Source organism: Prosopis cineraria, unplaced genomic scaffold (genome assembly GCF_029017545.1).
Source record: "Prosopis cineraria cultivar Desert tree isolate PC_DT_omini unplaced genomic scaffold, ASM2901754v1 PC3, whole genome shotgun sequence".
Classification (NCBI taxonomy): domain Eukaryota; kingdom Viridiplantae; phylum Streptophyta; class Magnoliopsida; order Fabales; family Fabaceae; genus Prosopis; species Prosopis cineraria.
Genome location: NW_026555334.1, coordinates 6,833,694 through 6,955,436, shown reverse-complemented (window position 1 = coordinate 6,955,436; position 121,743 = coordinate 6,833,694). Strand labels below are relative to the sequence as shown.

The following is a 121,743-nucleotide window of genomic DNA, read 5'->3' as shown; positions in this document are numbered from 1 at the left end:
GAGAGAGAAGAAGAAGAAGAAAGATATAGAGTTTGGCCTAGTTTTAAATTAACAGAGATACATAGGTCTACAAAGGGTCCAGTGGGTATGTAATAAATGACCTAGTTTGACTCAGTTTTACTTAGCTATTTATATGATTTCCAGCATTTTTTTTTATTGGCTTAAGTCAAAAAGACAACGAGCAGAACAAAACATTAATGAATACTGTCACATATTTGAATATTAATTATGCTTACGTTTGGGTATATTGACCAACAATTTGGTACGAACATAATTCAACACCAAACAATGCTAAAAGAGCCTGTGGATTAATGAATAGGATGTTAGATTGATGGAATTGGTGTTATATGTAGAGATGTATAGGTACGTAAATGTTCTTCTACAAAATCTGATCCGCCCCACTAGTACCAGACGTGTTATCAATAAATACTCTCATTTTTAATACAGGACATAGCAATGATGATCAATACATATAATTGGATATTATTCGTTCTCAGATCGTTTTCTTCCTTCTGAACTGCACGCAATAGATACAACCATTAAACTGACATGAACAAGAAAGAGAAAAAAAGAGTACCCTTCCAAGGCAAGACTCTTAATGTTGTGTTCCATCATCATATCTGTGCCAAGTCCTGCTTTCCCAGCAATTGGAACCTCCAGAAAATTCTCATGTAAACATAAATATTGTTAGAAATATCAGTGAAAAAGATACTTGCCGTATTTATTGTATGTTCATAATGAATCATTACCATCATTACAATTCATAAAATCAGAATCATATCATATTCAATATGTCCGTCTCAAACTGTACTAAATATATTCTATATTATCAAATGAAAATTGTCAAATCGTGGAGTGAATACTATATTAGTGTGATTTTCCACATTTCTTAATCCTTTGTACATAAGATATGAAGTTTGCTGGAATAAATGCCGAGCAATGAGATTTAAAATTACTTCATAAAAATAGTTACAGAGTACTTATGTCGAACATCTGAAGGGTGTCTGGACTTCCCAAATAGCAGAGAAGCCATCCATGAATGCATAGAACTCCAATTTCCTACGCTTCACAAAACAATCAGATTGGCACAAAGCAATGTTAACATTGGTGGATTGTAAATGGTGGATTATGCTTTATGGACACAAAACGATAAACAGAAGATGACAAAAAAAATCAGAAGCAACTTCACATTTCAGAGGGTCTTTTTCCCCTTTCTTGGACAAAAAAGAGTGTCATTTTCAACTTTTTCATATTTCAATAATGTGAAACTCTATTGTTTCAAAATTTCTACCTTTTTTACGTGCTTCTGTTTCCCCAAATTCTGTCTCCCAATCAACTTGCGCAAGAAAATAAAGCTAACATCTGAATATATGCAAGATGGGTCAACCAATAATAAATCAACAGAGTACTGGTCCATGAAAGATGAAGGCCTTGTGTGTGTGTGGGGAGAATGCAATGATCATGATTTTTTTTTTAATGCTCTGACGAAATCATCTTTATCTAAAGTGAACATTTAATCTCTTACTTTTAGGGGTATTTTAGATATAACAATAATGTGTAAATTGCAAACAAGAACCTTAGTACTTAAATTCAATTATTATCCTGAATAGTTATTACTAATTTTCGTAAGTCCTCATCTACGTTTTCTGGAGAAAAATATAGATTTTATAAAAAAAATAAAACATAAGAAAATATAAAAAAAATTATGGATCCAATTTCCATTCAGCCATGTTGATCTATGCTAAGTTGGCTTCGTCATAGAGTTCATGGAAGGGTTATGCTTTGTGATAAATTGGATTGTTTGAAGTGTTTGGGATAAGAAGAGATCAGATCGTAGGCGAAGGATACTCTAGGGGTGGCGACGAGAAACGCATCGTTTCATGTAAACTTGACTGCTATGTCTATTTCATTGGACCCAAATCTTTATTTCTGCCCAAAAATATTTTAAGCCAAACACTATATATAGAATATATAAACACATATCTAATTTGAGGATATTCCTTTTGATAACCAATCAAGTTGAAGATGATGACCATTCAACATAAAAATTCTTCTTTTATTTCTTCTTCTAGGGGCCAAAGTTCTATTGCTTTTCCTTCTTTATTATTTTCTTTTTTAAAAAATGAATTGCATGAGGGAAAACAAAAATTATGGCTACAAAGTATTGGTCCCATCCCATGATTTTTAATAGAGAACCGAATATGACAACAATTATTAACGAACATTAAAATTCTCCACTTTCTTCGAACTCGCTACCAATTGGGACAAAAATCAAAGGAACATAATTAAAGTTGGGAATGAAAATTGAAAATTTTATAATTAAAAATGTTAAATTTTGAAAATTATATTTTTAATACGTATATTGGTGTGTGGCATTGTCAAGTCAAATTAAACATTCTCAACGTTACTTAGGGATATATAACTCTTACAATGAGATTTTTTTTTTCCGTAAAAAGTTTAAATATTATTTTTTATGATTGGATATAAAATTTTTAACTTAATTTAGTGAATTATTATTTTTTTATAATTTAATTTTAGATAAATGAGCAAATTACCCTATGAAATTTCGGTTTAATAGTATCATAGATTTTGAATTCATTTTTTGGTACAAATTGGTCTTCCAACTTTTGAAAATAGTGAAATTTGGCTTTTGCTGTTAATAAAAAGTTAACTTTAATTATTAGTTGACTAAAAAATGATAAAATTTTAAAAATTATAAAAAAGGATAAAACCTTACAATAAAAAATTCAAAAATTACATATAAGGACTCAAAATATTACAAAAAAAGGATCTAAGTTTTTCTATAATAATTTTAATCACCTCAACATGACAAGAAAAAAAAATATTTTAATCTTTTGGGAAAATGAAAATAAAATTCTTCCGAAATATATAAATGACAATCTGATTCCTTATGATGCCATAATTTCAATGAAGTTCTAAAAGACTTTTGTGTTAATAAATTTTAAAGTGAAAGGATCACTTTACCTTTATTAAAAATAATAAGTTTCAATCATAATTTTTATTTAAGAAATCAAGACTTTTGTTTTATAAATCAAAATAGTTGAATAAGAAATCACAACTTGTCAAGTGTAATTTCTATTATTAAAAAACAAGCTTCAGTTACAACTTTTGCTTAAAAAATAATAACTTTTATTCTGTGAATCACAAAAGTTGAATAAGAAATCATAATTTATCAAGTATAATTTCTATTATTGAAAAAATAAAATTTTAAAATAAAAAATTCTATTCACAACTTTTGTTTAAAGAATTACAACTTTTATTCAAAAAATCACAGGAATTGAACAAGAAAGTACAATTTATCAATAAGGGTAAAAAGGTTTTTTTTCAATTTAAAATTTATTGACAAAGAAATTCCTTGAGACTTTAGTGAAATTATGACATTTTGAGAGACCAAATTGTTATTTATATAATTTGGAGGGATTTTATTATCATTTTTCTTAATTTTTTTCTCGTCCCTTATATTTTTCAGATTTGTTAATTCCATATAATTGAAAAAAATATGAGGGTGGAAGGAGAAAAACATAGGTTTGTTTGAAACTATTTTTGTTTTAGTGCTCTAAGAAATGATATTGTATAGAACATGTTTTGAAAATAAAAAAATTAAAAATAAGTATTTTTTTATTCTCCCTTATTTTTCAAAATAAAAATTCCAAAACACTTAAAAGATATTTCATTTTCTATTCTGTAAAATAATATTTTTTTGTTTTTTAAAATATTTTTTAAAAATACGTTACCAGACAATTGTTTTTATTTTTTATTCTGAAAAACATAAAACTGTTCCCTGCTGAACAAGCCCATTTTTTTTTCCATATGTCTTGGTGGCATGAGGTTGTTAAAATTATTTAATTCCATGAAAAATATTTTCCTTTTGAGTAAATTAACAGTTTTCAATGGAAATAATTTCTTTTTGTGTTTTCAAAGCTCAGAATATAAATTTTCTTTCAATTTTTGCATGCAAAAAAGACAAAATTAATAAAAATCATTTTTTCTTTTATGAAATGAGTTATTCTCTTAAATTCTATTCTATTATTTGCGGTCTATAAAATTTTAGAAACCCAGACTAATTATTTTAAATTGGGAAATGCACAAAACGAAAGGTCAAAATTTCTGAGTGGAGAGCAATGGACCACAAAGCCACTTGCTTGATTTCATTGATTTTGTCTCCTAAGTTGTTTCTGGCAAGGACACTAATTGATATAGTGGACAATAAATTCTTTCAATCTCTTTAAAGTGTCAAATTTATTTGGCCAAAAAAGTGTCAAATTTATGAAATATTATTTTTAATGAAATATCCCCCTCCATTCCATATTTCCATTGCAGGGGTGTTAAAATTTATATATACACCCCAACCCAAAATGTTTAAGCAAAATAGATAATAATTCTATGATAAAACTATAAAATACAAATCTATTACTCCCTCTGTTGATATAAAGCATTTTTGAGGAGTTGGATGTTTAAAAATATAAGATATTTTTAATATTTTGAGGTGTAATTATTATCTTTTTTTCAAAAGCGCCCCTATTGATGAATGACTTTATATTTATTATAGTGTATTTAATAGAGGTAAATATGAAAGAGATATGATTAGTTTGAAAGTAAGTAACTACTTTATTAAGGGTGAGATTTGATTAAAAATGTTTTATATTTTTGAATGGAGGGAGTATGTCTCATTATATATAGTAAAATTTGAGAACAAAACAAATGTGTAAAAAAATTCTGTTTACACTTGTATTTATTTTACTCACCCCATGTTTGAAAATCATTTTACATGACCCATACTTTAAAAGTTTCAATTTATAAATAATAATATTAACATGTGAAAATTATTGGGTTGTGGATTATAAGTATTTTGGAAATATTATAAAAGCATTGGGGTAACTCCTTGGGTGGATTTTATATCAGTTAAAAAGATATAATTTTTATTTTATATATATATATATATGTTATTATTATTACTTAAAGTTTAATATTTCTTAGAAAGATAATGATTTTTTTACTTTATTAATAAGGCATGTCACTGACTTTTTAGAACAATTTTTTTTTAATTTTCTATTAAATATTGGGGAGAGAAAACACGTTATTATATATATATATATATATATAATATGGACAAAATTAAAAGCTTATTAATTTTTTTAAAAAATGAATGAATTTTAAGGGTTTTTTTTCCTAATGAAGTATGTTAGAAATTACTTATAAATAGTACTGGATTGGATATATAATATAAATATAACTTCTTAAGAAATTCAATTGGAAAACAATATAATCTCACTAATGGGTGAAATCTTCCAATTGATGTTAATGATGTATTGAATGGAATGTTAGATTGACAGGGACTCATAAACTCACGAAATGGTGGCGTGGTCCTCTTTTTAATATGAAACAACTTAAAGATGTCACTGTTTTTTTTTTTTTTTGGCAGAAGAATCAAAAGAATATACATATGCACTTTGATTTTCTGATATTAAAGATTATACTCTCATTATCGAGATCCTGATACCATGTGAAGGACTCATTCAATGAAAGCTTAATGGATTAAATAAATGCCCGCAAAATTGTTTATGATTTATTTATAATATTATGATAATAAAAGTATACATTTAATCTTTTAATTTTATCAATTTCATTTTAATTATTTAACTCTAATGCTGTTAGTTTTATTAATAAAAATGTTAAATGTTTATATAATATTCTTAAATATTAATATATTAAGTTTAATTGTTTAAAATAACGATGATTGGTATAAAAAATATTATTTAAAACTAGGGAACCAAAAATATAATTTATAAAATTAAAGAATTAAATCAAAACCTTATATAAAATTATAGAATTAAATATATACTTTTTCTTTTTATAAATATGTGAGTTCAGAGAAGAGAGAGTACTAAGTATAACATTTATCTCACCATTTATATATTTGTTTAAATCAGGTGAGCTCTTGGCCTCTTTCTCATTGCAATTTAATTCTGCACTCAAGCTATGCTTGCTACTTTCAATTTAAAAAAAAATCATTTAAATGAACTCTTTTTTTTTTTTTTCATGTCCTCTCATTAATTTTTCTCCATCAAAACATGGCTGATAAAAAATTAAAACCAAAATCAAAATTTCTCTTATTTTCTCTTCTCTGTTCTTGATTAATCTCATCACCATTTTTTTAAAGGAAATTTAGTTCCACTTTTTCTCTTAAAACTGGAGCCATTTCATTTTAGATATCTTAATTTAGATTTTTTTTTGGGTCTGAACTTAATTATGTAAAATTAATGTCTTGCTAAAATGGTTGCTTGACCACAAGTGAACTGACAGCACTAAAATCATAATTACAATAATAAAACACACCTAATAAGAAAAAAATTGACTCATAAGAGAAAGAAATCATACTACTAATCAAGACTGGTCTAGTTAGTAAAGACATATATCTTACATAAATACGTGCTCAAACCTGTCCCATGTGAAGACTTTGTTAAGGAATAGTATGCAAATAGTTTTATAAGTGTTCTTTGAATAGTAAAGCCTGCCTTGGTCATTTTATCCAGAAAACAAAAATTAGGTTGGCCTTAGTCATGATGAGTCTCAACCCAGCTCGAATAAACCTTCCTTTTCAAAAGTAAAATAGATAAAAAGGTGCAAAATTGAGAAAATGAAATGGACACAAATTGAAAAAAATTATTTTATAGTGAAGTACTATGAAAAATCCTCAAAAAGAAAATTATTCATGTTGAATATATTAGATCCGTAAAAGATATGCATAGAAGGGCAACAATTAATTTGAAAATGTTTGAGTTAAAATAAAGGACATATATCAAGGATCACTGTTAAGATCTACAGTTTTGAATCGGTTGCGATTTTATTGTGTTTTTTAAGGTCAAATGTAGCCGATTAGTTCATTATACCATTCACAAGCAAAGGCACAAAAATGCAATCTCTGGAAGACAAGAAAATAAAAGAGGACCCACGAGTGCAATATTCAAAACCCCATTTAAAAACTAGCTAATCTTATTAAAATTTAAGAGAGATCATCAACATTACAGATAATTTACTGCTTAAAACTCAGTTTTCGAAGCCTCAGAATTAAATAACTTCATAGTTCCTCGTTTGCTCCAAGTCTCTCATCCACAAAATCCAGACTAACTCTATTGCTCAACACTAATGTCCCTTAAATGAAAGTGGAAGCTTGCAACATCCCACACAGGACAGAGATAGGAGTGCCCAGCAAATGATGAGATGCTCAAAGCAGACAGCTTGTAAAAGTGAAAGTTAAATTATAAATGTCATATAAATTTGGCATTTCGAATTCCAGCTAAACTCATCCACTTACAATTTACCTGCATCTTCTCTGTGACTTCTATCTTCATCACAGTCATTGCCTTACTTGCATGTGGAAAATGGGCTAATACTGCTATAATTCTGCCACGCCATTTGTTGGGAACTCCTAATGATGCTACAAAAACTTGACTTTCATAAAAATCTTCACTAGTTAGAACCCAGAGCTGAGCTGTCATGTCTACAGCTCAGCTTTGGATTCCAAGTCATCCTTGACCAAATCTTCATTAGTTGAATCCTTTGATTGGTTCGGGGCTTGCACAGGTTCTTGATCCTCCCCAAAGATTTTGGCAGTAAATCTTCTTGCCTCTGCATCGAGGTCCGGCCACTCAGCTACTATTCGCCGAGCACCCTGATAATCAATCAAAGTAAGGATAAGCCAACGTAATCTAGAGAATGGAGAAGAGTACGACATCTGCAGTGATCGGTTGTGAGTTCCAATGACTGAAAATTTCAATAGGCATATATTTACCTTAAGTTTGGGTTCTTTTGTCATGGGATTGTTGCAAAGATCAATCGTTTTCGCCTTTGATTTTGTAGCATTACCACACCATGACTCACACCAAAGCCATTCTTGAGGCAAAGAAAAGATGGGCACGTTATGCTGAGCATAATTGGGAAGATCCTGAATCATAGAGGGAAAAATTCGGTAAAAAGAAAAAAATAGCACAGCAAGTGCTGTCCATTGCACTAAAAATAATGAAAGCAGCCAAGAAAAATGTGCGATGAGAGGAACGGGGAATATATTCCCATAAAAGGATCATATATTGAAATTCTAGTCATTTTATAAAATCAACTTTTTAGTTACCTTCAATTATACGTTCAAGTGGTATTGGAGCTTTATAAATTGATTCTTATGGCACTCAATCTAACAGATAACTTCGCTAAATTGTATTTTGCTTCAATGCAAATAGGCTTACTTACCATGTTATAAGAAACCATCTTATCTTGGTTAACAAATTAATTTTTTAAGTGATTCTTTGATAACTAAATAAATAGTGACTTTATGTAGTCCATCTATTACCTGATCCAGGTTGGCTAGACTATTGGGATCCTTGCTGAGGGTTTCATAGAAAACTCTAAGATTATCTCCAGCAGCAGTCTCTCGGAACTTCTTCAGATCGACAACATACAAAGCACTGCCAAAAAAATAGCAACAATCAAAGAAATGATTCTTGATAAAATTCAACTCTTGTTGAGAATGGGAATTGCAGTTACTAACCTAATATGGTATGGTTTTCCCCGCAAATGATCCTTCCAGAAACCCTACGAGACAAAAATAAGGCAAAGATTAAGCACAATGTTGCGTCTACATAGAAATGAACACTAAGTACATGGAATTTGAAACGCAATTATCAACAACATAAATAATTTTGAATTCAATAATGGCATTACTTGTCTCCAAAATCGATAGCCATCCATTTCCTTATTATTATCACAAAAAGGAGTATATGCCAGAGGCCTTCCTTTCAAATCCATGTCATAGAGTTCTCCCATGTCTGCCCTCACAATTTGATCGGCATCGACAAATATGACCTGCAAATATGGACAGATTTCATCTTTAGGCGATACCATGGAACAAAACTCAGGACTTCGATGCTTAAAAATCACCATACCTTCTCCAAGGAAAGGGGAAAGATGACATCAAGGAATAAGATTTTATATGCCCAAATTATCCTCTGCTTTTCTTTCTGCTTATGCAACCATGTAGGCCATTTGTATGTGATTAGTTCATATTCAAACCCATATTCTCGAGCCATGTGGGGAATAACGTCCTGTGTTAAATTAACAACCAAAAAGTTCAAGGATGTCAGATAATCATCATTTATTCTTATTTAAACTCCCAACATACAAATAACTTGGGTGGAACCACATATATATAAGATGGACATAACCTTAAAAGGAGGAGAGAGGTAGTTCTTTATAAACCAGAATTTCACGGGACGATTGGTGTTCTTTAGAACACTAAGAATCATAATCTTCAGAAAGCGCTCATATCTGGCAAAAATAAATCAACCATCAGATAAGTGGGGGGGGGGGGGAAGAGTTGTGATGAGAGAAATTACATAACCCTACACCACATGATAATTTTAGTCTAAAACTAAAGGATGGAGCTATATTATAGATATCTAGGAAACTTTTGTCTGCAGAATCGCTGTTAGGTAAGTCCATGGAACTGCTATTTTTGTGCAGGAGCTTGGATCAATTTGACTATCTAAAACTTCTCTAGTCACTGGCATGAGAATCACAAACCATATAATAAACCTTTAGAATGCGGCATCTCAATAAAAAGGGGGGAAATAAAAGAAAGGAAGAAAGAGAGCTTTGCAAACTGTAGAATGGATGACTGCATGCGCTATATACTTGTAATATAGTTATTAGCTAACTTTCGCGTCACCTTGCTTTTGGGGGGGAAAAGAGGATACTCTTGTAATAACAAAAATGAACATCAGCTTAAAGAGTAAACGAGTCCCCTTTGCACAAGACAACAAAAGCTCCATTTTGAAACCTACTACATCCAAGCAACCAAACTTAGCTGAAGGTTACCTAATGCACCATGCTCCTTTAAAGAGAGGAATGGTGCACACTCCCAAGCACCTTATTTTCCTTTCAGGACCAAAAATTATGAAAATGACTAGAAAAGATGACTTTCAAATCAGGCGCATTTATCTATTGCTCTTCAGACAGAAAAACAGCATAAAAGATAAAATTGATAGAGACATGCATGTGTTAATAGTGCATCGAGCTATGCAACAGAAAGAGCAAACAGAAAGTACAAGAGGGGTGGGGGCTAATGAGAGGAGTGATGGGTCCCATGCTTCGCTACTTGGTCACATGGGTGGAAGAGAAGGAATTCTGTTACAGGTAATCAATACTCATGGGAGGTTGTCATCAGATAGGCAAGAAAGTCAATTGGCTTAAGTGAGCCTCTGGTCTCTGGAACACTAGTTAACATTTTCCTTTTCTTTTTGCATGTCTTTTTACAAGCACTAGTGCTGCATAATCACCATTGGGTAGGAATTGCACACTTAACATAAATAATATGAGCATTCCAGTGGTTCTTATCAATTTCTCATTAGAAAATGAAGCAGACAGACAGTTGCGAAATGTGCATAAAATGATTACATGAAAATTAAAGGCAAACTTTCAGATCAAGCTAAAGCAGGAGATCCACTTACAAGTGCCCAGAAGCAATGGAAAATATATTGATAGTTTTTCCACGCCGTCCACCCTTGCCTTTCTCCTGTTAGAGAAAACAGTTTAATGTCACAAAATGGAAAATAAAATAAAATAATAGGTCCACAAAACAAAAGAAAAAAGGTACAAGGGAAGCAGATTGAGAAATGGGGTGGGGATGAAAAACTTCAAAATTTACAATACTTTTATTGTTGAATACAACTTCATATGATAATGGTTTCTCACTGAAGAACTAAAACTGTAGCTATATATTGATAGCATTACAGAGATTCATTTCACGCAACAAAGGATTATAGATCAATCAATTAGCAGATTTTTATAACAATGATGGTTGATTTTTTTAGTTTGTAACTTAATATACACAAACGCTGTTTGATACACCTGTAATCTCCATCCTCATATTTCAGATGTGTCAAGAAGAACCTTAGATGCCTGTGTCCAATAAACTAGATCACAGGCATAAGATGCCACCATTTTAAGTGTCATACCAAACAAGGGAACGTAAAACACCATGGTTTTTATAAATCTCAGTAACTTTAGCATTCAACATATCAAGGAATACAAAACCAAATGGCTTCTAAGGTTTTTATGGAAATCAATAAAACCAAACAAATCCCTGCAAAAGGGAGAGGAAGAAAAAATGGGGAAAATAATGTAAACTCACTGGTGGGCTGCTGTCAGTATTTTTAGCTTGTTCACTGCTACTCATGAAACCAGATGCCCATTTTAATAAGTTGGAATTCCAGCTACTTCCCTGCAAAATCTCAAATAAAAATCTGTGAAGGTATGTCCTAGCCTTTCTGGACAGTCCTTTTATTTGTTTCAGGTTATTAACATGTATATTTCCGAATTTCTTTCTTCACAAAAACTTGCACTCACTTTCTTCTTATCTTGTAGACTGTTATCGTCATCAGGAACCAGCAATTTCTCAAGTTCCTTGCCCTTTTTCCTTATTACCTCCATTTGAACAACTTTCCCCCGTAAATCATCAATTGTAACAAGTTTTGATGACAGTTTACCCCGACTTTCATTGCCATCTTCCTTTACAATATAGAGCTCAGAGCTTCTACCAGGAGCAAGCTGCAAATACCAAACTCCAGGAGAAACTTTCATCTGCCAGTAGCCAAGATTGGCCATCACAAGTGTATCAACTAAATGGGGTGTACTCTTTGTTCCAAGAATCAATTGAAGACCTCGAGGAGGATCATGATCCTTTTCAGAACAATGACCTGGTCAGATGAAATTTGGATAAGAATACAAATAAATTTGCAGACAGAATTCCTTAATAACAACAGACCCAGTGAGATGAAAATTTTACAAGTGTGTGTATGTGTGTTTGATCTTCACACCATTTATGTGGCAGTTAGCAATATCCACTTAAAGTGCTTTGTCCAAATGGCCCTCAATATCCCCCCGAAAGAAACACACACACACACACAGTATTTAGATCATTTTGTTATCACAAAGACATAATAATGAAGAGTATCTAGGTTATTTTCCCAAGGCACAATCAATGCAAGGACATGAGAAAATGACCTAAATTCCCCTAAATTCATTTTCTTCTACTGGGATTGAAGGAGATAAGGCTAGTTGTTAAAAGCTTAGTTGATGACAGAGTACAATGGCGTCATACAATCCATGTAGCCAACACCACCAACTGGGATAAGACTTACTGTCGTCATCGTTGTCATTCTTGTTGGGATTGAAGGGTTTTAGGTAAAAGCATCTTATGTGGAGGAAGGATGAGGTTATTTCAGAACATACAGTAAGATTTAAAGTTTTAACCATGATTCACGTTGTACCACAAAAAATTGCACCAATCCAACCTTTCTATGCTTCATCAATATATTCGAAAGATTAACACATAATATGGTTATCAAATATAAAGAGACAATTAACTATTTGATAACATAATTATAGATATCTATTTCTTTCTAAAACTTTACATACAAGACAATCATGATATTTACTTTAGTTCAACAGTTAAATCAATGAAAATCGCTTCCTAAAAAATAAGTGCATCACTTCAAGAACCAGTGTTGATTGATACCTCCACACACACTTTTTGGCCTTTGAATAGCTTAAGTTTTGGGGAAAAAAGGGGGGGGGGGAGTACTTGAGAGTTGAAAAGTGCTGTTTGGTGTGATGGTATATTCTCAGTAAGCAAATAAAGTTACCGGTAAGGACAAGGGCTTCAAGTTCAAATACAGCTTGCAATGTCCTTGTGTCACCAAGGTTCTCGAGCAAAATGTTGTCCAGGTCATGGCTGCAATAAGAGAAATATTACTAAAGACTACTAAAATTCACCCAAAAAAAGAAAAAGTTTATTGCGTGTGCAAACACATGCATATAAACATTCAAGTAGCTTGCACAAATTGCCTAAAGTTCAAACATAATCACGCATGCTTCTCTCTTATTTCAGAAATAACACTCCCTTGTACCAACATAAATGTTACCTATCTCATAGGTTTGTGCTTGGGCAAAAATTAACATGTTATAAGCCTAAAAACGCAAGATTTGGGAATCCCATTTAAAAAAATGACGGACCTAAGGCTTTTGAGGTTCAAGAGTACACAGACAAGCCAAAAATAAAAAATGTTGTGACCTATGGCCACTGAGATTGTGGCAATCTTAACCAAATAGCCAAAGGTATACTGGTGATATATGTACATTAGACAAGCCCAAGCCTATACAATAAGTTAGCAATAAATATAGATTCACTGTTTATACTTGCCACTATTTAAAATATAGATTCAAGTTTAAACTTCAGATGCCCCACCCCCCTTTGCTTGCCTTCACACCATCCATACATACATATATATTGCCCTTTTGGAAGATAATGGTTCTCTTGAAAAAAAAAAAAAGAGCAAAAATGTTAAAACACTACAAAATATGGATACTTGAAGGATGAAAAAGTTATGTCCATATTCAATATGTATTAGACACCAGTATTAGATATAAGCCCAAACTTTGTCATACCACCATGTCAAGATTGTGCCCTATGTCTAAGTTAGTATACATGCTTCTAAGGTCAAACATGGTATGATGATAGCTTAACATCTCTAAATTCAAATATCAACTAACGGAAGAGGTTATTGTTATGAGAAAATTAAAAATAAGAAAGACACTTTAATAACCAATGAATGTGGGGTCAAGTGAAAGGGGCTAGTCCACCATAATGTGATGAACTAATATTTGAATCTCATGAGGAAAAGCGTCCACATTCTGTGCTCGACTATGCCTTAAATAGAATTGCCTCTAATAAGAGGACACTTGTACACAATCAAAACAGAATAAAGAAAGATACTTTAATATGATGTTCCTACACTTACACTTTCACTGCTTTTACACTATTAGAAATAACATATGGGTGAATCCAATCTTTCTAAATTTCTTCTAGTTATTGAGTGTCGTTTTCATGCTTGATAGTTGAAATGAAATTCGCACAGTTCATAAGATGTGAATAGTGTGAATTTATGTGCTGCATGTCCTAAAATTTTTTGGGCTCCTCCTTTCCAATGTGGATAAAGTCCACCCTGATTAAACCTTCTACTTTAACACAAGTAGACATAACATATAGATAAATCCAGTATTCAACAAATTAGAGAAATGTGTTGAGGATGACACATACACTGCAATAACGGGCTCAACAAGCCAAGGCTCAGGAACATCAAGATTCATGGTGAGAGTCTTTGACAAGGGCATGTTAGCAAAAAATGCTTTAGGGCCATTTATTGCAGAGTCAGCATTGCTAAAATCATCCTACACAAGAAAGGAAGCCTAAGAAACCAACATCAAATATCATATCAGGTTTATCAAAAAGATAAAAGTAAAACATATACCATTGTGGGAACTACATATCTGTAGTAACTCTTCAAAGGAAGATCAGCAAGGGAACTCTGGCGTGAAATGAGAAATAGCATTCAACATTGTGAGGATAAGATTCACTTGAGCATTCTGTTGCAAGTGAACTAAAAATATAGCTCATAGAAAACACAAGTCACTTCCTTAACATACATAAGGAATACATGTCACAGGGTCAAGGTTGAAGGATTAATAAAAACCAAATGTACATCTAGAGAAAGAAAGTTGGCATTGCTACATTTTTTTCCCCACTGGACATTAATTTGTGAACAATGGAATCTATACAGGAGAAAACAAAAACACAGTCATTAAAATACAAATCCTGCCACACATCACTTTTACAATACAGGGTGAAGGATCTATAAAAACCACATGTACATCTAGAGACAAAAAGCATGTATTGTTTTCTTTCCAATGAAAATTAACGATTATAATATGTAAACATTGTGATTTATACAAGAGGCAAGCATTATGAATAGTCATTGAAATGCAATTTCTGCACATAGCACCTCTAACTCAACAGCAATGATTCTATAAAGATGAAATGTTATACTTTCCTTTTAGTTTAGATATATTTTTCCAAATATCAAATCATATAACCAGGGCCTTACAGTTCAATCTAATAATTACAGAAGTGGACTGGGTGAGCTACTCCTACAAGCTAGTACATGAAATGTGAACAGATCAAATCAAAGATAGTATTTGTGAAAATTAAAGTTTTAATGAAAAGGTTGATTAACAAATGCCCAAAAACACAATTGTATGACAGAAGGTCTAGAGTTCATCAAAGGCAAATTTACCATTTAAGCATATGAACAACTCTTGGACTGTTGTCATCTAAATTCTAGATGAGCATAGGATTCTCTATCGATTCCTCATCTCAAAAGCATAAAAGACACTTCAAGCATGACATGAACACAGATAATATAATGAAAAAACAGTATGTTTGATGGTTATAAATGTGGGTAGAACAATAGATATCAACTGACCAATGGATTCAATACAATCCTCATGCTGGGTTGTATGTATTTCCACAGGACTTGAAGAATTCCAGATAACCTTTGGCTGGTTGGGCTTAACGGATCAAGAACAGCATCAATATGAACACTCGAATTTTCATTATTTAGAATAATGGCACTGCAGAGAACAAACAATGAAATATTATTATGAACAACAGGGTGCAGCTAAATCAGCAGTCAGTATCAGGAATGCATCCTAGGTATGCATCCTAGGTAAAAATTACCTATGTTGATCTTGCAATATCTCAAAACGAACATTTTCAGAACTCCTACTCCTTGTAGCCATTGAAGACGATAAGATCATGATGACATCACTAATGAATTTACTGCTGGCAAAAAAAGCAACCTTTCAATAATTATTTGGCCCAAAAAAGATAAAGGTTGAACAATTATTAGTCTCTATTGATAATACTATAAATAATAGCCAAGTAGCATCACAATTTCCATATAAAAAAACAAAATTATAACTTATAGCACACAAAGCGTGATAGAATGATAAATTAAATCAATAAGGCAGAATGATAGAAACATAAGAAGCAGATTAATGTAGTATAAATGGCATATAACAAGAATATGACAGTCGTAAATCAAAAGTCAATACACACATTATCTGTAATCATGGACCAATGTGATTGAATCACACATCTACTGGTTCTGTAATAACGCAAGGGAAAAAAAAGCCCTTAAATCTACATATATATAATATTAATAAATAAATGAAAAAACACACACAGGCAGCAGATGTTTCATTCTCTTTCTCCCATTTCTTTCCATTTCTTTCATGATCTCGAATTGCAGCAATTAGAGAGAGAGAAAGAGAGCATGAGAGAAAAGCCATGTCCTTCCTTCCCTTTGTTCTTCCTCTTCCGATCACTTGTTAGTTGCCGGTGACCGTGTTGCAACCATCACTACCGTGGAGGTCCATTCATGTAGTCTTCTTCCTCATCCACATTTCTTGTCGTCAGTCTCTCTCTTCTTCCCTCTTTAGTTGTTGCAGTGAGGTACTGAGTCATCCTTGTCTTAGTGGTTCAGCACTTGTTCTTCCTCCTTCCCTTAGCTTGATTAGGTGTGGGTATGCTTGAAACCTCTCCTCCTTCTTGATTGGGTGTCGGTTGCAAAAACTTTTTGTAGGCTGACATGACTTAAGATGTCTATTCGCATGGTTTTTCCATGGCCTTCTATTCCCAAAAAAAAAAAAAACAAAACAAAACAAAACAAAAGAATTTTTTTCTGCTGCCGTTCATTCGTGTGTGCAAGTGTAGTGTTTGGGTTGTTGAAAAATTTGGATCGTTCTCCCCATTCTTGTTGATGCATGAAATAAAAAGTAGATGGAATTTAATCACGTTGGAACTTAAAATTTAAAGGGTGCATTTTGATAGATAATTTCCCTTGAATTATTTTGATTACTATAAGAGGAAAAAAGTGGGTATAGAATCTATCTTTTCTTGAGCCTAATTTGACTTTGGATGGGGAGTTTGAATTGTACTGTATAATATTGCTATTGGAACTGTAGGGGCAAAAGATTGAAGGTTAAAAAGATTAATTGATTGAATTAGAAATTTATGCATGCTAGGTGTTTGTAAAAAGGTCAAAGGATTATATTCTAATAATACAATTAGTTGGGTTAAAATGATATGAGAATTTGGAGACTCAAATGGTGATGAAGGATGAACTTTGACTTGTTCAACTTTATTATGGTTGTATTACTGTGGCAAGAGAGTTTGTTTAATTTGTAAAAAAATATATTAAAATTATATTATGTTTGATGAGCTCATTAGAAGAGAGAAAATTTGATTGAAATTGGGTGATATACCAATTAAATAAATAATGTTTCCCAATAATTAAAAGTGACGGTCTTTCCCTTACTTTGTTTTTTGCTTATTCTACATAGATTTTCCTGCTCTCTACCTTTACGATTAAGTTGATTTAAAATATATAAATATCTTATTTATTATTTGAATTTATTTATGCAGTTATTCTCATGGCATTTTATTTTTCTAAAAGTATTATGAATGCATGGACTAGATGAATTACTGACGAAAAAATCATTTATACCTTACAAATGGACAATTTGAACTATAAGGACTTTTAAACTCCATGCATGCCATAAATGTTTTATAGGATTAAATACAAAATGTTTGTTGCTAACAACAATTTCATTAGCTCTTGACACAACATGACACACCTAGCTAACAAGGTACATTAGAGGAACTAGTCTCGTATGTCAGCCAAGACATGTGGAAGGGAGAATGTAATTTCATGGATATATAATCCACGCTTATTATTCGTAAGCTTTATACTTGTGCCTATTTTTCATGTCTTATTGCCACGCCGGATATGTTACTTATTCTTGTGGATTGTGTGCCCACACTTGATACTCGTTCTGTTAAACTCCTAATAAAGAACAAGTTTTCAAGCTATATTTTCATTTCCAAAAGATGAATTGTATTATTATTAATTTAAAATAATATATATATATATATATTTGTTTTATAGTGTAGTTATGATTTTTCGTTGTCTCTTTACTATTATTGTCATCAAGTTAAGAGACTAATGATAAATTATACTGTTGATTGTCTAGTACCATTAGCAATTATGTCTGTCTATTTATTTCTAATATATATATATATATATATGTTGATGATTATTGTTCCTATTATTATTAATACTTGGGGACGTTATTTACAAAAGAACTTTTGGTATTTAGATAGTAGAAGTGGATCCACTCTTCAACAGACCTAGTGGGACTCCTTGAGACAAGATGCATTTTGTTGCTCTAATTAACTTGTAGATTAATGTAAATATTTAAGCATTTTGTTTTTGTTCTAGAGTTGCTCCACGAATCCTATATGCAAGATCCTTGTTTTAAGTATTTTGGCCTGTACATATATACTATTATAGAGCAAAGCTCTGTATGTTGTCTAAATACTCCCTCCGTTTCTATTTGTAGGAAAAACTACCACTTTTTGCTTCTTCTTTTTTTTTATATAAGCAAAATCACCTATTTCAATAAGTATTTATTACACATTTCCTAAATCACCTCTCATAATTTACATTAACGAGAAATAATTAATGCATGCTTATATTGATTAACATAGGGCCTTTTAATCTAATTTTTTTACTTTCAAACATAATTATTATGGTTAACCAACTTTCTTAAACTGTGTAATATAGTTTTTTTTCTCTTATATATAGAAACAAATGGAGTATTATTCTTGGCAGGTTGTATAGATTTTGGAAAGTCCAACTTATAGGGGAGACTTTGCCGAAATTTCTACAAAAAATTTGTATATTTTGTTCCTTTTAGCTTATGTTTATCAATATAAATCATGGTAGTATGACAAATTGGTAATTAATATGTTAGGTATTATATGAGTTCAGGCTCATTAAATATGAATTTTTCTTGTATTCCAACCTTTGTTTTAAAAACCAGACAGTCAGATTGATTGAATTGTAGACAGGAGCCGTTAATGGTTTGGTTTGGACCAAAAATCTGTTTTGATAACTAAACTAGATTGGACCAAAGTTGAGCCGTTATTAAACTGAAAATTGAAGTTGAACCAAAAACTAGAGCAACTTTCAGACAATCGAACGGTTTTAAACATAATATTTAAAAAAGCTTAAAAATTAAAAAAAACTAGAAAATTCAAAAATTAAATCCCTACCAAAAGTCAACTTTATTTTTGGACAATTCACGCGTACAAAATATGATTTGAAACTATTTTTTTACTAAAGATGTTGACAGTTATAGGTGCAAGTATAGATACTTTCGAGTCTATTTATATCTGATTTAACCAAGATTCACCTATATTTGACAATTTATAAATTATAATTTATAATATTGCCAATTTACGGTTATGTTATGTCATTTTATTAACATACTATAGATTTGTTTCTTATATTTATCTTATATATACAATATTACTTTTATTTAATTATTACAACACCAATCCAACCATTGGTCTAACCAGTTAGATCATAAAAACCGAGAATCATTGAATTTTCCGATTCAACATCCAGTTTAGCTTTTAAAAACATTGATTCCAAACTGGCCAAACTATTCACTTAAATATCCAACAAATCTTATCCACTAAGTGAGGTTGGCTATATGAATTGCATTACATCATTATGCTCTATCATCAACCAAGTCTTTGGAAATATAGTTAATCAAGAGGTCTTGTTCAACAACTTCCATAAATGTTCTCTTAGTTTTCCTCCACTTATATATCCACCAATGAGAAATTATGGATCAGGTAAAGAAGGATCCACATTTAAATTATGGATCAGGTAAAGAAGGATCCACATTTTACTGGGCAGATAATAGATATCCAGTAGAGCACCAATTCAACCCACCCAAAATACCCAAAACCTACCAGTAATCTACCATTACACAGATCTAAATCAAGTAGCATCATCCTCTGCTTCTACTCAATGCACAAAATCACTTCAGCGGCACTATAGTCACCACAGACTCCCTATGCCCACTGCAAAATTCTGTTCTTGGTCTTGATTGGTCAATCATGCAGAACTACTTCCACTACTCATAGTTCTAGAGCGGGAAAGGGCATGAAAGTTTGAGGAATTGAAAGAAAATGCACCTTCTGTTTGTTTCAGGTCTTTAATGCAGTGTTCTATCAGCACTAGCAATGCACCCTGTTCAGGATTTCAATTGCTAAGTCATGCTGAACTTCTCCCAACAATCACAGTGCTATAGTGCATAGGAGTTTGAAAATTTGAAGAAAAGGGAGAAAAAGGGCCTTCTCTGTTTGTTTGGGTGCACAAGTCTTTTGGACAACAATCATCCTCCGCTTGTCCAAATATAATCTGTTTCTTTTTAGCATCCTATTCTTCTGATTCAAATTGATTTTGGGACTTCTAAACCGATTGTTTTGTCTTCTGTGAATTTGGATGCGTTCTGCTCAGTTATTGTATGTGTATCATGGATGAAATTAAGTTCATTTCCTGGAACTAGTACATTTTCGTTTTAGTTATTCTTCTTTGGCGGTCATACTGAAAGTGTGTTGGTGCATATATGAATACTATGTCCATCAAATTGAAGCCTGAACAGTAATGTTAATTAAACGTGACATGATCATTTAATTTTCATCATGATAATTAAATTATGCATTCTAATAAAATATTAAACTGATTAGCCGATTAGATTGGATGCATTGGATATCCATCCAAAAACATACGGGTCAATCAGTAGAGGGATGCCCATCAAGAAAGCAGCTCAAGGATGGATTCGGATTATATAAGGTTTTCCTAATTTATCACTGCTAGGTGCAGTTAAACACTATCTAACTAAGAGAAGACATAATCTACTCATTTCCATACAATGTTTTAAAGTAATGTTGACTCTTATGTTGAATTATCTGTGTTGTTTTCAGACAACTCATTTTCCACCGAACAACCACTAAATGGATTAGAACTTTCAAATCTTTCTACTTCTGATGCGAGACTCAAACAGAAACTAAAGAATGTCAATTTTTTTAATAAAAAATTGAACTAAGAAAGACAAAATAAGTACGGCATAGAGGATATTATATCCTCATAGGACAAACATCCAAGAGGAAAAAACAAGAAACAGTAAAGCTTATATCAACAAACCTTGTCATCAAGTCAGGGTCAATATCCTGCCATTTCACTTCTTCAATAATTTCCAGAATGTGTTTGGTCCTCTGCTTAAACTCCACCGATTCAAGAAGATGCAAATCATCACTTAGAAATGTACTTTCATCAATAGGATAAGTAACCTATAAAACAAAAATATTAAGGTGAGAAAACAGAATGACTGGTATGCACATTTGTCAATGATGATGTATTGACATCAAATTTGGTGGAAAAAGAAACAAACACTACTTAAAAATAAGCAGTGAAAATCAATACTTATAATTGGTCAACAAGGACAGCATATAGCCAGAAACATTAGAACAGCCTTACCCTTCCATTAGTGATGACAGCATTGACACCCGATTCCAGCCCAAGTACCCAATACAAAAATGTCCCCACCTGGTGACAGGTAGACACTTCTATAAATTTTCATTATTCCAATTAAGTAAATGAAAAAGGATTAGAGATTGGGTCTCATGCTGTACAAACTTCCATGAAATTAGTCAATGAAGAGGTGCAATAGGAGGGGGAGTAAGAGCAGCTGAGAACAATATCCATCAGCTTCTAATATCAAATAAAAAAGTTGACAGAAAGTTGAGGCAGGGGAGGGGGAATCAGTTGGTCAGACATGCACCAGAATGCAATTGTCCATATGGCAAAGCAACAGGGAGTACCTTAATCAAATGTTTTCTCACTTCATCAGCAGAAAATTCTTGAAGGGCAGATCTATAGCCCTTAGATGGTAACCCATTAGCCTCAGCAAGCTCATAGACCTTATCAATTAATGCTTTAGTGCTGTCAGCTGCCACAACTGATGCAAGGATGTAGTTCTGCTCATAGAATGAGCAAAGTTGACCCAAGAAATCCAATACATTCTTCTTATGGCTGTATAAATCCACGCATTAGAATATCTCATATACAAACAGTACTTTAACTTTGAACAGGAAACTGGTATTGAGAAACTATAAAATTAAATGCTAATCAACATGCAGAAACTCTAAAAAAAACAAACAAACAAACCTATATGAGGATGCAGTGATTTCAAAAGCCTTAACAAAATGAAGGCTAGACAAATCAGCACTCTGGTTGGCACTAAAGAGAACACCTACTCGAGCACTTTTAGACCCTTCCGTCTGCACCATATTGTGGAAAACTAAGGAACTTTACAAATCATTAAGCAAAAGCAGAATCAAGAAAATTTAACAAAAGTGATGATAATGACCAGGTAAAATAAGCCTTGGCGAAGCAATTTCATCCCACTCCTTGAGGTGATATCAACAGCAAGAAGATGAGTAACAGACTTCAAATCATCAATTGCTGGGTTGAAGGGGGGAAAAACCATCATGTGAAGACAAAAGAAACAGAATGCAAGAATGAACCTATTATTTTAGAGTGTAAATAACTCACTTCCAGGTGAATGCAAGTAGTTGATGTCATTTGCCAAAGATCCCTCTCCAAAATTGAACATAGAAAGGGATGTGAATCTTGGTTTACTATCAGAAATAATCTAAGACAGGAACATGCAAAATGGGTTAGTCAGAGTTCTTACAAAAGAATCCTAGAATTTAACAGATCTAAAAATTATACCCGTGGATTATAGCGTTGAATGCCAGCTTCTGATAGGAACTTAGCCAACACATCAGTGTGAGAATTTATATGTCCAAAATACACTTGCTCCTGTATTCTTGGAGTCTCATCGTTCAAGGCATTTATAAGAGCCTCCTGTTAACATCAATTGCAAAAGACAAGTGTTAAAAAAGTCATTCCACCAAAAGCCAATGAAATACTCAATATCAGGACAATTTCAAATAAGAAATCAGGCAGCAAGGCAGGGGGAACATTTCAATATCTAAGGCTTTACCTCAGTTGGTTCAATAACAAGTCCATTCATCAACAGAGAACATTGTAACTTAGACAAACCAAGCTTAAAGACAAACATGGAGCTTTCTCGTGATAGCTCCTTCAACTTTTCTTCCTTCTCCAGCTTTAGTAATATCTCATTAGGTGGAGATTTGGCCTTTGGTCTACAGAAATTATAATGACTTTAAATCAGGGAAACCTATGTCTAATAGATAAAATAGAAAATAATTAAACACAGAATGTTACTGCAAGTATAGAAGCACCATGATAGAGAAATAGCAAGAGCACACAAGACCATAAGAAATCTACGAAACTCACAAAATTGTATCGACAAATGCTCCTTCAACATGGTGCACTTCAAGGGCATCTTCAGAGACATCTGACTCAATGTGCAATTTGTTTACCTATGATGATGGACAATAGAAGTCCTTCAATAGGATTGCAAAAAAAGAACAATTTCAAATTTCTCAACAACTGTCAACTTTTGTTAAAAAACAGTCCATGGAGAGAGGTAAACCACGGAGTAAGAATACTTGAACAATAGGTTGATGAGTCATTTTGGTAATTATCCATTATAAATACAATAATGAGTATCTAGACAACTGAATAGATCAAAACAGAGGGGGGAAACGTAATTAATAACATCTTCATCTCAGGTTTTCAATAAATCAAATGCATGAATTAGTGATTTACATGACTATGAGATGAATTATGCAATCTCACTTACCAATAACTAATAAGCACTAATCAAGTAATGGTTGTTCTAAGGGAAAAAAACAATTAATCATAAAAATGATTTATAAACTTTGTATCCAGATAGAGAGAGTTATAAACTAAAGACCAAACATAATCCAAAATTTTTACATGCATAAACATGATTTGTTTTTTCTAAAAAAAAAAAAAAGAGTCGTCTCCTTCCCCCCATGTTTATTATTGGTTAAGAAGCCAGAAACAACTAGCCAACTGGCACGGTAGGAACTTTTTTCTTGTACTTTAATATACTTGTATTTCTAAAGTACAAATTATCTAGAAAAATTATATTATAGTATTATATATTACAATATATAAGAACGGATAAAGAAACAGTGAATAATAAAGGTCACCATATGAAGTTATGCATTGGGTTGAATCAGCTGATTTAGCAGATTCTAATCTTCAGCTAAAGATGACAAAGCTAATTTCAAGATACATGGACAAAATCAAGTGTGCAGCATATAACAGCATCTTTCAATTCTCTTACTGATATGCATTCTGATTTTCAGTCATCTACTTGCATACAACAACAACAACAACAACAAGCCTTTATCCCACTAGGTGGGGTCGGCTACATAGATTGCAAGACGCCATTGTACTCTATCATTTATTAAGCTTTTAGAAATATTATTAATTAAGAGATCACGTTCAACAACTTCCAAGAGTGTTCTCTTAGGCCTTCCTCTACCTCTCTTAATCGGACTCAAAGTTATATGTTTTACTCTTCTCACTGGTGCCTCCCTTGGTCTTCTTTGTACATGCCCAAACCATCTCAACCGATTTTCTACCATTTTTTCCTCAATAGGTGCCACCCTCACTTTTTCACGTATGTGCTCATTTCGAATTTTATCTTTACGTGTATGTCCGCACATCCATCGTAACATTCTCATCTCTGCTACTCCAACTTTATGCTCTTGCTGTCCCGTTAGAGCCCAGCATTCACTACTATATAACATTGCCGGTCTGATAGCAGTACGATAAAACTTTCCTTTAAGTTTATTAGGCACCTTACGGTCACAAATAACTCCTTTAGCTTTTCTCCAATTAAACCACCCAGCTTGAATTCTATGTGAAATATCTCCACTGATTTCGCCATCATTTTGAATAATGGCTCCCAAATATCTAAACTTTTCCACTTGAGGTATAATTTGATCTCCCAATTTCACTTCCAAATTATTTTCGAATAGTCCTTTACCAAATTTACAATATAAATATTCCGTCTTACTTCTATTCAGACGAAAACCTTTCGACTCCAATGTCCTCCTCCATAACTCAAGTTTGCAATTAACCTCTTCTCTTGTCTCTGCTATAAGAACTATATCATCCGCGAAGAGCATACATTTCGGGATTTCCTCTTGAATATGTTCCGTCAAAACATTTAAAATCAAGTTGAACAAATAAGGACTCAGAGATGATCCCTGATGTAGTCCAATCTTTATAGGAAAATCCTTTGTTTGACCACTAGGCGTTCTTATACTAGTTTTTACCCCCTCATACATATCTTGTATGGCTTTAATATAAGCAATCCGTACTCCCTTTTTTTCCAACGCTTTCCAAAGCACTTCTCTTGGTATACGGTCATAAGCTTTTTCCAAATCAATAAAAACCATGTGTAGATCTTTATCTTTACAACGATACTTTTCCATTAATCCCCTTAGTAGATAAATTGCCTCTGTAGTTGATCTACCTGGCATAAAACCAAATTGATTCTCAGAAATACTTGTCTCCAATCTCAACCTGTGCTCAATTACTTTCTCCCACAATTTCATTGTGTGGCTCATGAGTTTAATCCCTCTATAGTTAGTACAATTCTGAATATCTCCTTTATTTTTATAAATAGGAATTAATGTACTTCTCCTCCACTCATCAGGCATTTTCTTGGACCGTAAAATCACATTAAATAACTTAGTTAACTATCTCACCCCTTCTTCACCTAAACATTTCCACGCTTCGATAGATATACAATCAGGTCCGTTAGCTCTACCATTTGCCATTTTCTTAAGAGCTTCCTTTACCTCCTTATCACGTATTTTTCGATAGAATGACAAATTTTGTTCTCCTTCACCAGTTACTAAATCCTCCAAGTTACTAGATGAATCCTCTCCATCATTGAAAAGTTTAGAAAAATAAGTCTCCCATCTATTTTTAATTTCATCATCTGTAACTAAAATTCTTCCCTCTTCATCCTTAATACACCTTACCTGTTCTAGATCGCTTGATTTTCTTTCCCTACTCTTGGCAATCTTATAAATATTTTGCTCTCCTTCCTTCGTCTCAAGGTTCTTATAAAATTCTTCAAAAGCTTTGGAACGAGCTTCACCCACAGCTCTCTTAGTTTCCTTCTTAGCCATACGGTACCTCTTCCAATTTTCTTCATTGTTACACAAATGTATGGCTTTAAAACAGTTCTTCTTATACTTGATTTTGTCCTGTACACTATTATTCCACCACCAAGACTCCTTATCTCTCGGACCAGAACCTTTCGATTCTCCCAAAACTACTTTTGCAACCTCCCGTATCTTTTTAGCCATATCCTCCCATATGATGTTAGCACTTCCCTGAGAATCCCAAATTCCTTTATCCAAAAGATTTCGCTTGAAAATATCTTGCTTCTCACCTTTTAATTGCTACCACCTAATCTTTGGTGTTACTACTTGTCGACGTTTTTGGATTTTACTCATAATACACACATCAAGGACTAGGACCCTATGTTGTGTCGTTACAGCATCTCCAGGGATCACCTTACAATTTTTACAAAGTTTTCTATCTGTGTTCCTAACCAAAAGAAAATCAATCTGCGACCTTGAGGCTCCACTTTTGTAAGTGATGAGATGCTCATCTCTCTTCTTGAAACAAGTGTTGGCAATCTTAAAATCATACGCCAATAAGAAATCAAGAAGAGTTTGCCCTTCATTTTTTGCTCTCCAAAACCAAAACCACCATGCACCCTCGCATACTGACCAGCTTCCCTCCCGACATGCCCATTAAAGTCTCCTCCAATAAAAATCTTTTCACTCTGTGGTATGTGTCGAATCAACCCCTCCAGATCCTCCCAAAATAATTCCTTAAGACTGGCTTCTGTCCCGACTTGCGGCGCATAAGCGCTAACAATATTAACAGTCTCACGTCCAATTATCATTTTTAAAGAAATAATTCTGTCTCCAATTCTGCTAACTTCTACAACGTTCTTCTTCCACTCATTATCTATAATGATGCCTACTCCATTGCGTGCACTTACTTTTCCTGTATACCAAAGTTTGAAACCTTGAATATCCTTAGCTCCTTCTCCACGCCATTTTGTTTCTTGCAAGCAAAGGATATTGATTTTCCTTTGAATCATAACCCCTACAACCTCTACAGATTTACAATTTAATGTCCCAACATTCCAAGTACCAAATCTAATTTTGCTCTTATGGACTAACTTCTTTAGCCGCGTGCGTCCAGAATGACGCGGTAGCCCTTGCTCATTTAACACTACATCCGGGCGCCGATGCAGCGGCTCTAACTCACTTATCACTGTACTCGAGCCATGCAGCGCGTTACTTACGGGCAACGACCTAGCATTAACATTATAACGTCTATTGTCCATGTTCATGATAGATTCAACAAATTTTTACATTGGCTGTTGATGGCCTAACACAACTCTCCTCCTAACATATAATTTCATTTTCATCTACATAAAAGCAATGGTACAAGAAGGTCATGGAAACGTAGCAAACTGAAGATAGTGATCATTCAATTCATACATTGCTCAAAAATTGGAAAGCCATTTGAACGCCATAGTTCTCTTTGATATAGATGAATAGACTTATAATCTGTAAAAAAGAGGGCAAACAGAATACTTCATTAGCTTGTCAGGAGGTTAAACCCAAAAATATAACAGAGCAGCTTACCATGATGTTTAACATATATAACATGAACAGAAAAGGGAGAAGTCACCTTAGTGGATATGTCCTCCTCAAAGTTATTCCTATTCCCCCTGGAAGAATGATTTTCCATCTGTGTGATGTACTTTGAAGAATACAGCACAATTCCAAACCTCATAGGCAAATTATTTTCATACAATGACAAGATCATATCAATCAACTGCAAGGTTCCAGAAAATAAGCAAATAGTGAGGGATTTCAAAGCAAAATTTACATAATAATCAATATGACAATGTTACGGAGCAGAAAATAAGCTTGCCTCAAGACCACAAGTGGTTGCCGGGTCAAACACATAAACAGCATGAAAAAGGTTTTTACGGATATAACGCAGCTGCCCGGGAAAGACTGGCATCAAGATCTAAACATAACCAAAATATATATTTATATTTTATTCAGATAAGACTTTACAACATGGATAATTTTAAAATATAAAGTAATTTTACTTATAATATAAATATCAATTAAAAATCAACTCGCCTCATTTAAATTACTCCTCCACCTTTTGTACTTGGCATCTTCTTCCAAGTTGTTGAGATAATGTGCATGTGATGAACGAAAGTCAACACGGAATGCATTGGACTCTGAAGGAGGTAAAGTTGAAAGTAGTTTCCGCACAGTGCTATGAGGAATCTGCAATTGTGGGAACATATCAGTATTACAATATCTATGTCAAGCAAAGCATCAGTGAATGCTTTATCATTATTATTATTATTTGTGTGTGTGTGTGAGAGAGAGAGAGAGAGTTAACAGGTATCTATGTATTAAAGTAATAAATACTCAAAGATTATTACTGATTCATAACAGTTTTCGGTTCGAAAAAAGAGAGAAAGCCAAAAAAATAAATGAGACAAATGTCGCACAAACTCTAAAAACAGTGACAGTATCAATAATATGCAAGCTTCTGTACATAATGCACACATCAGTTTTCTTTCTGAACTATTCAGCATATATCAAATCAAATTTAATTGCACCATTCTCATTGCTAGATTAATACCAGTAACTATTTCATTTACAGCTCTCTCTCTCTCTCTCTCTAATTCCAAATTTTCTTGGTGACTACATTATTTTTGCACAATTCCCCCCACCCAAATGTATATTTATATGAAATCTCAACTGTTAGAATGCCCCAGAATTTTTCATTGTCCACAAAGATTATCCGTCAGGAACAAGTTAACAAGAAACAAGTCAAGTATAAAGAAAATTCTAAGATATAACAAAGGTTAGAAGGTGTTCACCTTCAATTTTAAGAATTGATCAGCCAACAACAGGTCCTCATGGACCAAGTCCGTCAACCTAATATATGATTAAAGGAATACAATATCAGAATTTGGAAATTTTTCATCCAAATAAGAGATTATCCCAGCCACGACTTCAAACATACTATAAAAAACCAAAAATTATCAAAGAAAGCCATAATCAACACCAGGCTTAACTTGATTTACTATGTTCTTTGAGCCAAGGAGACATCTTGAGGTAAGTTGGGATGTTTTTTTAACTTTCAATACTCATTGTCTGAGCTTGCAGTGAAAGGACTATGATGATTATGATAAATTGACATTAATTTCTGAAAATATGATTAACATGAGCAATAAAATAATGTTCAATGGACATTTACTACAGGAGCATTTTAAATATCTCACATGTCAGTAGCCAGACAAAATAAAATATTATTAGAATAAATTATAAAAGCCACCTGAATTTTACTGAGATTACACAAACTTCCTTACTATGGTAAAAATATACACTTGTCTAATTTTTTTAATTAAAATGCTGCCCATAAAACACCTGTTTTGGTTAATAGAGGATATTTTAGACAAAAATAAATCAACATTGAGGTAGCAGAGATGAAGTTGTTAAGATAGATGTGCGATCAGACAAGAAAAGACAAACTCTATAATGATTATATGCAAGGAAAAGATCGTGTGACCAATATCAAGGAAAAGATGAAAAAAAAAATCATTTAAAGTTGTTTGTGCTTGATCGAAGAGGGCTGATAATGCCACCAGTAAGGAGATTTGAGCAAATGGTCTGTAGGCCCCCCATGAAGAAATACGGAGAAAGGCCAAGAAAAACGCTCAAGAAAGTTATCAAACAATCTCTTGGTGAATAATATATCTTAAGAGTTGGCTGTCGAAATAGCAATAATGTCACCATGCAATCCATGTATTCAACCTCACTTGGTGGGATCAAAGCTTATTGTTATTGTGGACTAAGATTAAGTGTAATATTTTGTTCAAGTGGGGGTTTTTGTAATCCATAAGAATTACTACAATAACCTTGCATTCCTTTCTTATTCTAAACCCTTTAAAGATAATCTATAAGAATTGCTCTAAACTCATAGGAGACACCCGGCAAACCTCAATAGAAGTGGCTGCATCACTATGGACAAAAAAAGCAGATGTTTTTGACCTGGTAAAATGTTATATAAAAATTTACCCAATATATAAGCTTCTTTAAGCAAGCACAGCCATAATCAACAGAAATTAAAATAATTTTCCAGATAGACCTTGGTCTGACTTTGGCATGTACACATCAAAGAACCATAGAGATTAATAGCTGAAGGTAGTACGATGGCAGTAACCTAAGGTACAACATAGGTGCATAATGAAAATGAAATGTTTCATCATGATCATATAGAAGATGTCAGCAGGAGAAAAGGCATTACAGATAAAGGTCTATATCTTCGACATTGACTAAAGCACCATTGAGAGCCATTAAAGACTTGCCAGGAGGAATCATGCGCTGGTTTGCCATTATTTCATCTTTAACAGAATCATCAAGCTGTCACATGCCACGGCTCAATAAGGACCAAAGAAAGAACTAATTTAGAGAAAATTGTTTTAAATATCTTGACATTTAAGTAACAAGATTATGTACCTTCATGCGAGACAGAGAAGAAACTATGCTAGGGAAGTTTTGATTAATTTCCTGCATCGACTGCAGAGGATCAGAAGCCTTGACTATCCTCTGAGCTGTTTGATGTCCCAAATCTGTTTGTCATGGAAAAAATAAAGAGAAAAAAGTTCAATTGAACCAAGCATAAAGGAAGTCAACTATCATCAAATTTATTCAAGCATTAAGGGGCAAATACCCTTTAGTTCCCAAACATCAAGAGTGTCTGACACAGTTGATGATAATAGATAATCCCTAAATGCCATTATCTCAGATGTTAGGTCAGGTTTTCGCTCCTGTAAGTAGACAAAAACAAAATCATCCATAAATCGTGACCAAATAGATTGAGTTTGGGGAGGGGGTATAATTCAATAAAATATGCCCCAAAGAGTCAAAGAACATAAACAGATAACACACACACAATAGCGGAAGAAAAAGAAAAAAGTGCCATGTTTGCCCCTTCTCAGTATTTTATATATGTCATCAAAGCCATGCATTCTTTCATGCTTATCTCACACTAAATGCTGCTCCATTATGTATCACCTAACCATTTAATCTGACATTTAAACAACCAAACGTACGCTGTGTGTTGTATCACATTTCTTTACTTAAGAATGAGAATTACAGAAAAGTCCCCTTCATCTCCAAGATATAATATCCATTAGCTGCATCAGGGAACTTCATCCAAGGATAACTTCACATTCAGCATTTGTTGATTACAATACAATATAAATAAAAGGGTGACTTCAAGGTTAGACAAACCAGAATTTTAGAGAATATGAATCCTCTGACATCTTGGCTAAGATCTTCAGTCCGGGGATCCTCCAAAGTCACACCTGCAACCAACATCTAAGATTAATTAAGATCATTTGCAAATATAAGTAAACTATTATTGTCAAAACAATCAAATGTCAGGATCAGTTTATTTGAACGAACTACATAAAGAACAACGATATTGTGAATCCTAAAATATGTAACATTAGGAAACCCTTTTTCCATATGCATATCCAAAGTTTTAGTTCATATTTCATGAAATTTGAATTCAATGCCAGTACAAATAAAACATATCTGAGGTTGACATGATGAAGTATGTGCTTGGTTTCACATTAGAAACCAACAAAATCATGATTTTGGTGAAACCAAGTAGCTACTCCTGTTTCCACTAAAACCATGGTTTTGGTGGTTGAAACTGAACTCGCTAGTAGTCTTTTAAAAAAAATAAATCTTAACACTGAATTCATACATATTCCCTAGCGGGATTTGTCCTGCACTACATATTATCATATGAAGTGAACCACAAATGAAAACGAAAATAAAGTACTCCCTCCATTTCTAAATATAAGATTCAGGCCAAAAAAAGAAATTCTAAATATAAGAAAAAATAACCAACTCACACAGTTTAAGAAAGTTGGTTAGGTGTAATAATTATGTCTAAAAATTTAACAACTAAACTAAATTATCCTTGTAATTAATGAACCAAATTTGTCTAGTAAAAATAAACATTGACTTTATGAGGCACAATTTGGGAAAAATATAATAAATACTTCTTGAAATTTGTAATTTTGCTTATAAATAAAAATAAAGAGAAACATAATAGCTTCTCTTATATTCGAAAACAGAGTAGTACATGGAAGAAAATTATTATAAATTACAGAAGAACATTACACAGGAAGACACTAAATACTCTAGTCAGCATATATACATTCTAACACTCTCCCTCAAGCTAGAGAATGTCAATCATATGTACCAAGCTTATTGCAAATGGAAGAAATGTGTAGTCCCCTTAAAACCTTAGTGAGAATATTTGCAAACTGATAATTGGGATTGACATGGATGGTGATGAGAATCCTCGGTAGTATTGCTCTTTGCAAACATGAGAAACAATTTCAAAGTGTTTAGTCTTTCATTTGAAATGATTAGTCCCCTTAATGCTTTAGTAAGAATATTAGCAAACTAATAATTGGGATTGGCATGGCTAGCGATGAGAGTCCTAGAAATGTCTCAAATAAAATGAGTCAACTACAATGAGTTTGGTCCTCTAACAAAAGACTACATTGCATGTAGCATGTAAAGCAACTTCATTACCACAAACTATCACCATATTTCATGAATCTCCAAATTGGAATTTGTGAAGCAATTGTTCCATCCACACAAGTTCACACACTACGAATTCTATTCTTTATGTATTATAATGCTACAACAACGACAACAACAACAAGCCTTTATCCCACTAGATGGGGTCGGCTACATGGATTGCAAAACGCCATTGTGCTCTATCATTTATCAAGCTTTTAGGAATATTATTAATTAAGAGATCGCGCTCAATAACTTCCAAGAGTGTTCTCTTAGGCCTTCCTCTACCTCTCTTAATCGGACTCAAAGTTTTATGTATTATAATGCTATTTCAACTAAATTAAGCAACAAAATAACCAAATCTAGTTAATTGATATATGTCTGTAGATTAATATCTAGGCCTCCATTACTTAAATTTTCAGCTGCACACACTTGTGAAGAATTGATGTATTTCCTCTCTCTTCCATGTACAGGAGTTGCAGCATGGATTTAGGTCAAATTGCTTTATACAATCCTCCAACCAATGGATGCAATTTCTATAAAGAAGAAAGGGAGAAGGTGCGGAAAAATGAATCAAAATCTCTGCTAAAATCCATTTCAATGCTTGCACGGCACTGAAATATCAAGTTTCCGGTAAGATGAGTGTTGAGAGAAATATTCCACTCTCCATTTCCTTCATTACAAATGGAAAAATGTTTGATCTGGTGAAGTTTACTTCGATCAAAAGTTAGAGAAAATTGATTGAATGCTAAAGCTTTGGCTAGAGGAGATAGATAGAATAAGGAATTCTAGGTAAGAAAAATTTGCCCATGCACATATTATTTTTCTAATTTATTCTTGGATTGTTGAATAGTATTGGTTTTCCCTATGTTTGGTTGAAATAATTAGAAGAGGGAAATAATTTTCCCCTGTGGTGACCAAAATTTAGTTGGCCAAATTGATGAAGCTTGACGAGATGTTTGGTTGAGTTTACTAATAAAAACAAGATTAAAAGGGCAATAAAAAAACGCAAAGAACAAAGGTCAAGAGGGTAAGGTCATGTTTGACCAACCATTGGCAACTCTCTTGGAACCATCAGCAAGAGTAATGGTAAGAAGTGAAAAAAGAGAAATATCAAGATGTGAAGAGTTGAGGGTTGCCATAAATAGGAGGGGGGGAACAGCATCAAGACTCCCATGGGCCTAGGGATGAGATCTTAGAGAGAAATGCTACAAAGTTTGTGCATCCATGGCAATTGAGATGTCAATGTGCTTGGTGGCTTGATATTATAAGAAGGCATAGTAGTCGGGTCCCAAATAAAGTGACGAGGGATGAACATCAACTTGAGGAATGTCAACATTCTCCATGAAACCACCATTTGATGTCTTGGGACAACCATGTAGAGAATAACGACAGCCAAAGTATGGCTAAGTTTGTTTCAGTTCACACTGTGCAATCATTGTTCCTTACTCCCTTGTTATGTCCACCATATCCTTGACTCCGATAACAATCACCATTTTAAATTCTTTTCAATAGCATAACAATCATCATGGTACTAGGTTAAAATAAAGGCCCAAAGTGGAACAGATTCGTTTAGTAAATGGTCTATCATTGCACCCAGGTAAGAAATTTATCAAGTGGTAGAATGCCAAGAATGGAGAGAATCTAATCACAAGCAAGTGAGGTCTCAAGCAGCAAGTGTAAAACCACAAATAATTTGTCTCATTGTCAGACATTAATGGATATTGACAACATATTTATTTCCTTTTTTCACAATCTTGACCTTTCCCGCATAAGCATTCATGTCCAGCTACTTCAAATTTATCATTTTAGCAACAAGAACACAAACACATTAAAAGTCATTAGAATGAATGGGCTTAGGATTTAGCCGAAAAGGTACAAGACATTTTGTAGTTATGGAGAATGTATCATAACTTATGCTCAAATGATGTCATAGCATACCGTACGGTTAATAGCCTATTTTCTTTTGAGTAGGCCAATAACAAGATGAACATTAAACACCCTCACGGGCCAAAGAACCAAAGCTCAACAGAAATAAACCCAGCAGTATAATTAGAGCCATCTAATTTCTCAAGAGTTGCTGGATTCCCCGAAAATAAAGAAAAGAACCCAGCTTTTGGGCTAGTAGCTTGGACAGCATCAAACATAATGTATTTTGATTGAATATAGCTCTAGAATGTGATCAAAGGTGAAGAAGAAAGGATGATAATACTCAAGAGTGAAGAATAAAGGAAATTAGCAGCAGCGACCACAAATAAGGCCTTAATAAGGAGGTTGAAGAATTGGGGCTAGACAGCATGAAGGCCAACAAATAGTTCTGGGCATGGAGCAATTCTATGATTTGGTTGGTGCTTATCAGCACATTTGCAGCGTGTGGTTGTTAGGCAGTGGTGTCTAAGCCAATTGGTGAGGGTCGCATGTTAAGAAATGTGACACATTGATTGGAATGAAGTGAAATCATTGGAGAAAGGTTGCCTGAAAGGGAAGAAGGGTTTTGGCCTTCACAGGCTATGCTGCCATGTGAAATATGGAGAAAGGCGAGAAAACCATTGAATGAAATGTAGTTAGTTAATTCTAATCAACATGAAACTTAATACTTATAAGAGAATATTACAAGACAAGACATTGAATACTCATAATTATAATAATAATACCTTACTAAATACAATAGTAACCTACCATTCATGGATTAAGCCACATGCTAATACACATTCTTTATCTAGTCAGCATAATTACGTTCTAATAAAATCAGGCCTTTACTTTTCACAAGTACCTATTTTCTTTACCAAATTAACTTCTACATTCAAAATATAAAAACTCATGGACTACAGAAAGTCTGAACTTGGCACATGTACTAATCATCTAACCTTTCTTTACAGTACTGTCATCCATGGTTTTATATTCCATATTCTTTAGAGCAAGCTCCACACCGTAACCACCCAGGTTTAAGGTTTGGCCTGCACCAACAGAACCACAATGGCCAAAATTTGCTTCACAGCCCGCAGGCAACACCGGTCTGAGTACATAATTAACTTTTCCCTAAAAAACCACAAGTCAAAATATCAATAGCTGCAGGTAAGCATATAAATAAGAAGCATAGAATCAACTATGAATAAAGACTTTAGTTGGTCAAGGCCATGGAAGCACAAAGTTCACAATACCAGTAACATATGCTTTTCAAAGACATGAAAGCTTATTCCATGCATTAGTAAAGTTATCTACCCAGATGGGCTATCTGACCACCAATTATGTGATTGCATTAAGTCTCTAATTTTATTTTTCATAACTTTAGTCCAGAAGTGTGTCCAGATACTTTAAATTTCTTGAGTTCAGAAATTCACTTAGTTAAAATACGATTGTTCCCCTGATTTAAAAGTATCAAACCTGAATCTTTACTCTATCTTATCTCCATCATGAAGAGATTAAGAAAGCTCCCCCAAAACTAGTTAGAAAAGTTGGCATATAAGCTTGTATAATATTATATAAATACGGAAAAGCACTCAAACTTCAGTAAGTGGAATATAAACTTTTTTTTTTTGGGTCAATCTCAATGAATCAGATAAACCTGTCGTTCCCTGCCATGCATTTTCATTATCCATGCCTACATCAAATCCTCAAAATAAGAAATGTTACATAAACCATAGATAGAACTCGTCAATCACAGAAGTTACAGCAACAATCTGGTTAGCAAATGAAGAAGATCAATTTCTCATATGTCAAGCATAAATTTTTCCATTTTTCCTTGCTTCTATAACAGATATGCCTCCTTTCACCCACTCCCTAATCTCTCATTCATCTCCATAGGCTTTTTAGTATGATATCAAATTATCATGCTCATATGATTAAGTTCTGGAGAAAGAAATCCAATTTGAAGGCTAGTTCAGATTATGCTTATCTACTGTAATCATAATTTTCCTGAAATAAGTAAAAAATGCTAATGATGTTCCCATGATGACATCATTAGAAACAAAAAGTCAGAGAAGGAACCTCTTTAGCTGCTTTAACAAGAGCAAAATGAAACTCCTTAAAGCAATTAGTTCCAAGAGCACCATAGAGGACAGCAACAGGACTTCCAATGCTTGAATCAAGATGGACATGATCAAAATCAAATATTTCAGGTTGCTGAAATGAATCATTGACCCTGGTAAACATTAAGAAATGTTTGAGACATTATGCATCATATAATTGAAAACAAAACTAAAACAAAAACACGACAATGACATCAAGGAAGACAACAGAACTCACGGTTCGACTGGTCTGTGAATCCATAAGTTTAGCTCCGAAACATCAAAAAACAAATGCGCACCAGTATCCACCCAACAGCATTTCCGCACAGGACTTTTCAGGTTAACATCATCATGTAGGACATCTGACTTTGTACTTTCATTGTCCTTTATTGTTTCACCGATTTCCGCATTGTTATTGTTTGAGTAACTTTCATCACCCAGGGGAAAAGAAGAAAGAGACTCATCTGCTAATTGCTGGTAAAGCACCAACCGTGGAGATGCTGATCTCAGCAAAAGCGAGAACTCAAACAGTGATGCCAATGGTGCACTTAAAAGAGGCTTTCCATATTCTAAAATTTTCTTGAGACAATCTTTAGCCGTTTGAGAATCAACAGCATCCTTCTCAGCATGTAACCAAACCTCAATGAAGTCCCAAAAAAGGTCTTTCTGTTCTTTAGATAATAATTCACTGTTTACAAGAAGAATATTGAAGTTAGATCAATTTCAAAGATGATTTGCTGTTTCCACTTAAAAAAAAAAAAAATCATACAGAAGGAAATACAAGCCACATTTAGATTTGGCACATGAAGTGAACAGAAATCCAACTAAATTGGAAATTATCACTTTCTTTGGCATTTCTATGTCTCCATTTACACCATAAAATTGGACAAGTGACAAAAGTTAAGAATCAAATGAACCTACAGGTTTGTTCATTCATATTAAGACATAGAAATAGATCTTGAGATTCATCATTGCACATGACCCAAGGAGCAGGGCACACTGTTCACGGTTTGTGAATAGTGTGACTTGCAAGAAATTTCATTAATATATGAATAATATACAAAGCTATTTGAATGATTTAGACATAAATCAAATTCCATGGTCTTCACTTTTTGATAAACTAAATTGCAAACTAAGAACTTAGAATAAAGCTTCCTCTGCAGCTATGGTAATATTCTCTTCTAATAAATCCAGGATAAGCACCGCCTACCAAAACTTAAGATTCTCAGGGCATAAATGTTAATTTTTTGGCCAGAAAAATATTAAAATATTAATAATTGATAAAAAAGTAAATTTATGATCCAAAATCTATTTTCTTTTCTCCTTGCCAGATATCTAAGAAAGGCAATATAGAGTATGAACAAGCACCTTAAAAATGATAGATTTGGGAAGAAAGTATCTCATATAGGCTAGGCGCATTCTGGAGAATTTCATAAATTGTCATCACCTACAAGTCTACTCCTATCATTCCACATTATGAGTACGTAACACAACAAGTTTCCTCCCCATTTCCACTTCACATAGGTCTCTCTAGCTTGCTATTGGGATGCAATAATATTAACAGACGCAAGTAAAGCAACAAACTCATCAAAATGACTCTCGCATTAAGTGAAGAACTTGGAAATTACAATAGCTACGTACCCTGCTTCTACAAGCAATGGGGTTCCCGACCACTTAGCCCGAAGAGCAACTTGCACGTTCTTGGGCCTTCGAGTGTCAGAAAAGGCAGGGCCGATCCCTAACAGTCCGAAACAAGCCAGAACAATCAGAATCCGAAATCCAGATCTATAAAGGGTCCCCATGCTCGGCCAGAAAGATATTCCAGTCAGTGTCTGCAAGAGATGGAGCGAGTTCAAGGTTGATCCACCATTACCGAATGCAAGAAGCGAGGATGGAGATCAGAAGGTGGAGGTTTCGGCTCTGGGCTACGTGCTCTGTGGGCACCTCAGGCACTGAGGTTTTTAGGCGGAGACGACCCAAGGCGACGACTCCGTTACAGACGGCAGAGCATTCAGTCTCATGTTACAGCGGCACTATGAGCTATTGGCTCATGTTTCGCCTCGTGCGAGATTAAGGTATTTTGGTAATTTCAGAACGTTTTGTCCACGTCATCTACCACGATGAATACGCCAAAATATCAACCAAAAAAAAAAAATCAATAACCAGTATCAATTCTCAGAATAAAACATTAAAAATCTGATAAGTTATCAATAATCAATGAATAATCAACAATATCTATTACGTGTAGTATAAACTTGGGTTTTATTGGATAGAAGTATAAAATTGTGGCCTCTAATATTATCTCATCTAGATAAAGTATACCAATTTAACTGTAGTAAATTTTGAAAATATAGCATAGCAATAAATATGTGTATGTGAGGGGGAGATATGTTGAGATTATTACAAACAACTTAGGAAATACACAACATATTTTGATTTATTAATCATATACTAAATTATACTATTTAACAAAAATACTATTTGAATTGTTTATAACAAAAATACTATTTTATCATGTTTGATTGACATATTTTTAAAAGGGGTTAATAAACATTCTGAACTTTAAAATATTACTCAAATAATATTTTAGACCGTAAACTCTTAAAATGAGCAATAGTTCCCTTTAAACTTGTAAATTTCAAGCAAATTACCTATTACTGTTTATTAGTACAACGTTGACTGCTATGGAGAAAACAATTTGACAAAAAGTTGCCCAATTAGCATGCCATGTCTGAGGAGAGATTACTACCACGTCAACCTTTGACTGAGCCTCACAAAGTTAAAAATAACGGCAATTATATATAACTTAACAACAGAGGTAATTTATTCAAAATTTACAAGTTCAAGAAAAATTTTGTTCATTTTAAGAGTTTAGGTTTAGGATGCTATTTAAGTCATAGTTTAGGGTTCAAAATGTTCATTAACCTTCTAAAATTAGAATATATTTAAAAGTTGTTTGAATTATATATAAAAAATATTTTTAAATGTATTATAACAAAAAAAGAATATTAATTTTAATTATTTGTAATTTTTTATACAGACACAATATATTAAAAATGTTTAAAATATATATATAATAAAAATGTCAAATAACATAAAAGTTGATAATTGATTTAAAAAATTAGTTCAATTGTTTATTTGAATAATTCCATTGCTTTTTGAATTTTCAAGTAACATTTCTTTTCCTATTTCAAATACAGTAGGTTTGATTAGTTTTTACTCAAATACATAATAGTGAAGGGGAAAGAACTAGAGAAAGGGAAGTCTCGAGTGACTAATTTATACAAGTTTAAACAGAATCTTTGGACGAACAAGAAAAGTAAGTGGATGTTTTAGGAAATGATAAAGGCAGACAAAAGTGCTAGGGAAGCCCAAAAGAATTTGTCTAATGAAGAGAGGAGTAAGTATGATAGTATTGTAAAAAAAGAAAACAAAAAACTAGGAGGTACCTCCTCGAGCAAAGAAGTGGAATTGCCAGTAAGGTGCTCCTCAAAACAATTTGTGAAAGTGGTAATGACAATTGAAGGCTGGAGTAGATAGAATTGCATTTGATGAAATTCTAGATGTTAGGTGTATTAAATTACACCATGGTTTATGTGCTGAAATTATTAAAGCAATTGACCCAACAATTTCATCAATATTCATTAGAAATATAACCTTAGTAAGAGATGAGATGTTAGTTGAAGTGTTCATGGGATTGCCTTGTGAGGGGAAAAGTTGTTAAGGAAGTGGCAACTAGTAACAATGACTTATATTTAGATTTTAAGAGGAAGATGATAGAAAAATGTTTAGTAACTTGAAGAGAATGCTCTTGTCAAGAGAACATGATAAAATGTTTGAGTCATTATTTGTACTTTCACTCTTGGAACGTTATTATTCCCTCTTGTACTTGGAATTGTCATGCAATGGCTATTCAAAATGATATGTTGTGATAGAAGTACATTAGGTTCATATAATTGGTCCAATCTTATGGTGAAAGTGTTGATGAAAGATGTTGAAGATTATCAGGATGCTTTGAAAAGAAGGAAAAGAGAAAAATATTTTGGTGAATACCTTTATTTTTTAATGATAAAAATCTAAACTTGTGTATTTTAATTTAAACTTTGTCTTGATTTAGTTGGTTAGTCATGCTAACTTATTTATTTTCATGTAGATATTATTATTTGAGAAGTTTCCATTGCTTGGTGTTGTGCCACCTCAGCTACTTATATATTGGAATGATAAGAAAATGAACAAGATAGTTTAGTTGGAGAAGTCCAGTGCACAAGGGCTTCTATTGGTACAAATTCAAATATGAAAGTCAAGGTGGCTCACCCAATAATTCCTGTACTATAGTGTTTGATACTCTAATGAGTAGAGAAATTTATTCACACGTAATGGGAAAGCTTGGTTATAGTCTTGCAAGAGAACTTTTGAAAATGGAACAAGAGGGGGAATCAAAGGGAGTAAAACCACAAGGGAAGAGACAATGAGAAACACAAATTGAAAGAGAAGGGTAGATTGTAGGTATGTGGTTAAGGGAGTATTGTTGGACATAAGAGAGGAAAAATATTATGGAGAATATGGATATGGATATTAATATGGGAGACAAAGGATATATGAGCATTTTAAATGATCTTGAAACAATTAATGTAAAATCAGAACTAGTGGACAATGTCAACAAAACAATTAATATAGATTCAGAACTAGTGATTGATGTCAAGGAACTAATTTTCTTTGTTAATGACAATGCTGGAAGTGCAAAGGGAAATGATTCTGTTAAAGACAATAATGAATGTCTTAAGTTGAGGAGGTCTCAAAGTGTGATAAAACCTATAATACAATCACCATTTTTGATAGAATTTGGGAAGGAAGCTAGGCCTAATGAGATAGAGCACTTCTATTACCTAATAACCCAATAGAGAAATAATGATCTCCTAAAGGAAAAAGTCATTAAGGTTGCTTCATTCTTTACTACAGCTGAGGAAATGCAATGCTTGTGTGTAAAAGGCTAGTTAAGTGAGACTGTAAGTAATAGTATAATTTAGGCATGTTTAAGTCTCGGATGTATTGTGAAAGGCTAGTATGTAATCTCTATTATAGGTTCTGTCTTGTAGGCCATGTGCTCATGCATGAACAAAAGCAAAGTAAAGATGTTCCACGACATATTTTCCCATCAAATTTCATTATAAATAAGATTAAACACTTTTGCAATCTTTTTGTATGATTACTAATTGTGATATATCGCCATTGTGAACAAACTATTATGTTGCAAGAAAGTGGCCAAAAATTTTTGCAAACTTCTTATGTATGTAAAGCCTGAATTATATGGAGACAAACTTGATATTGCTTTCCAATTTGCACTAATCCCATAATAAGACAATGGGTGAGTTGAAATAGTTTAAATATATATAGGTTGTATACTTGTTAATTATTGACATTTCTTTTGTTTCTTATGGGTTTGACTGTAACATGTCTATCATATAATGGCCACAAGGATGGGAAAAATTTAACAAAGCTAGAATAGAACAACTCAACAATGCCTGTGGAGGACATACGAAAGAAGAGGGTAGAAGTGCTTTGGTGGCTTGTCACTCATGTTGAAAAAAAAAATTATGGGACAAGATGCTAGCATTACTTCCATTATGGCAAGGATTTAAAAAGAAAAAATAGACTAGGAGTATCATTCATTGTTTTTATAAACCTTAATATTATGTTAAAGTGTATGAATTTCTTGTGACCATTGTTGTAAGAATTTTAGGATACATCAATTGAATTTTTGAATGCATGTTTTATATTCAAGTTTTCTTTTGCTTGAATCTTTAGTTATATTCGAGTATGAATCACTAATATCTTGCAATGATAATATTACTATGTTGAAATACTAGCATATACAAACGTAATATCCTAATAATTGATGATAAAGTGACAATGTTTCAACTAGTTTGCTTCCACTTATTCGAATAACAACACGTGGTATCCTAAAAATGGACATGTCCAAGGCTTTGTTTCCATCTCTTATTCAAATATCCCTCATGCATATTGTGAAAATTATTGAGTTAAAGGCACTATATTCCTCTGGTATTCAAATATGATTAACATATATCTTGAAAATTATCGATTTTTAGCTTTGAATCAGTTACTAAGCTTATCATAATCGAAAATCTCCAATGCATATCTTGAATAATAGCTGTCTCAGAGTCTCTATATCAGTTATTGACCCTCTTATATTTGAATATCCACAAAGCATATCCTAAAAATGGTTGTCCTAAAGTATTTGTAATAATTACTAACCCTTTCATATTCGAATAACATAATTTGTTGTCTTGAAAATTGTTAACTTGGATGAATTGTGGAAGACTACATGCAAGGCTCTCTAGTCACATGCAACTACTCTTCCACAATATGCATATGGATTTCTGTTATATATAAGAAAACTTCTATTTATTCAAATAACAATATATGATATTATGAAAATTGTTAACTTGAATGCATTGCGGAAGAGTACATGTAAGGGTCTTTAGTCATATATTTCTACTCTTCCACTATATGCATTTGGATTTTCGTTATATGCAAGAAAACTTCTATTTATTCAAATAATAGCATATGATATTACGAAAATTACTAACTTAGATATACCATAGAAGACTATATGCAAGGGTCTTCAGTCATATGCAACTACTTTTCCACGATATGCATTGGACCTTTGTTATATAGAAGAAAATTTTCATTTATTTGAATAACAGCATATGATATTCTAAAAAAAATGTTAACTTGGATGCATTGTAAAAGACTACATGTAAGGTTCTGTTGTTATATGCATCTGCGCACTTCCGTGATAGGCATTTAGACTTTCATTATATGCAAGAAAATTTATATTTATTTGAATAATAGCTTATGATAATATAAAAATTGTTAACTTGGATGCACTATAGAAGACTAATACAAGGGTCTGCAGTCATGTATAGTTGCTCTTCCACGATAGGCATTTAGACTTTTGTTATATGCAATAAAGCTTCCTTTTATTCAAATAACAACTTATGATATTTTGAAAATTGTTAACTTAGATGCATTGTGGAATATTACATATAGGATTCTTTAGTCATATATAGCTGTTCTTCCACGGTATGTATCTAGACTTCCATTATATGTATAAAGGCTTCCATTTATTTGAATAACATCATATGATATTATTAATCTTCCATGATATGCATTTAGACTTTCGTTATATGCAAGAAAACTTTCTTTTATTAAGATAATAGATTATGATATATTGCAAATTTTTAACTTAGATGCATTGTGGAAGACTACATGCAGGGTCTTCAGTCATATACAATTGCTATTCTACGATATGCATTTGGACTTTTATCATATTTATCTAAATTTCATATCTTATATATCGATTTGATACATAGCCCCATGTTCCATCGACAACCAAAGCTACTATAGAATGAGATTGGATGCTCCTAGCCAAAACTTAAGCATGTTAAAGTTATGTGAACCAATATAGGTAGTTCAAGTTAAAAATGATCAACTTAACTAAGTCAATATGGCATAAATGGTAGTAGTTTAGACCCTTTAAGCATTATTCCAAAGTTTGATTCCTAAATATATGTATAGAGAACATCGTTTAAGAGATGACAACTCCTTAAACAGCGTTAGATTCCTTGAGGGATTAGTCTTGTAGTGGCCAATTGTGAAGATACCTTGAGAAACCAATAAAAATGGTGGGTTTAGGTTTAATGTTATTTATTTTTAAATGGATAGAATTTTTATCTTTACAGAAGTGTAATATAAAATATATATAATATTTTAGTAATTGTTACAAATTATGAATTAAAAGACTTTAAAACTGAACTTAACTCCAAAGTTGGCTTCTGAGGAAGAGAGGGACAATGGATAACCGCCCGAAAACATTTATTGAAATGTGTATTTTTTTTCAATGTTGTTGACTTATTGGGTCAAATTTTTCAGTTTATAACTTAAAATCAAAGATAAATTTTTAGGTAAATAGTTGGTTAAATCAAACAAAAAAAAATCTATCAATTTTAAATTGTGTGCAAATAATTTCTTGATCCTTTTAACTTGCTAGCGATTTGTAAAATTAACTCAATTAACATTAATTAGTTCGTCATTTTATTTTGCTTGGTATGACAAATAAGCAACATTTTAAATCTTATACTTCATATTTCGTGCAGATAATAATTTTAACTTTAGGATTTATATTGATATTTTATTTGAAACTTTATATTTTATACAAATATAAATTTTCTGTCATGTTACGTTTCTTTAATCTAAAAACATAGCAGTTGGCAGTAATGAATTCATGTGCCTATCTTAATTTAAACGTTTAAAGGGTTCATTGTCAATTTTTAAACACAAAAAATTATTTAAACAGGACTTAAGTTTTAAAAGGATTAACTATAATCAATGTAAACTAATCAATACTCACACACATATAATCTATAGGAAGTCTACTATTTATGTTCATAGAAAATATCTTTTTTATTAATTATGAATAATGTAGATGATTTTAAATATTATGCAATGCTAGTTTAGCCTAACCATCAATTAAAAAAAAAAACAAGAAAATGTGAGATATGACAAAGAATTTGGTGGGAATTTTTTTTGCCATTTTTCTTTTTTCACCAATTTGGCGGGTATTCATAGCTTCTCACCTTGAGAAAATGTTGTTATTTTCGTTTCAAATTATAAAATATTTTTAAAACTAATTTAATATAATAAAATATAAGATACTTTAAGAAAATTAAAGTTTCATTAAATAGGCTATTGAAATATTACTTTTTCTCTTTCTTTATTTAATTTTTATCCCTCTCTCTTTTAATATATTAAATGAAGGTGTTTTTAGATGTTTATATTTTTATTTTAAAAAATAACATTATTAAATATATTTAATTAAATTTATTTATACAAAAAATTTTATTAAAAAATATTTTATAATTTAAGACATAAATTTTATAACAGTTTCATTCATTGAATTCAAATTAGAAATTCAATGCATTGACAATTTAATAGTAGTAATGACTACTAATAATTATCACAAAATAAATATGGAGTTTATTCATAGTCAACATGGGCATTTGTCAAAACGGATCCTGATTCCTGAGGCAGGAGAAAATGAATGAAAAGCATCATCAACAACAACAATATAAATATTATTATTATTATTTTATCCTATGTCAACATGTTCCTTGCATTTTGAGCTTCTTTTTATTTAATTAAAGTATATATTTAATGCTTTAATGTTATATAATTTTTTATTTTAATTTCTTAACTTTATAAAGTATCTTTTTAGTTATTTAATCTTAATACTGTTAGTTTTATTCTAACACATATTTATATTGAACTTTTAAATATTGACAAAACATTTTTAAATGTTGACATATGAAGTTTAATTTTTTAAAATAATAATAATTGACAAAAAAATCATTTAAAATGCTCTGTGCATGCTAATTTATGAAATAAATTTAGACAAGAATATGCACATTAATGAAGCTTATTAAATATATTTTGTAGGCTTATTTTTTTAAAATAAAAATATAAATTTTAAAAAATATCTTTCATTTAATATTATCTTAAATTCTCATTTAATGTACAAAGGGAATGGTAGTATTGAAAAATACATCTAACTAAATCTTATTTTTATTAAATTGTTTATATTTTGATTGAATCACTTCTAAAATTGTTTTATAATTTGAGAAGATACATCATACTCCTCATTTTCAATTTCTAGGACCTTTTTTGGGTGAAATTATACATACCAACTAAGTTCATCAACTATAATTTACAATCTTAATTTTTCCATACATTTTCAAATATACTCTTCATTAATAAAAGAGAGAGGGAAGGAAATTTATTTAAAGAGTGATATGAAAAAATTAGGGATAATATTGAAATAATTATCATTGATAAAATTTTTTTTTTCAAAATCTCTTATATTTTAGGACATGAAATCACTTTCAAAAATATCTTATACTAAATAATTTGTTAATAGTCACTTCTCCATGCTATAATTTAAGTCCCTTCCCTTTATTTTGAGTACTTTTTTTCTTAATTCAATACAATGGAAATCAAAGTTAAAGCCATTTCAGGCTATTTGCTTCAACCACAAAAAACACGATCCAACCAGATTCTCTTTCTCCCCTACCAATATGGAAAATGTAAGATTTAGATTCAATGACTGTATTTATTACAAGCATTAAGTGCTTGTATTATGTGAGCCGTTGAAATTTAAATTAATAATTCAGATAAATTCACTCATTCATTAATTTTAAGTGAAATATGAATTTAAAATTATTGATCTGAATTTTAATGATTGATATGATACAAGCACTCATTGCATGGACTAAATACAATTAATGAATCCAAATTCATAGGAGAAAGTATAAATAATTAAAAAAATGTATTTCAATCTTTATTTGGGATCATTCATATTCATAAGATTTATATTGCATCAAATATAATGTCACGTTCATATTCAACTAATGACTACATTCTATATCAAAATCGCAACATTTTGAAATGTTATTAATTCTTCTTCTTGTTCTTGAAATTATGGAAATTATTGTAAGTTATTGAATAGAATAACATAATGGTTATATTAGGAATCAACAAATTACTTTTCTTGTTGATTAAGATGTATTTTAATAATATGGTTCTTCTACATGTTATCTACATCTACACTATTTTTGTCTAATTTCAAAATATACCATACAACTAAGGGGTTTTTTTTTAAAAAAAAAAACCTCAACGATTATATTAGATTTTGATTAAAATATAAATTACTGAAATTTGTATACCTTAAATTTGATTTTGATTAAAATTATTTTTTTATGAAACTAAACATTATAATTATTTTATACCAAAAAATTAGAATTATTTTCTTTTAACCGACTAGATTTTATAAAAGAAATATTTGATTAATTATGTTTAATGATTTTAAAATTAGTCAAACTGGCTGATAAACATTCACTTATTTATTTTTTCCAACTAACAAACCTTTATTTTTTTGGTGAAAATAATAAACGTTTATTCTATACACTTGAGTTTTTTATGATAAGAATGAAAATAGGCATAATATATTTTTACGTGTCAATAAGAAAACAGTGTAATTGAATTGTCTTTTATGCAAAAGAAGAAAAGACAATATATCTAAATAATTAATTAAATACTCCTTATAGATTAACACACCATTCAATTCCCAGCCCATCTTAAGAGATGAAAGAGGGATACTTATGTAAAATGTATATCCTCTAAATCAAAATTACATGAATTAAATTTTATTTTTATTTTATTTTAAAAATTTAATAATTGTTCATCATAAATAAAAGTAGACTGCAAAACAAAATATCTTGTTAATGGTCATTTTTAAAAATAAAAAACTAAATATAGATCGTATGGATTAAATTTAAATAGTTCATATTTCATGTAAAAAAAATTGATCATGACATACTCATTTTTTTAAATAAACAGAAAATTCAATTTTGGACTCCAATTATTTATATTTATATATATTCCAAATCTGAACAATTTTTACATTTATCTCCACATGTAACGCCTCTCAGTGCTGTGGCCCACAAATTAATAAGAAGACATTCTCATTCATGCTTCATATATCAGAATCAAGTCTATTTTCATCAACATTCAATGTAAAGCTCTCTTCCCTCTCAGTGATACTCTCATCATTTCAAGGTAATTTTTTTTCTTTTTCCAGTGGTTTATGTGATAAATGTTTAGCTTAATCTATGTGATTTTTCACAATTAGCTGTTTCAACCATGACTTTAATCTTAAATTTTTAAATATGATTTTTCCTTGATAAATCGCCCTCGTTTAAACATGATAGCTTTATCTATCGTTAAAAACAAGTGAATGTATTGTTAGCAAAAACCAAAAAAAAAAAAAAACGTGAATGTGTTTATTATAATCTAAACAAACAGTGATAGGTCTACATAGAGTTGAGGGTGAGCAAATGGCCCACCCAACTTGAAAAAAATTATAAGTATATATTGTAATTTTTAAAAATTTACAGCTCACTACCTCAATAATTTTGAATCCATTAGACTCAAAATAAAACATATTTGAATTTTAAAAAAGCTTAAGCCTTTAATATTTCACTTAATTCTAATAGATTTAAGTTCTTAACCCGTTAAATTTAATGTTTGATTATTATTTTTTTGGTAATAGAAATTTATATATCATTTTTTATAGTATTCTAATTTTAATTTTGATAATTTCATATTTTGTGCCCTCATTTATCCAAGGTCCTACGTCTGCCACTATTACATATAAGAGAAACAATTCTTACTATTTAATTATGACGTAAATAAATAGTGTGACTTGTTTTTAATTTAATGAGAGAGAGAGAGAGATTTTTCGTCCACAAAAATATACTGAAATCTAAAATACAACTGATGTGTAGACTTTATTTCATATATTTTTGTTGGATAGTTATTTGTTTGGACCCTGAAATCCATTTATAATTCAAAAAACTTAATTTGTGTTCATATGATTCATGAATCGATTAAATATTTTTTTTAATAATATTTGATAAACAAAACCTTCAAATTTTATTTGAACTAATTTTCCTCTCCAAGTAGAACTTAAATTAGTTATAAAAGATTTTTTTTATGAACTTAGAAATCCCTTTTGAATAAATGCACTTAATGATATGTTACTCTTTTATAAATATATATTACCATTTTATTCCATTCTTAAGGTAATTCTTGTTTGGGAATTATTGTAGCTCATTCATATACCCTTTTCATATGTTCCATTTTTGTGATCTGTTTCTCAGATTTGAGCTCTGAAAACTAGCTTGAATGGATTTTCAAAAGATGAAGCAAGTTGATGATGATAATGGATCATCTTCATCCAGCAAGAAGGTGAATTATGTGAAAGCTCCAAACAAGTTTGACTTGAATCTCTTGCCAGAAGATTCAGAAAGTGATGATGATGATGATGATGAATTTTACATTGAAATTTTTGGAAGTAGCGTTGAAACCCCTCAAGCTGCTCTGAATCTCACCGATAATGTAAGTTCTTCATCTCATATATACTCGTGTGTGTGTATATATATATATATATATATATATATATATAATTTCATTTTTAATTACAATGTTCTTACAAAATACTCATGTGCATTAGGTAGCAGAAAACTAGCTAGATTTCTATAGAATGCTTCATCCACTAATTCAGCTTTATCCCTATTCTTGTGTTTCATAGGAGAATTCATAGCCTTGCAATGATCAATGTGAAACATTTTCAGAATTTCCTTAATTGGTATTTTTTTTCTTGACAAATGAAAACTTCTGTATTTTGTTTGATCTTGATTTCAAGTAAATAGGCTATTAATCCAAGATCATCCATCATTTCTAAGTTGAATTAATATCAATGAGCTTGAAGTTGATGCCTATTAGGCAATTACTAAAAGATATTCATCCCCATAAATATTTTATTACAGGAACTACAAGAATTAACCTTTTTTTTTGGTTAAGTGAGAGCAAATCATCAATATATATTGTAAAATCCATGGATTTTACTGTAGGAACAGTTGTTTTAACATTAATTTTGGTGGACCCTACACATACAGTTTTCAACAATTGTTTTAGTCTTGAGCCTGTTTAATTTAAAATATAAATCTCACATCCAAAACACTTTACCCCCTTTCACCACACTTTTTCATTCCTTAACTCTGTCAAATATTTTTCACCTGTACATTTCATGGGGTTAAATACTAGTTTTATTAAAACCATGGAAAACATTATAAAACAAAAGTCCAAGAAGAATAATAACATTATTCTATTAGGCCCACCAAACAAAAAAATGACACAAATAACAGCAACAATGAGAAAGTCATCTAGCATACTGATATGAGAAGAACCACACAAGAAACCTAATTGTGTCTCAAGTACTCTAGCAACAAGAAGTAACCTAAAAGTTTGAGCTTACCTTTTCAAACCACCCAAGTCTAGCTTTGTGATTGTTGATGGAACCAACAACATTTAGCTTGATTTAGGTTGATAGCCTAATTATATTAATTTCAAGGATGTTTCAATAGCTTTGATTAGTTGTATATATCCAAATTTTGTTGGTGAACACGTTGAAGAACTCTATATGATCCTATGAGCTTAGTTTAGCAAATAGCTTAGCTACACCTTTTATTGGAAAAGGATGAGAAAATGATATAAATTGGCATAACTATCACTATAATTGATAATTGCATTATTGAGAGATATATAAGTAAATGTTTTTTTGAGGGCTAAAACTTTAAATAAATAAACTTGGGGGCTAAAATTTTTATATAAAGTAACTCATCTATCTTTCACATAAAGTGAGATTCATTTTCTGATGATCACTTTACCCCTTGAATCTGCCATTGGATTGCATCATTCTTATGAGATTTGGACAAGCTAGTGATGAGACTCACTTCTCATACTTATTATGCTATAAATAGTATGGTTACAACAAACTAGATGGATAGACAACTTGATATTTGGTGTTTTGACATGTCTTTCTACTTAGCCAAATGTCCTTCATGTCAAATTTTTATATCAAGTACGCTTGAAAATAATTTAGTTTTTAAAATAACTTAAGTCATTTAGTTCAACACATCTCAAACTTTATCTATTTTTAATCTATTTTCTAATTATTAGATATGAAATTTTCTTATCTCTAATACTTCATTCCCTTTCATAACACCAAAGTTAATATCCTATTACAAGTGTGTAGATAGCATAAATGTCTTCTTATGAAGGAATCTTGGGAGAACTTCTTGGGATATGACCAATTATATTGTGCTCTAAACCTCCAAACCTAGCAATTTCAATTTTTACAGAGTTTTGAACATTATCTAACTAGCCAGCCGCGAACCTACATGTTAGTGAGGGGTGAGCACTTGTCCCCTCTCGCTTTTGCAAAAATTATATGTTAGGCATCTAAATTTTACTTTTCCTACCTTCATTGGTTTTAATATTTTGATTCTACTAAATTAAATTCTAATATTTTACTCTTCTACTCTTACTAACATAGGGTCTTATGTCCACCCATTTGTAACTAACGATATCAATTTCAATACAAAACAACCACATTAAGACAACTCAAGGCACACAACGAAAACAATTTGCTTTAATTTGGTGAGGGAAAGTTCATTTTCTCCTCAATCAACAACCAACCAAACCAAACTCATACTAGCAAAATTCAATATTCCAAAACAAACCAAAAATACCTTAAACCAAGCCTTTCATTTAACTACATCAAATACATCAACAAATCCATTATCCCAACATAGCAAGTCATTCATTTATACACTTGGCAAAAATATGGTCTATCAAAATAATCACTAAGAATATCTCCACCAAAATATAAAGTCTTCACATAAAAAAAATTAATACAACAACCAGAGTGATATTATAATCTCAATAATCATGAATAAAAGTTTTAAATGATGTTATAAATAAATATATATCTATGCACGCAAGCGTGTGTGAGAGTTACTGTGCAAAAGCAACACATAATTCGATTTTTATCAAAACATGCTTACATGTCAATTCAAAAATAAAAATTAACCTTCTTGTTTCTTGATTGGGTTGTTATTATTCTGTAAAATAACTTCATGATCAATTAATGATATAGCCATGTGTCAGATTCAATTCAATCATGGTTGTCATAGGTGATATATTTTCTTCAAGAAATTTCATATCTTTGATTAATTAGTGAAATGCTATATATATATATATATATATATATCAAAATGAGAACACACACTATTTTAAGTTAAGAAAAATAATTTTTCATGCATGAAGCAGGAAGTGAATGGAAATTCAAACGGATTGGTTCCACTAATTCATGTTTCTGGAGAAAATGCTGTTTCCAACTTCAAGAACATCACAACTTCCTCAGAAACAAAAATGGTGCAAACACCCTCCAATCCTTCTGATGATAAGAGGAGAGTTCACAGTGATGACAGCTCTTCGGCCAGCGGTGCCGCGACTAGCTTACGTCCTCGCCGGCCAGAGCCAAACTACGATCGGCGAATCTGCACAAATTACAAGTGCCGGACAAGAAACACTCCCATGTGGCGTAGGGGACCTCTAGGTCCAAAGGTGATGATGAACAAACTTAACATTATCAAAACCTAAATTTACATCAAAATATTTGTTTGATATGATCTGCCTATTTTTTTTTCCCTCTTTACTTTCTTTGAGATAGTTTCGGTTTCAAATTGATTTTTCAAAGATTAAACACATTGAAAGAATTAGACCCCCAAATTTTTTTTATAAAGTCCTGAGTCACAAGCATCAATTTAGACAAATAAAATAGGAGTTCCAGTTATTATCTAAAAGTTACATTTAAAACTTAGAGTTAAGGGGCAGCAATACTCCATTTTTTTTCTAATAGGTTCTAGTATCCTTAAGTCAACGGTGTATGAATATCCATTAACTTTATAGAAGAAGCCAACTTTTTCCAATTCGTTACAATAACTTGACATTAGTCGTTGAGTTTTAAGGATAGAACTTAACATATTGCAAAATGTGGACCTCTTTTATAAAATTAACAAGTATTCATTCATCATTATTGACTTAAGAATATCATAAACTCCTGCAAAAAAAATTTCTGACTATTTTTGCACATTAGCCCTAAAATTTAAATGTCTTATCTGTAATTAAACAAATTTTAATGATTTTTTTTAAAATTAAACCTCTTTTGATACAGACTCTATGCAATGCCTGTGGAATTCAATATAAGAAGCAAGTGTCAAGCAGAGGAAGCGACCTGTGATGCTAAGATGGAAAAGAGCAATGAAACCTAGTCCCATGCCATCACTCTCTTTATAGCCACAAAAACAAAAGATTCATTTATATGAGATGCTGTTTTTTTAAGTAGTTCTTGCTGATAGTCTCCATCTATGTTTTGTATTGTTTATTTGCCCAAATAAAATGCTCTAAAAGATCATGGGGTTGTTAATGTAAGTTTTTCTTTAATTATATCATGATGATGCTTAATTAACCTAAAATTTTGGCTCTGGATAAATTATATAAACTTCTTGAGTTTAATTTAAATATTATAGATATTTCTAGTATTTTTTACAATATAGAGAATCTTTTCATTGAGAACAAGTAGCAATGTAGCATAATCAAATATTAGCTCTTCCCTCTTCTTCTTAAGGCAAGATTTAAGTAATTAATCTTATATACTTAATATATTTTTATCTAGTCAAATTAAGACAAGTGAATTTTAATGTGTCAATAATATTAATGACAATAATTTGTTACTCCTTCCAAAGCATGATATAAATCATTTTTTAGAAGCATTCCTTAATATAAAATGAGGTATTAGATAAATTTTATTTTTTTAACATTTATACCCTTGCTTAATGAAATTAATGCAATTAATTAGGATAGTTCAAATATTCCACTGAATGGCCAAAATAGAAAGATATAAACATTTTTAAAAAATCAAGATATTAGCTAACTCTTTTTTAGAAGTATAAATTAGTTAACAACAACTTACATTGTTACTTGGAGAGAGAATAGAATAAATAATTTATCAAAAAATTTATATATTTTGATTTAATTAAAAACTGTAAAATTTTCTTTTTCATTTGCAAACATCTTTTAACGAATATTCGTAACTTGATTCTTCATATTGTTCATGATTAGTTCCTTTTAATAAACCCAATCTCTATTGATATAATCAAAATTAGCTTTGTTAACACCTTTTGTTACCTAAATGGATGATTTAAAAAACGCACCGATAACAAAATTTTAAAAGTGAAGATTAAATTAGAAAAAAAATGTGAAACCTCATTATAAATTAAAAATTGAAATGGCATTTTACAAAGATAATTATTATTCTTTAAAAATACAATAATAAAACATGAAGTAATATGAAATAATTAAAAGGAAGACTCATTTATCGTTGACTTATTTCTTATGAGCTGAAATTCCCCTAAAAATCTCACATTAACCAGAATTTTAAATTAGAAAACGGTTTAATGAGATTTGTTAAAGATTAACGCAATTCTAACCATAAAATCGATTATAGGTTATAATTAACCCTGCAAACAATAACGACTATGAACATCACAAATCAATCCAAGATCCAATCCTCATCTCACATTTCAAAACTGATTTTTCTTGCCATACAAAATTACTTCTTTATCGGTGATTATTATTTTCCCTTCCTTTCTCTCCAGGTCTCAAGTTTTCCTTCATTTTCTTTCGTTTTCTTGCTTGTCAAATGGGAGAACCTCTCAAGACACCAAGAACACCAACGTTGGACCTTCACAACATCTTTTTGATTCCCAAGACTGTGTCTTTGAAGGAAATAGGAAAGGTTTACAAAAACCTTGTAACCAAAAAGCACTCTGATAAAAGTTCTCGCAAGGATAAACACTATGAGGTAAGCTTGATTTGAGCCTTGTTATTGTAAATTGATCATTTATTTTTTTCATGTTCAGATAAGAAATACTTTAAATTTTGGCTAATATATATCTAACATTTTTTCCATGAATTTCAACTTCTGACTTGATCTTGGTGCTCTGTGATTTATAAATATATATAACAAAAATTAAAACACCAAAATGAAATGACAGGGAGAACAATAGGTAGATTCCAGAACGTTAATTTATTCACGAGTAGGTCCCTACCAAAATTTTATGTAAAATCAATTGAAACTTGAATGTAAAAAGTTCAGACGGTTAAAAATTAAAGAGTCTCAATTGCAAATCAAGCATTTATGTTTCAAATATAACTTGGTTTGTAACTAAGATTTTTATTTGCAACTGTTTAAATCAATATTTGCAAATCATTTTTCTAAAAAATTTGTTGGGACCTAAATGTCAATAAATTGATATCTCGAAACCTAATTGTCATTCTCCCCACATAAAGTTGACATAGCTTAACCTTTGCACTTGCCAGCAGTTTCTCTTTTCTTTATCCTTGGCATGGTATTATGAGATTCTTCTGACTATAAAGTCATTGATGTAGGAATCATCTGCAACACCTACAGGTTCAGGGATTAATCGTCATTATGGGGGTGGTGATGATGATTTATTTACAAGTCCTGCAATTTTGTCAAGAGATGCAAGTAGAAGATCAAAAACACCAACACCAACACCAACTAGAAGTTATATTTCAAAAAATCCAAGCAGACGAAGCAAAACACCTAACTCTGTATCAAGGAGTGCGAGTACAAGTTTTGCCCTGAATCAGAAAGATCGGGGAATGTGAGCAGAAGAAGAGGTACCTCCATTATTGAACCTTCAAGCCCTGCAGAATCCTTATCAAGAAACAGAAGCAGAGCCAGACACAGCGTATCTGAACTTCAGATACGAAGCTGGACCTCTGCAGCCTCCCCATCATCAAGAGATGCTGGCACCAATAGACTGTCAGCAAATGACATCCCGGCAGCCTCTTTGTCAAGAGACACAAGCCGGAGGTCCACAACACCCATCATATTCTCGCAATCCACTGTTCGAAGGAAACCCCAGCCAATAGAGAAGAAGTTGGAGTGCACACTTGAAGATTTATACTTTGGATGCCTCAAAAAGATCAAAATTACCAGAGATGTTATCAAGCCTCCTGGGTATGTTTCTGTTACATAGCCTTATACAAATACAAAATTCTTAGGTGGATCTTTTTCGCCAGAAAAGAGAAAACTCAGGATGTTTCCCCTCATGAAATATTCCAATAAGAACATGCCACATGACTCATTGATTCTTTTTAAAGAGATCATCCACATTTCATGTTTATATTCTAAAAAAGGATAGCAGACATTTCAGAAACTTTACCAAGTCTTGTCATTAAAAAGAATTAGTGGATTAAACTACCAATTAATAGATATGAAAGCAAAGACTCATTTCTGACATGCTCCTATGTTGGAGGGTCTTTACTACTTTTTCCTAGTAATTTCTTCATGTACAAAGTATTTACATTCATGATGCTTGCCTATTGGGCTACCTGATGCAGAAATGGCGTATACATTTTAGATAAAGGTAGAAATTTCAAAATTGTAATTAGAAGCAATGATAATTTGGAAAAAAAAATGCAATGCGAAGGAAGATCTATAAGTGAGACCTTCCTAAAATTTTTTATTTTAATTTTGTAACAGGGTTATCCTCCAAGAGGAGGAGGTACTACAGATTGAAGTCAAGCCGGGATGGAGAGAAGGAACAAAGATTACCTTCGAGGAAAAGGGTAACGAGGAACCTGGATACCTCCCTGCTGATATAATCTTCTCAATTGAAGAAAAGGAACACCCTTTGTTTACAAGAGATGGCTACAATTTGGAAGTATGTGTTGAGATTCCCCTAGTAAATGCACTCACCGGCTGCTTAATACCAGTTCCTCTGATTGAAGGGGAAACCATGAATGTGACATTTGAGAATATCATCATATGCCCTGGATATGTGAAGGTCCTTCAGGGTAAAGGCATGCCGGATCCACAACATAATGGGAGGAGAGGCAACCTCCACATCAAATTCCTCATCGACTTCCCTAGGACATTGAGTGATGAACAAAAGAAAGAAGTTGTTAGTATTCTACAAGATTGTAACTGATAAGTGGTGGACAGATTTGTGAATAAGATAATTTTGTTCTCAATCTGATGTTTCACAGAACTACCGTTTAGCTGCACTAGTCTCCCAAGAACATAACAAGAACACCAAAGAATGCTCAGCTAACAAATTCTTGAATTTACTGGAATTATATATATATATATATATATGTAGTTTTATCACTCCCAACATCTATAATAGATCACAGACTCAAAAACTCAATAATAACATGTACATCTGACGTCCTTAAAATTCGAATATTACAGATGAATGAAGGATCTTGCATGTTCTCAATAAATATGGATCTTAATTTGATCTTTCTGATAGTGGTCGCTGCATAGCAAGAAAAGGAACTTCCACCACTATTCCATTGATGCTGTCTTGAACAACTACATTGTCTCCCTCTGAAGCAGCATTCCTCTTAATGTAACCCAATCCAAAATGTTCAGATTGCTTCCTTCCAGATGTATAACTTGTCAACTTCCCAACCTGCACAAAATTCAACAATCATCAGTTTACTTCTAAACCCATTCAGGGGAAGAAAACAGGGTCACAGGATGCAGCCATCAGACATTTGAGTTTCTGGTCCACAAGTCATTGCTATTATTTATTCATCTCTGTCCTGTGATAAGTTTCATTACAAAAAATTTGGAAAATGTCAACAAATAGAACTAGAATTTTCATGACATCTCAGCGCTCTTCACATTCAACGGATAACTACTATGCCAACAATTTCCATTCTGTTTTCTCAATTATCAAGACGCAAGGTGGTTTGGGGGAAAAATTATGTGCATCTTCTATTTTCTTTGGATAGAAAAAAAAAAAAAAAACTCTGCTAACAACAAACTTATAGCAACCTTTTTGCCATCAATTGTAATGATGCTGCCCGGTTCTGCAGCTGCTGAAAGATGAATTCCCCATAATCTCTGCTTGAGTCCATTATAAGTTATCAGTCTAGATATAGTCTCCTGTCCCTTGTAACAGCCTGAGAAAACTAAAATCAGGCCAGCTATCCAGCAAGTCTTGACATTCTAAGAAGACGGATTATGACAACATGATAGTTACCCTTGTTAAGAGAGATTGAGTTCCAAAGGTTAGCCTCCAGAACATTGAATTCATTAGTTAGCTCCATTCCAGGAGCTGGCCTTCCTGAGAAGTCAAGTTACAATCGTAAGTGCACAAAAATCATTATAAATTGAACTAGAAATTGATGCATAGCCAAATTATAAAATATTTGAAGTTCTTTCATTTCAAGCTATTTAGTTTCAGCAATCCTTTTTCTTTGGGTCTCATTAGCCAAACGATATAAGCCATTCAACCACAATTCAAACATTATATGCTTGCTTCATCTTCTACTTAATATGAACATGGATCATTGTGATTCAGTTCATCATCTACAACCTCCGTGGATGGTTTCATATTAAACTTTTGGCTAAAATACTATCAGAGAAAGGCACAAAAGTGACAATTAAAATTTTTATAGTAAAAGAGAGGCAAAATAAATATGAGAAGATGCTGTTGTCCTTCACATAATAGTTTTCTAGGAAGGGTAGATGCCATCATTTGTAAAACTATTAGTTAGAAAAGAAAAATCAGACTCCCCATGAATTTTATTGACATTACATAAACCTCTTTATTTTTAAAATATAAATTTCAGTCTAATTATAATTTTTTTATTGCAATACCCTCCATAAAAATATATGTAAAAGGATATTTTAGTTAAAAAAAAAATCTATTGAGGTTGATAGAGGACATTTTAGTAGAAAAAGTTAAATTTGAACAAGTTCACACAACCTCATTTCCAAGAAAACGTTTACATTCTTAAAACAAAAAGGAGACGACAGTAATTTTTTTTAAAAAAAGAAACTCAAGAAAAGCCCATCACCATTGGTGTTTTGTATTTATTATAAGAAAATTATTAGAAAATTCCAGAAGGAAATCACCATAGAAGTAACAGTTCATACCCAGTTATTGCCAGGTTCGTTGATATCCATTTCATAGAATGGATTATATAAATTTTCGACAAAGGGTAAAGAATAACTATTAAACATGTACCATGAAAATAAACACATAATCTAAACAACTCAGTACCATGAATGACCCGCAATTTTTCCCATGCAGTAGAACCCATTGGGATAGTCCCTTGAGAAAGAATAGCTTTCCAGACAGATGGAGCAGCACCTGGAGACATTAACAGTGAAAAACCACCTTCGGAAATGATATTTCCAACTCCAATAGTAACAGGCAGCCCATCAACCTGCTCGGTTAAAAAACTACATGGGTCACAAATAGGTTTCTGACCTTTTGGGAGGGAAAAGGGGGTGAAGACTGGAAGAGATACTAAATATTAGGTAGCATTGAAATTTTCTCTTTTTCAAATAAAAGTCAGCCAAGTGAATTTAAATCATTTAACTTTTAAAGTTTGGTGCTAAGGTAAAAGATATGACAAGAACTTTTTTGTTGTCTATAGAAAGTAGGCAGAGAAATTCATGGAGCACTGAATTAACTAGTCAACCTCCTGAACCATCTTATTCATGGGCAAGGAAACTAGGGTAAAACATCCTACCAAGCACTATGAACATTAACCCAACTCTAAGGCCCGCATATGGTAAGTTATTATGATTTGTTAGACACACACAGAGAGTGAGAGAAAGAGACAGGGGAAGAGTGATATACATAGGGAAGAAGCTCAACATGAAGCACATAACACTAGTAAACATATAAGAAGAATCATGCTACGAGCCTCCACTTTCTCAGAGAAAAAAACAAGACATATAACTTTTTTCTTTTTTGTCAAAATATAAAACTGATATTGAAATTTAAAAGCACATAAATGTGCAGTCATTCATCAAACATATGACACATTTAATTTTATCTTGTAGGGGCTAATTGATGATAAGAAAAAAGATTAATAATTAATAAACACGATTAATCAAGCTTACACTGAAATGTTGATGTGTGCCATACGGTTTTCCAACAACATCCCCAAGGTTCAATTTCTCCATCACCTGTTCATATCATCGTATTGAAATACACCAACTCAATCTGTCTAAATCATATATATTGCATTGGTACAATGGAAAAAGCTTCTTACTCGATTACTATTGGGTCCCACCAAAACAAAAAAGCTAGTCTGCTTGGTGATGTCTTGCATCTCTACCTCATCGGCAAAGAATATGTACCTAAAAGCCATTACAATCATGCATGTTCTATTATAGGATAATATGAATCAGCAGCACAGATAACTATGTTTTTGCCTCTTCCAAACCCCCCATTTCTTCTTTTTTCCTTTTATTCAGTGCAAACTCAAAAGGGTAAACTTACTTGTTCAGCATTTCAGTAATGATCCTACAGGTCACCGGTGAAACCACTAATGTGACTGCATTTTTCTGTCAAAGCGTCAAGAGAAGATGATCAGTTATTAGAAAAATAAAATATGATACTGAAGAGAAGACTACAACCCAATGAAGTTAAAGAGAGGGAGGGAAAGGACAAAATTACCATGACCCATGCATGCGCGATATCTATTGTTCGAGCTGTTGGTGTTACAAAAACAGTGTCACATCCCTAGGGATTTCAGATAGAAATCCTATTACTTAAGCCTGTATTATAATATTAAATATAAGAATAAATTTACAAGAACTGGCAAATGATCTATAAAGGCGATTCAACAATACTACTATCTTCCAATGCATACTTGTCCTGGCTGTAGACATTCAAAGTTTGCTGTACTCTGGTTATGAAGGAACTGGATGCGGTCCTCTCCACTGACTTCATTACATGTGAACAAAGAAAAAAGGGTAAGCGATTGGTACGAGATAACCACCACCTATTGCTCACTTGACATAAAGATAACTCAAATGTTGAAAATATTATCAGCAAAACCAACTCTAAGCGTTGATTTAATGGCATAAGCTTACTCCTTGGCATGCTATCAGGTCCAAATGATCAAGCAAACAAAGATTTGATCTTTATTGCCCACCTTGTCCTAAAATAAAATTAAATTCTGGCTCAAGTTAAGGTGTGTTTGTGCTATGTCCACACTTCATGCCCAAAATACTTTCATGTAAGATGGCAGGCCAGAAGTTATTAGTAAAACCATTCTTGTTCTTTCAACAACCAACTTAAATTTTTTTATTGAGTGATCCCTGGCATGAAAAATCACCCTCCAATTATATTCTTTGGACCAAAATCACCATCTGATTGTAAGGGACACATGGAACAATATTGAAACTTCATATGCTGCATTTGACTGCAAATGATAACAAGGTGGTACAAGGACAAATTATTATTCATCTTCTGGGCAAGTAAAAGATATGTGTTTTACTTGAACAATCAGGCTCTTGTCACACAGGAGACAAAGAAATTAAGTACATAAAGAATAGTGAACAAGGATTAAAAACGTAGACTGCGTTCTTATAAAACATCAGCACTTTTACACATTATTCTTGACGTCATATTTGTAGCTAGCGATTTCTCTTGGAAATACTAAGACACCAATGTCCTATAGATGAAATGAAAGCAAAATGCTCAAACTACGTAAATTTTTAAATCTCAAAGACTAACTAGAAGGCCTAAATTAAATTAGATAGAAGGAGATTGCAAAATTGTTTTTCCGTGCAGTTCCTTGCACAACTTTGCAACAACTTTAATTTTAATCACAGAAATCCCAATATGATAGAAAAAATTCAGTAATTTTTTAAAATATGAAAATATAATGCGGTGGGAGTTAAAGTAAGATGGTCAAATAATAATGCAAAGCACTGAAAAAGTATGTACCTCTTATCCGGCCAAAGTGCGAAAGATCCACAACCTACGTCATTAGATGCCATGGAGAACTAAATTAAGCCACCAAAAAGGTATTATAGTACAGAAAGATAAATTGATGAACATGCACAAAAATATTTGACTTCCAAATTTGAATTAGCTCTTACAAAACTTCCATGGAGCAGTATGCAAAGTGTCAGCAGATGACTGAAGTGGGGTGAGAAGAAAATGAACATTAAATACCAAACAAAATAAGGTACGCACCACAGCTCCATTGTCCACTGCATCAAGTGCTTCATCATCATTATGAAATGTTTCAATTATCCCTTCGTCTGAAACCTCAGCCCCTGCAGTTTTCGCAGTTTCCTGCAAAGAATCAATCAAACAAGAACTTCAGAAACATAAAAACTAGCCCTTTGGTAGTATCACATACTATTTTTGATGGAGGATAAAGCGAATCACCAGAAAATCATGGTCGATGGGAGGAGGGGAGAGGTCAAAAGACGAAGCTTGAACAGGGTGAAGTTTACTACAGATGAAATTGGATGAAAAGAATGGTTTATTCATGGGGGTCGCGTGCTTCTGCAAACAAAACGCACCGTTTTGGGGGAGCGAAGACCTGGAACATAGGGAGGGAAGCCATGGAAAAAAATTGGAGCTGGGATGAGTGAAGCAAGCTGTCAAGGAATTCATCTGGTATTTGGTACTGCCTCAACACTCGCACTCGCACTCGCACTGACGCATAGAATAACTGAATGAGCACAAAATTTGCAATTTATTTTTCTTTAATTTAACAACCTTAAAATAATTCAAGATTACTGTAAGAAACTTCCTTAAAATAATTACATTTTAAATTTAAAAATCTAGACTAAAATATTATTGTAATTAATCTTTATAAGGCACAATTCTGATTTTATAAGGCACAATTTAAAAGAAATGTGATAAATATTTCTTGAATTTTATAATTTTGTTTATGAAAAAAGTTAAATGGTAATTTGGACACCAAATTATCATTTCATACGTCATTTGAGTCTTAAATTTGTATTTAATATATTTTAAATTTTAAATAGTTAAATTTAAAATAATTTCACCTCACCATTAATTCAAAATTAATGTTCATCATTTTCATGCATGGGGCCATTGTTTTTTGAAAAAATAATAATTAAGGATTTCTATATGAAATTCATATTAATTAAAAATTAATTATTATTAAAATTTGAATAAATATTTTTTAATTTAAATTAATTTTTTATTAATAAATATTTATTAATTAATAATAGTTTATTTGGGCTTATCTTTCATTCAAATTGTGACAATTTATTTTTAATTAATATAAATTTTATATAAATATCCTTAATTACTATTTTTCCTTGTTTTTTGCTTTCTCCTGTGTCTCTCACTTTTTCACTACATGCCTTCTCCTCTCCCCCCGCCCCCCTTTAAAAAACAAGGATCAACTTCCTGTGAAAGCCGCATGCCTCTAGCTTTCCTCTATACTCCTTTTGTCACTGTATATAAAATATTTTTAATTAAATCATATAAATTAATAAAATTTAATTATCTAATTATAGCATACTAATATTTCAATTTTACCTTTAATTATTGTAAATAAAAAATAAATTTTTTAAAGTAAATTAATGAGAGTACTTATATTTTTTTCTCTTTCTAATTTAATGAGGGTATAATGGTCCATCCATTAAAAAAATGCTAACAATATTTTATATTTAAGAATAAAAAAATTACTTATATTTTTTCTCCTTTTAATTTAATAAAGATATAATAATCTATTCATTAAAAATATACACTAACAATCTCTTATATTTAAAAAAAATTAAAAAACCTCTTATGGACGAATGGAGTAAAATATAAAATTAGAGTAGAAAACTCGAATAGCAGCTGCAACAAAAGGGAAGAGAAAAGTGAGCAGTCAACGTAGAACACGAGCGCTAGTGTTGGAGAAGCAACTTATGTGACGGTGAGCCTACGTGTGAAGTTGAGTGTCGAGGGTAAGGTCGTCGACTGTAATGTGGAGTGGCGACGGCACGGTGAGAGTGTCGTAAGATTGAGGGAGAGCCGTGAGTTTTGTAATAAAAACCGAATTAAATCATATAATATTATAATAAATTAAGTGTATGAATAATAAGTAAAAGTAATATATAAGTGTGTGTGTATTTGTTTTCCAGTCATTTTGAGTCCGTAGAGCCTCTGCACAGTGTTGTGGTCAATTTCCAGGTCTATGCCCATTTTCTCACCACCTCGATAGTTCCTTTTAGCAATATAATTGACTTAAATGTGTTTTTTTATATGGATAAATCATGGATCCATGATCGCTTCGTCAAAAGTAGCAAATTGGCTCCAATATTACCAAAAGTTAAAAATTATTTATCGAGATACTACACTTTTAAAAACAGTTTTCCACAAACTATAAATTTAGAATTGAGTTTATATCAAACCGAGTTTCAATCTTTTTTTCTTTAATATTGGAACATAGAACTTGATCTCTGCCAACTCGAGTCCAATACTTTCATATATATATATATATATATATATATATTTTAAAACTTTAAATATAGCTTGATAAGCTATACTTGTCATTAGCCTCTCATCACAAGAGGCTCTCTTACCCAATTTTCGTCTGCCTCTCTCTCTTTATTAAGGATGTTTAAAATTGATCTAAATCGAAAGGACCAATCCAAACTAATTCAAATCAAAAGAAATAAATTAAAATCGAACAACAATCAAGCCTGCTTTGATTTTTATGATATGAGAATCGATTAGTTTGGTTCAAGTTCGGTTTTGAGTATAAGAAACCGAACCAAATTGAGCCAAATTTGATTAAAAAATATTACTTATTTATTTATTAAATATATAATCATTTATCTACAAGAAGCATTTTGTTTTAAATTTTTTACAGTAATAGATAAACATTTTTAAATGACTTGAATGAAAATGTATAATATTAAATAATTATAATAATGATGTTATGACCATTATTTAATTATTTACAACTTGAAAGCCTCAATATTCAATTTATGTACAAAAAATATTTTGTTTTGAATTTTATATAATAAATTTTTCATTATTTATTAAAATATAAATATATAGATAAACATTTTCAAAGAACTTGAATGGAAATGCATAATATTAAATAATTTTAATCTTAAAAACTTATATCAATTTTTATGATTAATTATTATTATTACATTAAAATTTTATTATATTTTTATACCTCTATTTATGGAAAAAAAGGAGCCAAAAAAAATTACATTTAATTTTAATACATAGCACCAATATGAAGATGGAAAAAAAGAAAAAAAAATTAAATAAGTGTATTGAAACTCGATCGAGACTTTAATCAAACTGAACTGAATCAAAAATTAAATCGAACCAAATCGAGTTCCATAAAAACTGATCATGTCCCAATTATGAGTAAATTGAATGATTCTATTCGGTTTGATTTTTGGCTAAAACTAAATCAAATTGAGCCTATAAACACTCTTATGCTCTACGCTCCCCTAATCCCCTTCTCCCATGCACGGTATATACATGGGTTTATAATTATAAAGTAATAGAAGTAGAATAATTTGGGCAAAAAAGCATAAGTATGATATAAATTTTATACTTATAATTATGTTAATTGTAAATTAATTATTTTATATTATAAAATAAGTAAAAAAAATAAAATTAAATTATTTCATATCATAATCTATAATTTTGTCAATTATAAACGAATTTGAATTTATATTTATTATTTTTATAATATTTAAATTGTCAATATTTACATGAAAATTAATTTTGTATGCTAATTAATTTTAATTGCTTTCATAGCAAGTGTAAATTACATAAAAAAATTTATAATTAGAAATTGATGAATTATTATTTATATAGATTATGAGTTGGCTTTCCTCTTTCTACTTCTTCACTGGGCCTGCTTGTTTTAGTTTTATTTCTTAAATGAAAGAATCACTTATTTTTTTGGGGGGAAAATCTATATTATGTTTATTTAAATTTTTAAAAATAATCAAAATATTAAAAAAGCATAAATTTGATTATTTTAAGAAGTTATTTTGAGCTTTTGAAAATAATCTCATATGATAGATGAAGCTATTTGTGGGCATATTTTTTGTTAAAATATATTGGTAACAGTCAAAGTTAACATCAATTAGAGATTTATTATTATTTTTTGTCATCTATTAATATGGAATAGCTGTGAGACTCACGTACAGTAACAATTATTTTATTTTTACATTAGTAGATAATGAAAAAGATAACATGTTTTTGGGAAAATAAGGATTTTGCTTTTAAAAAAAGTTGTTTAGGAATGATATTGTTCCACCTTATATGGTGCCCAATATTGCTAAACTAAAAAAACTTTGAGAGGAAAAAATGATCTTTAACTCTAAAATTATATATTATGATTTAAATTTATACAATTTTATGTTGTTATTTATTATATAGTTATTTTATAATTTGCATAATTTTTTGAAGTATGTAATTATTATAATTATAATTAATAAAATAATATATTATTTTTTAATACATAACATATTATTTATATTACACATAGATATCCAATTATATGTTGGGATCTCTTGGGCAAAACACACACACACGCTGGAAATAAAAAAGGCAACACTGCCACGGATAACACATAATATATTGATATACTCCTTACATTTTTATTTATAAAATACTTTTTAAAAGTAATTTTTAATTCAAAATATACAACACTTTATAATAATTAAATTATTTTTTTTAAATTTTACCCCTTCTTAATTAGTATGAAGGTATTTAATATAATTGTGTCATTATTTAAAATTAAAGATAAAATAAAAATATATTTCACTTTTTTATAATATCAAAAAATAATAATTTTTTTTAAGATATGTGAAACAATTAAAAATATTTTATAAGAAAAATTGAAGAGTGTGTGTGTGTGTACATGTCACACACGTATGGGGACTGGAGATTGGAAAGGATGGAGGGAGAGAGGAAGTGGGGTGCTAGAAGTGGATGAGAGAATTACATGAGATGGCATGACTGGTAGCATGCCAAGCTTTGCCTAGACTTTATTTTTATTTTTTTTATATAAGTACAAAACACTATTTCACAGAATATTGCACTTCAATATGAAAAATAAAATTGGAACTCAGTTTGACATAAATCAAGTTCTAAATTTATAATATGTAAGAAAATATTTTTGAAAGTAAGCTATTTAGGTAAATAATTTTTTATTAATTTATCATTATGCTATGCTTGGTTGAAAGAATTTTAATGAAGGGGAGAGGGGGGGGTGAAACACTGCAAGAGACAAGAAAAAGCAAAAAATGATGGGTAAGAACGTTAATTTTAAATTAACATTAGGGTGAGATTATTTTAAATTTAATTATTCAGAGTTTAAAATATATCGAATATAAATTTAAAATTTAAATTACCATTAAGCCTATAGTTTATGATCCAAATTGTCATTTAACTCTATAAAAAATGACAAGATATTTGACCATTTCTCCTGTAATAAAAAAATGAAGAGAATATTTCATAAGTAGTCCTTCAATTTTTTTACATAAATAAATTTTAACCAACTCACAATTTAAAAAATTTGATTAATCATAAAAATTATATTTAAAATTAAAATTTTTGGACTAAAATATTCTTATAATTAATTTTTAACATGAGAAAAAATTGAATTTGTCTCATGAAAATAAATTATGATTTTATCAACAGCAATTTGGAAATTTTGGTTATACCTGAAAACGGAGAGAGTAACAAATATAAGAAGGTAAATTGCAAGCTTCTGTAAGTTGCAGAGTAATTTAATAATATCACTTTTAATTTCTGAACAATTTAAAAGCCTTGGTCTTTTATTAAGATTTTACAATGTCTTGGCACTGATTTTGAATAAATTGGCTATTTTGGATTTTTTTTTTTTAACCAAGCTGTTTTGAAAACGGGGGACTTGAATATATTTTAAGACGATGGTGCAACTGTATGACGTAGATATATTGCTCCAATCCATTTAAAAAAAAATATTTTTCCAATCTTAAATATAAATATAAATTGGTTAATTAACTTCTATATTTGGAATCAGAGGGCAGAGGCATTCTAGGGGTCAAAAAAAGATATAAAATATTTTTAATTTATTGGCATTTTGAATATTGTCTACCCCAGGGCTTCAATGTTATCATTATTGTTCTCTACTTCTGAATTTCTTAGTTAGAGCAGTCACAAATTATTTGATATTCTCGATACAACGCAATAGTTTCATTGATATCTCATGAATTAGGATTTTTTTCCCTCTAAAATATCCCTACAATCATCAGTTGTGAGAATAATTTCTCAAAAAATTTAAAAATTATTTAAGAAATTATTCTCTTTCAAATGATGCTATCCATACACATTTTTAGGAATTAAATTCTGGAATAATATTCAAAGGGCCTGAGCCACTATCATCCATGTCGCACTTGGTTTAGGAGTTGTTTATTCACACAAAAGATGTATTTTCAAGCTAACATGCAACCAGAGTCAAACAAATTAGAACAAATTATTTCCCACTTTCATTCCTCAGAGTTTGCTTGCTCTTATCTCCATGATCCCCATTTCGGATAAAAAGAGATCGCCACATGAATCACATGCTTCCAGCATCTGAAGGTAGTATCATCCTACCTCAGGCAAGTCCCTCATGCCTTAATCTATCAAGTTATGTCCATTATTTTTCGAGTCTTCTAGGGTTTTAGAAATCTTGTTAGCGCATATTTGGCAGCAAACAAATCCTTTGACACTTAAGTTTCCACTAAGGAAATAGTATACCTCTTCACCAAATGTTTAAGGAGAAATAACCATTAAGGACCCTCCGAGAACATTAATCCCAATTAAAGATCATAACATTTTAAAATCTCATGTAAGGAGCCTTAATTGAAATACAAAAATGTAGTTTGTGAGATAAAATTCACTAATGCCACTTGAAGATTCACTAATCAAACTTAAAAAAATTGTTAATGTATATTGTGAAAATATGAAATTTTACGTAGAAATTCATTTATCCGATTTAAAAAAATTTCTAACATATATTATAAAAATATGAAATCCATTTGAAAATTGATTGTTTAACAAAAAGTGTCACTTGAAAATTCATTAACCAAACTTGCAAAATTTTTTAACATATGTTGTGAAAAAATAAAACCTACTTGAGAATTGATTGTTTAACAAAAAGTTAGTTGTACAAATTAGGGTTTTTTGTTAAATAATCGATTCCCAAATGAGATTTCATGTTTTCACAATATACATTAAAAATTTTTTCAAGTCGAGTTAGAGAATTTTTAAAGGGCGCTTTTTATTAAACAATCAATTCTCAAATAAAATTTTATATTTTCACAATGTACGTTGGTAATTTTTTTAAATTGAGTTAGTAAATTCTCAAGTGGCATTAGTAAATTTCACCTCACAAATTATATTTTTTTATCCCAATTAAAGACCATGATCCTTAAATGAAATTTTAAAATGTTATAACCCTTAACTGAAATTAATATTCTCAAAGGATCCTTAGTTGTCATTTTCCCAATGCTTTATCAAAGACTTTGTTTTCTGGAAAGCGAAATGACTTTTTTCGAAAAATTAACAGTTGCAATGGCCAGTGGCCAGATTCGAAGAATTCCAGAGGTAAATTAAACACAGGAATGTAAAATTAATTAATGGTTATGGTTGCTATAGTAATTAGTAATTAAGGAAAAAAATTGGTAAATGAAAATTATTTAATAGCTAGGAAGTCATTGTGTTGGCTGGCATGATTTATCTATTAAAGCTTTAATTCTATTGCACCACATGAGTCTCTCCTGTAATAACAAGTGGCTCTTCTCTTAAAATTTTTTTCTATTTATATTGCATCAAAGGGGTTTGAATGGCAATCAAATACCTAAAGTATGTCCACATTTAGCAACATTAATGATTAGCACTATACATTAGATATCAGAAACTGTACATAATCCACAAGCTAAATCTATTGAATTATATAACATCAAAATTAACTAGATGTGGTTTGTTCTAATGGGTCTAAATTTTAGGTCCCAGAGAAAAAATACAATGGGTCCACATTCAGCTGTAAGACAAATGACCTTGTTATATAAGTAATTCAGTATAATCTCATCTTCCTTTTCTGCAAGAAAGTGTATAGATGACACTACTGATCAGATTCCACAGCCTGCACAACCGCATATGAGCAAGTGCGGTTCTCATGGTTTCTTTCTTTGACCTTCCTCCAGTAAACCATCCACACTTTAAACAGAGCTTGTCTACAAGCAGCACACCAGCACGTAGCAATCAAGTGACAGAAAGATTATGATACATCACAGTTACAGGATAATGCAAAGGAAAGTTTGAGTAAATTAATAGACAAGTAATGTGATGGAACCCTCTATTCTAATAAGCTTAAAACAAGCAAAAACCAGAAAACACACTTCAAATGGAACTGAATATACTATTGCTGAGTAATAAAGTGAATTACAAGGGAAGTAATGATTCAAGCTAACCCCATCTCCTTCATACACCCACACACTAAACTGAATATAGTTACAAGGAAAGGATCAGTACAAAATACACACCAAAGAGCAACAACCTAGAACATAAGCCACTTATTCACACACATTAAAATAAATATAAAGAGAAAATAATGAAGATGGTCTTCCTCCACCCCAACACACTGGACTTCCGAGAGGCCAATACACTCCCAACACACTTCACTCACCAAAAGATTAAACTCCCTCTCTCTGCTGCCAAGAGCTTTAAACCCAAAAAGTTACAATGTAACTGCCCCTACCCCTAGCTGCACCTATTCCCTTCTCCTATGTCACTTCCTTTTCCTTTTAGCCCAGACCCATTATATAAGCCTTTGACCCAGCAGTTATGCCCTCATCTATCATTTTCTTTGTAATTTGCTCTTATATGCCTTAGCAATTCAGCAGCTCTATCATAATGTAAACATATTAATAAACTTTTGACCACAATTGCACCCCACTTATAACATGTCTACATTCATATGTTAATGGTTAATTTAGTCTTGTGAGTTTTTGTAAATCAGGTCTCATAATAACTTCTCTAATGCATTGTATCAAAGAACTTCTCTAATGCAAACAAGGTCTCCAAAACACAGTAAATTGTAAAGGGCCAACTTCTTCATTCACGGCCTATTTTTCATTGATTACTTTTTCATATTTAGTCAACACAAATTACAGTTTTTTAGTTATTGGGTTAGCAAGGGAAGATTTTTCATGAAGTAATCAAAGTAGCGCTGCAGCATATCATTGATAATTCAAATGATGTTAAAACACATCAATTCTTAGCTTAGCCAAGTAGAATAACATGTGCAAAGCAAAACGATGAATACTAACCAGCCAAAACCATAAAACTGCATCAAGGGAATGAATACTGCAAAAATGATTTAATTTACAAAATTCTACAAGAAAGATGTTGGAATCAAGAAAAAGGACAAAATTTTGTTAGGTACAGTTTCTTGAGTCTTATCAGCTTGTTTAAGAAATACATGACAAATATGTATTGTTTAAAACTCAGTGCCACATGATTGTTTCTTTCAAATGAGTTTTTCTATCTGTTATTTTATTGTATTTTACAGTAAACACCTAACCAAGAAACCAGATATAAGTTCTATCCTTGAAGAATATGGTGCTGTGTTGTTTTCAGCTTCCTTTTCTCTTCAAAATTTGATAATGTTTTGCTCCTTTTTTTTTTGGGGGGGTCCTTTATGAGATCCATTTTACATCTTAATAGGTAGGCAGAAAGTTGGGTCCAGTCATAGCATATGCAAGTGTTGCTCCATATCCTAGATCCTAATCTCATGCCAACTCATTTTGAGTTGACTGTATCTCACTAATTTCCACAGTTCAATTGGAGGCCATACTCTAGAACATAATTCAAATTGTCAGATTAATGAAATCAATCAATCAGAAGTGTGTTAGAGACATAATGGAAAATACCTCTCATTGTCAATAACCCTCTTTGCAAGCATAAGTGTTAAGAAGACAGGAACCAATGCTGCAGATAAATGCTTAAGCGTATGACCACTGACAATATGATGAGTCCATTCATAAACCACTTTATCAGCAGCCTCTAGGACCTTAGCTAAGAGATAAAATCCTGCAAAGGTTTTATTGAAACTGAGTACGGCATCTAATATAAAATTGAATTAGTATTTATTTACATGAAAAATCCAAACCTGCTGCCCAGAGCCAAAAAGTTGAATGCGTGTACATTGGAGGCAACAAAATAGCCATAAGGGGAATCAGAATGCATGGTAAGAATTGGACAACAGCATATGGACGCAGGTCATCAAAGAACCTTCATGATAAACAGGGAAAGGGGGGGAAAAGAACAATTATATTTTTCAGAATTAACAAGTAGTTTTATCCATGAAAAGAAGTAAAGAACAAATGCTCTCACTTATAAAAGAAGGCTTCAAAAAACAAGATAGAATAACAATAAGATCATTGTCTTTGAAAAGCACTAGAAATTGTCTAAAAAAACAGATGATGATGATAAGGTAGCAGGCTTGCCTCCAATACACTATGCTTATTATACCCGCCAAAATTAGAGGTACAATTGAAAGCATTCCCTTCTTCTCATCAATCCTTTCTATGATGAATATTGCCATTATTGATGTGAATGCAACAGTCATCTGCAACAAAAAGCAGTTACAGAATCAGCAATAATATATCATGAGACGAAAAAAAATGAGGAAATGGATTTCTGCGTCTCATAATAGCAACTCACTGGTAACCTATCCCACACAAGGCGAGCATCATCTGGTTTGAGATGATAGTATGAAGATCCAATTGCAACCGCAGCCACACCAACATAAAAGCATGTCCAACCCCATAATTCACCTTGCAAACTTTTGGCACATGTATTATATCATTGACAACAGGGGAAAAAAAGATGTTTAAAGGATTTTCTTTACAGCATGTTACTAAGAAATCAACAGATGAATAAAATACCTGAACATGTAGTATCCACGATAGCAAAGTATAAGCCCAATGAGACCAATAACAAGGAATGGAAAATTTGAAATCACATTAAGTGCATTAGGAATGCCTGAAACATAATGAAAAAGACTTTCACTTCCAAATTGGATCAAAGTGGAGTGAGGAAAACCTAGCACGCAGTACATATCAATTCCTTTAAAAGATATCCAATTACAAGTTTAAATACTAAATGTGTCCCATCAAGCACAAATTCAAAGAGTAACAAGTAGTCCAATAAACAATTATAGCCATAAGTATAAAGCACAATGGAACCATAACAAAAAGGGCCTACCAAAGAATTTGCGTTTGTCAGCAAAATCATGGTATTCTTGAGATTGAGGAATTGTTGGGGTCACGATCATCAGCACTATGAAGCATACAATAGCTACTAACCATGCATACACAACGCGTCTTCTCATTTTTCTCCCAGAAAGGATCTGAGCCAGATATTATCCCCACCCAAATCAAAGACCGTCGCCCGCACTTGAACTAAAGAGAGAATTTGCAAATTAGACGCCACAAAGAATACAGAGAATTGATCTAATCAATTATCAACACATACGTAATTTTATTGAACATTCCACTTCAAGTTGCTGCAACTGGTATAACCATATCAATCGAAGGAAAAGTATTGAAGGAAAAGCAACAGGTAAAGAGATAAATATAACGCCGAGCAATAACTAAAAAGCTTTGACCACTAATTGTCGCAAGGTATGTAATTTATACTGAAAATCTGAACCGATTTCGGTGAAAAAAAGAAAAAAAGAAAAGAAAAGGAACAAAAAACTCACCGTCGTTCACTTGACCGCAGAAGAGTGGAAGAGCAAGGAAAGAAGCAATAGGTAGAGGGCATTGAAATGAGAAGGATTGGCGAGGAAACGACGTCGCTTGAGGCTTCGCTGTGGTGGGGAAGAAGTACGGATCATTAGATTAACGCAGAGCTTCGAGTCTTCGACGAAGGAGGAACCTAGTAGAGTGACGTGGAAGTAATGAGCAATTCATTCATCACCAAATAAAAAAATAATTAAAAAATTTAAAAACAAATACTCCCATGCTCCAAAATATAACTATTTTTTTAAATCGTATATCAATAATTTTTTTATTTTTATAAAAATATATATTATTTTTTATTTCTAATCTCAATTATTAATGTACTCTATAATGAATGAGAAATATATTTATATAAATATGTAGATTAATAAATATAAAGGGTAAAATAGAGAAAACATTTTTACATATATTAGGTTGTTCATATTTTAAACTAAAATTAACTATTAGGAACTGTTTATGCTTTGGACCGAAAGGTGTATATATATTAGGGTATTCAGGGTTGTATTTATCTAGATCAACTTGTACCTGTCTTGGTCATGTCGGGATAGTATTATCTGGCCAAAAAAAAAAATATGGAATGTTTGCAGAACAAGACAAAAAAGGGGATAGGAAGAGAAGGGACTCAGGATACCCTTCGGGATGACTCATCGCATTTATATATATATATATATATATATTTCTTTTGTTGTATATATTAATTATTATGTTATTTTTATTGTTTATTTGTTTATATTTTTTTGTTTATCTTTACTTTATTTAATTTTACATTTTTATAAGATACTCAATCTAGCCAAGCAAGTTGTGAAATGTTTTCTTATAATTATTAATATTGATTTGAGGAATTAAAAATGCAAACTCAAATTGCTGCCATTCAAGTAATCTAATAAGTTTATTTTTTAAGTCTACATCTTGTTGTTACTTATTACAATGTGAGTTTATAACAAGCTCTAACCAAATAGCCTGCACGTGCAAAGAGCTCTTGTATTAGGGTGATTCATGTCCTTATATTTATCTGTTTATGTTTTGAAACTCAATTGATTAATCATATATATAGAAGTATGATTATAATAAGCATTTGAAAATACAAGGGTAGATAGAGAAATAAGGGTGATTATCAAGATATCTCAGTCCCATCTCAACTCCTACTGAGATGGGATGGTTTTTGGGACAAAATGAGATATGAGACAAAATTTAAATTTCGATCATTTTTCATGATGGAATACGGGACGTGTCTCAATCTTGTCCTGTGAATACCCCTAATATATACAAAAAGGTATATCTTAGGATAGCGTATGCAAAAAAAAAAAGATTAGATTTTACACTTATATTCTTCAACATAATTAGGATTTTACAACTCAAATTAATTACATGAGTTCCAAACAATTTAAAATTAAACAGATAATGTAATTTGTAATTTATTATGTTATATTAGTTATTCGATTTGGTTTTCACATTTAACTTTTATCAATTTAGTCCTTCAAGTTTACTTTAAATAATTAATTGTCCTCATTGTTTAAGAAGGAGATTATACTACTAAAATTTACTACCATGAAAACATAATATTAATGACAATGATACAAATTAATGAACTTGAAAATAAATATAATTATTTAAGTAGGGAAAAAAAAGACTCTGAAATGTTTAAAAAACAAGAGAACAAAATGCAAGGTAAGAGCTTATATAAATAAAAAATAAACTAATTGGAAAGTTAATTTTTTTTCTTATTTAACTATATATACATGTCAAGTTATTAATATACTTTACACATTAATTTGTTTTTAAAGGACTCACTTAATAATGTAGGAAAACATGAGTGATCAAATTGATAAAAAACTAAACTCACGGGATCAAATAAATAACTAAGACAGATTTAAAGAATTAAACGTTTCATCATTTCTAAAATTAATAATCAAATATGATTTTCAAAGTACATAATTGTAGGGGAAAAAAAATCAAATCTTAGAGACAACAAGCTATGAAAAAAAATAGTTGGTTGGGTTGGAAAAATCTCAACCCTTTCTTTTAAAAGGCAGGCTAATATAATATACTTGCTTGGTCAGGATAATATGAGCTTCATAATCACTTTATATGAACTTAAACGAAATTATATGAAGTTTTATGCTAAACCAACTAAATAGGCAAGGAGGAGGGAAAAAAGAAACTATGCACAATGTAATTACGGTCTACAGGCAATGCTAGTACTTCAATATAAATCAACTAAATAGGAGTTCATGTATATCTAGGAGTTCATGTATGTATGTATGTGTATATATATATAGATCTATATATCTATGAGTTGCATTTAAAATTTAAATATCTTATTTACAATTAAAACTGGTAAAGTTGTAATTATTTAAGTTAATGTATAAACTCATTTTAAAAAAATTATCGGGATCTAACTATCATTCTCCAAATATTATTGTAACATTCAGAATTTTAATTACCAAATTAAAATATATTAACCAAGAGTACTTAGGAGTAAAAAATAATAGGAATGGACTAAGTGTAAGGTGGGCCAAGATTTGGGGCTTAAGAGTGTATTTCAGGGAGAATTTTAGGTCTTTGTCCATAACCGCCCGCTTATGATTGTAATCCAAAGAGGTGATCACCGTGCGTGGATTATATATCCTGAAAAATTTAACTTAAGGTAATTGGATAATTAAGGATAAATTAGATAATTAAGAGTTAATTCAGATTAATAGATAATGTGTGGATGGCTAATAGTCTATAAGACCCTAATTAAGGCTTAGAATTGGACTTTAGGTAATATTTGGTCATATTTGAGCCTAATTAGATGAAAAGTGTTTGGAATTTGAAATTTTGATCCTTAGCTGCAGCAAAAGGTTTATTAAGGCTCTAGATTCACTTTTCAGCATTCCAAAAAAAATTAGAGAATTGAGTGGAGCGTCTCAAGCTGAATAAAGAGGACTTTGCTAAGGTTATTGTTAGATCCAATTGAGTCTATTTAAAGCTTCTAATCACTTAAGTAAGTATTTATAACCTCTTCTCTTCCTCTCTTGTGCCATGTTTGTCATTGTTTTTGAGTAGTTCTTTGAGAATCTAAAATTGGGTTGTGATTTTTCCTAGAATCTGATTTTTAAGGGATTAATGGGGTTTATTTTCGGTCTAATATTTGGGTTATGGTGCTAAGGACGTTTTAGGATTTTTAAAGCGAGGTTTGAAGTAACCCCTAAGCTAAGTAGTTGAGATAAGAAGGTTATGAGTTATTAATAGTATTGATTAGATTAATAAGAGTTTAAGTAACTAATGAAACCTAAAAATAGATTTGGTTATGGGTAGATGACCACAATGGAATTTTGAATTTAGACTCTGATTAGAATTAAATTAAAGATAATTAGTCATTAATGACTATTAATGTGTTAAATTGTAGATTGACCATTATTAGTGCTATTGAGCTTATCAAAGGCTTCGTTTGATATTTATGAGTACTCTTAGTTGGTAAATCAAGAGTTGATGGTAATTGAAAATTTAAATATAGTTTATTATTATGTCTACATTTACACTTTAAGCATTATATGGATGGATGGCTTGAAATGAGCTTATGGATGTATATATTGATTTTGAACTATTATCCAAATATGAAACATGACTCCTTAGATAAAGGTTTGGTGATTATATTATATAGATGTTAAGTTTAGATTGCCTATGAAATGAATGTGTTAACATGATGAGTGGTTGTTAATTGATGATGTTGGAAGAGATTTGGTAAGCATGCACTATTTGTGATGAAATGCTTAATGATTATGTTTATATAAACGTTATTTGGTATTTGAACATATGAATGATAGGCTTGGATTGGCTATGAGTTGATTATATAACGAGCTATTGTAAATCTATAATGTGGTGTTAAAAATATGATAAGCATGCAAGCTCTAGAAATTATGAGGATGATGAATTACTATACTATGCAGAGCTTATATTTACATTTGTTGATTGATTTGCATGATCATAATGGGTAGGAGTTCACCCTAGTTATAGTAGAGGGATTATGATAGAAATCTAAGGTACATAAAACCGATTGATCATTGAACCGATCATGGCACTAGGTCACAGGTAGTAGTGTTTAATCAAGGTTAAACTGGGGGTTGAACCGGTGACAAACCGTCATGATTAAAATAATACAATTTAAATAACAAAGACATTAATTATAACAACATTCACCTAAATCCAACCCACTCAAAAGTCTAACAGTAATAAATACAACACCTCAAATATCTCCTTACAATTACAACCCTTCAATCTCAAAAGTCTAGAGAAGATAAGAGACAGAGCTAGAAAGAGACGGAGATTGAGCTGGAAGAAGAGGACAAAGAGTTAGAGACTAAGCTTGAGAAGAAATGGGAGATAGCAGAGACGGAGATAAAGCTGGAGAAGAGACGGAGATAGTAGAGACGGAGATAGAGCTAAAGCCTGAAGAAGAGACGGAGATTAAGCTAGAGAAAAGACGCTGATTAGGGTGAGAGAGGAGAGGACAGATGAAAGGCCGAACTAAATGCTGCTAAATGCTGTCTGAAAATCTGGATTGGACTTAATATGCTCTACCTCTAATTTTCATTTTTTGACAGCAGTTTCACTTTTTTTGTTATCTTATTTCTGAATTCACCATCTGTGAAACTCAAAAATGAAAAAAAATCCCCTAAAAGGATGTTTCGTTTTAGGGATTTTGTCTGAAAAAATAATAATCGATTAACCTAGTCAACCCACTAGGTTAACCGAGTTGAAGGGGTTACACTAGTTCATTACCTTATCGGTTTAGGAGTAAACCCACAGACCAGACAAAAGACAATGAAAAATCCACATAGTGTAGCCTTTATTAAGTTTGCGTACAATGGTTAGCAATATTTCATTTCTATATTTGCTTAGTATTGACAATAACCTACGAGTGTGGCATAGGTCAGACACAATGCTCAGTATCACTAGTTCTGGATTAGACGGTGTGGGTCAAATACTTATGACACCCTGAAATTGAGTAAGGGGAATTCATGGTCTGAGAGTGAGTGTGGGAGTCTTTAGCCGTTGTACATAACCCTTTACAATTGAAAAGTGAGACTAGTCTAGTCACATAGGCTAGACCTATTATATAGCTATAGATTCGGTCAGATGATATAGGATGGTATAAGGTGGTTGCATTTTTATCATGTGAAACACCATTATAAAAGATGCAATGTGAATAATATTAGTTTGGCTTATGTGATTGATATTCAATTCTTATTATTATGATTGCCACACTTTAATATGTTTAATTAAATTTTTAGTTATTGAGATGTTTATCTTGCTCTCATAGTTTAATGTTTACAGGCGAGGATCAAGCTAAGGGTAAAGGGGAAGCCAATGAAGCTAGAGACTAGTAATCAATTGTAACGTCTCTAATTTTATCTTTTATGTGTAATTTGAATACAATATTTACCAACTAAGGGTCTTTCATATTGACTTATGTTTATTTGAAGTTTACTTGCATTTGTAACCTTAAACATTAAATTTAGTCAGTTTGGATTGTCTTGGCTATAGTAGGGTCCAAACTTTTAATCTGACTATGTTAGTATACCAAGATAGTCTGAACAAGTATATTTTAACTAGTTAAATGGGTTTTATATATTTTGGGTGGTTATGTTGCTTGAATGCAATAATTACATTTTCACTCCTTATTATATGCTTTATGATGGTTGATGGTTAATTCTTATATAAAAAATTGTTTGATGCTTGTGGCTATTAGACAAATGTATTAAGACTTATTATGTGTTGTTCAAGCCTCGTGTGGGCCAATAGATTATGGTTTGAGATTTGAATATTTAGTTGATAGTTTTAAAAGTTAAAATGTGAAATTGTCATATCAGGTGTCCCAATTTTTCATCTGATGTGTCAAATTGATATGAAACTAAAACCTTAAATAGATTATGAAATTTTTAACATATGGGCACTTGAATCACCTCAATCGAAAATTCAAGTCAAAAGTTATGCGCATCAAAAATTCATGATTAGGTAGCTATCATGATGGTTATTGTCATGACATCTTTGGCTGCAGCCAATAGATTTTGACTACAGTTAAAGGACTTCTCGAGATTATTTGGCCATAGCCAAGCTTTTTGGAAGTGTTGGCCGTGGCTTAATATTCTCTAGGAGCAGCTAAGTACCCATTTAAGTAAAAAATAAAACTTTTTTTTACTCATTTTGACTTGTTTTCAACTCTAATTATTTTTCATGCTTGCTAAGCACCTTTTACTTTGATTTATATGGCTACTAAATGACCTTTTAAACTCAATTTTGAGATTTAATGATTTATGAAATCCCATCTCTATGAGGTTTTCTTACTTAGCTTTTATAAATTTTATATAGACAGGGTTTATCCTTTCTTTCCATAACATCTTTTATTATTAAATTAGCTATAAATATCATGATAGTTCTACCTTGAGGTTAAGTGTGTGCTAATTATGTATTTAAAAATTATAGGTTTTATATGGACAAGCATCCCTGGAAGAAGAGTATGCTCTCTATTCACAACCATCCTTAATGACTCTTTAAATAGAGATAACCATTCACGTTGTGGACAGAGGAAGCAAATTTGGTTTAAATGGCTTTTAATCATCTATCTTTGTGAAATACACAAGCCACAACTAATCACGATTGTAAACATAGATAAAGTTTGAAAATTAAATCAAAAAGCGAGAGTAGAGGAAGGGGAGAAAGATAACAGTGATAGGTTTTACTAGGGCTTCAATTTTCATTCACTTGGGAGTGTTTTAAGTCCTCTAATAATCTAGGTAAGATCCTTAATCCTTCCTACTATCTTCCTACATATTTGTCTTAGCAGATTTTTTAGTTAGGAGTTGTGATTTTCAGACTCCAGGGTCTAGATTTGAACCTAATGGCTTGAATGGAGCTATTGAAAGTCGATTTAAGTTTTTATATTTATGATTGGTGACTTTATAATGTTTAAGTGTTAAGTTTGGGGTTTGGATGAACCCTAAGCCAGTTGGAACTTTGAGAGCAATATAATGCATAATCTAATGTTGTTTGAGTTTAGGGAAGCTAAATGATGTTAATGGAGTATTGTTAGAGCATTGGATTAGTTAACGATAAAGGTTTAAGGTTATGAGTAGCTAATTTGAGCTAGATGTTGGTTATGTTAGGATTAATAATTGATTATTAGCATTTGATTGTATAAAAAATTTAGTTGCTTGGAACTTCTTTGAGATTGTGAAGCTTTAGGATTCCACAGACAATCCTTTTTGATAATAAAAGGGTTAAGATAACTAAATAATCTACTTACTTATTGATTTGTTAGATCATATATGATGTTTTATAAAATGTGTAAATATGTAATTATATGTAAATATATGCAAGTGCAAGTATGGGTGTGTGAATTGGTTTTAAAACTCTATATATAAAGTAGGAAAGATGGTTTTAAACCTACATTATTTATCTTTATTTTAAGTGTTAGTTTTATGAATTTAAATTCTATAATAATGTGTTGATAATCATGGACTGTGTGATGTGGATCTATTCAACATGTGGTTGCAGGATCTTGCACATATATGACATAGATTAATGCAACATGTTGTTGCATAATTGTTCATGTAAGGGTAGGAGGTTTGCTTTAGGAGGGAGTAGCACAAAATCGTATGGTGTCTACCAACACTGCATGTGGCCCTAATGTTTCAGTTATATTTGTTTGGAAGTCTTTGCTTATCGCATGTGGTAGTAGTTAAGCATGCAATGCCCTGATTACTCAAAAAAGGGGGAAACCATGTTCTGGAAGAGGAATGGAACTTTAATCTAATTACTTTTTCCTATCTGGTAAGCTCAGATTCATCTAATCACATAAGCTTAGCTCAGTTGTGTTATGAGCCCATAAGTTCAACTACTAGTGTTCAAAGATTCAGTTGGAACTTGTGAATTATGCATTATGAATTGTGAATTAATTATAAATCATAATAATGTTTGTACATGATCGTGTAACTCATTTAATATCTCACATTGCATGCTCATTTATGTTTGACTTGTTAGTAGGTAGTATAGTTTATGTGATTATTGAGATTCTATCTTATTTGTTGGTTCACAAGTTATAGGCGACAAAAGCTTAAATGGGCTAGCCCTAATAAGTCCGATTATATCTCAGGACTCCATTTTGTAAGGCTCCGAGTGTTTCTCAAGGTTGGAGAGTTGGTCTTGAGGCCTCGGGCCTTATTTTTCTCTTTTTTTCAAATTAAAAATATAAAAAAAGTTATTACACATAAATATTAAATTTAAGAAAATAAATTTAAATCAATCAACACCGCAATAAAATATGTAAAAATAAATATCCAAGTCTAATAAAATAATAACATCAAAATTAATACAATAAAATTAAATCTTGATAGCATCATCAGCTAAATCTTATGAATGAATGAAGAGAGGTGAATGGGTATAGGGGTCTTCTTTTTTTTAGTTAGATACTTAGTTTTTTTTTTTTATTTTTTTTAAGATTGAAATTTACAATAATAAGAGCTAAAAAGACCTGCACGAATTACCATTTTCTATCTTAAAATAGTAGCATGACCCTAATTATTTTAAATAGCTCAAAAGAACAAGCCATGAGGGCTTAACCTTCAGTTGACAGCTTTAACACTAATAACCATTGCTATATCAACCGATTTTTTTAACTCTAAAATTGTTTTCAAATCAACATAATCAAAAATTTTTTAATTTTAAAAAACAATTCTAAAAAATGTAATATAAAATACAATTTTTTAAAAAAGAAAAATTTAAGACAAACCCCTTTATTACTTCTTTCCATGTTTTTCTCTACTTTCATTTTTTTTATTTTGTAAATGATATAGTTACAATGATGTCTTTACCTCTCTTTGGACATTAACTAGAACTGTCGTATTGTACTCGTTTTATTGTTGATATCGTCACTTTGCTTCCTTTTAAAAAAAGAAAAAAGAAAAGATAAGCTAGGATTTTTAAAGGAATTTGATTAAATTTGACCTTTGCAAGTGAACAATTTGTGTTAACTGTCACATTAATTCTTTAATATTAATAAAAAAATGTGTAAACAGAATTGAGAACTTAAATAATGTTTTCTTCCTTGAGTTGGCCAGGCTTAAATTGGGTATGCCTGAATAATACATACATTCAAAATAGTAAGCTATTAAACTAAACTGCTAATAGCTCAAAAAGCCTAATATGAATAGTGCACACAATTCATCACATGAATTACATGTGTCACAGGGTAAAACATATCTTATATTGTGAATACAATAGAACAAAAAATTACTAATAGGCATCGGTCTTAATAGAAAGGACTATAGCCACTTATGCACGAAATCTTGAGCTTGGATCGGTACAAATGCAAAAAACGTCTTTGAAAGAACTTCCCTCAATTATGCTCAACCATACTCAAATTTGTCCAGAGTCATATAAAAAGAAATACAACACAATTATGAGATAAAGAAATTTAAGTAGCAGCCAATTAGAGGGACGGATAATATCTTAGGTCTTGCTGAGATTTGTTAAGAAAAGCTTCTCAAATTCTGAATCCACATTGAGTGCCACCTCTTGTACTGCTGGTGATATTGCCTCCCAAATTGATCCCTTACCCGCCAGCTCCACAAAGGCAGGCCTACAATATATATATATATATAATATATATATATGTATATATATATATATGTATTATTTAAATGTAAAATCGTATATTCAATTTTTTCCATAAAAAGATCTGTAAAAAAAAACTGTTCATAAACTATAAAGGAATAATCAATTTTTAGTCTTTCAAATTTGTCTCGAACTTTCAGTTAGATTTGGTTTTTAAGTTTAACTTAAAACTTTTTTTGGCCAACTTAGTGCCTTATGTTCTTTTAAATTATCATGTTAATATTTCAAGTTCTAAAACACAAATTGACTCCCAGTTTAATCTAATGTATAAAGTATATTGATGAATTAACATGTATATGTACAGCTAAATGAAAATAAATTGGCCTTTAAATCAATTTAATTTTTATTGACCAAGTCACTTACACACTATATTTTATTCTTTTTTAGAATTTAGAATTTGGTTTTTTCTACCTAAATAATTATATTTTTTCATCAATATATGTAACTATCATTAATATTTTTTATTCTATATTAGCATATTCTAACAATGCTGTATTTTTTTTTAAATAATAAGGACCAAATCGATAACTGTGCCAAATTTAAGAGATAAAAATAATAAAATTAACTAGAGGGACTAAATTGATAACTAAAAGAAAACTTAAGAGATCAAAAATTTCATTATCTCAATTATAAATAACACAAACTATTTGAGTAATATTAAAGAATCAAAACTTAAAACTTACTTTTTGGTTGTGAGCATAGAAAATGTTTCCATTCCTTCATCACCAGCAATATGTGCAACCCCAAAGAATGACGGCACCATAATTAATTGACCCACCTTGACCTCAGAATTCAAAACATTTTTCCCTTTCATCCCCACAACTTCAACCCTACCAGATCCTCTTGCAACATAAATCACCTCAACCCCACAATTCACACTTTGAATTGGTGCCCTAATTTCACCACCTCCAAGCCTCACTCTCACCACACTCAACCCAACTTCCCCATAAACCCAAACTCACTCTTTGTCAAACTCTGAACTGACCCGCTGCCACGGCTCGCATCTAAGTTAAAGACTAGCTCTCTGGTGAAGTCTATATGGGGATCAGGAAACTTGGGATGCCCTTCTGGGAGCTTAATGATTAGTAATTCTGTTTGGGATTTGGTGAGCTTGGTGCCTGATCTGTGGTGAAGTTGTAAAGTTTTTTGATGAGTTCTGTGGAATAACCTCCTAAGAAGCTTAGGGCTCCAGTGAGGAAGAAGTAGGTGAATTGGCCAGGGACAAAAGACTGAGAAGAAGTTTGACCAGAAAAACTATGGTGATGGGTTGCTGAGAGTGATTAGGGTTGAACCACCATGACATTGCTCCTTTAGGGACTGGGATCACATCTCCTTTCTTTAGGCTCAAAACTATTTCTTTTGTTGTGTTTGGGAGTACCATTCCCACTAGCCCATCAGTCCCTGTTGTATGTTAATGGAGCATCAAGCGCGCATATATATATATATATACATCAATTGATAATAAAAAATATTTATAGTGAACTATATATGGTTTCGTAGATAAGGATTTGTAGGTTATTATTTAGTGAAAATTGCAATCAAGGACTTGCAAAAATCAATGATAATCATTAAGAATCACAAAATCTTGAAATTAGACTTTAGGAACACGGTCCTTGTTTACAGTTTAAAAATATAATGTTTTAATTAAAATCCCTTATGTGAAATGCACATTTTATCACTTATTTTTAAGGGTATTTTAGTCATAACAATAGTTTATAAATTACAGAAAAAAGACCCTAGCACTTAAATTCAATTTCAAAGCTTTATAGTCCTCAATAGTTATTACTGATTTTCCTTACCTTATTTATAATTTCCCCTATTATTTATCAAACTACTTGTGTCATATATATTTATGTATTAATGGAGGATTTCACTTATTTTTGAAGTTAAAATTAATTAAATATAAGGATGAGAAAATAAATATTTTAATTTATTTGATCTATTACTTAACCACAGTTGTTTGAGTTAAGGAACGCTAATTACTAAATTAAGAACTAATTCTTTAATTGCAAGTATTTCCTAAAATTTTTATTGTGCAAATTTTATAAACTATATTAAAATCCATAAATTTGTAATTAAGTACTCTCTCTAAACTGTAATATATATCATTGTTAACTAATTCAAGGTTTATGAAAAATGTTAATTGAAACTTTATTTTCTAAAAATGTATATCTTTTCATTTATATACTTTCAAGAGTTCTTAATAATATGTGTACGATTTTTAAATATAGAGCATTTAAAGACAAGAGATGAAAAAAAAAAAAAGCAAGGGTATAACTGAGGAAAAAACATAAAATCTACAACAATGCCTTATCTTTTAGATCAAGAGTTGTTTTTAAAAGATGGCTTATATTATGCTCTGGAAGGAATAACTTGTAATAGACTATACTATTTAAAGCTCGTGAATAATATATCTAACAAATTTATCAGAATCTACATACACTACTAACAACGCATAAAGTATTAACCATTTGAAGAGAAATAGATACAAAGAGTTATCCATTAATTAATGTGTATATGTTTCAATTATTTTAGTATAAAAATATTATTATTTTCTATGATCAAAATCATTTTTTCCATTGTTTATGTATCACATATGTCAGACAAGTTGTAAAGCATGTTACTGAAAGAATCTTAATTAATAACTTTCGCATGCTTAACGTGAACATTACTCTATTTCTTCCTTAGTTTTTTTAATGATATGATTTTTTTCTTCCAAGTTTCATAATTTTGAAAATCGGACCACACCGGCTACCAGGTTGATTAGAAAACTAATGAAATCTTGACTTGTTTTTTTTTTTATTATTTATATGTATCCTTATATTAGAAGCAATCCTATTGAAAAGACTATTGAGTAATATATATATATATATATATATATAGACAACTCTTCCAATAAAAATTTAAACTTTAATTTATCAGGAACTGATTTCTTTTGCTAAGCCCAACATATTCATAACCTTGACATGTTTATTTAATTTGAAGAAAAGGGAGAAACTAATAAAAAAACTAATGAATCAAATTGATTAAAACCAGTAAAAACCCATCAAATTAGCCCAAACGGGATTTTTTTCCCCCAAAGGTAAACAAGCAATGTTTCCACCTAACAACAGGGAAATTAAAGTGCTGAATCGAAATTATTGTGATTTGTGGGAGCATAAAGGTAGAACGATAAAAAAAGGGCAGCAATGTTTAGATTCTATATTTTTGAAAGTCAGATTAGAAGAAAAAAGGAATTTTAATAAAAGAACTTTTAAACCTGATTTTTACAATCCCTTTAAAAACAGGCTCGGGTTTTCAGATCTTTTATTTTTCTCTATCTTGTTTTGAATAGGATGTTGTTGAAATTATTAAAAATATTTGCTTAAAATTGTTAATATTACAAATTAAAATAACATGGTTGAAATTGTTTGGTTTATTTTTATTTTTGAATTAATAACACAATTGTTTAAACTATGTCCCAACATAATTAGAAATTTAAACAACAAATTAGACAAAGGCATGCAGGCTTTCTAGCCTGATTCAAAGCTCTATCAATAAGGATCAAGCTTGAAAAACATGATTAATTTAGAATATATATACAAGCTTATAGACTTAAATCTTTAAAAGTTGAGCTTATAAAAGTCATGAGATAAATCAATCCTTATTAACAACTCTACACAAAAAGACTGACCTTGGAGGACGTAACCAAGTTTGTGAGAGTCAGCATAGTGAGGAAGAGCGAATCCAGCAGGTTGAAGCTGAAGCCAAGCAGCAGCTACATTGGAGCAAGCCATATCAGAAGAGGACCATACATAGTATGCTCCTCCTTCTCCTTCAAACACTTTCTCTCCTGTTTCTGCTCTTAATTCTTCCAACTCCATTCTTGATGGATCTTAATCCTCTCTCTCTACATACATATAAATAACAGAGAAAATGAAAAGTAATCACTGTGATTATTGAGGGAATAAGAAGTACCTGTGGATATACAGTAGTTGGAGCTACCGAGAGAATTCTAGATACCTTCCGAGGCTGAGTAAGACTTGAGAGCAATTTCTGTGAGAAGCTAGTGATGTGGCTAAGGATGGCTGTATTATATTTACAGCTAAACATGTTAAATCATTACTTATTACCAACAAAGAAAAATAAAAAAGCTAAATTATTGCTTGACAACTTGCATTATTTAAAATTATCTTTGGTCCAATCATGCATTTTTTTAATTATTATTTCAAATTGCTTGTTTAACATGCCTTAGAATATAATTTAATCAATAATTAAAAGGGACATTCCGAGGTCTTATTTTATGATATATTTTTTGATAAAATTTTTAATTTTTTATAATTTTTTAAAATACCATTCATTTAATAAAAGAGAGAATAATATATTTAATACATTAAATAATAAAGGATGATTTTGGAATAAAATTCATTGACAAATCAAAGCATTTTATATTATAGAACATAGAGTCACTTCAAAAAATATTTTATAAAGTGAAGCGAAAGTGGTAGTAATTATAGGAAAATTATAAATAGTTTTCATAAAAAAATTATTTATAAATAATTTTTATAAAATTATAAAAATATACTGACATCATGAGACTTGATTGTAATTAATTTACTATATAAATAATACAAAAGACCCTAGACTCTTACCCTGACTAGCATTAACAGTAGTCACTGATTGGTTAGTTTAATGTTTTTAAGTCAAACACCATAGATTAATAAATAAGTATTTATAATTTACAATTAAAACTTATTTACAAGCCAGCCTATTGTAATATTAATATTTTAATATTTATAAATCAAAGTTTTTAAATTTACAAATTAAACTTGCAAATTAAAATCTTTAACTTGTAAACCTGTGAAATTTAACATATAAGTTTGTGAAATTAACTTGTAAATATTAACTTATTAATATTATAAGAAGTCGATTTATAAATATATAAAAAATTTGAGTTGTAAATTTATTTATAAATACATTACATTTGACTTGTAAATATTAAAATATTTTTTGATTAGTCAATACTAATCAGTGATCGATCAACAATTGCTGGATGTCAGTCAATGCCAATTAGAGAGGTTAGAGTTATTAAATTTTTTATACAAGTCTCATTTGTAATTTTTCTAAATATATATATTTATATAGCAAATGAGTACCTTGCTGTGGTAAAACAACTACACTAGTGATATTGTCTTACTAGCAGATTTGGACCATTCACATAAAATATGGATAGTTTTTATTTTAGATTAAACTTTTTAACATTTTAATTCTTTTAAATTTTGAAACATGCGAAATGTAGAGTAATTTAGCTGTCACCTGCAAAAAAAGTAATGATAGCGATCAATAATAAAATACCATACAGTCCTGTTTAGAGTGAGAAATTGTAACATCATGAAAGATTTAATCCTAATTAATTAAGTAAATGAAGTTAACTAAATAAACTAATGCGTGTGCTTGCAATATCCTTCTCGGTCAGCTTGATGGCCCATCCTCGCTTAGTTGCTCTTGGCTCTAGGTGCTTGATTAAGATTCTTGCCGTCTCACTTCAAGTGTTCTGGTGCCGCGATCTTTGATATTTCCTCCTAACACATGCTTTTGCTCAATCTCTGATTTTCATAGTTATTATAGCCATGGATGCTCATCTCGCGATGTTTGATTCTCGGCTTCAGGTAACGGTGCTTGGCTACTTATTTCTGGGTTCGTTTTGGTTCTCGCACTTGTGTTCTGGTATTTTATAGCAAGACTAATGTTTTGTTTGGCTGGAAAGAAAATATGGAAGGAAAGAAAACATGGAGAGAAAACATGAGAGAAAATCAATTTTTCTCTATTTGGATAGGGAAGAAAAAATGAGAGAAAAGAAAAAGTAAGAAGAAAATAGAGTGTGGAATTCACTGTATTTTTCTTTCAACTTTTTTTCTAAAAGTGAAAAGATTTTGAAAGTAATTTTTTTTTTTCACAATCTACCCTCCCTCTCTATCTTATCTATTTCACGTTCTGACTCCCAGAAGATTATTTAATTACATTAATTTAATTTTAATTAAACAATTTGATTTAAAATTTTTAACTTTTATGATTATGAATTACATTAGTTTAACTATTTAATTAAATAATTTAGTCATTGGCTGATTCAAGTATCTAGATTTACTTGATAGCAAACATCGTGGTCTTGTGAGTAACTCTAAATTTTAGGGGAGAGATGTTCTTTCTTTTGTTATGATGGCTTTGAGTTAAACTTTATGAGCTATTGAATTTATGACCCATTTTTTTTTGTTTGTTTTTCATTTTAGGAAATAGAGGTTGCAAAGTTGCTTGAATACAAACACATTTGACTTTTGTTTATAATATTTCATGACCATGTTTAATTTTATTAGTGCTCACTTTTGGTTTTAAAATGTGAAAATAATATATTTTATTAAATTATTTGATTTTAAAATATAATATAAAAATACATTTTTAACAAATGATTTGATTTTAAATTAATTTGATTATATTAATTTTAATATAATTTCTACTTTCAATTTATTTGTATAAATATAATTACATGAAACATGATCTATTTTGATATAAGGGTATTATAGTCATTATAATATCTGTTCATTTTCTTTTCTCTCCATTTTCTCCTGTCCATCCAAATAAAAGAAGTGATAATATTTTTTTCAGTTTTCTCTTCTCTCTATTTTCTTTTTTCTCAACTTGTCTTTCCATTTAAGCGGAGGATAAAGGAGGGAACCTAGACAAATAGAAATGGTTGCACTTGTGTTCTAGTACTTCATTGTTTTTGTTATGTTCTCAATAGATCTATGAATATTCTTAATCTCCTGCATTACATTCCCTTTTCATTTATACAAATTCAGCCCTTAAAAGAAATTCACATTTTTCCCTTCATTCTTCAATGGCCATCTTTCAGAACCACATCAAGTCATACAAGAAATTTTAGGTTTTGATAGTTTTAGTGATTTTAGTTGTGTTCTGATTGGTGAATGCAGTTGAAAGCGGTTTAGTGAGAAGCAAGCAAAACAATGGCGGGGGTGAAAATCTGTAAATGAGTTTGTTCTCTTTTGCAACTTGGTTAAATTTTATAGCAAAATAATGCTGATCAATTATATTTTGCTTCCATCTGATATTAAAGATTTGAGGAAAGCTAACTAGGTTTAGCTTGGTATGGAAAGAACAGGGGTCTGATTGTCCTTTTCTGATTATTTTCTGCTTAGTTTCATCTTACTTCTAATTTTTCAAATATTATATATATATATATATATATATATATTAGAATTTTTATTTGGATTTGCTAGATTTTTTAAAAAAATTTAAAATATTTTAATTAATTTATAATTTTTATTTTTTTAAATACATGGGCTTATAAGCCGACTCTAAGTCCCTTGAATAAAAGTTGGAGCTAAAAAATAAAATATTTTTTGGGAAATAAGTTTAAGGGTTAGGTCCAACCATTTTCCAACTCTTTCTTATTTAATATAATTTTTTTAAAAAATAATAATCAATCTACTAATATTATTTCAATTTTAGACATGCTATAATTATTATTTTTTTAAAAAAATTTTACTTTTTAGATTAAATTATCTTGTATTCTTTGCTCAAGGTATGTCATTGCAGCCAGGATCCTTATTGCTCCCTTTAAATCCATCACTCCAGACGAGTTAGTAACCTATTCTAATATAAAAGAATTTGTTAATGGCGTAAAACAATTTTTAAAATAAAAATAGAATATGTTTTAATTTATATTTTTGATTACTTACTTGAATACATTAAAATAAATTAGTTTTCATTTTTATATCTTTATTTTATTTTTACATTTTAAATATTAAAATATCTTCGTGCAACTCTCAGGAAATAATTCTTTTTTTTTTTAATAGACGTCGATGAGATCACCTTACATCAACATGAATTATTTTTTAATTGATATAATCAAATAAATTTTTACTTTATTTTAATTTAAAAGACAACTTTAAAACTGTGTGACAACAAAGTTTTTAAAAATAAAAAATGAAAATAAAAACCAAATAGACCCTATGTTTTTCATCTATCAAGTCCAGTGACGGATCCAAAAAAATAAATTCATGGTAGCATAATATTTCTTAAAATAAATCTTAATATTTTATAAAAAATATAAATTAATTATTTACTAAATTATATTAAAGGTATAATTTAATAAAACTAGATAACAAAAAAATGCATGAATAAAACATAAAATTGTAATAAAAAATTTATCTTATTATATAATTTTTTTAATTTCTATTAGTTTCATGTTTTTTATTTTTATTAAATTAAATATTTATACCTCTCTTTTCATAGAAAATAATTAATTTATGATAAAAATTTTTGATAAACAAAATATTCTATTAAATTATTACTCTTCTATTCTAAAACTATTTCTATTTAAGATACACTACATCGATAAGATTTTAATTTATAAAATTTTTAGTGAAATAAGAAAATTTTTTTTAAGAGAACAAGTGATTTTTTTTTTAATAACTAAAATCTTCTAAGATCATCTTGCATGTTTCTGCACGTCCTTGATTAGATCCAAAAGGTATTCAGCTTGTACTTATCTCCATTAATCCGATATCATTCAAATCATATTAGAATAAGACGGGATATGAGATTATCATCGAGATGTCCCATCCCATTCCAAATATTATATATATATATATATATATTATTTTTATTTTAAAAATATACATTAAATATATTAATTATATTAATATAATTTATACTTATGTTAATTATATTAATTATAATTTCAATACTTGTAATTTTTATACAAAACTAAAGTGTTTTGTATCAATAATTTTAATAACATAAAGTAAATAGGGAAATATCTTTCTTTATAATATATTAATTATATTAATATAATTTATTCTTATATCTATATATTTAATAGCTTTTATTTATATTTTATTTTTTATTTTATTTTTGAAAGAGTAATTAGCTTTGGACATCTTAATTAAAGTAGAAGAAAAATGATTTGATGTTGTATTGAGCTTGCCTAGTGTTGTTGCTCTTATAGCTTAAAAATTTCTTGTAATTACTATTATAATATGTAGTTGTGATCAATATAATTTAATAATTAATTTTTAAATTATTGTGATTTATATATTTGTATTGTTTTGATTTTAAAGTTAATAAATTATATAATTTAAAATTTAAATGAATGTTATTATTCAATTTTTTTTATATTATCTGATTTATCGTGACAGCAGAACGTCCCGATCTAATTTTAACTCCTAACTGAATGAGATGACTTTCAAAACGGGACATAACAAAAGATAAAAATTCAGTTTCAGTTTTTTTTTTTTTTTTTTTTTTTTACATGAGATACAGGATAGGAGTATCCTGATCTTATCTTATTGCGTGATCACTCCTACCATATCCTTATTAAGATGAAACAGGTTCTTGAGTTCTGTCTCTGGCAATGCTCTGTAATAGCTTCACGAGAGTCATTTTCAATAATCATTTTGTTTTTGGCCAAACATTTTCGATAACCATTGAAAGCATGAAAACTCACATGCATTCGGACGATTAGACATTTTCAATATTTTATTTTGTTTTCAACATTTGGACGATGGCTATTTCAATTTATATTATTCTTTCCTATCCAAGGCACTTTTAAATACAATATCATAAATTAATAAATCTTATTGAATATATTTAATAAATTTATTTTTTAATAAACATAAAATCTTAAAAAATATATTTAATTTAATATATTAAAAAAGAAAGGATAAAAATTAAATAGAGAGAGAAATAATAGTATTGAAATAAGCTTATTAATAAGACATTAATCTTATTAAAGTATCTTATAATTTAGAATAGGGGGAGGATTAATTTATTATAATGTATTATATAAAAAAAATAAAAAACATAATTTTAAGTTCCTATAGTTTCATTAGTTATTGCTTTAATCCTCATAGTTTTTTCTAATATTTTTAATCCCTATAATTTCAACAAAATTAAATAACATTTGTTACTTAAGTCTATAATTTCAGTGTCTTCAAACTAGAAAAACTGAAAATAAACTAGAAAATTAAAAGCAAAATTGTATAAAACTATAAGGATCAATAACTATATTTTTCCTAATAAAAAGTTCATGCCTTAATTAAGGCTTTAATAGAAGATGGTGGATAAAGCGGTGCACAGGATGGGATGAAATTGTGATGACCCTTCCCAATCGTCTCGAAAGCATTTTTATCCTGTTTGGAATTGGAATGAGATGAAAAAGATTGAAAAATTTTAGTAAAAGGATGAGGGTGGAAAAAAAAGCTGAAAAAAAAAAAGAGGGTCAATTAACTAGTCACTTTTGACAATATCCCTATTTTTAAATTTTAAGTAATCGGGCATACTTTTTCACATTTTTTAATAAAAATTCACTTTTTTAATTACGTTTGGATGCATTAGGATTACAAATTGAAGTATCCTTGACAGACAACTAATAGTAAACATGAGTTATAAAAATAGCAAAATCACAATATACAACAAAAAAACATAACTCAAGTTCAACACAACACAAATAAATAATCATAAATCACAAGTAATAAATTATTATAAAAATAAAAATATTGCGTTAGCTATTGACTTTTCTTGCTGGGTATGGAGCAGAAACGATAGGAAGAGTGCATTACCCTTGCTGCAAAAGGTTAATTTTAGAACAAATAAAATAAATTTATTATCTATAAAACAAAATAATTAAATATAATTAAATGTTAAGGGGCAAACATGCCCTAGAATTTTTTCAAGACGGACGGCTGGTAGTATCCTTATTATTTCACTTTTGAAATATATTTATTTCTCTCTCCCTTGATGAAGAGTGCTCCCTTCAACTCCTACTATAAGATGCTTTTTAGAGGAATTATTTGGTCTGTAATATAAGGCACTTGATGCATATTAATTAATTTTTTTTGTTCAAATTTACATCTATTTAACTCATTAATTTTAAGAGAAAATGTATTATAAATTTAAAAATTGTTCATTTAAATATGAGCAAAAGTTGAAGGTTTATTTCATTTTCATATAAAATCAATAATTTAACTACCTCTTTTTATATCTCAACAAGGTGATTAGAAATGCCTTATGTTAAGAATGGGGGGAGACCCTTTGGAAATCGGGGGAAGGGGGCAATAGTAGTGGAAGGACACCGCATCTTAATTCAAAACCTTTAGGCTCAAGTTTATGGATATTTTCTCTTCATTACACATTAATTATTAAGCTTAACTTCATCCAATGTGAGACTTCTTATATTGTCTTTAATCCACTCACATTTGAATAACTTAACAATCTCCTCCTCAAGTGTGAATCCACAAGTTTTTCATATCAAAGATAACCCGAACATCAAGTCCTTACTTTTTTTTTTTCTTGTTTTAGAGCCAGCCTAGTTTTTGGGCTTCAAATGATATGGCGCATACAAGTTTTTACTCCAGCAAGGGCCAATCCCATTTTAGACTTTCAATGTATATGCACTAACAAGCTTTAGGTCTTGAATTAAACTAGGCTTTGACATCATTTGTTAAGAATGGCGAGTGATTGCCTGGAAATGAGATAGAAGAGAGACATGCAAGAATAGTAAGAGAACATCACATTTTAACTTAAAATCTCAAGATTTAAATCTATAAATACTTCCTCTTTATTATATATTAATTATTAAATCCAACTTTATTTGATGTGAGACTTCTCACATCATCTTTAGTCCACTCATACTTTGACAATCTAACACCTTAACATACATACATAATAAAATGAGAACAAATTAATTCTTAAACCAATTTAATTTTTATTAATTTAATCTCTTATACCAAATTTTGTTATTTTTTTAAATGTCTATATAACTTGATAAAAGAACAAAATGCAACATAAGAGATGAAATTGATAAAAATTAAAATTAAGGTTAGATTGATAAGTGAGGCAATATTAAGGAATTAAAAGTTTCATTATTCCAAGAAAGAATATGTCACTTGTTAATTACATTAATATTGATACTTGGGAAAAAAACAAAGAACGGAAAGGAACTCAGGCACGAAGGGAAAAGAGAAGAAAAAGTGAACTTTGTTGCTCACAAGACTGTCTAACATTGATGCACTTGAGAGAGAGAGAGAGAGAGAGAGAGAGAGATGGGAAGCGATATTGAGATCCAGTGGGGTGCTGTGGGTCCCAAACTTATTGGTTTTGTGCAGCAAGCTTTTGAGGGGAGGAAAACAGAATCCCGCTCACTTTGATAGGTTGATTACTAAAACTGACCAGCCAGCTCTCATTTCTCAATTTTGACCTATCTCACTTTGTATTGTATTGCAATGTTTCTTATTCTGGCAAGAAGGATTTGGTCAACAGATGAGAAGCCAGAGAGTAAAATTATGAACCATAGAGATAAATGACCAGAGCATCACAAAATGGGGCAAAAAAAATAAAAAATAAAAAAATTACACATCTATGCTTCATATACAATCAGCATCAATATTCAAGTTTCTGTACAAAAGCTATTAACCAGAATCCAATTGAAAATGGTAAAAAGAAAAAGATCTACCAGAATGAACGTTTCAAGATACAAGGACACCTCAAATAGTTAACATCAGAGTAAAAAAGATGTACCATCGTAATCTAGCAGCAACTAACCCCTCAGTGTCAGAATTTTTTAATACTTCACCTATAGTGAATTTTGTGCTTTTAATTTAATATGTTGCCTGGACAAAACCTCTGCGATGAGCTGGCGGCCGAATAGATGAGAGTTCTTGAGGATGAGATTTCTAGTTGATGAATCAACAAGGTAACCTTGACTTGGCATCCATTGCAGCAGCTGAAGAAGCAAGTCCTTCTTCTCAGGTTGATCTATATACCGTGACACAGCCGCCTGAAATAAATCCTGAACGCAGGGAAAAACAAACATAAAAAGAAAGCACTATATGACTAATTCTAGAGTACAAACCATAACTTTGACTTGTAAAATTAATCAGCTTGTTTGATTGACACTCCAACTAGCAAGAGGTAATTAAGGGCCGTTTAGTTGCTGGAAATGAAAAGAATGAAACTGATTAAAGAAATCAAAACAAAAATGAACTAAATGATCTTCTCCCCTATCATAAACATGTTAAAACGGTAAAACCAAAAACCACATATTACAAATGTGAAAATCACTATACCCCCTACAAACCTCATAAATCATGATTCCCAATTTTATGAACTAAATTACTCTTTTTCCTCATGAACATAATTGACCTATCTCCCCTTCACAATTCAATTATTTTGTTTTTGCCTTAATTTCTTTAATCCATTCCTTATCCTTTCTAGCAACCAAACGGGCCATAATTATTGTTTATATATGGGATTTGGTTCACAGGTTCTCTAGTAGAGGTGTTGTTATGCATACAGTAAAGAATGTCAAAGACATGAAATCATGAACAACTCATCATTTTCATTCCAATACACAAATATTCGAGCATTACCTTATCAAGTTTGTGGCCACAGCTATGAAGGGTCTTCATAACATCATTTATCATGTTGATATTACCTGATTTCATAAAGGCAGCTGCAAATCTTTTTGTAGCAGGCCGAGAGATGAATTTTGCATTATCCTGTACATAAGAAGATTCATCATAAGAACTGCACTTTCATGAGAAAAACAGAGGAGATTCATCATAAAATCTTGGAATACCTTGACTACTACGTAAGCATCTTTTAAAAGTCTTCCTGCTAGCAGAATATGTAGAATCTTCTCATGAAGTGCCTTGCACATTGTTCTCTTGCCATATCTCAATATATTGTAAACAGAAAATGCCTCTGGATAAGCTTTTACCTTACCAAGATCAGACATTAACGAGGAACAAAGTTCCTACAATGAGATAAAAGCATTAGGAAATTTTAATTGGTCAATTGTAATGATAAAAGGATCAAACAATAAATGCTCTATACATTTTCATACATTGAAAGATAACGAATTATTAAAAAATAACGAATTAATACACCAGTTTTACAAAATGAAGCATTCTGAGCTTATTTAAATCAAATTGCAACAATACTTTCAGACAATCTTGGTCAGGAGCCTAAAAAGGAAATAACTTTTTTGACCAATTTAGTATCATTCTTCCATGGGCCGCATTTCTGCCCAAGCAATTACAATTTTATGACGTTTCATTTGTTAAAAAACTTGAATTTTTTTTGAGTGAAACAAGATGAAAGAGGTATGACATAAGAGAAGATTAAAAAAGAAGATACTAATAACAAAATTAAGAATTTCAAGGAAAAAAATTATAAGGTTGCTGGAGCCAGGCTTAACTTTGCATTGAAGTCCTATGGGCCCAGTGTTTGGATTTTGATTTAACTTTATTAGTCCATAAGTTAGACTCCGGCCTAGGTCCACTGACTTGGGCCAAGTATGCATAATGGCTGACCTAACCCACAAATAGCTATAATTATAAATAACTCGATGTAGACCCATAAATTGCACGGGACCTGAGGTAAGAACCGCATTATTTACATTTTATAAATAGTGCAAAATTCTAGAGTTTATTCGTCATATCGATATTGATATTGATAGGAAGGGCCGGAGGGAGGACAGATATATAGTCTGCTGAGGAAGACTTGTTCAATTGAACAAGGGAATCAATGTCAATACTAGCATCAGTAGATTGATTGACACCATACCTCCGCTGGTTGATAACCTTTACTATGCATGTCCTTCATGGTTCGATAAGCTAACAGATACATCTTTTCCTTAGAGAAATATCTTATCAGGATATGGAAAGTATTGTAATTAGGACTGATTGCCAATCCATCCATCTTTCTTAGTGTTTGCATTACGCTTTCCATTTCACCTGCTCTACAGTACGCACACAGCATCGTATTCAACATAACCAAATCATATTTGTTGAAGGTTGCTTCAAAATCATTGGCCAACAGTTTTGCTTCATCAAAAAGCTTGCTTCGGCAAAATGCTGATATCATGATACTGTGAGCATAACCATCTGTGATTAAGAATTAAAAATATACGAAATTAGAACATTAAAAAAAAACCAATATTAGCAAATTTTTTTATCAAATATAAAAAAAATTGGCACATGAAAGATTAAAATCCATCCTTTGCTTGACTTGCACAATGATAAAACAATAGAACATTATGATGAAGAAAACAGAAAGACTAGCTGATTCAACATGCTTGTACAATCAATTACAAATTAAGACAAAGATCCAGCAAAGATTCCAAAAATAGAAAATAGGATGACCTGACCATTGATTTGATGATTTCTATGAAGAAGCTGATAGAGCTGAAGAATTAGAACAGATTTATATATCATTTCCTAGGGCCTATAACATAGTCTATATGGAGGGACATGGTGTAGGAAAGAGACTAAAGAATTATCTTCCAGTGGATAAGAGAATTACCCAAAGGTTCCTGGCCATAGGGGGACAAAGTGATGTATGAATAGGGATTAGGTTCAGCTAGGATTATGTTCAACCTTTTGTAACTTTTTGGGTCTTTAAATCTCTCCTTTCGTCCAGAGGGAGGGTGGGCAGTATTTTGAATATTGAGAGTGGTAAGGAGAGCTCTGGCCTCTCGAATGCCAGGTTGGGGGTGGAGGAAGTCATCTTTCTTCATCATTTTATCTTCTGCTTAGTGTATGTTTGTAAGTGAGTGACTTATATTTTGTGACTGTTGTTTGGTGGAGTGTATTTTGTGCTGTTTTTGTTTCAGTACGTCGTAATTTTCAGTTCCTTATTTCGCTGTAATCCAACTTTGCTATTCGGTAATAGTAATTTTCAGTCCCCATTTGTGGTGTAGTTTCTGGTTTATGCTTGTTTAAAGCTTATTAGAATAGAGGGCTCCATCATTTGGTATCAGAGCAGTTCGATCCAAAGGGGAAAAAAAAAAGTATGGCAACTTTGCAAGAAGAACTTGTAGTTGCAACAGCTAAGATGTCAGAATTGTTGAAGAATGTGGTGGAAAGAACAGAGGGGACGCAAAGGCAATTAGAGAAGTGCACACGACTTTTAGACAAAATGGAGATCAAAGAAAGATGTTTGCTGAAGCAGAAAAGAAGAAATTAGAGGCTAAAGTCAAAGAATATTCTGAAGAAGGAAAAGGTGTTGTATGTGCAGATGAGGCAATACCTAGTCAGAATACAAGCAAAGAAAAACTTGTTTCTAAAGATGGATTTGCAATATCATATGCAGAAAAAGAAAAGAGTGAAGAACGGACTCTTGAGTCAAAATCTGATAGTGTTATCAAAGTCCTTTGAGGTTGAAGCCGAAGACGATTCCAACAGAAGTGATTTTTTTAGAGGAGAGGAAGCATCGACAGAGAAAGAAGTAGATAAAGGACTCAAGGCTGATCAACCATTAAAGTTACTACCTTTATCAAGAGGAGAGTTCGAAAAACATTCTGGTGACAATTCAAAAGAGATGAAACCTGAAGCTTTTCAACTTGTAGAAGCTTTCGAAATATTGCCAAACGCACCTAGAGATGCTCAACAAGTATTTGTTGCAACAGAAGAGACGGATGAAGAAACAAAGAGAAGATGGGACACTGTGAGGGTTCAAGGACGACATTGGAGAAAAGAGCGAGGAAGAGACAGGATGAAGTCAAGGGAGGTTGACGGCCAAGAAAAGAGAAAGTGGAGGCTGGACCGGGTTAGGTTAATTACTCACTGCAGAAGCCCAATAATAAAGGAAGGAAATTCTTTTGGACCCAACAGCTTTTTTATTTATGCAAGGAAGATGTCCCAATCGCATAAAATTTTAAATCTGATATTTAGGAAACATCTAATGGGCTTGGGCCTTAGGGTGGAAAAGAGAAACCCTATCTTTCAAAAAATAGCCCAATCACTCATTTACTTGGTGCCACTCGTTACTCTCCAATCCAACCTTTCCTCTTCAAACACCGCAACGGCATGGCTGCTGGAATTTTCCTGGCAAATGACGCTGTCAAACTCAAGTTCGGAGGGAGAAGATGATGAAGCTGCGATTAGTTTCCCTGGTGATAACTCCCATAAAAATATCTGCAAATCTGTATGTTCTGGTTTCGACAGTCTCAATCATGGAAAGAAACATCTCTTCTGCACAGTTATCGATGCGATGAGTCTAGGCATAGAAGCAGAAGACGTTGAAGCAAAAGTGGCTTTTGTTTCTCCTAAAAAATCCCACGGTGCTTGCTACAATTCCATTCTTCCTTCCTTCAATCATCTCACAAATGACAGGCAAGGTTGCCGCTGTGTGGAAGTTAACTCAGAGCCTATTTTGTCAAGTTCTTTGCTTCTGCCATCATCATCAAACCAGTTTGAGTTTCTTCCCCTGTTCGTTTATAAAAATCAAAGAGAGAGGATGGAATTTCTCAGCCACAAGAGAACACTTGGGACTAAGGACGAGCCTTCTTCCTACATGCAATTGATGAGTCCTTTGCTTCCTCTATCACTCCCGATTCATCTAGAAGAATTGGGATTAAGGATGCTAATGGGTTTAATTTCCCAATATATGCAGATCTTGTTAGGCCTAATCCAGAAGGAGCCCATGAATACTTCCATCCAGAGCAGTTTTCTTACCTCATCAATGTTGACACGGCAAGAAACGGTGGGTATAAGGTTGTTCTTTATCACGATTGGGTGCCGAGTGCCACAGTTGCTGCACGTCCCACTTATCTGCTCAAGAGTTCGAGTTTGTTCAGAGAAAATTTCTGGGTTATTGAGATTTTTGAAGACGTGTTGGAGAGAGCATAGACCCCTGAAAATTTCACTTAGAGGAAAAGCAACAGTGAGCAAGCTAGGAGAGTCTTCTATTCTGTCCAAGTACAAGAAGATGTTTGGGACTAATTACTGGCCTTTTTCATTTGAGCATTTTGAAGCACTAAAGAGGCTCCAGGTGAACATTGCCAATTCAGCAACAAGGGGTGAGATGGAGGCAACTATTGGCACTAGAAGACTGTTTTGGCCAAACAGTAGAGACCAGAATAGGCAAATCAGGCCTCTAGTATTGCGGTTAATGGCTGAAACTGAAGATAACAAGGGAAGAATATTAGAGAAAGAGAGGGTGGCTTCGTTTCTGGGTGCTCTTTCTATATTAATTCACTTAGATGCTGTCAATACTCAAGCAAAAGCAAGAATGGCAGCAACAAGGGAATTTCAGGGACGACAAAATTTTCCGAGTGTAGAATCTTTGATCTTGGTTTTGAAGACTTGGCCCCCTGCTTATGAGTCTGAAAATTTTCCAAATCTGCAGCAAACCTTTGTTTGGCAGCTTGTGATTCTTTTTATTTGGGATGGAGGTAACACAGGTGAAAATTACCCAAGAAAAAGTCACATTTCAGCTTTAGTGTTTAAGTATGAAGCTGAACATTATTCTCTTGTTGAAGAGAAAGGAGGTGGAGGAGCTATAAGAAGAATATACTTGGGTCATACAACATCATCTTCAGACATTCTGCATTTTGCTACAACAAAGAGGGCAACTACTGTAGAAAGGGGGATGAAGTGCTGCAATATTAAAAATATCACAGTTCTTGGCAGTCCAAATTCTAGCATGGTTTTTCATGTTCTAGGTTCCCAAAGGATTCAAAGTCCATATGAATATAGTTGTATCGAGAAACCTTATAATGGAGAGATCCCAGCAAGTGTGGTTTCACAACAGCTGCAACCGGATATACCATTGGCTAGAGATTCTTCAAGCACTCAAGAGAAGTTGAGTTGTCTGGGGAGGAAACCACCACTGCTTACTTCTAATTCTTACCTTGAGGACAAGGTGAAGCTTCAAGGGGAGGGTAATGATAGAGCTGAAGAATTAGAACAGATTCATATATCATTTCCTAGGGCCTATAACATAGTCTATATGGAGGGACATGGTGTAGGAAAGAGACTAAAGAATTATCTTCCAGTGGATAAGAGAATTACCCAAAGGTTCCTGGCCATAGGGGGACAAAGTGATGTATGAATAGGGATTAGGTTCAGCTAGGATTATGTTCAACCTTTTGTAACTTTTTGGGTCTTTAAATCTCTCCTTTCGTCCAGAGGGAGGGTGGGCAGTATTTTGAATATTGAGAGTGGTAAGGAGAGCTCTGGCCTCTCGAATGCCAGGTTGGGGGTGGAGGAAGTCATCTTTCTTCATCATTTTATCTTCTGCTTAGTGTATGTTTGTAAGTGAGTGACTTATATTTTGTGACTGTTGTTTGGTGGAGTGTATTTTGTGCTGTTTTTGTTTCAGTACGTCGTAATTTTCAGTTCCTTATTTCGCTGTAATCCAACTTTGCTATTTGGTAATAGTAATTTTCAGTCCCCATTTGTGGTGTAGTTTCTGGTTTATGCTTGTTTAAAGCTTATTAGAATAGAGGGCTCCATCAGAAGCTAAATTTCATTAATCATATTTGACCATAGAAGAAGATAAGGGGGCGAAGAAAATGAGTTTTCCCAATGTACCAATGCCATTAGGACAAAGACCCAGTTAACATGGATCTTTGGCGATTCAAAATTACAAATTTACACGCAACAGTCTGTGGTAATAACTCTTGAAAATCCATAGGATCCCTTCCTTCCTTCAGAACAATCAACTAAAAAAAATCATAATTTATTTAAGAAATTGTTTTTGCCAAAGATCAAACTCCAAAAGAACACTTACCAGATCTGACATGCTTTTTCTCATTTCATCAAACAGTAGTTTAGCTTCTTGCAGTTGTCCAGCCTTAGCAAGGCCATCTATCAATAAACAGTAGGGCATCTGCATATATACATTTGCACTTGTTAAGTGAGAAAACATTGAGAAAGAAAAGGGTTCAAAGAAGAATATATTAATTATAAACTATTAATTAATATCTAAATCTCACGACATCAACTAAGCAGTAACAGTGCTAAGATGTACAGACAATATAGAATAATTTGGTAAACTGTCAGACTCAAATAAAGCAATCAACTCTTCTTATTTTTCAGAAACCCTTATTACCTCATCCTCAGCATAGCCCAGAGATTCCAGTTCTGTTAATAACTCTCTGGACTTCTCAAATAGGCCTCCTCTAACATATACCTTCAGTAGAGTTGTCAAAATGACCTGCAATTAATTTTTACAATATCAATAAAATTCAGAGAAGGATTGCTATAGAAAATAATGCTAGAAAAAAACACAGCAAATATATCAGGGATTTTTCTTTTCACTGAAAAAGTAAAGGAAGTCAATAGCAAATTTGGAAAGATGTCTATCTCTGTGGGGAATAGCCAAATATATGTTTATTAAAAATATTTACAATTCCTTCCTCTGCATATTATGAGTTGTGGCATGGAGAAAAAGACTGTCAAGCAAGCAAAAGTTCATATATATATATATATATATAGTAAACTTGATTTTTAGCTACATTGTTGTTGAAGTTCATTGTAATATTTCAAAGGCAAATCAAATTCAAATTAAGGTTTTAAGGTTTAGTAAGTTGCTACATACTCAGTCTGAAAAGGTAAATCAAATTTTAGAAGATTTGAGAAACTCAAAATGTAAGTCATTTTAAGAATGTTGTGAGCATTGAATGCTTACTTTCCAAATTTACCCCTAATGATGAGAGATCTTAAGAGATATCATTAATAAGATATTACAATTTAATAAGAGTAATTGTGGAAGATTGAGGTAGTTTTTGAAAAGTTCAAGATGTCTAACAAACTTTAAAAACCTTCATTGGTTTGTGTAACGTAGTTAAAAGTGACTTACATTTTAGGACAAATGGAGTGTTTTACTTCACCTGTATATGTATTAGTATCTCAACAGGCTTGTATATATTTTATACTTTTACATCTTTTGATTAGCCACCAGCTTTTGCTTACATAGCAGATAGATGGCAGATTTTCAATAGAGCAAAAAGGAAGGTAAATACAAGGACAAATGATATGGAATCCTGTAAAAGATCAATAACAAGAAAAACAAACCTTGTTAGGTACTAACCCTGCAGATGTCATATCTTGAACCAATTCATGAGCCTTTTTGTAGTCTCCAGAAACTGAATAAGCATTAAGCAAAGAGCTATAATGATAAACATTTGGAGAGAGGCCTTCATCCTTCATCTGCTTAAAATAGAATTCTGCTTCTTCCCATTTACTATTGGAAGCGCACACCGCAAGAATTGCCCCATAAATTACATCATCCATTCGCAGCCTTTTGAGTTTCAAGTCCTGAATGAGCTCCAGTGCTTTAGAATATCCATCTTTGACCCTAATGCAACCTGCCAGCAGCTAAGGATAACAGCAATGATAAGATAGCAACAAACAAAATAGAAATCATGAGTTAGTGGTGCAAATCTACAACCATTAAACACAATCAACATCTCCAGACTGTTTGCTACTTCACACAACAATGACTGATAAGCTTATTTATAGGCATGCGTACCAAAAACAAAACAAAAAAGATAAATACTTAACATGAAAAATAAATTGAGAATAATAAGTCAAATACATAAGACTTCAGATTTGTGCATGTTTCTATAGACCTAGAGATAGAGAAAGAGCATGAATAATACATCTGTAGTCTATGATATAGGTTCTATGGAAACAATATACGTTGTACTATCGAGTCTCTTCTAGTTGAGAGGATAGAAACTTGTAATCTATTCCATGCCTAGTAACTAATACACAGATGAGGGAAAATGAACTTGAAACAAAACTTTATCAAAAGATGATGGTAGAGGATCAACATATGACTCCACATATCACAAACAAGTTCATTTACACCAATACTATGACGGACTCTAAAGGTTTAGAATCACATACCGTACTATATGTAACAACATCAGGTATTAGACCATCTTCTTTCATCTTCTCAAACAGTTTTACACTGCTATCAAACTTGCCTTTCCGTATTAGAAAACTGAGAACAGAATTACATAGATACACATTGGTCTTGGCTACTTCATCATGAATGCTATTGTATATTCCCACAACCTTTGCAGCATCAAGATTATTCCCCATAAACCTCATGAAACTGATATAAGATAATGCATTCAGCTTCCTGTTTTCTTGCATCCATGCAAAGAGCTGCAATTATTGGACAAGGTATTAAAATTATGAAAAAATTACAGGAAGGGCAAATTACACTCTAGATGTAACCATGCATGTATGATTGGTCAGTGCATGTACATCACCACCTTTTCTATCTCATTTCCCATTTCTTGCTACTTCTTTTACTCTTGGGCAATATGTATCAAAGACAAATGATTATTTTCATTCCAAAAACCAATTTAAAGTAGTTAGATGATTTAAGGATCACTGACCGAGTATGTATCAAATACAATTTGGAAGTATAAGTACCTGAGAAATGTCTTGTAATCTGTTAAGCTGCCCAAAGTTACGTAAAATGGCATTTAGGTCTTGCACTTTCAATAGCTCTCCTGTTCTGAGAATCAAAATAACAGTGAGTTTAAGGAACAAAGCATAAGCTCGACTCACACAAAAAAGTAGCCAAGAGGCATGAGCTTCGCCATGATAGACATCACCATGCCGACCATACATTGAAAAAGAGGGGAAAAAGGATATACGCCACTACATTTTGCAAGTATCATTTCAATTCAATGCACTTAAAACACTGAAGCAATTGCTCATTGCCAAAGGAGGTCAAGCAACCAGCATGAATACAACCATATTTCTTAAAAAAAACAAAAGACAATGGCCATCTTAAAAAAATTGGAATGTAATTGTCCAGATATTTTATCACTTTTAAAAAATTAGATACTGTAAAATCATTTAAAAGTAAAAAGTAAAAACATACAGCTGGCTCGCTATGGCCTCCATCTTTGAGGATAATGAAATCAATAAAGCTTCCTTTATGTCTATATGCTTCCCTATCGTATGTAATACAATAACTAGCATCTTTCACTTTTTTCCGACGGTAAAATTTGATGTATCATCAATTCAGACATGCGTACTCATAGAAGAATAGAAGACATAACCAAAAACTAAAAATTAAAATGCATGACTTTAAAGTTTAATCAGTGTAATCAAATGCCAATCTCTACCGTATTTCCAGTCCCCCTTCCAACCATATTCAAAATACAGCTTAATTTGGAATAAAGAAAGCAAATTAAGAAATAGCCGTCGCTCAAATTTGCATGATGGACTTAAAAAGAAAAACAAAGAAAGCACTACCTAACGTCTTTAAAATCTTATTAAAAAAAAAAGTAATAAGCTCTCTGCAAAGATTAATTTAGTACAACTCCACCAAGTAAAAGTTTATGGTATAGAGTATAGAGATGCGCGCACTATAAGACAATCAACTCAACTCAACAAACCCTTCCATGTCCACTAATTTAGTATACCATTCTAACTTCTTGCCCGGATTCAAAAGAATAAACAGCAATTTATTCGTTGAAACCTATTTAAAAAGCCATTACTGAACCCCACATTGGATCACTCTATAATTTACACCACTCACCAAACTCAAGTAAAAGAAAAAGATACTCGTTCAAAAATTAATCCAGTGAAGACGCAGCACCATGACCTGCAACTCCCTTGCATAAGGTAGAAGTATAGTTAAATACCTCGCAAGAGTTGAGTCCAAATCACAAGACTGCTGGACTTCAACCATTGCAGCTTGTCTTGCTGTGCGGGGCTTTGAAGATCCCCTTTGAACTTCCATTGTGGTTCTACCACTGGGTAGTTCGCCATCGCTGGTTCGAGCTATTTCCCCAGTAAGCGCTGTTGATGATAAGCTACAGTGAAAACGAACTGTTCTTGTGGCGGAAGGAGATGAAGAAGAGTTTGATGCAGAAAATGGCGGACAACGAAAGGCTATAATACCATGCTGTAATCCAACTCCCAGGACTGATATCTCCATTTCCACCTCTCCTCCAAAGAGGCAGAGACACAGGATTGAGAGCGAGTTGCATTCGATCCAAGTCAAACTGCTCGCTGATAAGATCGAACTCTAAGCCGTTAGTGGGGCTGAATGAGGCCCAAATATTTTGAGTTGGGCTTGAAATTGGGCTTCGAAGCCCACAATAGTTTTCTAAGCCTAACTGAGCTTCACGAACTATCGATTTTTTTGTACCCAAAAATAATATCACCCAAAAGTAACATGTAGGATAATCCTTCAAGATGCATGATTGGAAAAATATGCATTTTTAAAATAGTACAAAAACCAAGTGCTACTTGGTTCAATTGGTCAAAAAAACTAAATCAACTTGTTATAAGGTTTTAAGTTTGAGTTTTAGAATATACAACCTCGTTAAATAAATATGTTAAAGCAACAAAAGGTAATAATAATCCTGCATGGCGAGGATATTTTCCAAGGTACCCAATGATAAAATAAAAAATAAAAAACAGTACAAAACAAGTTAATGACTTTATAGCCTAGTGACACATTGCTTGCCCTTGCTAGCGCCAGATCGCAAGTTGATCCTGCATCCTACTGCTTGTAATCAAAATAAAAGTACAAAACAATAAGGTAGGAGACAAGTAGCAGTATATCGTACTTGGCATGAAAAATTAGTATTTCTTAGTTTGGTCTTATATGTTACATTGATATTGATTTTGACACCCAATTAGGCGTTGCCCTCTGCAAGCAATCCCCACTTGTGCATAAACATAAACTTGAAATCCTTCGTTTAGTAGCACCATTATTTTTGATAATTCAAGGCAAAAGTAATGGATTATTAATACATATGATAGGATCAACACTTTTGTCAAAAACAAAGAATAGACGAGATTTGAAAGATATTTGAGAATTTGACAATTTTTTAAAGATTTGAAGAGAATTTGAAGATTTGCCAAATTGTTATATTTGATTCATTTTCTATTTTTATTAAATGTAAACATTCAAATAAATGCAATTCTTTATATCATTCTAGATTAAGTAAACTTCATTGAAATTTGTTTTTATTACTTGGGATTAGGGCTCTATGATACGCCCCAAAACTTCTTTATTGGTATAAATGAAATTACAAGTTTTAGTCGTCTCTGGGTGTTGAAGGAGTTACTTCATTTTTTTTTTCCAACTAATTTATGTAAATTACACCATATTGATTACATCTTATAATCACCCTTTAATTGCTTTGTCATTCTAATTTACTGAAAAGATAGCACAGAGACAACATTTTTTTAATACACGAAAATCTGCATGATGAGACAAAATAAATTAAATCGTCAGATATCATAGGGTGAGACAAGTATTATTTTTGAACAGCAAAGGATTCATGTCAGCGTAAATGCATATGGACTTGTTACGTTATTGTTGATCATTTAAAAAAACTACATGCCGTGCTAAATAATATTTTAGAGATTCTTTACCTACTTTTTCTTTCTTTTAATATTTGATATTGGTTCATATTTTTTTTTTTGGGGGGGGAGGGGGGGAGTGAATAATAATCATCTAACTATTTAGGGTGTGTCTGGTTTTTTCACTTTTTACATTCAAAAAGCTACTTTTCACTTTGAAGAAATTAAATATTGTTTGGGGATAATTCATAATAATAAAACTGACTTCTCAAATGTGCTTTTCGGATAGGCTGAAATGAAAAAATTTGAAAAACTCATATGAGTAGCTTTTGGAAAGTCAGTTGAAGGAAGATGCATTATTAATGATACCTATTATTTTAAAATGACTATGATACCCCTCCCCTCATGTTTGTCTTTTCCTCCTACTCAAGCTCGTGTGCATGTTTCAAAACCTATCTTCGTTCTCGCTTCTTTGTGTGTTGCTCGTCTCGTTTGCCTTACTCCTCCGTCAGTCCATCGTCTCTCCTCCATATCTCCAGTGACTCTAGTCCTTCTCTCCTTCGCCTCTCCCCACCATCTAGTAACATATTTGAGTCCATTCTTCTTTCCCTAAGCTTGTGATCTCGTTCTATCATCTTTCCTCACCATTCTAGTGGCCATTTTTTCATTTGTAGCTCACAAATCGAGCTTGTTCTAGGTCTTAGATGACATTGCAAAGCTAACAAACACGAAAACACCTGAGACCTATTAAATTGAACTCGGATGCTCGAAACTCGACTCGGATGCTCTGACCTCCTCCTCGATCTGCTCTTCTATCTAAAGGTATGATATCATCCAACCATTCTTTACTGGATCTAAAATGGTGGTCCTCTGTTTGGATGAATATATGAAAATATATGGCCTATATCTTCAATCGATGGTCGTCTGATTTTTTTCTCCAGATCCAATTATGCTCTATTTTGTTCCGTTGAAGGTAGTTCTGCTCTGTTTCACCTGTTTCTTCCGCTTGTATTGCTAATCCGAAACTTGAGAGCTTTGAGAGAATTTGAACATTGCAAATCTAAACGTTGAAGAAGCTAGTTTTGCTCTATGTGTATGTTTCGAACTTTTCTTATACTCAATGAATAGGAACCGGAACGTTGTGAATCTGAACATTAGTAGCTTGGTTCTGTTTTCAGCTCTTGCATTATTTAGTTCTGCTCTGTGTGTATGTTTCTAAATTTTCTTATAACCAATGATTGATTAATTATGGGTTTTGATCTCTTCTCCTGAGAACGTGTGTGTTTTAAAGTTTTCTTGTGCTCAATCAGTGGTGAATTATTATGAATTTTGATCCTTCTTTTGGAAATGTGTGATTGTGTGTGTGTTTCTAAGATTTCTTGCACTCAATCAGTGTTTAATTTTATGTGTTTATGTGTGTATTTCCAAGTTTGCTTTTGCTCAAACCAATGTTGAATTTTTTTGAGTTTTGATCCTTCTCTTGGAAATGTGTGATTGTGTGCGTGTCTATAAGATTTCTTGCACTCAATCAATCTCGAATTCTGTGTGTTTATGTGTGTATTTCAAATTTTTTTTTGCTCAAACCAATGTTGAATTATGGGTTTTGGTTTGGTTTCATAAATGAACATTAGATGGTTTTATTTAATTAATTAATAGTTGCTTTATTTCTATAATACCATGCTGTAATCCAACTCCCAGGACTGATATCTCCATTTCCACCTCTCCTCCAAAGAGGCAGAGGCACAGGATTGAGAGCGAGGTGCATTCGATCCAAGTCAAACTGCTCGCTGATAAGATCGAACTCTAAGCCGTTAGTGGGGCTGAATGAGGCCCAAATATTTTGAGTTGGGCTTGAAATTGGGCTTCGAAGCCCACATTAGTTTTCTAACCCTAACTGAGCTTCACGAACTATCGATTTTTTTTGTACCCAAAAATAATATCACCCAAAAGTAACATGTAGGATAATCCTTCAAGATGCATGATTGGAAAAATATGCATTTTTAAAATAGTACAAAAACCAAGTGCTGCTTGGTTCAATTGGTCAAAAAAACTAAATCAACTTGTTATAAGGTTTTAAGTTTGAGTTTTAGAATATACAACCTCGTTAAATAAATATGTTAAAGCAACAAAAGGTAATAATAATCCTGCATGGCGAGGATATTTTCAAGGTACCCAATGATAAAATAAAAAATAAAAAACAGTACAAAACAAGTTAATGACTTTATAGCCCAGTGACACATTGCTTGCCCTTGCTAGCGCCAGATCGCAAGTTGATCCTGCATCCTACTGCTTGTAATCAAAATAAAAGTACAAAACAATAAGGTAGGAGACAAGTAGCAGTATATCGTACTTGGCATGAAAAATTAGTATTTCTTAGTTTGGTCTTATATGTTACATTGATATTGATTTTGACACCCAATTAGGCGTTGCCCTCTGCAAGCAATCCCCACTTGTGCATAAACATAAACTTGAAATCCTTCGTTTAGTAGCACCATTATTTTTGATAATTCAAGGCAAAAGTAATGGATTATTAATACATATGATAGGATCAACACTTTTGTCAAAAACAAAGAATAGACGAGATTTGAAAGATATTTGAGAATTTGACAATTTTTTAAAGATTTGAAGAGAATTTGAAGATTTGCCAAATTGTTATATTTGATTCATTTTCTATTTTTATTAAATGTAAACATTCAAATAAATGCAATTCTTTATATCATTCTAGATTAAGTAAACTTCATTGAAATTTGTTTTTATTACTTGGGATTAGGGCTCTATGATACGCCCCAAAACTTCTTTATTGGTATAAATGAAATTACAAGTTTTAGTCGTCTCTGGGTGTTGAAGGAGTTACTTCATTTTTTTTTTCCAACTAATTTATGTAAATTACACCATATTGATTACATCTTATAATCACCCTTTAATTGCTTTGTCATTCTAATTTACTGAAAAGATAGCAGAGACAACATTTTTTTAATACACGAAAATCTGCATGATGAGACAAAATAAATTAAATCGTCAGATATCATAGGGTGAGACAAGTATTATTTTTGAACAGCAAAGGATTCATGTCAGCGTAAATGCATATGGACTTGTTACGTTATTGTTGATCATTTAAAAAAACTACATGCCGTGCTCAATAATATATTAGAGATTCTTTTACCTACTTTTTCTTTCTTTTGATATTTGATATTGGTTCAGACTTTTTTTTTTTTTGGGAGGGGGGGGGGACAAGTGGATAATAATCATCTGACTATTTAGTTTGCATGCAGAACTGTGAATTATACTGTCACATCTACTATTGATAATAGGGACTGAAGTTACAAAGTCCTTGCACGATAGCATTACACTTTCAGACTCATTTTTTTTATTATTACATATATATACACAAAAATCATGTCAATATAACCATTGTCTCTGGGCCAAAGTACATACATTGCTCTAAAGCCGAAGTCTCCAGGGAAGAAAACCACAGCAGAGACACAGCTGATTAACTCCCCACTTTCAACTGGTTTATTTAATATCTTCAACGGAAAAGAACAAAAACAGAATGTCATACTTACACTAAACCATGTGGCCTATGAGGTTTGAACATAAATCTTTTCCTCAGGAAGCAATGATTCAGTTTTGAGGCCAGTGAAAAGAGTAACGTGAGCCACAAGTACTGATAATGCATCATATTTATGCAGGAACCCGGTATGATGGATCAACCATTTTCAGTATGAACAAGTTTCCTTTGTCACCTCTTGATATCCTGTCATATGATGTAGGGGGAAAAACAATTAATACTTCAATTTGATATCTTCCATCCGGACTAAATTGTAAGACATTTTTTCCCAGTTTAAGTTTGATCAAAAATGTATGATACTTGATACTTTTCAAAATTACCCATTATATTAATTAATATAGGTGTGAGAGAGAAATATAATCCGACTACACCATTCTTCTCACTTTTCATAATTAAAGGGTTAAAGGCAAAAAAGAAAAGATGTCATTTTTTCATGGAAGGAAAAATCTACTTTTATTATCATGTGAAATATGGTTGGAAGTAGCTTAAAGTTGTTGGCCCATGCATTACAAAAATTTTTAAATGAGCTATACTATTCATATGACTTCCTAAGGATTTTATATTATATATTGATATTGATACTGATATTGATAATTGAAATATTGATGAGGGAGGATCATAGCTGTGGAATTTAAGAGTCAAGAATAATACTCTGACGTGAGTATTACTCAAGAATCTCACATCCATGTATAGGGATTAGTGCAACAAGTCCATCTTCTCGCATGAACATGATATCTCATAAGATTAAAAATTTAAAATCCCATCGATTCAAAGTGGAGATGAAACAAGGTGACCAAGGTTTAGTGTTTGTCTCTATATATAGGAGAATTCATGTTTCAAACAGAAGAACTTTTAACTCCTTCCACCTCAAGAGGTTTCTGACTTGTCAATGAATATATATTTCCATGGAAAAGAAACCTGGACGTGAATGAAATGTTGAAAATGTATTAAATAAAATATGGCACATAACTCACCGTAGCTCTTCATCTAAATATGTTATTTCTAATTCACCACGGGCTCTTCCAGGTGCCTTAACAGGTATCTGCATACGTACAGCATGACAACAGATATCATTAATAAAAATTCAACGTCAATACCAACATCAATCAATATTAAATCTATAGAGATCTACATCATTCACAAGTCATGAATAGTGTGACTCATCTCGAGCTTCGTGTAATTCTTTTTTATTCTTTCAATCTTTTTCCACACAGCTCAACAGAGTTGAAATTCTAGAAAAATAAACGCAATCCTCCAAAAAATTAAACTATCATCTGTCATTTGCGTCAAACAACGAAAAATATCTAGTTTTACTTAATACTAAATTTATGCATAGCATTCATCTGTATTAATCATTAGGGTTACAAATACCAAGATATACAAAAATTTAAACAGAGAATATTCAACTTGCTCTAAAAGAAGATAACACAATTTGTGCATGGGCTTCCTTTGAGCTTGTTCATTAATTAGCTAATAAATTTCACTCCTAAATAGTAGATACAGGATACAAAGTAACCATTGACACTCAAGAACACTTACAAAGCCCGCAATTTTGAAAGTATCAAATTGGACAGCCACTTTTTTTGCATTCAGAGGTGTTAAATCCGCTGTAACCTACAAAATATTATCTTTTTATTTTTTTAGAGAAATATGAAGGAACCGCATAAATTTGTAGCAACTATTCATCTTCAAAATGTCTCACCTGGTTAAAGAATGGCCAAGACTCCATATTTTGGGCCCTAAGAATATCTGCATTGATTGCTTGATAATTTGTCCTTGATCTCAAAATCTTTGGCCTCTGTCAATACATTAATTACGAAGTTAGTGCAATATTTGCATGCAAAAATCACTGTGACTTGAAAAAATAAGTGGAAAAATTCAAAAAGGAAGGCATCAGTGAAAGTAACAAGTTCTAACTTTCCTATCTATGCATAAAAGACAAGCCTTTGTGTGAATTTTCTTGCCTATTATATAACTATAACTCAGATTCAGGACATAGACAATGTTTACCTGGGTTTGCAAAATTGACCTTGAGGTAGTGTATATAAGCTCCCATTTTCCATCAAGTAGATTGGATTTCAGAGGCTCCTTTGTTGGATTAACTGCTTCAAGTTTGCGTGCAATCTATTTAGAAATAAATTCCAACTATCAAGAATAAAAATGCCATAATCGTGTGAAATTAATACCAATGCACTGGGAAATAATCATAGTCAAACTTTTTAAGATAATATAATTTAAGTTTAATAAATTTAATTAAACAATGAAATTTGAATAAAAAATACTACAATAAATAGAACTAAGCTAATGGCTTTCAACACGAGATAAAAAAACAGAGAATTAAAATTTCAGTGAATATATATTTTCTAATGAGCTATATTTTTAACAAAAGAAATCAATAATCAATATCAATAATATTTTTAACACCCAACTACATCAGCTGATTCTCAGTGAGAGTGTGAAACTTCTCGCTAATCTCTCTCTCCTTCTGTTAAGGTACTTTCTGTTTCGGGCAGAACTTTGGCATTTGGCAAAATTATTGAAACAACCAAGTGAAAGAGCATTGTTTATTACTGCCTGCCAACTACCCTGTGAAAGTGGCCAAATCATGAGAGATGACAAAATGTAGATTGATAGAAACGTCATTTTAAGAATTTAATTTTTGTTTTAATGAAAGAATTTAAAACTTGCATTAATAAAGAGTTTATTGCGATATTTCAATTTTGAGGATTATGCTGTTATTTCTCATATTTAGTTTATCAACAAAAGGATTCTTGTGACTTCTAACTAATGGTTGGCATAACATGCTGCTACTGTGACTCCATCCTAAGAAGAGAAAAACCTTCCATCTTCCAGAATCCAGAGGATCAACAAAATTAGAAATTCACAGTGAAGAACTATGTCCAAGTTAGTAGAAATTTCCACAATAGATGGACCCTAAACGAAACCCACCTGATCAACTCTTTGCTGGTCTTCAGGGGTAGCATCAGCCCCTCGATCTAGCGGCGCAATGGCCTCGAGAAGCTCGTCCTTGAGATCCTCAGCGTCTTTGCCCTTTTTCAAGAAAGCGGGAAAGAAGGAGACTCTTGTTCTCCATTTTTGCGATGCTGAAGAAGAAGCCCTCGAGATGGAGCCATAATGGCTGGTTTCGTTGTCACAGAAGCGAGGGGTCGCAGGAGAAGGTTCTGAATGGAAATGGAGATATTTTGGGGGCAAATTGTCGAGTGGAATGGGGTTGAGAACGGGAAGAACCAGAGGAGAGGATAAGGCCATTGATATTGCGATCTTGGCGACACTTGGTTATTAATTAATTATAGGAAACTGCAATCAAGTAATTATAAATATTGCACTTGTTAAACTTAAAAGACACGTGAGGAACAAGCTTACCGTCCATAGGGCAAGGCAATCCACGACTTTCTTTTTTTGCCGACAATCCACGACTTTCAAGACAATTCACTTGAATTGCGTTTGCATGAGTAAATTTAGTTTGAAAATTAAAATTTGTAATTCCACGTTAAAATTTATAAATTTTAAATTTTTTATATGAATGATATAAAACATTTTAAATTATAATATTGAAATAATTTGTTTAGAATTTAAATAAAATTTTAAATTCTATATTTAAATTTAAATGCAACTTAAATGTTGGAGATATAGTTATAATTAAAGTTGGCAGTCCGATTCCAATCAAGGGTGATGACTAGGTCTTGGTCGACTCCAACTGTCCAAACTCGGATGACATTAATGATCTATTCTCAATCAACAACATTAGTCTAGTCTTAGTTGACATTCGCAGTTTGATCCCAATTAACACTTAAGGAGTAACATTGGACAATTACAGTAGTCTGAGGGTGGGTTGCAGATTGGACCTAGATGACGACATCATAACATTCATTGTTAACAGTGACATATGGCATTGGACAACAAAGGTGAAAGGATCAAAGATGGTAACCATAGACTAGTCCCAGATGGCGATGGTGGCAACAAATTGACAAAGGTTGGATGCAACTACCAAAACCAAGCAATGGTAGCAGACCTACACTAGACGACGGTGTTAGAACAACATCGAACGACGATGACAATGATGACAAATCGGCATCGGGTGATGGAGGAGGCTAGTCTTGATAGACGATGGCGATCTGATCCTAATCAACACTAGCGATCTTGTCACAGTTGTTATCGACAGCCCAGTTATGGTCAAAGCAGGTAGTCTAGTCATGGTCAAAGCCGGTCGTCTAGTCTTGCTCGCCCCGAGCTGTTCTATCCTAATCCTTTGTTGTCATCTCATCTTGATCGAAGGCAGCAGTTCGATCTTAGTAAGCATCGACCATTAGGTCTAGGTCAACCCATGAAGGTTCGAACCTAGACACTGTTAGTAGTCTTATCCCTTTCTAAAAGTTTCTAAGGAGAAAAGCATACCTGTTGAGTTGGCCAAGCACTATACCATATGCGAGAATGAAATTATAGACCGAACTTGATTCTTAGACTCACAGCAAATGCACAGACGAAAGAGAAGGATTTCTTTTCAAGTGGGAAGAGTATGAGAGTCTTTTCTGTTTTGTGTGTATTGAACGAAAAGCCAGAAAATGCTCAGTTCTATATGCTTCAACTGACCCCTTACATGAACGCTTTCCACGGACGTGGAGGTTATACCGAAACCATTCCCTCCAAATAATCAATTGAATAATAAGGATATTTGTGTATAAAGGCCTAAAGCATATTATACTTAAGGATCCAAACCCTTTCATATTCGCGGTAAAACCCTATGGGCTTATATTTTGGGTCAATCCACCAAAGATGGATAATCCAACATCTTCCACTCATACTTAGTGGATAAGATATCATAGGTCTTTCTCTTTCTTCTTTCATATGAGGTGTTTTGCATGACCGCATAGGCTTGATGTCTTCATTTTGGGTGTTCGTACTAGGAATCATATTAAGGACTAGTGCAAATAACCTTATAGTTGAATTTATTCTTTATTGAATTTGTGCTTTAATGTCCTAGATTTACCAATATACACTTTTCTCATTATGACTAATCTTATCCCTCTTGAGTCAGTCTAAGACTCAGACAGTCTCTCTTATATACGCAGTATCCACACTTATGAATCAACAAATTGTTTCATAAGGGACATGTCTTGAATATGAACATAGACATGTATATTTAAGATAATCTTCCTTTCACCCATATGCCACTTTGATAGGAGACAGTCACTTTCCTAACATGATACCTTTAGGTCGCATCAATCATGACCATAGGATGTATGTTAAAGTAGCAAACACTGTAACATATCTCCATGATAATGTCAAAGTTAAAGGATATCATTGAGAGGATTTTTCTTTTCTGGGACTCACACAGCAATGAAGTAGGAATTTATTTACTTGTTTCTCATTGTGATTCTTAGGCACATGTGGTATAAAACACATGTTACATTGTTATTCTTACTTGTAAGAGCGTACGTCATTTTCATTTATTATTAACACCATACAAACTTAAGTTTAGATACTCACTGTACCTAAACTCAAATTCTTCTTTTCTATTGATCTTGTATGATGTCAATTTAGAAGAATTTATTGTTTAGCTATAAGTATCATGGATATGGGAATCCATAAATCGATCTAAGTATACTTATGGATCTCACCTTGACTTGCTCTTTGATCGAGACGACATATGATTTATGTTTCTTCTCTACCATATCAACATTTTTGTTGCCTTACTAGTGAACATAAATGTCTCATCTTTGATTTGAATGTCAAAGGCAGTTGCTCGTGTGAGAGAGTCAACCTTATCAACCTATACGACATAGTAGACATTGTATATTCTCAAGTGTACATATATGGAAGTAATGAAAATTCTCATTAATATAACCAAAATATTACATCAAGTTTGTCCTTTTATAATCTAGCCATGCTAAGAGCCCTTACATGTTTCTCAAATATCTCATTAGCTCTGGGTTTTGTTAAGGTATCTACTATCATATACTTCGTGGAACTGTATTGAATAATGATAACATTTTGTGCTATATAATCCCTTATAAAATTATACTTGATATCTATGTATTTGGTTTTGCTGTGGTACTTAAGATCTTTAGTGTAGGCTATGGCTGTAGTGTTGTCACAATAAATTAACACTAAATTTGTACTTTCATTTTCAAACCCAAGATGTTTTGAAAATCTCTTTAGCCATATAGCCTCTTACATTACTACAGTACATGCTATAAACTCAGCTTCTATAGAATGTAAGGCAATGCATGTTTGCTTCTTGCTACTCTAACAAATGGCCACATTATTTAGCAAGAAAGTGTAGCCTAAAGTCGATCTTCGTTCATCTTCATCTCTGCCTAAATCTGCATCGGAGTATCCTATCAGACATAGATCACTACCTTGATAACACAGTGCATAGTCAACAGTACCCTTTAAGTATTTTAAGATCCTCTTTATAGCCTTCCAATGTCCTTCATCAGGGTTGGATTGGTAGCGACTCACAAGTCCTACGGCATAATAGATATTTATTCTTGTATACATCATTATGTACATCAAATTTCCGACTGCACTGGCATATGGAACTCTTTCAATTTTCTTTTAGGCTATCTTAGTTTTAGAACCCATATCAGGACTAAACTTCATATCTGAAGCTACTAGGGTATCCATGGGTTTATAGTCTTTCATATTAAAATGTTCAAGAATTTTTCGTATACAATTCTCTTATGAAAGAGAAAAGAGCTTCTTAGAGCGATTTCTTTAGATTTTAACTCCAAAAATTTATTTTGCTTCACCATGTCTTCCATTTCAAAATTTGATGAAAGCCATTCTTTAATAGCGATTATCGAATCCAAATTATTTTCGGCTAATAGAATATCATTCACATAAAGAGATAATATTACGAAGTTCTTATTGAATCTCTTGATGTAAACACAGTGGTCTTCCTTAATCATTTGGAAGTCATATAAAGTTATTGCTCTGTGAAACCTTAAATACCACTGTCTGGATGATTGTTTTAGAAATTGATTTATTTAATTTACATACTTTATCTTCTTTTCCTTTTTCAATGAAACCTAATGGTTGTTGTATGTAAATTTCTTTATCTAGATCTCCATTTAAAAAAGCAATTTTTACATCCATCTGGTGTAATTCTAAGTCCAAACTATTTACTATTGCTAGAATCAGTCTGATAGAATTGAAGCATACAATAGGAGAAAATGTATCCTCATAATATATTCCCTCTTGTTGTGTATACCCTTTTGCTACAAAGCAAGCTTTGTATTTATCTATTGATCCATCCACTTTTCTTTTGATTTTAAGAACTTACTTGTTCCTAATAGCCTTTCGGCCACGTGGTAAATTAACTAATTTCCATACTTGGCTGGTCCTTATGAAATCTATTTCTTCATCCATTGCTTTCTTCCATTTATCCTTAGCAGGTCCGGATAAAGCTTCATTTACAAAACGTGGCTCATCATCATCTAGAAGAGTTACCATCAACGCTTCACCCTCAATTTAAAAGCATCTTTTTTGGCACACTTTCTCTATTAATTTTTCGAAGTGGGGTCTCTTGTGAATTTTGATTCTTTTTGGGTCTTCTGGCAGACCTTTAGGAACTTCCACTTAGACTAGCATTTTGTGATGATTCAGGCCTATCTATTTATTCTAAATTATGTTGCTCCTATGTCTCATAAAGAGATATAGTTACATCAACTTTTCCCCTGCTAGGAAACTCATTTACTAAAAATATGATATTCCTATATTCAAATTCAATTATAGTTCTATCATCATTTTCACTAATGAAAACATAACCCTTTGATTACTCAGAATATCTTATAAAGATACATTTATTTCCTCTTAGACCTAATTTTTCATATTTATAGAAATCATTATAGATATATTAAGCTAACCCCTATGATCTTAGGATATTTAAATTTAGTTTGCATTTTATCCATAACTCATAAGGTGTGGAAGTAATTGATTTTAAGGTCGCACAATTAAGTTTGAAGACTGCAATCAGTAAAGCGTCCCCCCAATGAGATTGGAAGATTTGCTTGTGCCATCATCAACCTAACCATATCTAGAAGAGTCCTATTTCTTCTTTCAGCAACTCCATTCTGTTGTGGAGTGTCAGGAATAATTAGTTATCTAATTATTATTTTTTCTTTAGAGTTCTTTAAATTAATCAGATAAATATTCATGTCCTTGGTTAGTTTGCAATGCTTTAATTTTACTATCCGTTTGATTTTTAACCTCATTAATGTATCGTCTAAAAGCACTCAAGAGTTTCAGACTTTTGTGATATCATATAAACATGACCAAAACATGAAAAATCATTGATAAAGGTAATAAAATACCAAGCTTCATGTTTTTCCCTTATACTTATAGGACCACAAATATTAAAATGGATTAATTGCAATAGATTTTCAGCCCTGACACCTTTATTGAAAGGTTTCCTCGTTGCTTTATTAGTTAGACAATTTTCATACAAGGATATTTCCATGTTTGTAATTGGACCTCGCATTCTTTCTTTAGCTAGTTTAATTATTCTATTTTGATTAACATGCCCTAATCTAGTATGCCATATATCCATATCAACATTATTGGAAGAAGTAGTAAAACAATCATGAAAGTAAACTTTATCAACAATATCCATAATAGAGAACATTTTCGAAAGAAAAAAAACCATAAAAGGTTGAATTGTACATAATGTTAGCAACCTTGTCATGAAAATTAATTACAAACTCAAATACTAAAAGTCAAGCAATTGAAATTAAGTTTTGTCGGATGTCCAGTGTATGTAAAACATCATGGAGAATTAAGGTTTTTCCACCTCGCAAGATTAACTTGCAAGTTCCTATGCCTTTTACCTCAATCCTCGTGTTGTTACCAATGTAAAGCCACTTGCTTTGATCCAGCAATCGACGGTACTTTACAAAAGATCCATGATCCTTGCTTACATGGTCTATAGAGCCTAAGTCTACAATCTAAGAAGAGAAAACAATTTTCGTTAGAAAAATATTACTGGAAACATAAGAAAAATGTGAATTCATATAATTCACAAGTACCTGATCACATTTACTTTGCTTAGGACAATCCTTTGCAAAATGGCCCATCTTTTGACAGTAAAACATTTGACGTTTCTAAGATTAATTCTCTTTCTGTTGCTCTTCTTTCCCTTTTTCTTGAAAGGTTGTTTATCCTTCTTTACTTTAGGGCCACTCTTGTTACCTTTCTTTTGTTGCTTTTTGCCCCTCTTGGGCTTAGCATTTGAAGGACCACCTTTCTTGACAAGGTAAGCTTGTCCAGATAACTTGTAAGCCTCTAGACATTTAGTCTCTAGCTTTAGGTGCTTAGCCATATCGTTAAAGTTAATAATGTTTTCATTGTGGGTTAACTATCATATGCTCCCAGGTGGTTGGAAGCGATCTAATTACAACTTGTACTTGCTATTCATCAGATAGATCATGCTCGATTTCTTTAAGTTCATGGATCATGTTGGCCATCTCCCTAAGGTGCTGCCACATAGTAGTATTCGGCTTTAGTTTTTAAGTGTCGAACTTAATTGTAAGCCTTCTAGTTTATTGGTTGAGGTACCATCAAATTTTCCTTTTAATGCAACCCACATGGCCTGGGTAGTGGAGTGCTTCTCAAATTCACACATCAGATCATCTACT

At 31.7% G+C, this 121,743-nt stretch overlaps 7 protein-coding genes across 10 annotated transcripts; 1 reads left to right on the top strand and 6 right to left on the bottom strand.

Moving 5' to 3' along the window:
- Nucleotides 1–6,996: 6,996 nt before the first annotated feature.
- On the bottom strand, nucleotides 6,997–38,584 carry LOC129304461 (UDP-glucose:glycoprotein glucosyltransferase). 2 transcript variants are annotated; one of them, XM_054944131.1, is made up of 37 exons: nucleotides 38,188–38,584; nucleotides 36,785–37,234; nucleotides 36,527–36,680; nucleotides 35,407–35,578; nucleotides 31,229–31,302; nucleotides 30,666–30,762; nucleotides 30,452–30,564; nucleotides 30,240–30,355; nucleotides 28,810–28,867; nucleotides 28,052–28,204; nucleotides 27,834–27,932; nucleotides 27,588–27,734; nucleotides 27,395–27,463; nucleotides 23,214–23,299; nucleotides 22,897–23,059; nucleotides 22,623–22,757; nucleotides 22,443–22,542; nucleotides 22,258–22,352; nucleotides 22,056–22,168; nucleotides 21,710–21,920; nucleotides 21,366–21,434; nucleotides 21,033–21,178; nucleotides 15,647–15,751; nucleotides 15,393–15,540; nucleotides 14,382–14,438; nucleotides 14,171–14,301; nucleotides 12,717–12,805; nucleotides 11,419–11,768; nucleotides 11,204–11,293; nucleotides 10,521–10,585; nucleotides 9,237–9,339; nucleotides 8,958–9,116; nucleotides 8,737–8,877; nucleotides 8,564–8,607; nucleotides 8,366–8,480; nucleotides 7,814–7,966; nucleotides 6,997–7,693 (listed from the first exon to the last, which is right to left on the bottom strand). In XM_054944131.1, exons 1-37 carry the CDS (start codon nucleotides 38,346–38,348, stop codon nucleotides 7,523–7,525), a joined length of 4,902 nt encoding a protein of 1,633 aa, XP_054800106.1. In that variant the 5' UTR covers nucleotides 38,349–38,584; the 3' UTR covers nucleotides 6,997–7,522. The 2 variants fall into 2 exon arrangements, with proteins under 2 accessions (XP_054800106.1, XP_054800107.1); XM_054944132.1 differs by having other exon boundaries at nucleotides 15,647–15,748.
- A 10,796-nt stretch (nucleotides 38,585–49,380) lies between these two features.
- On the top strand, nucleotides 49,381–57,150 carry LOC129305330 (uncharacterized). Its single transcript, XM_054945390.1, has 6 exons — nucleotides 49,381–49,578; nucleotides 52,354–52,650; nucleotides 54,872–54,949; nucleotides 55,537–55,636; nucleotides 55,720–56,134; nucleotides 56,660–57,150. The coding sequence occupies exons 1-6, from the start codon at nucleotides 49,381–49,383 to the stop codon at nucleotides 57,105–57,107; spliced, it is 1,536 nt and encodes a 511-aa protein (XP_054801365.1). The 3' UTR covers nucleotides 57,108–57,150.
- A 69-nt stretch (nucleotides 57,151–57,219) lies between these two features.
- On the bottom strand, nucleotides 57,220–62,614 carry LOC129307105 (putative transferase At1g60990, chloroplastic). The gene is made up of 12 exons (XM_054947972.1): nucleotides 62,334–62,614; nucleotides 62,136–62,237; nucleotides 61,884–61,917; nucleotides 60,802–60,875; nucleotides 60,606–60,671; nucleotides 60,429–60,493; nucleotides 60,199–60,286; nucleotides 60,047–60,112; nucleotides 59,196–59,361; nucleotides 58,170–58,253; nucleotides 57,962–58,089; nucleotides 57,220–57,593 (listed from the first exon to the last, which is right to left on the bottom strand). The coding sequence occupies exons 1-12, from the start codon at nucleotides 62,562–62,564 to the stop codon at nucleotides 57,411–57,413; spliced, it is 1,287 nt and encodes a 428-aa protein (XP_054803947.1). The 5' UTR covers nucleotides 62,565–62,614; the 3' UTR covers nucleotides 57,220–57,410.
- A 7,182-nt stretch (nucleotides 62,615–69,796) lies between these two features.
- LOC129304910 (uncharacterized) lies at nucleotides 69,797–73,847 on the bottom strand. Of its 2 annotated transcripts, XM_054944756.1 has the most exons (9): nucleotides 73,691–73,791; nucleotides 73,461–73,513; nucleotides 73,191–73,387; nucleotides 72,872–72,968; nucleotides 72,648–72,768; nucleotides 72,431–72,552; nucleotides 72,094–72,215; nucleotides 71,855–72,014; nucleotides 69,797–70,156 (listed from the first exon to the last, which is right to left on the bottom strand). In XM_054944756.1, the coding sequence occupies exons 3-9, from the start codon at nucleotides 73,315–73,317 to the stop codon at nucleotides 70,045–70,047; spliced, it is 861 nt and encodes a 286-aa protein (XP_054800731.1). In that variant the 5' UTR covers nucleotides 73,318–73,387; nucleotides 73,461–73,513; nucleotides 73,691–73,791; the 3' UTR covers nucleotides 69,797–70,044. The 2 variants fall into 2 exon arrangements, with proteins under 2 accessions (XP_054800731.1, XP_054800730.1); XM_054944755.1 differs by lacking the exon at nucleotides 73,461–73,513 and having other exon boundaries at nucleotides 73,690–73,847.
- Nucleotides 73,848–84,200: 10,353 nt separating this feature from the next.
- On the bottom strand, nucleotides 84,201–87,459 carry LOC129307160 (11S globulin seed storage protein Ana o 2.0101-like). Its single transcript, XM_054948043.1, has 3 exons — nucleotides 87,389–87,459; nucleotides 87,060–87,275; nucleotides 84,201–84,787 (listed from the first exon to the last, which is right to left on the bottom strand). Exons 2-3 carry the CDS (start codon nucleotides 87,247–87,249, stop codon nucleotides 84,567–84,569), a joined length of 411 nt encoding a protein of 136 aa, XP_054804018.1. The 5' UTR covers nucleotides 87,250–87,275; nucleotides 87,389–87,459; the 3' UTR covers nucleotides 84,201–84,566.
- Nucleotides 87,460–95,775: 8,316 nt separating this feature from the next.
- On the bottom strand, nucleotides 95,776–107,189 carry LOC129305721 (pentatricopeptide repeat-containing protein At1g10910, chloroplastic-like). Its single transcript, XM_054945744.1, is given in 11 exon segments — nucleotides 95,776–96,230; nucleotides 96,811–96,939; nucleotides 97,020–97,196; nucleotides 98,009–98,328; nucleotides 102,959–102,979; nucleotides 102,982–103,057; nucleotides 103,280–103,384; nucleotides 104,245–104,547; nucleotides 105,082–105,345; nucleotides 105,619–105,703; nucleotides 106,845–107,189. Coding segments are annotated over 11 exon segments (1,992 nt in total). The 5' UTR covers nucleotides 107,141–107,189; the 3' UTR covers nucleotides 95,776–96,014.
- A 4,601-nt stretch (nucleotides 107,190–111,790) lies between these two features.
- Nucleotides 111,791–115,400, bottom strand: LOC129306355 (probable plastid-lipid-associated protein 4, chloroplastic). Of its 2 annotated transcripts, XM_054946908.1 has the most exons (6): nucleotides 115,037–115,398; nucleotides 114,098–114,211; nucleotides 113,790–113,885; nucleotides 113,627–113,701; nucleotides 113,062–113,129; nucleotides 111,791–112,273 (listed from the first exon to the last, which is right to left on the bottom strand). In XM_054946908.1, exons 1-6 carry the CDS (start codon nucleotides 115,355–115,357, stop codon nucleotides 112,201–112,203), a joined length of 747 nt encoding a protein of 248 aa, XP_054802883.1. In that variant the 5' UTR covers nucleotides 115,358–115,398; the 3' UTR covers nucleotides 111,791–112,200. The 2 variants fall into 2 exon arrangements, with proteins under 2 accessions (XP_054802883.1, XP_054802884.1); XM_054946909.1 differs by lacking the exon at nucleotides 113,627–113,701 and having other exon boundaries at nucleotides 115,037–115,400.
- Between the last annotated feature and the right edge of the window lie 6,343 nt (nucleotides 115,401–121,743).

What these genes read in the sequence shown, in the direction of transcription:
- LOC129304461 (XM_054944131.1), bottom strand. Translation starts at nt 38,348, where the DNA reads ATGGGGACCCTTTATAGATCTGGATTTCGGATTCTGATTGTTCTGGCT. An exon ending in GTCTACAAGATAAGAAGAAA is followed by an intron (nt 11,294 to 11,418) that starts GTGAGTGCAAGT and finishes GAGATTTTGCAG; the next exon opens with GGAAGTAGCTGGAATTCCAA. An exon ending in TTCCCCTTTCCTTGGAGAAG is followed by an intron (nt 8,878 to 8,957) that starts GTATGGTGATTT and finishes CCATATTTGCAG; the next exon opens with GTCATATTTGTCGATGCCGA.
- LOC129305330 (XM_054945390.1), top strand. Translation starts at nt 49,381, where the DNA reads ATGAAGCAAGTTGATGATGATAATGGATCATCTTCATCCAGCAAGAAG. An exon ending in CTCTGAATCTCACCGATAAT is followed by an intron (nt 49,579 to 52,353) that starts GTAAGTTCTTCA and finishes TGCATGAAGCAG; the next exon opens with GAAGTGAATGGAAATTCAAA. An exon ending in AATTTTGTCAAGAGATGCAA is followed by an intron (nt 55,637 to 55,719) that starts GTAGAAGATCAA and finishes AAAACACCTAAC; the next exon opens with TCTGTATCAAGGAGTGCGAG.
- LOC129307105 (XM_054947972.1), bottom strand. Translation starts at nt 62,564, where the DNA reads ATGAATTCCTTGACAGCTTGCTTCACTCATCCCAGCTCCAATTTTTTT. An exon ending in GCACTTTGGCCGGATAAGAG is followed by an intron (nt 60,876 to 61,883) that starts GTACATACTTTT and finishes CATGTAATGAAG; the next exon opens with TCAGTGGAGAGGACCGCATC. An exon ending in CTCAATCTCTCTTAACAAGG is followed by an intron (nt 58,090 to 58,169) that starts GTAACTATCATG and finishes TAGTTTTCTCAG; the next exon opens with GCTGTTACAAGGGACAGGAG.
- LOC129304910 (XM_054944755.1), bottom strand. Translation starts at nt 73,317, where the DNA reads ATGAGAAGACGCGTTGTGTATGCATGGTTAGTAGCTATTGTATGCTTC. An exon ending in TTGTGTGGGATAGGTTACCA is followed by an intron (nt 72,553 to 72,647) that starts GTGAGTTGCTAT and finishes TTTTTGTTGCAG; the next exon opens with ATGACTGTTGCATTCACATC. An exon ending in ATAAGCATAGTGTATTGGAG is followed by an intron (nt 72,216 to 72,430) that starts GCAAGCCTGCTA and finishes TTTATCATGAAG; the next exon opens with GTTCTTTGATGACCTGCGTC.
- LOC129307160 (XM_054948043.1), bottom strand. Translation starts at nt 87,249, where the DNA reads ATGGAGTTGGAAGAATTAAGAGCAGAAACAGGAGAGAAAGTGTTTGAA. An exon ending in ACTTGGTTACGTCCTCCAAG is followed by an intron (nt 84,788 to 87,059) that starts GTCAGTCTTTTT and finishes AACATACAACAG; the next exon opens with GGACTGATGGGCTAGTGGGA.
- LOC129306355 (XM_054946908.1), bottom strand. Translation starts at nt 115,357, where the DNA reads ATGGCCTTATCCTCTCCTCTGGTTCTTCCCGTTCTCAACCCCATTCCA. An exon ending in CTTGGCCATTCTTTAACCAG is followed by an intron (nt 113,702 to 113,789) that starts GTGAGACATTTT and finishes AATATTTTGTAG; the next exon opens with GTTACAGCGGATTTAACACC. An exon ending in TATTTAGATGAAGAGCTACG is followed by an intron (nt 112,274 to 113,061) that starts GTGAGTTATGTG and finishes ATCATATGACAG; the next exon opens with GATATCAAGAGGTGACAAAG.